This window comes from Pseudorca crassidens, chromosome 20 (assembly GCF_039906515.1).
Source record: "Pseudorca crassidens isolate mPseCra1 chromosome 20, mPseCra1.hap1, whole genome shotgun sequence".
Classification (NCBI taxonomy): Eukaryota; Metazoa; Chordata; class Mammalia; order Artiodactyla; family Delphinidae; genus Pseudorca; species Pseudorca crassidens.
The window spans coordinates 43,202,632-43,315,746 of NC_090315.1; the positions used below are offsets into that span (position 1 = coordinate 43,202,632).

The following is a 113,115-nucleotide window of genomic DNA, read 5'->3' on the forward strand; positions in this document are numbered from 1 at the left end:
CATTGCCTACACTTACCTCCGATACCCGTGGCCATGCCGGCCTGGGCTGGCTAAACTAGCCTGTGAGCCTCTGGGAGCTGCCCAGGTAGCCAGGAGGCAACGTACATACACCAAACATTTGCTGATGGCCCACCCCCCTGTGCCAGGCACCGAGCCACATTGTGGGGCCTCAAGGCTCTCTGAAAAGAACTGTGGAACTGTAGCAGACATGCTTGCTTCTCTCTGCCTAGCACCATCTGCTGCTTTTAATAACAGCAGCCCTCCTTGTTCTGGGGCTGCTCCTCTTCTACGCCAACACCTGCCTTCCTCCTCCCAAGTGATGCCCACCTAGGAAGAGTCGGCAGCTGACCCAAGAATGACCAGTTATGGTTCTCTTCCACCCTAGATTGGCTCAGGGTGGGCATGGGACCCAAGCTGAGCCAATGAGAATCCTACCCTGGGTTTTTTCTCTCTAGAATACTGGCATCTGGAAACTTTAATGTGCATAGGACTCACTCAAGGGGTAGATTTTCAGGACCTCCCCCAAGAGTCTGATGCTTAGGCCTCAGGTGGGGTACAGGAATCTGCTGCTACAATATTTACAGGACTACAAGGCCAGTACAATTGCCCAGGGTGGGAGAGGCCAGGGAAAGCTTCGAGGAGCTAAACTGGGTCTTGAAGGCTAAGTAGGAGTTCACCCAACAGCATGTGATCCTGCCAACTGCTTCTGCCTTCTTGTGACGGTCTCCTTGCGTGGCACAGATGGCCCCAGGCACTCCAGATTTTCCTCCCACCTCTCTGGTTGCTCTTTTCAGTCATTTTTATGGGCTTAGCCCCTAGAGTTCAGTGTTCCTCAGGGTGCTACCTTCATCCCCTTTCCCATGACCTTTCTCCCCCTAGACGTCACCCTTGGGCGTCCTGAATTCCATTAGGCCAGAACATAACTCATACTCCTACCTGCTGTTCCCTCTCCCACAATAAAAACATCCATTCCTTTATAAGGCCAAGAGGAGGAGGAGGAGGGAAGAGGAGGCAAAGGAGGCGGCGGTCCTTTTTTTTTTTTTTTGCGGTACGTGGGCCTCTCACTGTTGTGGCCTCTCCCGTTGCGCAGCACAGGCTCCAGACGCACAGGCTCAGTGGCCATGGCTCACGGGCCCAGCCGCTCCGCGGCATGTGGGAATCTTCCCAGACCAGGGCACGAACCCGTGTCCCCTGCATCGGCAGGCGGACTCTCAACCACTGCGCCACCAGGGAAGCCCGGCGGCAGTACTTTTATCATGCTTCCTACATGCCAGAACCTGATCTACTTGGTTTTCACATATTAACACATTTAATCCTCAAAACAGCCCAGTGTGGATGGCTAGCTCCTGCATATCAGGAACACCTTCCTGAGTTCCCAGACTGGGTCAGGTATTCCTGCCCTGGCTTCCATGGCCCCTTGTATCAAAGTGTTTATTACACTCTGTTATGACTCACTGTTTACCCATCAGTCTCAGACCATGAGCTCTGAGAGGGCAAAGGCCACATTTATCTCTGTTGTACCCTCTGGGCCTGGCTCAGGGCCAGACACGGGGTAGACATGCAAGAAAGCATTTGTGCAACACAGGTTTGTATTCACCGGCTGTATGACCTCAGACAAGTTGTGAACATCTGTGGGCCTCAGTTTCCCCATCTGTAAATTGTAAAGGGTTTAGAATTGCGTCCGAGACAAAGTAGACACTCAGCAAATGTTTACTCATTATTGTTGCCATTATTCTCAACAAGCAAGGCAGGGCAAAGCATTCTGGAAAAAGGACCCAGCCTAAGCAAAGTCCTTGATGGAAAGGCTTGAGAGGTTCAGAAAGAGATGAGCAGTCTGTGTTCTTGCTCAGGCAGAAAGGGGTTAGAAGGCACGCGAAGGCAGGGGCAGGGACAGATTCTGAAGGCCCCTGCAGTCAGGGGAGCCATCAGGGCTGCACTATGCTCTTTAAGAAGCAGGGTGCTGACATGATTGGATTTGGGTGAAAGTAAAGTGCAGATGAATAATTCAGTCTTATCTCCACTGTATCAAATGGGTAGTAGAGATTGTTGTCTTGAAAAATGTACAGAGCCCTTTATTTTTATTTTAAAATTTATTTATTTTTGGCTGTATTGGGTCTTTGTTGCTGTGTGCGGGCTTTCCCTAGTTGCGGCGAGCGGGGGCTACTCTTTGTTGTCGTGCGCGGGCTTCTCATTGCGGTGGCTTTTGTTGCACAGCATGGGCTCTAGGTGTGCAGGCTTCAGTAGTTGTAGCATGCAGGCTTCAGTAGTTGTGGCTCGCGGGCTCTAGATTGCAGGCTCAGTAGTTGTGGCGCATGGGCTTAGTTGCTCTGCGGCATGTGGGATCTTCCCAGATCAGGGCTCGAACCCATTTCCCCTGCATTGGCAGATGGATTCTTAACCACTGCGCCACCAGGGAAGTCCTACAGAGCCCTTTAAAAGAAGAAAAGTCGGGCTTCCCTGGTGGCGCAGTGGTTGAGAATCTGCTTGCCAATGCAGGGGACACAGGTTTGAGCCCTGGTCTGGGAAGATCCCACATGCCGCGGAGCAACTAGGCCTGTGAGCCACAACTACTGAGCCTGCGCGTCTGGAGCTTGTGCTCCGCAAGACAGTGAGAGGCCCACGCGCCGTGATGAAGAGTGGCCGCAACTAGAGAAAGCCCTCACACAGAAACGAAGACCCAACACAGTCAAAAATAGATAAATAAATAAAATTAAAAAAAAAAAAAGAAGAAGAAAAGTCTCAGAGCCCCCAAGAGTGTATCTGTGGATGCCTAGGGGGTCCCCAGACCTATTCAGGGAAAGCCTGGGACAGCCATAAAAGCCCCAGGAGTTCAACAACCTGGTTCTTGGAGCGGGCATGGAGGCCCCCTGGATCAATGGGCACCTGAGCTAAGCGTCAAAAAACAGACAGGACTTAGGTAAGTGATCAGAGTGGGCAGGAAAGCATGATGGTAGGACACACCAAGGGTCAAGTCTGGGAAGCCAGGAGACTAGGGGAGCAAGAATGAAATACGAGCTGAGAAAAACACAAGGAAGTCATGACAGTGGAAAGGTTTTAGGAGTTACTGTGAGTGGCCTGAATGTCACACCACCTGGCTCTTCAGTCCATATGCATGGGTAGACTCGAAGGTGGTTGGTTTGTTTTAATTAAATGTATTTATTTGGAAACAGTCTCAAAAAAACAGTTGTAAGTGCAGAATGAAGAACTTTTTTCCTCTAAACTATTTGAGAGTAAGTTGCCAACCTAATACTGCATCACCCCAAATACTTGAGTATTTATGCTTCTGTTCTATCCTCCTAAAGGAAGATGTTCTCCTCCTTTACCAGAATACGACCATCAAAACCCAGAAGTTATTCATGTTGCATTACTACCATCTAACCATTGGATCCCATTCAAGTTTTGCCAAATGTCCCTGTCTTTGTAAGAAAATGGTCCCATTGAGAATCACATGTTACCTTTAGTCGTCATGCTTCTTTAGTCTCCTTCAGATTGGAAGAGGTCCTCACACTCGCCTTGACTTTCACAACCTTCACACTTTGGAAGATTACAGCCAATTATCTTGCAGAACGTCCCTCAGTTTGGCTTGTCTGCTGTCTCCTCACCATTAGATTCCGATTATACACTTTTGGCAGAAATACCCTACATGTGATGTTGTATTCTTCTCAGTACAGCCTATCAGGAGGCACAAGATTTCTGTTTGTCCTATTGCTAATGGCATTCACTTTTCGGGATTAGGCTTGTGTCTCCCAGGCTTCTCCATTACTCTTTTTTCCCCCTTGTGATGAACAAACCTGGGACAAAGTGAGCAATCAAATAAGTATTGACTGTAATGGATTATAACCCATCAAAGAAATCACATCAACTGAAATTTTGATGAGGCGGGGAATGCTGTTTCTCATTAAACTTTCAATTTATTTCATTATATCAATATAGACTCACGACTTTCTTTTCTTTTAATGGGCTGTAATCCATTACAATCTTTTTTTTTTTTTTAATGCTCAAATTGTTCCTCAAATCTGGCCACTGGGCTGCTGTGTTTTTTTGACATGTTTCCATTGTTCTCTGAGCCCTTTCTTACTTTCTAACAGACATTCCAAGCTTACTTATACTGTCCCTGGCCCAGCCCTGGAATCAGCCATTTCTCCAAGGAGCCCTGATTTATTTTATTGGAGAATGGTACCTAGAAACTAAGTCTAGGCATGAGGTGTGTTCAATGGGCCGTTGCTGCTCCTAGGCCTGAGCTCTCAGTGCAAACAGCTAGGGAACATATGTATATAAACACACACTTATACATACACATATTTACATCTATATATTTTTTCTCTCTGTGTGTGTACTGAAAATCATGAGTTCACACTGATACCTCCAACTCCAATTCAACGTTCCAGTTTTCTCTCTTTCCATTCTTTGTAACTCCCTTCTAGGGCAGTGAGAAACCTGGCTACTGTCTTTCATACAGTAATTTGCTTGATCAATGCCTCTGTATTAATCCCTTTTCCATCTCCACCATCACCCCATCCCTGCACAGATGCCCCCCTACCACATGACCCCAAACTGGGCCACCTCTCTCTTGTGGAGGCTCTCTTCACCTAACTCAGGTTCTGACACCCCCTCTGGATGCCTTCCTCAGCCCACCCAGGCTGATAGCCTGAGTCAGGTCAGCCCTCTATGGGTTTGCTCTCTTCACCCGACTTGGGCTCTGACACCCTGTGTCCCCGCCCCCCTCCTAACCCCTGCCCTGTACAGGAAGCTGCCCTCTTCTGTTAACCTGCTTGGGTTAACACTCCATGCCAGGCCATTCCCTCATCCCTACCCATAGCTGGGATTCTCTTCACCCAGCTCAGTTTCCAAAAACCAGCTCTGGGTCACCACAGCTCCCCACCCCACCCCAACCTATCATGTTCTGCCCACCTAAAGGGTTTAGGGCCAGATCGGTGGGGAAGAGGAAGAGCCAGCACAAAGACCTCTTCTTTTAATTTGTGCAGAGCTGATTGTGGTGTTAGGGACAGCAGTTGGCTTGTCTCTTGCTCCCGGAAGACTACAAGCCCTGCAGGGGAGGACCCACCTGGTTCACCTATCACCAGCATCTTGAATGTCACCCACTCCTGCCCACAGTTCCTTGGAAGAGGACAATGGTTGCTGAGGAGAGGCAGGGAGGAGGCCGCAGGAGGCCCCATACCTCAACCACGTATTCGGATGCCCACGCATGCAGATAGTGGAGAGCTGCCTTGTCCAAGAAATCAGGCAGTTGCCCAGGTGATGGAGTTTATGGTGTGCTGAAAGCCTGTCTGCCCTAAAATAGCTCTTGCTCACAGTCTAAACTAGCAATTTCTTTCTTCAGATTTAAGACCTGGTGTTTAGCACTCCCCGGGCTGGGGAAGGGTATGCAGATTAGGTAGCAGAAGGCAGGGAAGGAGCAGCAATGACACTTGGATTCTCAGTCCCAACTGCTCCTTTCTGTGTAACCTTCATAAGTAATTTCCCTCCCTGGCCTTATTTCCCCATCTTGAAAGTGGCGATTTCTAAGATCCTTTCAAACACTAAGGTCTGTCTCTCACACAATTAGTTCCGGGCTGGTTCGGTTTCAGGACTGTCTGCACACCAGGCACTGTGCCGTGCACCCATCTCAATGCATCCAGCCTCCCTGTGAGGTAGGTGAGATTGTCCTCACCACTTTCCAGATGAAGATGCTAGGATTCAGAGGTTAAGTTACTTATTTGTCACCCAAGTCCACTAGACTCGAGGTTCTCAGCTGAGTCAGCCCAGGCGTCCGGGCTGGAACTGTGGGCAATGGTTTTCCCTTTTATGTTAGAGCAGTTCTAGTTCAGCTCAACGCCAGAAACTCTTCTGGTTCCAAGTGTGGGCAGACTGGCTGGTTTGAAGCTGTGTTTGGTGATGCCTCCCTTAAGGACCCAGAGCCAGCAGCAGGGCGGTGTTTGCTGGCCTCCTTTGTGTCTAGGACCAAGCCACCCATGGGAGTCACTGGAGAAACCTGCTCTCAGGGGCAAAACCTCCTAGGGGTTGTCCTAGTTATGGCAAACCCACCAATTTGAAGCTGATTTCCCCTGAGGTAGCGAGAGGGAAGAGAAGGCGGGAACAGGAGAGAGGATACTGAGAGGCTATACGCAAACATCACCAGAGTCCACATTCCAAGAGTCATGAAAACATGGACCTTGACCAAGCCTTAGAAACCCTGTGTGTGGATGTTCTCAAAGGGCATTCTGTGGAACCTAGAGGATGTCCACAGTCACAGTCAGCTGGGAAAGCCCACACTTGAGCCTTTCTGAAGACTCACACCAACGCAGTCACCCATAAAACAAATCAAAACAAAAACCTGTTTCATTTAGTTAAAACTTGAGTCTTCTAATCCTTCTTAACCACCTATAATGATATGCCCAGAACACACTTTGGGAAACGTAGATTTAGGCTTCGACAAATGCGAAGAGGAATGTCAAGAGCAAGGCTGCTGGAGAGGGGCAGAGCCTGCCCAGAACCAGGGGGTGTGCTGGCGCAGCTGCTTTACTACAAAGCAAAGCCTTGCAGTTTGCTCATCTCCTGTAGCTCTGCTGTAAGAGAGAACAGATCCTCTCAGATGGGTCTTCAGGGTGCAAAGCCACCTAACATTAACTGGAACCTCTGAAATACCTCAACATGCACATATCATCTGTATACAGTTTAAACAATTACAGTGTTTAGTTTCCCATGTACTCCAAAGTCTAATTCCAGGCTAGCATTTGTTAGATGATTGAGTAGGTCAAAATGGATTCACAGTAAAATGGGGCCAAATATTTTAAATATCAAGGACAGATGTACCACGCCATGGGCTGCTGACAGATGAACAAAGCACCCCACTCTTTAAAATCAATAACTGCCTTAAAATGGGACATAGTTAAAATCTTTAAATTTTTCCCCAAATGAAACTTAAGATCTTATAATCTGAAGTTCATATCTTGTTTGTCTAGAACGTTAAAACAGTTCCATGAAGAAGCTGATTGGGTGAGGTGGGTTTGCGGGGAGGCAGGGTGAGGAAGACAGTGGAGGCTGATGATCACTTAGGAATGTTAACTCGGTTCTACACAAAAAAGTTCAATTATATGTTCTAGGAAAACATCATACAATTGAATACCTCATATCACTCTAACAAATAGATGTTTCCTAAAAATAGGACTACCATATGACCCAGCAATCCCACTCCTGGGCATATACCCGGAGAAAACCATAATTTGAAAAGATTCATGCAGCACTATTTACAATAGCCAATACGTGGAAGCAACCTAAATGTCCATTGGCAGATAAACGGATAAAGAAGATGTGGTGTGTGTCTATATATATATATATATATATATATATATACACAATAGAATACTAGTCAGTCATAAAAAATAATAATGCCATCTGCAGCAACATGGATGGACCTAGAGATTATCATACTAAGTAAGCCAGACAGAGACAAATACATGATATTGCTTACATGTGGGATCTTAAAAAATGATACAAATGAACTTATTTACAAACAGACTCAAAGACACAGAAAACAAACTTATGGTTACCAGGGTGTAAGAGGGGTGGGGAGGGATAGATTGGGAGATTGGGATTGACATATACACATTACTATACATAAAATAGATAAGGAAAAAAAAATAGATAAGGATCTACTGTATAGCACAGGGACTCTACTCAATATTTTGTAATGGCCTATATGAGAAAATAATCTAAAAAAGAGTGGATATATGTATATGTATAACTGATTCACTTTGCTGTACAGCAGAAAGTAACACAACATTGTAAATCAACTATACTCCAATTAAAACAACAAAAAAAAGGGAGGACTTCCCTGGTGGTGCAGTGGTTAAGAATCCGCCTGCCAACGCAGGGGACACGGGTTCAATCCCTGGTTTGGGAAGATCTCACATGTCGTGGAGCAACTAAGCCCATGCGCCACAACTACCGAGCCTGTGTTCTAGAGCCTGCGAGCCACAACTACTGAGCCTGCGTGCCACAACTACCGAAGCCCACGCACTCTAGGGCCCTCATGCCACAACTACTGAGCCCACGTGTTGCAACTACTGAAGCTTGTGCACCTAGAGCCCATGCTCTGCAACAAGAGAAGCCACCACAATAAGACAACACGCACCACAACAAAGAGTAGCCCCTGCTCACCACAACTAGAGAAGCCCGTGCGCAGCAATGAAGACCGAATGCAGCCAAAAACAACAACAACAAAGGGAGTATTGCAATAAAGGAATTCACACGAAATTAAAAAACAAAACAAAACAAACTACATTTATCTTTTGACAAGGAAGACCCATGGCTAGGAATTTACCCTGAAGGTGCATCTCCAGAAATAAAAGCAACACACACACAAGGTTATTCACTGCAGCATTATGTAAAAACAAAAGACTGGAAATGTCTTAAATGTCTATCTATAAGAGACTGGTTGAATAAACTATGGTACATCCACATAATCAAGTACTATGCAGCCATAAACAAGAATACTATACAGCCATAAACAAGAATAGTAAACTGAACTGATATATAACTTTTAGGCAATGTTCAGTGAAAAAGTACATATTGCATGTCCACCGAAAGGGCCTAGATGCAACAGCACCCAGTAACACTAAGCATGCCTACAGTCCAGATCTTGGTTTCTAAATACCAATCCCCACTAAAAGAAACCAGGACTCGCTGGGAAAATGGCTGATTCCAGGTCAGAGGCAGGGGAAATGCAAGGTGGGCCTGGAACATCTTTTTGTGCCAGGAAGTAGGGAAATGTTCAAAGAACGATGGGGGCGAGTCAAAAGGACACAGCTGTATCTGTAAAAGTCTAGTATCCAGAATATATAAAGAACTCTTACAATTATGCAGTAAGACAAATAATTTTAAAGTGGGCAAAGGATATGAATAGACATCTCTCCTAAGAAGCTATGTAAATAGCCAATAACAACATGAAAAGATGCTCAACATCATTAGTCACTAAGGTACCATTTCACTCACTAGGATAACTATAGTTAAACAAACAAAAAACTCCCAGAAAACAAGTGTTGGCCAAGATATGGAGAAAGAACATTATACATTGCTAGCAGGAACATAAAATGGTTCAGTTGCTATGGAAAAGTTTGGTGATTTTCTGCTAAAATAGAATTATCATATGACCCAGCACTTCCACTTCTAGGTATCTGCCAAAAGAACATATGTTTACACAAAAACTTATATATGAATGTTCACAGCAGCCTCATTCATAATAACAATTGGAAATAACCCAAATATACATCAACAGATGAATGGATAAACTAAATATGGTTTTCCATGCAGTGGGACATTATTCAGCTACAAAAAGGAATGAAGCACTGACACAATGCTACAACATGGATGAACCTAGAAAACATGCTAAATGAAAGAAGCCAGATACAAAAAGGCCACATATTGTATGATTCCACTTATGTAAAATATCCAGAATAGGCAAATCCATAGACAGAAAGATTCGTGGTTGCTAGGAATGGTGGGAGGGAAGAAATGGGACTAATAGGTATGGAGTTTCTTTTTGGGGTGATGGAAATGCTCTGGAATTTGATGGTGGCAATGGGTGCACAACAGAGTGAATATACATACTAAAAACCCCTGAAATGAACTTTTTTTTTTTGCAGTCCGCGGGCCCCTCACCGCTGCGGCCCCTCCCGTCCCGGAGCACAGGCTCTGGACGCGCAGGCCCAGCGGCCACGGCCCACGGGCCTAACCGCTCCACGGCATGCAAGATCCTCCCGGACCAGGGCACGAACACGCATCCCCTGCATAGGCAGGCGGACCCTCAACCACTGCGCCACCAGGGAAGCCCTGAAATGAACAGTTTAAAATGATGAATTTTATATTGTGAATTGTATCTCAATAAAAGGGAAAAAAAAGGGGCTTCCCTGGTGGCGCAGTGGTTGAGAACCTGCCTGCCAATGCAGGGGACACGGGTTCGAGCCCTGGTCTGGGAAGATCCCACATGCCGCAGAGCAACTAGGCCCATGAGCCACAACTACTGAGTCTGTGCGTCTGGAGCCTGTGCTCAGCAACAAGAGAGGCCGCGATAGTGAGAGGCCTGCACACTGCAATGAAGAGTGGCCCCCGCTTGCCACAACTAGAGAAAGCCCTTGCACAGAAACGAAGACCCAACACAGCCAAAAATAAATAAATAATAAAAATAAAGGAATCCCCTTAAAAAAAATTTTTTTTTAAAAAAGGGAAAAAAAGGACACAACTGGTTGAAGAGGCTCCCACTCATCAAATCTGGAACAATTTGAGCATTAAAAAGTATGAGTTATTAGATTATAACACTTTGAATTAAAAAAACAAAACTGTAAATTCATAGTGAAAATAACTACCCAAAAAGGGTAGAGGAAAGAAAACTCTTCTTTATAGATGAATGCCAGCTAATACATGTAGGGGAATGATGGGATAAGAAAATTACCATTTAAGAACTCCTAATGTGGTAACTGATTTAGGTAAGATCATCAGTGGATGTCATAAAAATGATGTGTAAAAAGGTGGCTGAAATCCAACATCTTCAATGGTATCACCCCACTTTGATAGATATAGGGGACACTACCTTAAACAAGGCATCGAACCCAGCATCACCAATACAGGGACAACCTGATGTGCAATACTGGAACATACACAATCTCACTTATAGCATTCTTACAAAAAATGTTTAACCTAAATGAAATCATGAGGAAACAATAAGACAAATCCAGATTGTGGGATATTCTATAAGACAACTGGCCTGGACTCAGCTAATATATTTAGGGGTGAAATGCCCTGGTGTTTAAAACTTATTTTAAATGACTCAGGGGGAAAAAGTATACGTGTGTGTATTGAGACAGATATAGGGAAGGAGGGAGGGAGGAAGAGAGGGACAGAGAAAGCAAATATGGCAAAAAGTTAGTAACTGGTGAATCTATGTAAAAGAACATGGGTATTCAATATATCCTCTTCCAACTTTTCTGTAGGTTTACAATTTTTCAAAATAAAAAGTTGGGGAGAAAAGCTGTGTAATAAATCAGCTTTAAGGAACAGAAAATTCAACATGCTTAAAGTGTAATAATCAGAAACACAATTCATCTCTAATATAAAGTGTCCGATTTTCTTAAACATACTTTACTGTTGCCCATTTCAGCAGGTGAGAAGCATTATGGTACAGCTGCTCTGAAATTCCTCTATGAATCCTCAAGGCTTCTAAATTAGTTAAGTGAAAATTTCTTACCCAATTCAGATAATCAAAAACTTATCTAATAGACAAGAAAATATGTTGGACAACTCACACCCCTTGCACTTTACTTACAGCCTGGAACTCCACATATATCAAAATATGGTTTTAGAATATTCTTTAACAGAATTTCTGATAATTTCAAATGAGAGAGGTATACATTTTTAGCTACATGGTAGATACCTTATATGACTAGCAGACAATTCAGTGTATCTCCAGTGGGATGATTTATCATAAAGAAAGTCACCAAAAATTGTAAGCAGTCTGGATTCGTGTTTATTGAAGCCAGTAATTAGAGACATCTTCTTTTCCAGCACTAGAAAGCAAGGTTCCACATGACTGCATACTGCATCTGGACAGAGCCACACCCCTGGACTAAGGCTGGTGGGGGAATAATCTGCAGTCCTAATTTTAAGTTAAAAACACCAATAAACCTAGTATAGAGACAACAGTGAACTTTCACATACAGCATCAACATTGTTAAGGTCATGATGTACAGAGCAGTCACTTTCAACTTTGTTAAACTAATAAAACACATCTTCAGTTTAAATACTGGTTTAAAAATGCCAATCCAAAAAAAAAAAGTGCAAACAAAATTAAATAATTCTAGCAGCATACCCGTTGCATTTTTAGGAAAGACCAATTCATGGCCTTTATCGTGGCCTTATCTTCAAGGTTGGGCTTATTTCTTTGATTTTTCCATTTTAAAGACAAACAGCAGATGTAACCACTACAATGTACATAAATAGTCATAAAATTATCTTTAACAGTCTACCATACAAGTGTATTCTGCAAATGAAATGAATTTTACTTTAAAAAGTAAAGGCTGTTTATTGTTTGGCCTTTGGTTCCAATGCATGAAAATCCCAAAATAACAAAAAATATGCTCCCTCCTCCCACCCCCCCTAAAAAGAACCCTGCAGCTCCCCAAAGTTGGTAGACTTTGGCAACCACTGAGCACATGACACTATACATCAGTTTCTTCTGATCCTAGGAGTATCCACTTGTTATGAGAAACTAAAGTGATCTCCAAGAAACCTTCCTTCACAAGACAGGTGTCTTAGCATTTCTTCGGTTTTAGTACATTTTATATTGACACAAAAAGTGCTTATCAGTTTAAATGATAAAAAATAAACAAAAAGTAAAGTTTTGCATTAAAATTTAAAATCACACTGTATCCCTCTTAGGCATGTGCCGTTCGAAGAATTCTTTCTTATTTCTGAGGTCACTCATTTTGTGCTCCCTGCCCCTGCCAGCTGCTATGGAGGGATTAAGTGACTCCATCATTCGTGTGGCCACAAGCTGTTTGGCATCTATTGGTCATTACACCACAACCATCATTCCAAGTCAGTTTACTGTCATTACCTGGAAAATCTGGTAACTGGAAGCCAGAATACATTAAAAAAAAAAAAAAAAACTGAATTAAAAAGGGGGGGAAAAAGTGTATTTTCAACAATAAGACTGGCACAAGAAACACATTTTTATGTTTGTCAGAAAGGCAAGTAAATACTCAGCTTTCTCCTTAACAGTGTTCAGACCTTTACAGAAAAGCAACTCAAGACAGTCTTAGAGTCTTGTTATATAACATACGATATTAAGTTATGTCCAGTATGGTTAGTGGTCAGTCAAATCTGGTATGTAAAAGTAATGACATTAGGGAAGTTATGCTTAGACACAGTACAACAAACATTCATATAAAAAAAGTAAATTCCACATAAGTGAACTGTAGTTTTTCCCTTGATTTGACAACAAACGTTTTATATATTAAATTAATGGTAGTGTTTGCATTTTAATGTTCTGTGTCATGTATAAAATTAAAAGTGCCATTTTAAATCCATAGAAGTCACTTCCAGGATGATGGTGTGGCATGACAATGTGCATGAATTTGCCCTAAATGGAGACACTTGAAACACTTATTTCCATAAGAAAAAAATGCTACAGTTTATGAAAAACATAAAACAAGAGAAATTTCCATTTTCAATATAAAACATTCACACTTATTTGTCCATCTGATAGCACTGATGAGACCAGGGAGCTAGGACAAAACCCTTTTGCATCAAAGGAACTCCACGAAGGTTTCCAATGACCATAAGGCAGGGACTGGTGTAAGCCAATTAACTGGAGTGTATTTACATTGAAAACCTCCTTCAAACTTTCTGTAGCACACTGCATTATGGTAAAATGAGAGGTTGGTCACCCATTCTCTACTAGTAGGCCAGCCTGTGGTAGTTAAAAAAAAAATTTTTTTTAAAAACAAAGCAGAAGCTATTTAGAAAACACAATTCAAAGTAAACTAAATTTGTAACTGCTGACTTTAAACATACCCCACAGTGACTGCCCCACGACACACACGCGTGGAGCCCAACACCTCCCACAAGGACATGGCCTGGGCTAAGCACGTGAGTCCTGGGCAGCTGCCATCTTCCCCACCCCATACCGGCTCCACCTGACTCAGGCATCCCCACACTTAACACATCTTTCATAAGTTAAAGATGCATTCAGAACAAGTCCAATTCCCATTTTGCTTAGTGTTTAGTTTGGAAATGCTTCTGATTTTAAGTCTTAAAAATGATTATTCGACTTCTACTGAACACACAGTATTTACTAACACTGCTCATCTCCTCCTCCTCCACTTCCTGCAACATTCAGCTTCCCTACCAACACTTCTCTCATTCCTCCTTTCAGTCTTTCTCTTTCCTGGACTTTCTGCTACTTAATCTGCTTCCCAAGAACAAGTGAATCTGTTAACATGCAACTGGTCAGACTAGCCACCATCTGATCAATGACTTCCTGGTCTCATTGGCTCCACCCTGAAAGTAAGTGGGCCCTCTTTCTCTCCATCTACCTTCCCCTCCCCAAGAAGCCCAGCTGCACTTGCTGCCCATGAGAGAGCCACATGCCTGAGAGTCCAAGGGTTATCCTTCACAAAGGGGTCTGACACATAACCTTCCTAAAGGTGCATTTCACACTCGGACAAGCCAATGAAGTATTTTTTTTTTTTTAAGTTCATCTCCCCTGCCCCAAAAAACTGATAGCATGTGCCATATCAGAAAAATCCTGGTCTTAGAGCAGATCAATATAGTTATTTGGTCATTTTACATATGCACTTTTTAAGGAGGATCAGGCTTCATTTTCTGTTGAAGAGTTTGTTACCATGGAGTCTGGTTTTCGAGTCATTCTATCCAGTTCTTCCTGAACATTTGTCAACACAGTCTTTTGTCCTTTAAAGAAAAAAAAAAAAGCAGCAGTGATGAGAGAAGAAAAAAAAATTTTTTTTAAGTAACATTTAAAATTATACAGATTTCAAAAAAAACCTATACAGATTTCTATAATCATTTTTGGTGATAATAACTCCAATAAGAATGAGGAAAGTCTTTTTTCATTGCAATGATTATAAGGAGACAGACTCTAATTCAGCCCTTCTTAATTCCAAATGCCACAGGTCTGGGCTCCCCAACTACATTACTGCCCCCTGCCTGGGGATGCCTTTGTGCCAAACACAAAGGCCTTTCTGAAAACCCTCTCACCCCTATGCTCTCTCATCACCATCTTCCTAGAGGTGGTATTTGAGTTTCTGGCATGCAGCAAACGACTTTCTGTACCTCAGACAGAACAGGTGTTTATGTTTTGTTACTAATTACAACTGATTCACATGGATATCCTGGAACACCATATTTCAATAAGAATATAAGACTAAGGTTGGCCATTTCGATACAGCACAAAGTTGGTGCACATACTTTTTGTTGTTGAACATTAACTGGGGCCTAGAAGTGACCCCTATTTCCTCCCAGGGAATACCAGTTTATAGCCTGGGCCAACAGATCAGACAGATTCTGAGTCTTCAAGAACTCCAGAGCACCTGAAAGCACAGGCTGACCTGACGATGGAGTGATTTCTTGAGGGTTTCCTTTGATTGGAAAACATCAATTAAGGAAAATACTCTATTAATATTACTTATAGCCAATGGAAAATTAAAACCCTTTGGAAATGGCCTCAAGCTTTCTGGGAAAATTTGTAATTCCCAAGGAACCTGTTTCTTTTGTTTCAGAGACCAAAAAGACACAGACTTGCCCTATGTGCCCACATGGAAGAACAGATGGGTGGGCTGTCACAGAGATGTCTATGTGTGACAAGGGTGGGGAGCTTCATGGAGGAGAAAATGACGACCCTCCAGTGAGACAGTGAGGGTTCACAGGCAGCTGACGGCAAGACTGGAGGCAGTAGAGTGAGCAAAATCCTTGTAGAGCAACGCAGAATATTAAAGACTAAATAAAATGTCAATGGTACACTCTAGACCATGACTTCCAATGGACAGAACTTCTACACCTGGCCCATGTACTGGGCTGACCAAAAAGTTCGTTATGTAAGATGTTACAGAAAAACCCGAACGAACTTTTTGGCCAGCCCAATATTTAGGATCTACCTCAACTCAGCCAACAGTCAGTTCTTGAGAACCTGAATATACATAAATCCCACCTTAAATGTACCAAGAAACATGCATGGTAATAAGGTAATCCTACTGTAAAGTATACTGCTCAGTGTAAGGTGGTAATCTGTTCAGAACATCAAGGGGTCCGCAGGTCAGTGAAAGCAGACACTCCTGTCCACCACCCCACCTTCCAGCACTCCTTGATCACAAGGGTCCTAAGTCTTTGGGGGCCCTTCAGTACCTGACTTCTTGGCTGTGCCCTGCACCCCACCAGCACCAGGACTTCCAGGAGAGCCTGTTTTTTTACTCAACAGACTATTGAAGAAGCTGGCCAACACCCCTTCACTTGCTGCATTATCTAAGGAAACATTAAGAAAAAAAGCGTCACACAAACTGAATGACCCAATTAAACAGCAACAAACTATTTTTCAGCTTGGAATTATCCATTTGTGGTTATGATCTTCCTGGGATACTGAGCAGATTCATTCACTATGATGCCTTATACATTGCCACTGCTAAGGCTGATTATGTGTTAGCATAATTAATAAGTGGAAACCTGTTTAGATTTCCCACCTGTTCAGAGGCATAATAGATAACCTGTGCTCCATATCATCTCCCTGTCCATGAGGCAGTGTTTTTCAAAGTTTTATAAGCCCGTAACGTTCCAAAGCTGCTGTGAAAAGTTCTCATTCAGAATAGAAGACAGTCATCGAACATGCAAGAACTAAATATAATTTGAGGGTTTTACTGCAGCCAACATCTTGGGGTGTTATTAAGTCACTGGGGTAAGGGCTACTTAAACTAGTAAGTAACTGAGCTTGACAAAACAAGTGACAATTCATAAATGGTAATAATATAAACCTAATAAGCAACAAAACCGAGAACTCAAAATATACATTTTAAAGTGACTTCTTATGCTGTATTCTTCTCTGAATATAGAGGCCTAACCAAGGTCTTAAACAAAGCCAGGTGCAAGGGCCACCAATTCCAACAAAGGAAGAGGCCTTGGTCTCTGCCAACCATGAACTCCCTCTCTCAGAGAGAGGAAGTGGGAAGCAGCCCTTCTTGGGAAAGAAAACAGCTCAGCTGCCTTGAGTCTCCACCTTCCAAACCCAGCTACTCAGCCCCTAAAGTAGGAACGAGGCCTAGGACTAAACCACTCTCCAAAGAGACAGGATACATACTTTTGATGTTTGGGTCCGGCTTCTTTACTGATGTGCCTGGGGAGGCACTAGGCACGCTGGCTGGCCCTCCCCGGCCCTGGGTTCTTGGAGAGCCAGAGGGTCCTCTTGCAGGGGATTCCTAAGTCCAAAACCAGCCCAAGTCACACACAGGCATAAAAATAACAGAAGGTACATATTCCAAAAATGAAGACATGCTTCTGCAGGGTATTTTTCACAGTCTAGGGAGAAGGGTGGCAGGAATGGGAGTTTGTGCCCAGCTCAGTCCCTTTTTTAGATCCCAATTTCTCCTGAGAGAAGAGATACCAAGATAACAAAACCCGTTCACTCTAATTCCCAGAGCTGTATTCCTTCATTAGACATTTTCTGAGTTCCTACCATGTTCCTGGCCCTGGGCTTTTAGAGGGACCAAATTCCCTCCGAATATACAAAAGCTCACACAAATGTAAGCTCTCACAAATAATGGTATAAAGTTTGAAGACATGACATTGGGTCTTGACCCTCTGTTTAGTTTAAGGTACTCACGGAGGCTCTCGTGGGTGTGGCTGGCTGCTTGGCAAGGAGTGACTGCAAAGAGAGGGACACACCGATCATTAACCAAGGCCTGCAGAGTGTACTGAAGGTCCGGAGAAACACTTCCAAGTATTCCACTAGAGGGCACCATTAACAACAACCAAGTCAGAGGTTCTACACTATAAATGCAAAATATTTAAATTGAGCAATTTGGTATATGGTGAACAAAAAATATTCCCAGTAACCAGTTTTGAAACTAAAGAAGCAATGAGAGCACAAAAGGAAAAGTTGGTAAAAAAAAAAAAAACATCAACACCCCCTGCTGACCTGCCTGCATCATCAGGCAAACCCGTGATGTGTCTAACACCACTCTCAGTGAAACAGAAAGGTGGGACTGGGTCTGCATTCTGAACTGTCAGCTTGGGTTTACTCTCCTCACCTACATAATGTGTATATCAGCTCACCTGCCTTCACACACAGGGCTCTGTGGGACTATGTGAACTAACGGAAATGAGGTCAGGGCGTCTGGTAAACCGTCAACATGGGAAATACTACGCCAGAAAATCTACATTTGCAGACAGAGCAGGTACTTAATAAGATACTAAACCTATCACTGTAGGAGAATCTGCAAGGCAGGAAGGGGATCCCCTGAGGGGCCCCCTACCCTGTACCAATCCTAGAAATGGGAGAGAACAAGAACTGGTGGCAACCCCTTTGTCCCTGCAAGCTCTTTGTGATACCCCCACTTCATGCCAGGGAGCTGGTTTCATTCATGAGAAGGCCTCTGCTCTGGCCTCACTGGTCTTCTTACCTGTTGCTTCATTAGGAACACCTGCTCATCCTCCGCTGCCAACTCTTTGTCGTGGACCAGCTGTGAAGTGAAGTGACACACTCATTTGTGGTCATAGACCAAGAACACCCCCAACTACTTGTCAAAATTCATGCTGAAAGGAGAATCTTGTGCTCATGTCTCAACATGGGTTTGGGGAGTCCCTGCGGAGACTGCAGAGGTCAAGTCTTTCTAGCCTGGCAAAGACCCTGTTCCAAGACCAGCCTTGGCATATGGCCAAATGACATTTTTAAGTCTGGCAGGTTCTAAACAATACCTCCCAGATCCGGGTCTGCAGGTGATCACAGGAGCAAGTGGGATCTACTAACAGTAATCCAGAGGCAGCAGTGGCAGTCCATCACTCATGCTGTGCCACCCAGAGCCAATTACATAACACGATTTCATCTAAAGACTTTTTTTAAAAGGCCCTTGGATTATTTCTTTTTACCCCCCCAAATGGTTCAATGTGTAAGACTTGTTTCTTTATGTTTCTTTTCCCATGAAAAAAACCTACAACTATTTTTTTTTTTTTGGTGGTTGAGGGGGGAGGCCACGCTGCGCAGCTTGTGGGATCTTAGTTCCCTGACCAGGGATCGAACCCAGTCACTCGGCAGTGAAAGCGCAGAGTCCCAACCACTGAGCCGCTGGGGAATTCCCCACCTGCAACTCTTAAAGTGATTGATTTTGGTACCTTTCTCACAGGAGGTTTCACAATAAAGTCTTCATATGCATCTTCTGGCTTCACAGTTGTGAAATTTTCATGTAAAATAGCTATTTTCTTTTCATTGTCCCAGCCTGCAGGTCTAAAGGCAAAGACACAGAGACTGACTTGCTTTTTCTGGGACTGCCTTATGGAATACTCAGCACACCGGGTTAGAGAGGACTCCTGGCTGAGATCCTTTCCCACAAGTTCTGGTCTGCAGTTGCTGGGCCGGCTTGTAGCTTTTGGCAGACAAGCCAATATTCACTGCAAGTGTAGTCCATCAGCTCAACCTCACAGGTCCTGCTCCATACTGAGTTCATGAGGCCCAAGGTCTAAGGAGCCAGAGCGAGATCTTACTGACTATACATGCTGACCCACAGGAAGTGTTCAGAGCTTTTCCACAACTCTGTTGAGAAGAACAAGGACACAATGGGGCCCTTTTCTGACAGAGTGGAGAATACAGAGCAACACATAGGATAGAGCTCAGGATAGGGCTGTTTCTCTGGGCTTTGGTATGAAGACACCCCTGTGAGCTGTTTCTCTGAGAACTCTTCTGACAGCAGTTTTCTTATGGATTGGTTAATTTTACTGATGTGTGAATATGTACCCTGGAGCCAAGGGGAGTAGCAGGACCTGCACTATCCTGGGCCTCAAACCAGAGGGACACAAGTTCTTGAGGATCCTATGTGGGAGCTGCCCAGCTTGACATCGCAGGGCAGGATGGCACCCAGGTTCCATTAAGCTAAGCTGCAGCCTAGGATAAGGAACAATTGTAAAATGCCCTATATGACATACTTTTATCTAGAAGCTCTAAAAGATGGCAACTGATTGTTCCCACAGGCTTCTCATTCTCCATCCAACTCCTGCTCCACAGCTCTAGAACCAAGAAGGTGCTTAGCCAGGGCTCTCCACCCCAATGGCTCCGACGACTTCACTGGCTCCCCAACAGGCAACTACCAACAGGACCAAAGGTGCAAAGGGACAGAGCATGACCAAGATACTGCCATGACCTGTGTCACCTTCAGAAGCTCTGAGCTTCTTCTCCACTCCAGACCAGCCCTGAACACATCCAGTCTCCCTGATCCTCCCTCTCCTCAGGATCACAAGTGATTTGGGTACTGACTGACTCCAAAAGCATACCACTCACTGAGAGCTTGTGGCTTTGGTGCTGGCCTGACTGCTCTAGACAACAATTCTCTAAAATCAGTCTAAGTCTCTTGTCTGCTGTCTGGGAAGAGCCCAAGTGAGGCTCTCCCTAAATGTTGAGGAGGCAGCCTATTCGGTCCCGAGAGCTCTCAGCTTTCACACCTTCAGTCTTCTCCCAGACTCTCCCACCCTTCCACTCCTTCTGGCCTGCCTGGGACGCACCACTCACCCTCCCAGCATTACTCCTCTGCTCTCCCTGCCACATTGTCTCTACTACCCCAGTACTGCCCTACCCCTCCTCGGCTGTGTGTGTCCATTAAAGTGCCATGTGCAGGGACCACATCTCATTCATTTCTGCCCTCAGCATAGAACCTGGTCGCCGAGGAAGTGCTCAGTATTTGTTGAACGAACTGTAATTCTTTCTTAAGAGGATATCTAAGCCTAAAAGCATGATACTAGCACAAGTCCTCTCAGGGACCACACCTTCAACATTTACTTATGCATGAACAACACCCACCATTCTCCACTGAGAGAATGACACAAATTAGGACTAACAGGTATCCAAGTCTCTGCCCAGGACAATCAGCCCCAGTGGCTCCTCAAATGTGAAACACCAGAAACACAACAGGCGTTCAGTACAGCCAAAGCCCAAGCTGATGGGATGCGAAGGAGGGCGTAGGCAGTCATCCCTGCCAATGGATGCCAATAAACCAGATGCTTCAACGGAAAACGTTCAGAATCCTCAAAGCACCAATTCCCTATACTGCAACTCCCTCACTCAGCCGGTATTCTACCAGAGTTGACAGTAAGTGGCAAAAATGTTTTAGCAACTTGCTCTCAATGAAGAAAGGCAGCACCCCTAACCTCACTCCACCCAGTTCCCCCAGACTGGAAGCAGAATGGCAACTAATCTGGAAAAGAGCAGAGATGGAAAGGTGGGTGTATATATCCCCCGTGAGGTCCAACTCCAAGCACTTTGCCCCAAGGTAGTATAAAGCTGGCTGTATAAGAGAGAGACAGAGCCATCTTACTTGGAAGGACAGAATGTAAAGAGCAAATGTACCAGGAAGAGAAGCGTTTGAAAGCATCACCTATAAAGAACTCACATAAAAACTGCTTCCTTTTCCACAACTAAGGCAGGCGTGGTAAAGTGGAAACCATATGTTTTATGAACTATGTACTTATACAACAAGTCGAGGTTTTTCTCTTCCTTCACTGATGTGTAAATCAAGGCCGCTCCATCTAATCAATCTGCTTAAGGAAAACCAATTCACTGCAAGAGGAGACAAAAGCAAATACATACAAGCACAATCCTCAAAGTACTAGTCACAGGATACTCAGTTTTTGATCAACACACAATTAATAGAAAGTGTTAAAATGTTAAGAACTAAAAAGGTAATAGTAGCAGAAGAAGCAGGTCAAAAGCATAAAGCATGTTGATGATAGCGGGCCACGTAGTTCATTTCTGAACATGTAAACTGTTGTCTTCTGACCCATCAGGTTGCGTCCCAGTCAACTTAATGGTTCTGAGGGTAGCCCAGGAAAACCCTCAGCATATCCAGGGTACACAGATTCTTTCCTAGACAGATGCCCACCTGTGATCAAGTTGGTCATTAAGCATACAAGAGTTGGGTACCTACATGTTATTGGCACCCTCCACTGAGCTGGACAAGCTTAAGAGCCCAAAGGAAGTAGTGGAGGCCACCCTTACCCTCCCCCGCCCAGGATGTGGGATGATGGCACCAACTGCTATTGGATTTTTACAGAAACAAGACTCAAAAGTCTGCTGACACAGCACCTCTCTCACGGACAGCACAAAACATAAACATAAAGGAAACCCTGTAGCAGCCAAAACACTATCATGTTGGATAATTAACCTCTTCTATAAAAAAAGCAAAGTTTAAAAATATTTCCAAGATATGATAAAAATAATTTGCAATAAAAGTATCACATATCAGCTTTCTTCTTAATACAAAAGCCTATCAAATGTACACCAATAAAAATAAAAAGTAATCAAAAATAGGCAAAAATTATTAAGTCTCAAATTCCAACACAGTAAACTTTTAGAAAGTAAAATGATGTATACCACGGGTTCCCAACCCCGGGTCCACAGACCAGTATTGGTCCTCAGCCTGTTAGGAACCGGGCCACAAAGCAGGAGGTGAGTGGTGGGCAAGTGAGTGAAGTTTCATCTGCCGCTCCCCATCGCTCGCATTACTGCCTGAACCCTCCCCTGCCCCCCATGGTCTGTGGAAAAACTGTCTTCCACGAAACCGGTCTCTGGTGCCCAAAAGGTTGGGGGCCGCTGATGTACACAATTTCACCCTGGCAAAAAACTATTCTGGATTCAGGAAGTACTTTATCTCTTTGAAGATGCCCCATCTGGAGGAAGCCTGGATTAGCACACACAGAAGGGAGCCTGTGCCCCTGGGCCCCAACACAGCGCCCCAAGGATACACTGGAGGCAGAACCTCCGTAGGTGTGACTGGATGAAGTCAAAGTGCTCGTCCCTGTAATCATGCTCCTTCTCCAGGACACTCACCGCATCACACTGCAGGTAAGATAGAAAGAGAAAGGAGTCATCTTTTTGCCTCTCTGCCTGCTAAGGATGGGAACACTGTCTTTGTTAGTAATAAAGTATCATGGCTTCAAAGGCGGCGGCCATGGGACTTCCCTGGTGGTGCAATGGTTAAGACTCCGCGCTCCCAATGCAGGGGGCCCGGGTTCAATCTCTGGTCAGGGAAATAGATCGTACATTCATGCTGCAACTACGAGTTTGCATGCCACAACTAAGGAGCCCGCCAACCACAACTAAGATCCAGAGCAACCAAAATAAATAAATTAATTTAAAAAAAAAAAAAGGCGGCAGCCACAGCCCAAAGTCCAAGCATTAATTAAATAAATAGACAAGAGTGAAAAGCCACTGGAGATTCTTCTTTCATCCTGGGCCTCGGTTTCCACATCTATAAAGTAGGGATATGATAGCCCTGATCACCTCACAGTTTCTCTAAGCATCAAACAAGGTCACATCAAGAAACAGGCCCACTGGACATGGCTGTGCACTGCACACTCCACAGGGCTCCATTCTCACAGAATATGATGTGAATGGCACATGCTGCAGTTGGGCAACCTAGTGGCTCTGACTAGGATCAAAGAACTTTTGAAACCCCCCATTTTTTTGTTTGTTCTTTATTGGATTTTTTTTCTTAATGCATTTTATTTGCTGCACTGCCAAACCCAGCCAAGCGTACAATTCCCTGGCACACACCTTTGTGCACACCACCAACACTGGGATCCCCAGGTTATGAGTCAGCACGTTGTTACCAAGAGGCAGGGCAACATTTTCTTCATCAGGACCTGAGGTCAGAGTCCCTCTTCTCTGTGGGGAACCTTGACAACCTTCCTCAGGCTCAACATAGTCTTGAAAATCTTTCACAACTACAGGTGAAAAAGAAAAAGAAAATTACACACACACACACAATAAAAAATGCACATGCCAGCTTTAGAAAACTGAAGCAGGTAGTAATAAGCACAAAACATAAAGAGTTGTGACAAACTTCCTAACTGCATCTGACTTAACTGCAATATTAGGGATTTAGGGATGGTGATACAAAACCGCAATTCTGACATTTTCAGTCAGTCTGAGCAGTATAACTTCAGAGCAGTAAAGATATTCCCCCGGTCATCTTTAATTGTATCTAACTCTTAACAATTAAACAGGTTTTTAAAAACTCCTAAGGCTTCAATAGTTCCTACTATGAAAAACAAAACAAAACACTTTTTTTGGACCACGCTGCAAGGCTTGCAGGATCTTAGTCCCGCTACCAGGGATTGAACCCAGGCCATGGCAGTGAAAGAGCCAAGTCCTAATCACTGGACCTCCAGGGAATTCCCAACACTTTTCCTATATATTTTACATTTTCAAATATTAGGATAGTCGAACTGTGTTACTTCAACAGACGCGACCACTAGAATACGTTACAACTTATAAAACTCCTCAGAGTTCTCATCAGAACCACCTGAATTACCAAGAACATGCTGTTTCCATACAGCTGAGGTGCGTCCGTGCTAAAGAGCGAGGCTGGACTTACCAGCACCATCTGCATCTCATCATCCTCACTCTTGTGGACTCAGTTTCATCTTTAGGAGATCCTGAGTCACATGTGTCACGGACCTGTTCCTGCCTAACACAATAAGGGGTGAGTGATATAACATCTACTTCTTGGCACTATTTTGGCCATGGGTGCAACCCCACAGGAGGGCCTTCAAGCTGAGTGGTCCATGGTCTTGGTTAAGGCAAGTGAACACAAAGTCCACAGACCTGCACCTTTTCCTGGGTGCTTCAAGGTTATATGTCAGGCCAGAGAACAAGGACATGGTGATTAAAGCTACTTCGAGCCGGCAGCTCTACTCTTCTACACACAACATGACTAAAGGACCAAAAGGACTTTTACTCTCATCCACGACATGCTCACTGAGGAAAACACAGACAACTAGATTAAAGAGAATCTAGAGAAAAGTGCAGGTACTCTTCTTCAACCACAGAACAGGTTTCGAATATTTTAAAACAGTGAGTCCTCATTTACAAAGACTTTAGGTTATTGTTATATAAGCTTCTGGAATTATCTGGGAGCACAATATCTTTCATATAATACTGGGAAAAAACCACTGCCTAAACCCTAAAGCACAGATATAACATTTCATCTCTACAACTTCTCTTTAATTAAGCTCATTCATATAATTTCATTGCCAATATAAATAATCTACTCATGGGACTTCCCTGGAAGTCCAGTGGTTAAGACTCCATGCTTCCAATGCAGGGGGCGCAGGTTCAATCCCTGGTCAGGGAACTAGGATCCTGCATGCCGCGTGGCCAAAAACAAAAAAAAACGCACAAAAACAATCTACTCAAGAGATTTTTTTTTTTTAACCATCAGTGCAGTTTATTTCTTCAGATTCAATAAATGAATACTCAAGAGATCTTTACTGCATTGCACTTTGGACAAAAACAGAGAAGCATTTTCTGATGACTGTTGAAGGCTCTTAAGAAATCAAAGGCTCCCACATTTTCTCTCTCTCTTTTTTTTTTTAAATCTGCTTTACTTTAGCTTTATGGAGCCAAGATTGACACACAAGAAACTGCGCATGTTTAAAATGTAAATCTTATTTTTTTTTTCTTTCTGGCATGGCTCACGGCTTGCAGGATCTTAGTTCTCCGACAGGGATTGAATCCGGGCCACAGCAGTGAGAGCCTGGAATCCTAACCACTAGGCCACCAGGGGACTCCCTAAATTTGGTATTTTTGACATATGAATACACTCATGAGTCAGTACCACAATCAAGACAGTGCATTCGGGGGCTTCCCTGGTGGCGCAGTGGTTGAGAGTCCACCTGCCGATGCAGGGGACATGGGTTCGTGCCCCGGTCCGGGAAGATCCCACATGCCGCAGAGCGGCTGGGCCCATGAGCCATGGCCGCTGAGCCTGCGCGTCCGGAGCCTGTGCTCCGCAACGGGAGAGGCCACGACAGTGAGAGGCCCGCGTACCGCAAAAAAAAAAAAAAAAAGACAGTGCATTTATCTATCACCCCCAGAAGTTTCCTTGTACCTTTTGGTAATCTATCTTCCCCACCTGTCCTCAACACCATCCCTAACTCCAGGCAACCACTGATCTGCTTTTTTTTTCCAATACAGATTAGTTTGCATTTTCTAGAGTTATAAATGTAATTTATATGTATGTAATTAATTTACATATGTAATTACATTTAAAATATAAATATAATTGAGAATATGTACTCTTTTTAGTCTTCCCACATTTTCTCTTTAAAAGCATTTTAACAAATCTTCAAGTCAATGAAAAATACAATGGCTTAACTGTCTGGGTAATATCTATAATTGCCCAAGGTCACGTGAGGCACTCAACCGGGCTTCCAAGACAGTGAGCATGGCAGAGCCTGGAACAGGTTACAGGTAAGCTAAGTGACTGTGGGAAGGAAGGCAGGGATGGGGCAGCTCCAGCAGTCTGCTCCACGAACCTCCACTACCCAGCATGCTGTATAAACTCTGCTGTATTCTACACAGGCCATGATATGAAAATGGTTGGGAAACCCTGGGCTAGGCTATTCTCTGAAGGAATGACTGAATTATGGCTATCCAAAAACAGTAGGAAACGCACATGTGTTTTTAATAACTCAGCATTTTAGAAAATAAGCTGGAAGGCAGAGCAAATATTCATAACGGGGGTGGTGAAAAGGAATGATAAAAACATAGTGAGGACTGTGTAATTTGGATAATAAAATGTGCATTTCCCTTAGGGTACACACATACCACAGTATTAGCAGTTTCTCTCTAGGTGGTGGGATGGCCAGTATTTCACAGCAGGGGCCATCAGCCCACCAGGGGCTCCCCTTTAGCATCAGATGGGAGTGGCTATGGGAAGGAGACTGCAGAGTGCCGCCTCTTTCTCTTCTTTTCCCTCCTACCTCATTGATCACCCGTTAGTTCCACAGTTCTGAGAAGACCCAAGAGACTGCACCTAATCTTTTTCCTCTACTTGATAAGCAACTGAAACCCCAGACACAAAGCAGGAAAGACAAGACTAACCTACACACAAGCACCACCTTCTGGCAGCTTTAGGGGTTGCTCTGCCCTCCCCCTCAGACAAACCCTGCAGCCAAGCAGCTGCCACAGATTCAGGACCACTGAGGAACCTAATCCAGAAAGAGACTGGCTGGCCATGGAGCACTTTCCAAACTCAGCAGATTGGAGACTGGTGTTGGATCAGAAAGCAGGTTGGGTGACAGCCCTTTGCTCATTCAATACAATACCTAGAGTCCAATTAATCTGGAAAGTGGGAGTCCTCTAAGCAAGAGGATGGCCAACCACTTTATTAAAATGTAACCTAAAACTAGCACTAACAAAGGCACTCCTTCAACGGGTAACAGAAAGGCGTGAGTACCATTCCAAACACCTCAGAGGAAAAGTGGTGAACACACGAGAGGCTCTCAGAAGGTTAGCCAGAGCCATGAGGCACGGTTGTGGTTCCAGCAATCGCCAGCCGCCCTCCAGTGTCCTCTCCTCTTCCTCCTTACAACCAAACCGAGCACTGATACTTAGAACACACGGCCCCACAGACTACATTTCCTTAGGAAATGTCTCCTTAGGAAGACAGCAGGCACACACCCTTCAGCCCTTCTTTGCGTTTCCTCCATCCTGCTGCCTGCAACACAGATGTGAAGGCTGGAGCTCTGGTTGCCAAGAGGAAGAGAACCACACCCTAAAGATGACAAAGCAGTAAGTACAAAGGAGCCAGGGTCCTTGACTTGTCTTCCTCAAGATGCTTTCCAGGCCTGAACTGCCTCTGGATTTCATTCACAGGAGAGAGAAATAAAACCCAGTCTTGTTTAGGCCACTGTTATTTTGGGCTTGTGTCACAAAGCAGCTCAATCTAATCCTAAGCAACACAGACATCAATGACCAAGACCACAAAATAAATTCAGTGTGTCATGGGAGCACAAGCTCCCCAGGAGCGGGCACCTTGTCTGCTGTATGTATCCCCAATGCCTTGAACAGATCTGGCACCAGGCAGACAGTCTCCCTATTTGGGAAAGAAAAACATCCTTGGCTCAATCTCTTCCTTTTTTTGTTTTAACAAATCTTTACAAGGTTATAACTCTAGGAAAACAGGTTCAGAAACTGAAATCTCCTGTGCATTAACCCACTAGTCTGGGTACGATGGTAAATGCGTAGCGAAAGGAGAACAGCTCTTCAGGCTCTGAACTATTCTCAGAAGTTGTCTTTAGGGTCTCTATTTCAGGGGAAAAATAGGCTTTATCTAGAAAGGTCAGTGTTTGAGGACAGATGTGCTGAGCTGCATAACAATCACTGCAGCACACGTGGGTGTCCCAGGAAACACACATGCACACAGTAAACTAAAGAATTCTATGTTAAACTCCCTGTTTTAGCTAATGTAGTCAGGAGCAAGTGAAGTTATGACAGGAAGACACACAGCAAGAAATCTCATTTGAAAAGCACATCAAAATTTCTGAACCCTTCTGCCAGTACGTTTGAAGATCCTGTGTGCCATGCTCCAGAAGCCCTCATTAATTCACTAAAGGGAATGATGTCATCCCGTGGAAATAAGCCAGGCTAAGCCAAGACTGCCCTGGCCAAGACAGCACTGCTGATGCCACAGCTCCAGCCCCTGCCCCTCCCATTTCCCTGGCAAGTGAACAGAAGCTGATGTAACTGCACAGAAGCAACGAAAAGGAAAAACAAGCTTCTGAACCACATTAAGGAAAACAAAACAAAACAAAAAGAACTTCCTTTAAAGTTCTCTGTTCTCAAAAGGGCTTGGATGCCTTGAGTCTTAAAATATCCTTTCATTTTAATGAAAAAAAAAAGAATTTCTTATTTCTAACTGAAATCATATTTGCTGGATCCCCAAAGGAACTAAGGTAGGAACTCAAAGATTTATCTTTTGTGGGTCTTCCTTTAAACGTGTCAACAAGAGGGTCCATAGGACCTCAATGGAAATACAGGGAAATGGACTCAAGCTGCAGAGATCCCAGTAAATCTCTACACCCACTGATACTAACTCAGCAGACCACGAGTTAACAGAACAGCAAAAAGACTCACAGAACTGATCACATTTTGGGGGTGAAGGAAGAACCCTTATTATAAAAGAGAACCAATGAAAATAATAAGGAATACTGATTTACTTTCTTCAACTGTGACAGCTGAGATAAAGACTGCTTTGAAGACTTTCTGACTACTGAATCTACAAAAGCAAATCTGAAATAAATGGTGCAAACAAAACACAAACACTCTGTAAGGGAAGCTTTGCAGCCTCTTGACACTGTGAAAAGGAAGGTGGCTGGAACCATCCAAAAAGACGAGTGAATTTTCCAATTAAGAAAATCCTGTTTTACTTACACTTCCGTTCCAGCTCCCTCATTTCTTCTGGTGGAATTTTCATTTTATCAATGTGCTCACGTAAAACACTAGCCCATTTCTGTAGAGATTCCATCATAGTCCAAGGCCTAGACATGTCTGCAACAAAAATCACCAGGGTCTCCGGCAAGAATTCAGCAGAAACTGCAAATTTCAGCAGACCTTTGTGATACAAGTCTCCATCCAGAATCCACACATTGCAGCGTGTGTGATCTAAGAAAAGAAGTGAAGCTAAGTTACTGACAATGACCATCAGCACAGCTCAAAGAGCCACATAAGGAAGAACTTAAAGGTGACAGCCACAGAATTCCACACAGAACAGAGACAGAAATCCTAACCAGAAAAGGGTCCAAGTGCTCAGTGGACAGCAACTCTTCATCAAGGTGCCTTGTGAACTGTTTAAACTATAAAATTTTTTAACAACCATAATATACTGTGTCCACATCCAAAAAGATTCCAGCAATGTCTGAGGAGTAAAGAGTGAAGGACATTTTATCTTTCAATAAGAATCAAAAGATACTAATAAAAGCTACAAATGTTCCCCGGACGACTGTGCCATAGTCTAAATAATCCATTCTTCTAAGATATCAGCAATCTGTGAGGCAGCAAGCTGTGCCGAAGAGCCTGTGGTTAAACAAGCTCTTCTTGTGTCAGTCACACTAAACAGTGTGCTCACATACCACAAAGGGTGCCAAAGAGACAGGACCTTTGTATTTAAATGCCAAGATAAACTCATTACTTATATAAACTGAGATATGAATTACGGGGTGCCTGATAATATTAAGGAATTACACTTATTTTTGATATGATAATATGATTATTTTTTTTAAATCCTAATCTTTTAGACATACATATGGAAGTAGTTACAGATAAAAAGATATAATGTCTGAAATTTGTTTTAATAATCAAATGTGGAGTGAAAAGAGAAGAGGGTGAGAATACAGCTGAAATAAAATTGACCTAGAACTTTTAACCTGAAGGCAGGTGACAGATATATTGGGGTTCATCAAAATGGTCTATGCTTTTATGTAGTTTTGTTTTCCACAGTAAAGTTAAAAACATATACAGACAAATGTGCAAGTGCTGACATTTAATGAAGCATGTGATTCTAAAATTATATCTGGAAGATCAAACTGTAGAAGATAGTTCTCCAAATTAATAATATACTTTTTAAAAAATTTTAGACATGTTTTTGAGAATTTTTTTTAATAAAAGCACCATGAGGGAGAAATCCTACTATCAAAAATATCATTTCATTAATTTCTTCCCCAATAAATTGCAACTTACCCTTTAAAAACCTGTCTTCTGTTAGCTACCTTTTTTTGGGTATAATCAATTCACTAACATGCTGTGAAAAATTTTATATTCATGACTTTATTTCAACAGTACAACAAAGGTATCTACATCTAGCTATACTTTCAACACTCTAATGCATTTCAGATAGCGGTTTTGATTTGGATTCTACGAATGCCTTCAAAAATACTGCACTGTTGGGACTTCCCTGTCGGTCCAGTGGTTAAGACTCTGTGCTCCCAACGCAGGGGACACGGGTTCGATCTCTCGTTGGGAAACTAAGCTCCCGCATGCTGAACGACGTGGCCAAAATACAAACAAACAAACAAACAAACTGTACCTGAAGTCTACAGATTTTAATGTCTGCCCCTCACCAGACACGGTTCTTTTTTTTAGCCTTTCTTCCCACTGCCCACTACATATAACTCACCCATGTGCATGGAATTACACATACCACATGTGGCATTAAATGGATGCCCCCAACCCTTAAGTCAGAGGTCCTTTGACATGCCATGTCCTACCACAAAACAAGGACAAGCCAGAACCTATTTTCTCTACCTGGGTGATTCCTTGCAAAATGTATATTTATAACCTAGTCACACCACACAATAAAAAATACTGGGGCTAAAAGATGTTTAATTAACCAAAAGTAAGGGCAACTCTTTCATCAAAGAGGAACTTGCAAGTAGGCAGCTTAAAAAAAATCCCATAAATGCAGAGATCTAAGTTTTTAAGGCAACCTTAAGGAATCTGAAATAAAAATTAACATGTATTTTAACTCAAAGGTAAGTGAATATAGTTACTTTGATCCTTGGCATGAAATATGTTTATGCCCCTTTGAAACAAGCAGCTATAGCAATGTCAGAGTATCTACACCATGTTTCATATACTTTCAAAAGGGTACTAGACCTACCACCTGTCTCAAGCACTCAGCTACACTTGACACATGCCACCTCTCATTCTGTCAACCTACAAACTGGTACCATTGCCCAATACTACAAATAAGGAAACTGAGGTGTAGAGTGGTTAAGTCAGTCACAACTAGTAACTACCGGAGTGGATTCTGAACCAGTTCTGCCTGGCTCCAAAGCCCAAGTTCTTTCCACAATAATCATCAAAGACAGGAAGCAAAACACTCAGACATATGAGGCCCCCTAGCCCAGCTCGGTGACCCCTGAGTCCCAACCCTACCTACACAAACTCCGGTGGGCCTAGGTGGGCACTGGAAAGCCTCTGCTCTCCTTACACAAGGAGAGCCCTTAACACCAGGTCTACCTCCTACCTTTCTTTCACATCCTTCAGAGAATGTTCAGTATGGCAAAGGAAGCCAGGGAAGAAGGAGCAGGAATAAAATCTTGGGGTTCTAAGGTGACTACTAAGTTAAGATTAAAGGGTTTTTCCCCTCTATTTAAATGATTCTTGGATCTCGAAGAATTAAGGTGCAAGGAAGGACCTGGGTTCAGCTTCTTCATTTTAGCAATAAGGAAATGGGGAACCAGAGGTGGTGGGGTTTGCCCCCTTATATAATCACCCCTACATCATGGTCCTTATTGTACAAATGGGTAAACGCAATTTTAAGAAAGTAATTTAATGAAGATATTTCATCCTTACACGGTAACTTTTCTACAAATAAAAAAATCTAGGCATTAATAATTATTTACTTTAGAGCCATCCAAGATCTAACACAAAGCCTAAAATTTTACAAAGGAGGTATTACTGACTAGTGGTAACCAAAAACCATTATTCCAATCCAACTCACAATCGTACTTATCACAATTTTAAATGATATCTAATCCTTATAATAGGGCTTACCACGCACTTTTTTTTTTTTTTTACCATGCACTTTTAACCATCCCAATTACCCAGAAGGTAGAAAACGATTATTATCCACATTCTAGACGTGAGAAATTAAGAGAACATTATTACCTCTGAGCCTCTATTCTCTCCACTGGGGGAAAAAACAAAACAAAACAAAACAAAAACACACAAGCAATCAGCATTTCTACACTGTCACAAAAAGACTCAAAACTCTCTTGTGAATATCTGTTAAGCTTTTATACTCTAAACCACATCAATTTCAGATTCTCCACTAAAACCAGGCAGAGTAACAATGGTGCCCAGATCAGTCTGCCAAGTGTTTCTCTCATAGAAAAGTCCAAAGCACTTAAAAACTTCTTGGTTTCTTAATAAATTTTATCTATCTATCTATCTATCTATGGCCATGCTGGGTCTTCGTTGCTGCACGCGGGCTTTCTCTACTTGTGGCGAGCAGGCGGCTGCTCTTCATTGCGGTGCACTGGCTTCTCATTGTGGTGGCTTCTCCTGTTGTAGAGCACGGGCTTTAGGCGCGCGGGCTTCAGTAGTTGTGGTGCACGGGCTTAGCTGCTCTGCGGCATGTGGGAGCTTACTGGACCAGGGCTCGAACCCGTGTCCCCTGCGTTGGCAGGTGGATTCTTAACCACTGAGCCACCAGGGAAGTCCAAAAACTTCTCAGTTTCTTACTTTCACGTGCATTTGAAACTTTACCCTCAGTCTCTCCTCTTAAGTAAGGGCTACCCAGAGCAGCAGGTAACAGGCCCATTCCCCATTTTGCTAACATACTCTGTAAAGAAAAATAGGTAAAGTCCTACAAAGAGATACACTTCATCTATTCCCCTGTGACTAATTCTCTTAGCCCTAAAGAGAAAATTGAGAATGCCTGGGCATGTTGCAGGAGTGGCAACCGAGGAGTCAGAGACTTGCATGGATCAATGCTTCACTCACCATCTCGGTCCTCGTCGTGGACACTGAGGTAGAGATACTCTAGGCCTCTTCCTTTTTTGCCATGCTCAGCTCCTTGAAGTTTAGTCATGAGGGTTGTTTTACCAGAACCATCTTCACCTATAAGTGATGCACGTAAGACAAAGCGTACCGCTTATTCTAGGCAAGGATGGGGAGTCTGGACATTCACACAAGGAACTTTCATGTAGAGCTTGCTATTGAGGTCTCACCTGTATTCATAAACAAAGTAGGACCTGCTGTAAGAGTGGTCAGGGTGGGGAGAGGTGATAAAGGTGGCAATTTCCAAGATCTAAAATGACAATCTACTGCAGTCATCCTTACCTCACAAGGAAAGGAAGAAGGCAGGCCCGCAGGCCCTACCTATAATTTATAAGACACGCATCTGGAAAAGTGAAAGTAAAAGGAGGGGCTAGTTTCTCACAAAATAAACTTTTACCATAAGGAAAGCAAGAAATCTTCAGAATATAATTAACCTTAAAACCTAGGGACTCTGAACTGAAAAAGTCTGATCCTGCCTCATAATCATAAAGAATGAAGCTGTTATTCACCTTTGATTTTAGTACATTTCTTTCATAAGCACCCTGAAGACTAGGAAGCTGATGAAAATAATTACAGACCTAAGCAAAACTCTTAAGCACTACCTTAGTAATGACCAAGCGCCTCCTCATCCCCCTCCACCCAGCTAACAACTCTCCCTCCCCCCAAAAGAAACCTTAAACATCAGCAAGAGCCACCACCAAAACACACTACTAAGCACCCCTGGGATTTAGTAATATGGAATTACAGAACATGAGAACTGAAAGGCATCCCACAGGTCCAAGTCCTCCTTTCCACCGCCAATGCCACGACCTTACTCAGGCCCTCCACATCCCATCTGGACACGGTGAGCACTCAGCCTGACTTCAGTACCTGCTCATTTTGAGCCACCTGCCACTCTGCTGCCAGCACCCCCTTTCTAAACACACATCTGGTGCCCTTGATCCCCCAATTCGTGATGACCTCTAAGGGTCTTCTGTTACCCGCTGCAGTGGTCATCAACTAAAGACCAGCCACTCACCCCAAAAACAGTGGGAAAACCACCCTCACAGTGATTCCCGTGAGAATCAGAGGATGGAGGTAAAATAAAAGGCCCTTGAGAATCGGGTGCCTTCAGGAAAAACCATCGACTCTTCAGCCTTCCACCATCTGCCTCGAACTTACCTCATCAGACACCTTCCACAAGGAGGCTGTGGTAACTTCCAACACCCCCGCCTCGCCTTGTCACCTCTGTATTCCTCCAAACACTAACCCTCTGGGCCCCTATACATTAACACCTACCCTTCAAAACACCTAACTCCAAACAGCAACAAGCCATATGATGTGCCCCAAATCATCTGTCTATACCCAACATGGTGTAGTGCAATCACCAACACATCTATCTGTGTCTCACTAAACTGACATTCTTGTGTAGTGTCTGAGGAATGTCTGTGCTGTCCCAGTGCCCAAACCGACAGTAAACGACCCACTCAACAAATGGGTCTGCTGTATAAATGAACCCAGCCAAACTCCCTTACTTGTATGAGGAAAGGAGACCAGAGACGCTGAGACACCTAACCCAGGTAACCCAGCAGTGAAGGCTAAAATAATGTAGGAAAAGTCCCTGGGGAGGACTCCAAGACCTGCTGTCCTTTGCAGCGCCCCTCCCACCGTGCACCGCTCATCAAGATAGAGAAATGGCTCCTGTGGCATCTCCCCACAGCCCGATGACCCCCAGTCACCTCGTTCGCCCGCCTCCTCCGCTAACTTCATCTACTCCCTCCCCTCTCTACGCCCGCAGTTCGGTGAACTTCGAGGCTATGAGCGCAGGAAGTCAGGGACATTTAAAGCAAAGCTGATGTGGCGGCCAAAAGACTATGGAATGTGCCGACGAGCCCTTGCCAGCATCCCTGGGCTCTCGAAAAGGGGCAACGTCCTGACCTCGGCCGTGGTGGACTTGGCCACTCTCAGGCTGTCCAGCCAGGGTCTCCAGGCTCTCCCGGGCAGGAGGCAGGGGAGAGGAAGGCTGGCACCAGTGAGAGGGCGCCCGCCTCGCCTACCCCAGCTCCCCGGGCAACGCCCCGCCACCGGCGCTCACCGAAAACCAGGATGTTCTTGCCGGACGGCAGCTTGGACCTGGCGCGGGTGGACACCTCGCTCAGGATCGAGGACCTGTGGGGACAATGGCACAGCGGTCGGCCCTGGGGCCAGCCTGAACCTGACTGGCCCGCGACGGCCCGTTAAGTCTGTCCGACGGTCCGGCCCGGCCCGGCCAGCCCAGCCCGGCCGCCTCGCGGTCTCACCATAGGCTCTGGCCCTCCTCCTCCTCAGTGGTCAGGTCGCCGGCGGCCGCCACCGCGGGCCCGTTAGGGCCCAGCAGCAGCTTCTTCTCCACCCCCACCGGCGCCATCTTGCCAACTGCAGCCACAAAGAGGGCCCTCCCCCGGGCCCGCCGAGGACCCGCGAGGACCCCGCCGGCCCGCCCGCGCCTGCCGCGCCCCCAGCCGCCCGCCCCGCAGGGTCCGCGCCGCCCGCCGCGCTCCGCCGGGCTTGCGATGTCCGCGGCTCCCGCAAGGTCTTGAGGCCAACGCGGTGGCGGGAGGTGGGCGGCGGTCAGGCGGCCGCCGGGGCAGCCCTGCTCGGGGAGGCGGCGGCGCGAGCGGGAGCCACCCGGGTGGAGGGCGCGCTAGCGGCCTCTGCCGGCCGAGGGGCGCAAAGACACCCATTCCCGGTCCTCCGTCAGCTGGCCGCTCCAGCTGCGCCGTCTTGGGCCGAGGCACCCGACGTACGGAAGCGAAAAGCTCAGGCCTTGGGATGAGATCAGTACAGGATATCTCACTAAATCTTGTCTAACTCTTTTACGGGTGAGGAACTTGAAGCTCATAAATCTTGAGAAACCTGACCAAGGATCCAGTGCTTTCTGGCTATCTTCTGATAGCATCCCGGTACTTCCAATTTTACCGATCTTAACCTGTTCTATCATGAACTTTGCTTAATCCTAATCGAACCACGAATTGAAAGACCGGCCTTAAACTAGACCCCCAAATCCTCACAAATATCCTGCTTTTCACCTCCTCCTTCCTTGACCCTATTAAGACCACGAGGTAGTGATCTTTACTGTAGTGAGTAATTCGCTTGATTTTACTTATAAACAGGTGTTTGGTTTTTCTTAATGATATTTTCTGGGAGCCAGCATTTGACACCAGAAATAGGAGGCTTTAATTTCCTTTCTTCAGGAAAAAAGAAAGAAAAAGAGAAAGGAAGGAAGGAAGGGAGGAAGGAAGGAAGGAAAAAAGAGATATGAAGGGGGAAGGGAGGGGAGAGAAGGGGAAGGAAGAGGGTATTGGAAGAAAAGGAAGGAAAAAATACATTTCACCTATCGAGTTTCACTTTAGGTCTGGCCGCTACCTGAGGGCTCTTGCTAGCCTCTGCGGAAGCAGAGGCATTTTACAAGGCATTTCTAAATATCACAAGAAAGTAGGATATGTCAGAAAAGCAACCATGTATGTGGGATGCAGATGAGTAGGATTCTGATCCTGACTCTGCCAGAATTTTGGCAGCATGAATTATGGCAGATCCAACAAATGGGCATATCATCTGCCAACCTGAATATAAGGTTCAAACAAGACAATGGGAGTGAAAACCTATTAAGAATTATACCCTGGAAATCTAGGAAGAGCAGGAAAAGTGCTCTAAGTCATAAAAAGGTAAGCAGTGTCTGAATTTTCACAGGACAAAAGATGGAGTTGAAAACTACAGGCTAGTGAACTTCATCAGCCCTAGGTGAAATTCTCTAATGTGACCAGTTGGAAAAGGAAAAGACAGCACCAGATTTACACAGTTTCTATTTTGCAGGAATAGCAGGTAGGAGGATGCTGCAGACCTTGAAAATTCAGATTTCAACGGGGCATTTGCCGATGCACATCATAGACAAGAAAGTGAAATGTAGGCTGGATGATAGTGTTGAGGCTTGTTAAAGACCAGGCTCAGAGGGGGCTGATGAGGAAGGACCACCAGAGGAGGCTGCTAGGGACCCGGCCCAATCTCCTGCTCTGACCCAGCCAATTCAGGGTGCCATCCATGACTTGGATGAGAATGCAGCAGCACACTCACAGAAGCTGTGGATGACCTGAAGCAGGAAGGGAGGCCTAACACACTGGATGACAAACTGAGTACAAACTAATTCTAACAAGATTAAATTTAACAGGGGCCACTGAAGTCCTGTAGTGGAGTTAAAAATAAATGTGTAAGAACAAGATAGAAATTAATAAAAATTATAAGTCTTAACTATATCAACTATAATCGGAGAGTTGGTCATGTAGAATGCCAAGAAGTATCTTAGGTAAGGTCCATAAAACCTCTTTGGTCCTAGCAAAGAAGTTGATCCCCCTACTCTGCCAGTCAGGCCACATTTCTTTCTGGACACAGTTTATAAACAAAAAGGTACCCAGCGGTCAGTGACTACGCTCATAAGGGGACATGACACTGTTCAGCTGAAACAGGAAGTAGCTGGGGCTCATCAGCATGAAGGATAAAGGATGTAGAGGAGAAAGTGATAGATATCTATCTGTAACTCTCTCAAGGGCTGGTATGTGGAAAAGAGATTCAACTTTTGTGGTTCTGCAGGAGGTACTCCAGAAAAGTATATTTCATTTTAGCATAATGAAGAACTGACCATCGATTATCACCCTGTGAAACAGTAAATTCCAGGTTTCTGAGGATATATGCAAAACTAAAGTTAGCCAATGTCCAGATTGTTGTACAGCAGTTTATGCCTCCGGCAGGGAACTATAACTGAGGTCAGCCCCAACTCCAAGGGTCTGACATTATTGCAATCCCTTTTTATTCCCTGTTGAACTGGCCAGGTCTGAGTCCCTAAAGTCAAACAGTCCTCTAATATGTGATCATTCTTTGGCTTTCCTTTTGATGTGTATTCACTTACTTTACTACCAAATTCTATTTGAGGGAAAAAAGCAGTTCACATTAACCAAAAGTTAGCCAAGGGTTAGGATAAAATTTCAAGGTTTCAGAAGGCAGTATAGGTTATTTTAAATATAGTGTCAGTGACTGACACAAAACAGTGTCCCAGCTACAGTATGTCATACTCTTGGGGATGCTCTGTAAGTAGTATTTGATTTCCTGTTACATAGATAATTTCCAATCAATCAAAAAAAAAAAAACTATTGCCAGTAAGGCTGAGGCAACAGACAAAATATTTTCCCCTTTGACCTAAAACAACATTCATACATCTTGAGAAATATACATCAAAATAACCCAGCAGACCATTTAAATCATCCCCATAGTGCTTAGGAAATACTGACAGATAATGGACTAGAGTCATTCACACTTTAAATGATACAAAGAATTTTCCTAATTGTAAATTATTCTCAAGCTTAAAATTTTTCTGCTTATTAAACCTCTGGAATTTTCATTGTGGATCAGAATAAAAGATATTTAATAAAAATTCTGCTTTATCTAAGTAAACATGGTCATGATCTGAAAGGGTGAAAGAATACATGCTTATAGGGAAATACCCTTTGGTATTTATATGAATGACATGAAGCAGTGACCCAATGAGTACATAAGCACAACTGAGCTTTCATGCCCTGATACTTGATCACTTTGCCATAGCAACAGCATTTTAGGTATAATGGAGGATGCATCAGCATGATGGAATATAAAAAGAGTAAGAAAAATAGAAGTTTGAGATCTAATAGTTTGGTTTCCAACTAGAAGAAAACTAACTTAAAAGCAAACAATAAAAAGTTGTTTTAAACAATTTTTGTTGTTGTTGTTATTGTTGTTGCTTTGGCCGTGCTGCGAGGCATGTGGGATCTTAGTTCCCTGACCGGGGATCAAACCCATGTCCCCTGCATTGGAAGTGTGGAGTCTTAACCACTGGATCACCAGGGAAATCCAAAAGTGTATTTGTTTTATAAATTATTTTAATAGTTTGATGAGCTACAGCATCACAAAAAGTAATTAAAACAGTATCCCCATTGCCACATTTCCTGCCTCATAAGAGTTTATAAGAATATTTCAAATTTTGTATTTTCAACACACTGTTTTTTAAGATATCAAACTAAAAACTGACAAGTCTTCCAATCAAGGAGCCACACACTTGGGGCGTTTGGTCAGCTTGTGGTATTTGTGAGCAAGGTCCACAGCCTTCCGTCCTTGCTGAAAGGGGAAAGACCACAAAATTAAATTCCAGTGATTTCCCATTTTCTTAACTCCACTGAAAAGGTAATTTACTTCTTCTTCAGTAAAGTTTTTACGAATTCTTCTTTTTTCTGCAATTAATGAGAATTGTAGAATACATTAGTACTTGCTGAAAAAAGAGTTCTTGAGACCCAAATAAATGCTTAACTTATTCTAAGGATATGGATTACACAGTGAGAAAAATTCATGCCTGGACTACTCATCATTTAGAAATCCACTTCAATTAAAACAAAACAAAACTGAGTGCTTACTATTAAACTAGATGCTATCACTGTGATCTCTTCAATAATTGCAACAATCCTATTGCGATAATATTCTCAAAATCCTTCAATCAAGAAACACAAAATTTTATAAACATTTGATTGTTAATTCTCTCAACATTCCTGTGAGGACAGTTAACAAACAGCTTACCTATCTTACAGATACAGTCTTCCCAAAGGGCTCCATAACTTCATAGAATAGAATCCGCGTCCCCTGCGTTGGAAGGTGGATTCTTAACCACCGGACCACCGGGGAAGTCCCTTAAGCTTTTTAATTCACTGTTAATGCACATTATCATTGTGGGTAGATGCAGATGAGGAAGAGTTTTTGTATTTCCAATTAAGTCTGCTATTTACTTTAGTAGGACCTTGAATAGCTATGCTGGGACATCCTTCGAAAATCTTGCCTTTGCATGTCATGACTGTTAGTCCATCTCTCCTCAGATAGGAGCCATAGTTCAGATCTTTTAAAGCAGGAGGGAAAAATCTTACCAGCAGAAGGCCAAGAAATCAATGAAAATAATGTCTAAATATTACTTAATGGTATTCCTTAGAATGCAGGCTCCATGAAGACTGGGATTTTTGTCTGTTTTACTCCCCATGTGTCCCCAGTGCCTAAGACAGTGTCTGACACATAGTAGGTGATCAATAAATATTTGTTGATGGAAAAATGTTACTACCAGTAAAAACTTTTAAAACTTATCAATGAAGTTAATTCTTACTTGGGTCTACTGGAAAACTGTGGTTATCCGAGAAACATGATTTCAACTTCACTTGCTAAATGATTTGAACTCATTATAATCAGGACCAGATGGGTTATTATAACATTCAAGATATTGGGTCCTGGGGGTGTTCATGTAGAGCCAATCCCCACTTTTCCCCTGCAGTTGCCATCTCACTGACTTCTACACTTAAATTAGCATCTGTGCCAAATACCTCAATGGTTACCACAGCAGCATAGTTGACAGACTAGAAGAAGGAAACAGCTCTCTACACCACAAGACTCTCTTCTGTGACTTCTTTAGTGCTCCTCCTAATACTGACTGGGCATTAGAAAAAAGCAGGGAAAAATAGGCAAGAGGGCTCAGTCCTAGAGACTCTTGTTTTTCAAACCCTCTCAAGATATCAATCCATCCTAAAAGAGAGCCTTGCCCCCAAGGCTCTTTAAATACTTAGATACTGCAAATGGTCCCTTCTCAAAAGAAGAGTCTCAAATTTGAGTGTAACCTATAACCAAATGAAGGGTGATGAATGTCTCTAGTATGAAAGGGAAATTTATTAAGAGGGGGAAAAATGGCAGTACATCAAATATTCCTGGCCTGCTTGTAAAAGAGATATAAGACCAATCTAATCACTACCTCCTCAAGATGCCTTTCTAAATTTGAAAAAAGCAGGCCAACTTATTAACTATTGGATTTTAGCTAAGCAACTCGAACCTACAAAAAAGATGTAGGTATTTACGAGCTGAAAGTGACTTAAAAATATTTAGGATCCCTCTGTATAATCAATATATAACCATAATTATGTATATTTCATGATGCTCTGCAAATGATTTTACTATGAAAAATGATTATAGAATACTTTTAGTTGTTATATATTTGCTTTTAAGACATGCTGCTCAAGAAATTCTATTATTGGGCTTCCCTGGTGGCGCAGTGGTTGACAGTCGCCTGCCGATGCAGGGGACATGGGTTTGTGCCCCGGTCTGGGAAGATCCCACGTGTTGCGGAGCGGCTGGGCCCATGAGCCATGGCCACTGAGCCTGCGCGTCCGGAGCACCTGTGCTCCACAACGGGAGAGGCCACAACAGTGAGAGGCCCGTGTACTGCAAAAAAAAAAAAGAAAAAAAAAAAAAAGAAATTCTATTATTTGATGCCAACTCCTTGTCAAAAAGATTTCCAACTGCAATGTTTCTATGGAAGAATACCCATTTTCTAACAGTTTCTACAGAAAATATTACTTCAAAAAGTGGGCTACCCTGTAGTGGTACTGCGCTTAATTTTAATTTGTATGCAGAAATTTTAACCTAGAAAAAGACCTAGTTATAAAAAGTAAATTTGAAATTTCTTTCAAGGTTTTGGCAGTGAAAATGGCCAAACAAAAGTATGTGGCAAAATGTTTCCTGGATGGATCAAGTCCAAATGTCTTCACAATAAATAACTGAATGGCTCTACAGATATTACTAATTTCAAGGTGACTTTGACAAGGAGTGTACTCAACTGCTTAGTCTTACTCTGCACATACTAATTCCATATGAACAGAAGATAATGGTAATGTTCTTTAAGTCTTGTGATAAATTTGAAATGGTGATTAACCCTGTAGTTAAAGAAAAACTCCTGTAAATTAACTCATAGTTTAGAAATATTTTAATTTTTAAACAGGGCTCTAAGGTTTATACTATTTGTCTCTTCAATTTTGATTGTTCAAAGTGCTACAGATGTGAACCAAAATCTTCCACAAAATTTGTCTGAAGCACTTGTGCATAGAATAATTTTGCTCTTAAAACAGAAAAGTGATCCGGAGGATAGAAAAGGGGATTCTGGAGAAAGACAGGCTTGCATTTGAATCTAAGTTCTGCCATTTGCCAACTCATTGGCAAATTTCAGCTATTTTCCTACTGCTATGCAACCTAAAAGAAAACAAATTAAAGTGGGAATAAAATAATACCTTATCTTACAATGTTATTATATCAAATAAAGCAAATAACATGTATAAAACACCTAACACATAGGAGGTTCTTAATAAATGTTAGTTTTCTCCTGCCCCTTCACCAGACGGAAAGTAATAGATGAGCAAGCAACATGAAAAAGGGAAGAGGGAAGCCTCTTTTGTCAGGAAGTATGACCCTCATCAGAAGGGTTATCATTTAAAAGCCATTAATGATGTGACTGAGAACAATCATTCAGCTGTTCTTTTTCAGGAATATATGAAATTTATATTTATTTAAAAATTAAATATATTCACTTATTCCTCCAGGGGTAGTAGATTCATTATTGAGTTTTCCTCTTCTACGTGGGGTCAGCAGAATTTCTGAAAAATACAGAAACCATTTAGTGTACTTAGAGTATCAATCTGAGTAGTATCACATCAATTCCATTAGTATGATATTCCCTTTTTCCCTCTTCTAATGGGAATCCTTAGGTGGATTAGGAAGAATTTTTAAATTACTAGAGACTAAACCTACTCCCTGGGAACATTTTAAATCACAGTTGCTCAGAGACAGATTTTCTTTTTTTTTTTTTATTAATTAATTAATTTATTTTTGGCTGTGTTGGGTCTTCGTTTCTGTGTGAGGGCTTTCTCTAGTTGTGGCGAGCGGGGGCTACTCTTCATCGCCGTGCGCGGGCCTCTCACTATCGTGGCCTCGCGGCCTCTCTTGTTGTGGAGCACAGGCTCCAGACGCGCAGGCTCAGTAATTGTCGGGCCTGGTTGCTCCGCAGCATGTGGGATCTTCCCAGGCCAGAGCTCAAACCTGTGTCCCCTGCATTGGCAGGCAGATTCTCAGCCACTGCGCCACCAGGGAAGCCCCAGATTTTCTTTTCAACATTATTTTACCCTTTATCTTTTAATATACTTAATGTTCTAGATCATAGTTCAGAAGGTATGGTTATAATTACAGTTTTGGGTTTTTTTTAACATCTTTATTGGAGTATAATTGCTTTACATTGTTGTGTTAGTTGTTGCTGTATAACAAAGTGAATCAGCTATACATATACATATATCCCCATATCTCCTCCCTCTTGCGTCTCCCTCCCATCTTCCCTATCCCACTCCTCTAGGTGGTCACAAAGTACCGAGCTGATCTCCCTGTGCTATGCAGCTGCTTCCCACTAGCTATCTATTTTACATTTGGTAGTGTATATATGTCCATGCCGCTTGCTCACTTCATTCCAGCTTACCCTTCCCCCTCCCCGTGTCCTCAACTGCATTCTCTATGTCTGCGTCTTTATTCCTGTCCTGCCCCTAGGTTCCTCAGAACCATTTTTTTTTTTTTAGATTCTATATACATGTGTGTTAGCATATGGTATTTGTTTTTCTCTTTCTCACTTACTATAATTACAGTTTTAAAATTGCTGAATTAATTACTTTTGTTACAGATAAGTGATTTCCTTAGTCCATTTTTATATCTGTCTTCAGCTTCCACAATGACTTTGTGACGATCACATTGGTATGGGCAAGAGTGTAAGAGCTTGCTAAAGGTTCGGCTATTCAGGGATTTTCCTACTGCTATGCAACCTAAAAGAAAACAAATTTAAGTGATGTATAGATGTTACAAAAAATCTAATAACAAATTTATGAAAGCAAATATCTTTATGATGGTAACTGAAGTGAAATCAGCAACTTAATTATAAATACATCAAGAAACTCCAAGTCATGTCATGTGAGAGAGTAAAGACACCAAATATAATACAGTGAAATAAGTGTTGCCATAGTGGTGTGAACAGAGTTATGGTGATATAGAAAAGCAGCATCTACCTTGGCCTAATTCTGAGCAGGAGTCACTCTCAGGGAAGATATCCAAAGGAAGTGACCCTTACGCCCAGTCGTCTTTTTTTTCTTCTTCTTTTTTTTAATGTTTTACTATGGAACATTTCAAACACACGAGAATAAAGAGAAAAGTATAATTACCCACCACGTATCCATCATCCAGCTTCAACAATTATTAACTCATGGTCTGTCATATTTTATCTTCCCCCACCTACTCAGCTCTGCCCCCCATGTACACACTGGATTATGAAGGCTGCAATTTGCATTCTAGTATCATTTCATCTGTAAATACTTCATATGCATTCTTAACAGATAAGAACTCTTTTTAAAAAAAAACCACTTACTTTGTTTTATTTTTTTAATGGCAAAACCACTATCACACCTAAGAAAATTATGCTTAATATCATCTAATATCCAGTCAGTGTTCAAATTTCCCCATCATTTCAAAACTTTCTCTTTACAGTTGGTTTATTTGAATCATGATCCAAACAAGGTCCACCATTACATTCAGCTGGTATGTCTCTTGAGTTTCTTTTAATCTACCAATTCTCCTTTCTTCCTCTTTGTCATTTACTTGTTGTAGACCCTGGGTCATTTGTAATGTGCAGTTTCCCAAAGGCTGAGTTTTGCTGATTACATCCTAGCTGCATCCTTTAAAATATTCCTGTGTGCCCAAGAAACTTGTAATTAGATCTAGATGATTGATCAGATTCAGGTTCAATTGTTTTTTTGTGTGTTTTTGTTTTTTTGCTTTTTCGATACACGAGCCTCTCACTGTTGTGGCCTCTCCCGTTGCGGAGCACAGGCTCCGGAGGCGCAGCCTCAGCAGCCATGGCTCACGGGCCCAGCCGCTCCGCGGCATGTGGGATCTTCCCCGACCAGGGCACGAACTCGTGTCCCCTGCATCGGCAGGCGGACTCTCAACCACTGCGCCACCAGGGAAGCCCAAGTTCAATTGTTTTTAGTAGAACTCCTCACAGGTAGTATTGTGTACTTCTTACTGCATCACATTAACAGGAACATAAAGTTTGACTATCTCTCTTTTTATATTAAGATTGATCAGTAGGTTCAGATAATGTTAGCCACATCCATCCATTATAAAGTTCTCTATCCACCTGTCACCTACAGGAAAAGTTAGCCAGGCAGAAAGTTGGCAAGGATGAGGACATTTCAAGTACAAAGAACACGTCAAAAGCACAGAAGAGTAAAAAAGCATAGTATGTTCAGAGAATCACAGTACTATGTGTGGCTGGAGTATAAGGTATGAGAGAACTGTGGGAGAAAAGTTGAGGTTGGTAAGGGTTGCAAGGGGCCAGGTCAAAAACGGTCTTGAAAGTCATCTTAAGGATTTTTAACTACTATCTTCAAGTCAATGGGAAGAACTGATGGATATTTATTCAGCAGGGAAATGACAAGATTTGTCTACAGAAAGCTCAACTGAAGGTAAGAGGATCAGTTGAGGGGTAACTTAAACAGTCCAGATAAATAAGGAGATTCTGAAACACAGCATTTGCAGGGAGAATGCAGAGATTTCTGAGGTAAAATTGGTGAATAATGAGCTGTCGGGGTAAGGGAGACATTTAGGACAATTCGATTGTAATGGATCGAATGGCAAAGTTTGGAATAAGCATGGCACATTTCTGGTGGACTTAAACAGAACAAATTGCAGTAAAATTTAACAAGTGGAAGCAGGACAAAATTCCACACAATTCTGAAAGCCAGGCAGAGAGTTTGATTTAGTGAGTTACAGAGAAGCGCTGAGGGTTATTTAGCATGGTGACATGATACAAAGCACATATGAGGAAGAGAAGTTAATAGCAATACACGTTACTTGGGGGTTGGTGAGACTTGAGACTGAAAGACTGCTAGTAATTTAGGCATGAAGGAAAAGGGGCCTGTGTGGGAAAGAAAGAAAGAACCAAATATGATAGACTAGAAATAGGGGATGTAAGGAGAAAAGATAGTTATAGATGATTCAAGGTTTGAAATCTGGGGGGCCAGAAGAATAATGGCAACACTAATAAAAATGGAGTGGCTGGAGGGGGGGCAGTTTAAGAGGGAGAAAGATGTTTTGTTTTGAATACATTAAGCTTGAAATAACAAAATATTAAAGTGAGTATGTCCTAGGTACAGCTGGATATGGAAGAATGAGGCTATAACCCGAAGTAGAAGTGAAGTGTGGAGATACAGATTTGAAAATCATTGGTAAAATGATAGATGATGCTAGCTGCATCTATGATGCTGCAGCAGAGTTGAGTAAGTGCTGTAGACTATATATTGGGGGGAGTATCTGTAGAAATTTGGCAGGAAGATAAGATAAAGGAATAAAGGTAATAAAACGGAGAGCTTTATAGACTGTAAACTTCCTGAAGTGAGGACTGAGTTCTATTCATCTCTGATTCCAGTGCCTGCTGCAGAATAAGCACTCCCTAAGTGTCTGCAAAATGAATGGTCACTGAGGGAGCAAAGCAACTAGGAAGGAACTATCTCAAACAAACTAAGGGATGAAAGGGAGTTAACAGTTATAGAGCATCCATTCTACGAACTGGAATATTTTTGACCAGAGGTTCCCAACTGTCTCACTCTGTGGCATCTTTAAGAGCTTGGTGATTGGGACTTCCCTGGTGGCGCAGTGCTTAAGAATCCACCTGCCAATGCAGAAGATACGGGTTCGATCCCTGGTCCAGGAAGATCCCACATGCTGCGGAGCAACTAAGCCTGTGCACCACAACTACTGAGCCCACATGCCGCAACTACTGAAGCCCCTGCACCTAGAGCGCGTGCTCTGCAGCAAGAGAAGCCCGCGCACTGCAACAAAGGGTAGCCCCCACTCACTGCAACTAGAGAAAGCCCGCGCGCAACAATGAAGACCCAACACAGCCAAAAAAAAATTAAAAAAAAAAGATCTTGGTGATTTTTTCACAGCACCCTTAGGCCAAAAGAAATACCAAATGTTCTGTTAGGTCCAAAACAACTCAATACGTATTTATGTTCTAACAACTTGGTAGCCATTTAAAAAAATAATAGACCTAAATTTGAAATATATATATATATTTGTATTACATTCTTATTAATTACGATTACTTCCTAATGGGATTTGTGCAACAATTGGGTACAGCACAAGTTCTCAAAACTTGTAATCAGACTGGACACTGCCACCCTCATTTCCTGTTCCACAGATTTTCACGTGGTGCTTGCTTTTTAAAAATCACAACAACTGGGACTTCCCTGGTGGTGCAATGGTTAAGAATCCGCCTGCCAGTGCAGGGGACACGGGTTCGAACCCTGGTCTGGGAAGATCCCACATGCCACAGAGCAACTAAGCCCGTGCACCACAACTACTGAGCCTGTGCTCTAGAGCCCGCGTGTCACAACTACTGATGCCCACAATGAGAAGCCACCGCAGTAAGAAGCCTGCACACCACAACGAAGAGTAGCCCCCGCTCGCCACAACTAGAGAAAGCCTGCGTGCAGCAACAAAGACCCAACACAGCCAAAAATAAATAAATTAATAAATTAATTAATTAAAAAATCACAACAACCACTGAAAACCCAGCTTCACAAAGATGTGACATCATCAAAAGAGATGTAGTACAATCTAATGGTGAAACTGTGAACTACTTTGAGCTAGTAGTTTACGTGGTGTCCAGAAGATGTTGACCATTTTGTGTTTCACTTATAAAATTTTAAATATTGTGTAGTGCCCTTGTGAGTTCACTGCAGAGCCCCAGGGAGCTCGGGTGGACAGTTTGGGAACTATGGTTTTCAAATGAGAGGAGAGGATTTCAAGGAATGGTAGTTGACAGTGCAGAAATACTAAAGACAATAAGAATCTTTTAAAAAGTCATTGGTTTGGGGGTTAAAAAAGAGGTTTCAGGTAACCTTTAACATTAAAGTTTAGTAGAATGGCAATAAAAGAAGCTAGACTGCAGGGAGTTAAGAAGGGAAAGAATACGCTGAAAGAGAAGGGAACAAGAGCAGGAATCTGGTAATAGATGGTGGAAGAAAGAACAGATGAATACTTGAAGGGACAGCAAATCACACAAAGTATTTGGGTATTTTTTAAGATGAGGAGAAATGAACATAGTTTAAGGTGGGACAAATGGAGGTTTAAGGAGGTAACGAATAGAAAGGGACTAAAGAGAAAGCCTACACAAGTATTATTATAAAATGGGGAGAAAACATAGATGGGATTTGGATTATAGCTAGATATTAGTTTTAGAGTAAAAGAGATAAACCCTTCATCTAAGACAGAAGAATAGTAATATTTTGAGCCTAGTGTGGAATAGCCTCAGTTTTCTCCAAAGAGCAGGGTGCAACAGTAAGAATAAACGAAGAGCAAATACTGGGATATGAAGGAGAAGAAGGGAGGGAATAAGCACTGTGGAATTCTGGATTATTTATAATCCAGAACATATACCTATTTATTGGCTCTCTGAAAATATAAAAAATGTTTACCTTACTCAGTAAAGTTAAACTTATAGATGGTGACAGAAAGAGAATAATAAAGTAATTTTTTAAGAGTATTAGCTGCTGAACCGGCTGGCAGGGCAGAAATTGAGACACAGATGTAGAGAACAAACGTATGGACACGAAGGGGGAAAGCACTGGAGGGGGGTGGTGGTGCTGTGATGAACTGGGAGATTGGGATTGACATATATATACTAATATGTATAAAATGGATAACTAATAAGAACCTGCTGTATAAAAAAATAAATAAAATAAAATTCAAAAAAAGAAAAAAGAGTATTAGCTGCATTGATTCATATGAGCAAATACTGGGAACACAGACTAATGCAGATAGAAGGTATTAATTCGAGTGTTTTATGAGACTCCAGATTGTTATTTCTCCAAAGGGAATGAACTTTAAATCACACAGGTAGAACTATTACAAATTCTAGTTAATTAACATCATATAAAGCTTTAATTATGAAACAACTACAATTAAAAAAATATTTACCTGAGCATCTATACTTCAATATTTTGGAACAATTGTCTGTTGCTAGAAAACCAATGACTTCTTTATTTATTATATCTGAACATAATGTCAATGGATCTGGGGAAAAAAATTGCAAAATGAAAGATATTTTTGATTAGTGAAAAGGACCTGACATTTATAAGATTTATTAATTCTCAAGAGTTTCATAAACTGTAGCCCAGTACTCCACTTCCAGTCATCCTAGTGGATATACGGAAAGGATATCAATAAAAGGTGACTAAGGCGTTTAGACCAGAAAGAGAGTCAAAGGCATGGCTTATATGTTAGAGGGAAGATATTACTTTTAGCTATATTAATCACCTAAATATGTTTTCTTGAACAATCAAAGAAGAAACATTTTTAGTCATACCTGTTACTGGTAACTGTTGCTTTGTGTTTTTGCCAATAGGAGTTGGATGTTTAAAAATATGGTCGCTAAAAGAAAATAGACACCAGATTAATAAAAGTAAACATATTGTTTGGTATGTGAACAAATCTTTCCATAAGCAGTAGTGTGATTCTGATGTTTGACAGGCAGAAAGAGCTGGAGTCAGGATCTACCAAAATCTACCAAATTCTGCCAAAGTATGGTATGCAATGGTTATAGCCTTGTTTCTAAAAGTGGAGTTAACTACTATATATAATAAAAAATAGATAAACAATAAGGACCTATAGTATAGAAGAGGGAACTTTATTCAATATCTTGTAATAATGTATAATGGAAAAGAATCTGATAAAGTATATATGTGTGTGTGTGTGTGTGCGTATAACTGAATCACTTTGCTGTACACCTGAAACATTGTAAATCAACTCTACTTCAATTAAAAAAAAAAAAAGTGGAGTTAAACAAGACTCCAGAGGTCAATAATACTGATGCCAGCAGAAACATGGAAAAAAAAGTTATAAAAGAGGAAAACAGGAAGGAAGGAGAGCAAAAAAGAGGAAATAACAAATTCATTGGGCCAGAGGGCAAGAAGGTTGGCCCAAGAGCATATCCCACTACTTCCCAATTCTATATCCCTGAGAAATCGGGTTAAAATTACATGAAGAATGGTTTTGAAAAGGAAAAAGGGGGTGTGATGATGTAATCCATCTGTCTAACACTTAGTCCCTGCAGCCTCCCCAGAACATAGCACCATTCTCTTCAGTTTCCCTCCTAGCCCAATAACTATCAGAAGAGCAGAACACAAGAAAGCCTTTAGGAAGAAAAGCTGCAATTCCAGGTCCAGCCCCACAGGCTACCCATGAGCAAGAAAGGACATACACTGGAGGTAAGGTACAGGGAACAAATGAAAAGACAAGCCTAAACCAGATTTTCATCACTCCTTACTCCCTTTTATCAAGTTAAACTTACAAACTGGCTTTTGCTAAATTACTGATGGATTATCAATACGTGCATTGTTATTTCAGCTACAGAGGTTCAGTTTAAGTTTTCTGAGTATCCCTTCTAAAATTCAAATCTGATCGTGCCACTCAATTTAAAATCGTCAGCGGCTCCCTATACTCTATAAGTTATAACAGAAAATCTTGAGTAGTATTACATGCAAGGCCCTAGATAAACTGGCCCATACTGGCCCATCCAAACTCCTTTCCCAACATTTCCTACATTAGGCTCCTCCTAAAACCATGCTTATCATTTCTATATCCCAGTGTTTAAGAGTATGGCACATAGTACTACACACACACACACAAATGCTGAATAAATAAAAGTTAGAAACAATTATTAAACTATACCTTGATTGAGAAACAAAATTCTTTTTTTCAAAGGTTGTTTCTTCACGTAAGTTTTGATTGCAGCTTGAATTGGCTTTACATAAAGTCTTATTTTGCTCACTCTCCCTATAACAAGCATTAACTGGATTTGCACTCTTTAACAGGGTCTTCATTTGATCATCATTTGTACATGCTTTGGACATGACTTCATGGGACTTATAACTCTGAAGCTTTCTAGACTGGCTTTTATCCCTATCTTCTGCTTTGGAACCTCCACCACTGCTATCTGCATGGAGGTGTTTCAATGTATTTTGAATATTTATGTTCATAGATGAAACATAATCCTTATATTTTTCTCTTTGTACTCTTTCCTGTAATGTAAAAATAAGTAAATAATTTCAAAATAATCATTTGCTTTATAATTCAATTTACACTCCCTTTAAATAATGCAGAAAAAGTTTATGATTGTCAATAGAATATACATTATAAAGGGGGTAGTTTACATTAGGAAGGAAGGGGAGAATATTCTTTAAATGATTTGGGGACATTGGGTAGTCAACTTGGGAAAAAGATAAACTGAATACATATCTCACAATTTACACAAAAATAAAGTAAAAATTAACTAAATATTTAAATATAAAAAAATGAAATTATATATGTTCTAAAAGAAACCATGATGTTTTAATATTCTCAATGGGAGGAATACCTTTCCAAGTATTACAAAAAAATCAATAAATCATAAAAGAAAAACCTATACTTTACCACATAAAAATTTTTTTTAAGTTCTGCTAGAGATGAAGAATATTGGGGGGTGGGGACCCAGAGGAAAAAAGGGCCAAAAGCAAAATCAAATACAAATCAAAACAGCTAGAAAGAATATGTATGTCATATCTTGAGTTACAGTAGAATTTTTCTAGTAACATTTATAAAAAGCTACTACAATGAACTATGAAAAAGATCAGTAACAGCGTAGAAACATAGGAAAGGAGATGAACAGTTCACAAGAAAGGAAATATAAATAAATAGCTCTTACACATATGAAAAATGCTCCATCTCACTTTAATAAGAGAAATAAACATTAAAGGTAAATGAGATATCTTTCTTTATTTTATTTTTTTTACATTTTGGCCCCACCGCACAGCATGTGGGATCTTAGTTCCCCGACCAGGGATCGAACCCGCGCCCCCTGCATTGGAAGTTCGGAGTCTTAACCACTGGACTGCCAGGGAAGTGCCATAGACATCTTTTTTTTCTTTTTTTTGCGATACGCGGGCTTCTCACTGTTGTGGCTTCTCCCGTTGCGGAGCACAGGCTCCGGATGCGCAGGCTCAGAGGCCATGGCTCACGGGCCCAGCCGCTCCGCGACATGCGGGATCTTCCCGGACCGGGGCACAAACCCGTGTCCCTTGCATCAGCAAGCAGACTCTCAACCACTGTACCACCAGGGAAGTCCCTAGACATCTTTCTTCATCTATGACACTGGCAAAGACCAAAAGGGTATAGGGAAACATTCTGTACATTATGGGGGAGAGTGTAAACTGGTACAGCTCTAGGGAGAAACAATTTGACAGTATCTTTCATAATAAAAACTGTGGGACTTCCCTGGTGGCACAGTGGTTAAGAATCCGCCTGCCAATGCAGGGGACACCGGTTTGATCCCTGGTCTGAGAAGATCTCACATGCCACGGAGCAACTAAGCCTGTGCGCCACAACTATTGAGCCTGAGCTCTAGAGCCCATGAGCCACAACTACTGAAGTCCGTGCGTTCTAGGGCCCACGTACCGTAACTACTAAGCCCACGTGCTACAACTACTGAAGCCCGCGCACCTAGAGCCTGTGCTCCGCAACAAGAGAAACCACCGAAACGAGAAGCCCACGCACTGCAACGAAGAGTAGCCCCCGCTGGCCACAACTAGAGCGAGAAAAGCCCAAGTGCAGCAACGAAGACCCAACGCAGCAAAAAACAAACAAACAAAAACATTGTGTATATCTTTAAAAAAAATCCTATAGATATACTTTTACATGTGCAAAATGTTAATGTTATTAACTGCAGTATGGTTTGTAATAGCTAAAAGTTGGAATCTGAAAGTTCATCTCAAGGGGAACTAGCATATCCATCAGTGGAATACTCTGCAATTGTAAGATATATAGGTAGACAGATAGATAGATAGGACTTCCAGGTAAAGATGATGACTTTAACACCCATATTTATTTTCGTTCCTTCCAAAAAAACAATTAGAACAATAGTTCTTAAAAAGGCATAGGTGGACTTCCCTGGTGGCGCAGCAACAAAGACCCAACACAGCTAAAAATAAATAAATAAACAAATTTATTACAATAAATAAATAAAAAATAAAAAGGCATAGGGATTTCCCTGGTGGCACAGTGGTTAAGAATCTGCCTGCCAATGCAGGGGACACGGGTTTGATCCCTGATCCGGGAAGATCCCACACACCGCGGAGCAACTAAGCCCATGTGCCACAACTACTGAGGCTCCGCTCTAGAGCCCGCAAGCCACAACTACTGAGCCCGCGTGCACCTAGAGCCCGTGCTCTGTGACAAGAGAAGCCACCGCAATGAGAAGCCCACGCACCGTAATGAAGAGTAGCTCCCACCTGCCGCAACTAGAGAAAAGTCCTTGTGCAGCAATGAAGACCCAACGCAGTCAAAAAAAAAAAAAAAAAAAAGGCATAAACCCACAAGGAGAAGCATAAATTCCACAAGGAAAAATGGAAGAAGATACAAATGCAACAAAATTTTGGAATTGGAAAGCAGATAGGTGAATGACAGCCTATTTAGCAGACTTGATAAAGTTGAATTTAAATAAATGAAGCAGGGCTTCCCTGGTGGCACAGTGGTTAGGAATCCGCCTGCCAATGCAGGGGACACAGGTTCGAGCCCTGGTCTGGGAAGATCGCACATGCCACAGAGCAACTAAGCCTGTGCGCCACAACTACTGAAGCCCACGCGCCTAGAGTCCGTGCTCCACAACAAGAGAAGCCACCACAATGAGAAGCCTGCACACTGCAACGAAGAGTAGCCCCTGCTCACTGCAACTAGAGAAAGCCCGCACACAACAACAAAGACCCAACATAGCCAAAATAAATATAAATAAATAAATAAAGCAGACTTAGGCTTCCCTGGTGGTGCAGTGGTTGAGAATCTGCCTTCCAATGCAGGGGACATGGGTTCGATTCCTGGTCCGGGAAGATCCCACATGCCGCGGAGCAACTAAGCCTGTGTGCCACAACTACTGAGCCTGTGCTCTAGAGCCCGCGAACCACAACTACTGAAGCCCGCACAACTAGAGCCCGTGCTCCACAATGAGAGAAGCCACCGCAATAAGAAGCCCGAGCACTGCAATAAAGAGTAGCCCCCGCTCGCCGCAACTAGAGAAAACACCTTGTTTTAGATGCAGGGCCTCCCCATCCCCAGGTCTGCCCAATAAACTCTTTGGGAAAACCAGGAGAAAAAATTAGAATTATCATTGATATATTTAAAAGAAGAATGCCTGTTAAGTCTTAAGTCCATGAAATGAGAATAAGATAATTGAAAAGGAGTAAAAAAGAGGCTTTGGTAACTAAAAACATAATAGCAGAAGTGAAAAACTCAATAGGTTAGTTTAAAAAGTAAATATGAGAACATTTCCCAGAATGTAGAACAAAAAAAGAGAAGAAAATAAGAGAGAAATGATAAGAAGGAAGACCAGCTCAAGAAGTCCAACAAATAAATAATAGGAGTCTCAGAAAACAAGGAAAGAGAAAACAGGGAAGCAATCATCACAGCATAATGCTATAAACTTTCCCAGAACTGAAGGACATAAGTCGACAGATTGAAAGGGCCCACTATGTATATAACACAATGAATGACAAGAGACTGACACCACACTGTAAAATTTTAAAACACTGGGGATAAAAATTATATAAGCTTCCAGAAGGAGAACACAGGTCACACCAAAGGATCAGAATGGCTTTGGACCTCAAGAGTAACACTGGAAACTACAAGACTATGGAGCAACACGTTTAATATACTGAGGTGATTTCCAATCTAGAATATTTTGTCCAACCAAACTATCAATTAATTCTGAAGGCAAAATAAAATTATTTTCATATTTACAAGGTCTCAAAAAAATTACATACTATGTACCCTTTTTCAGAAAGCTAAAGAAGAATGTAGCCCACCAAATGGGAAACTAAACCAAAAAAGAGAGAATGACACAGGATCCAGGAAATCAGGAATCAAGGAAAGATACAAAGAGAATCATTAAGATGATGGTAAAGGAGTATCCCAGGGTAACAGCTGTGTACATGACATAAAGGATGTACCAGTTCTTAATTTATTGCTCCTCAACTCCAAACCTATCCTCCTTTGTCCTGCATTGTAAAACTTAAACTAGACTCTATAGACCACTATTCTAGGGCTAGCCAGTGTTAGACTCTGACATCAGAATGTGCTAGAGGGGCAATACAAGGATGGAATAAAAAGAAGGGACTTTTTCTTCTTTTGGTGCCGTGTTGTTTTGAGTGGTGGCAAGTGGAGGCAGACCTGTATTATAGGAAATGCTAAAAGAGGTTCGTAGGGCTTCCCTGGTGGCGCAGTGGTTGGGAGTCCGCCTGCTGATGCGGGGGATACGGGTTCGTGCCCCGGTCTGGGAGGATCCCACGTGCCGTGGAGCGGCTGGGCCTGTGAGCCATGGCCGCTGGGCCTGCGCGTTCGGAGCCTGTGCTCCGCAACGGGAGAGGCCGCAGCGGTGAGGGGCCCTTGTACCGCAAAAAAAAAAAAAAAAAAAAGAGGTTCGTAATTTCTGGGACTTCCTTGGAGGTCCAGTGGTTAAGACTCCACGCTTCCACTGCAGGGGGCATGGGTTCGATCCCTGGTGGGGGAACTAAGATCTTGCATGTCGCACAGTGTGGCCCAATAGAAAAAAAAAAAAAAGAGGTTCATAATTTCTTTAAAATATAATTGTCCAGTGATTTTGCTCTTAGGTATTTATCGAAGAGAAATGAAAATGTACACTACAGGCACAGAAGTGTACACCAATGTTCACATAACATTATTGCTAGTAGCCAAGATCTAGAAGCAACCCAAATGTCTATCAGTTGGTGAATGGATACACAAGTTGTGGTGTGTCCATACTATGGAATATTACTCAGCAGTAAAAAGGAACAAAATATTAATAAAACAACATTGGTGAATCTAAAAAACATTATATATTAAGTGAAATAAATCAAACACAAAATATTATATAATATATGATTCCATTTACATGAAATTATAGAAACGGACACTAATGACAGAAAGCAGATCAGTGAATTGCCTAGGCTGAGGATGGGGAATGGGACTGTCTATAAAGGGACACAAGGAAACATTTTAGGGTGAGTGGACTGTTCTATATCTTGACTGTCCTGATAGTTACACAACTGTATAAAATTATCATAACTCGGGGACTTCCCTGACAGTCCAGTGGTTAAGACTTTGCCTTCCAGTGCAGGGGGTAATGGTTCGATCCCTGGTTGGGAAGCTAAGATCCCATATGCCTCACAGCCAAAAAAACAAAACATAAAACAGAAGCAATATTGTAACAAATTCAATAAAGACTTTAAAAATGGTCCACATCAAAAAAAAAAAAAAGAAATAGAAATATGAACAGAACAATCACAAGTAACGAAATTGAAACTGTGATTTAAAATATTCCAACAAGCAAAAGTCCAGGACCAGATGGCTTCACAGCTGAATTCTATCAAACATTTAGAGAAGAGCTAACACCCATCCTTCTCAAACTCTTCCAAAAAATTGCAGAGGAAGGAACACCCCCAAACTCATTCTATGAGGCCACCATCACCCTGATACGAAAACCAGACAAAGATACTACAAAAAAAGAAAATTACAGACCAATATCACTGATGAATATAGATGCAAAAATCCTCAACAAAATACTAGCAAACAGAATCCAACAACACATTACAAGGATCATACACCATGATCAAGTGGGATTTACCCCAGGGATGCAAGGATTCTTCAATATACGCAAATCAATCAATGTAATATACCATATTAACAAATTGAAGAAGAAAAACCATATGATCATCTCAATAGATGCAGAAAAAGCTTTTGACAAAATTCAACACCATTTATGATAAAAACTCTCCAGAAAGTGGGCATAGAGGGAACCTACCTTAACATAATAAAGGCCATTTATGACAAATGCACAGCAAACGTCATTCTCAATGGTGAAAACTGAAAGCACTGCCTCTAAGATCAGGAACAAGACAAAAGGAATACAATTGGAAACGAAGTAAAACTGTCACTGTTTGCAGATGACATGATACTATATATAGAGAATCCTAAAGACGCCACCAGAAAACTACTAGAGCTAATCAATAAATTTGGTAAAGTTGCAGGATACAAAATTAATGTACAGAAATCTCTTGCACTCCTATACACTAATGATGAAAAATCTGAAAGAGAAATTAAGGAAACACTTCCGTTTACCACTGCAACAAAAAGAATAAAATACCTAGGTATAAACCTACCTAGGAAGACAAAAGACCTGTATGCAGAAAACTATAAGACAGTGATGAGAGAAATTAAAGATGACACAAACAGATGGAGAGATATATCATGTTCTTGGATTGAAAGAATCAATACTGTGAAAATGACTATACTACCCAAAGCAATCTACAGATTCAATGCAATCCCTATCAAATTACCAATGGCAGGCTTCTCTGGTGGCGCAGTGGTTGAGAGTCTGCCTGCCGCTGCAGGCGACACGGGTTCGTGCCCCGGTCAGGGAAGATCCCACGTGCTGCGCAGCGGCTGGGTCCATGAGCCACAACTACTGAGCCTGCGCATCGGGAGCCTGTGCTCCGCAACGAGAGGGGCCGCAATAGTGAGAGGCCTGCGCACCGCGATGAAGAGTGGCCCCCGCTTACCACAACTAGAGAAAGCCCTCACACAGAAAAGAAGACCCAACACAGCAAAAATAAATTAATTAATTAATAAACTCCTACCCCCAACATCTTAAAAAAGAAAAAATTACCAATGGCATTTTTTACAGAACTAGAACAAAAAATCTTAAAATTTGTATGGAGACACGAAAGACCCCTAATAGCCAAAGCAGTCTTGAGGGAAAAAAAGGGAGCTGGAGGAATCAGACTCCCTGACTTCAGACTATACTACAAAGCTACAGTAATCAACACAATATGGTACTGACACAAAAACAGAAATATATATCAATGGAACAGGATAGAAAGCCAGAGATAAACCCACACACCTATGGTCAACTACTCTATGACAAAGGAGGCAAGGATATACAATGGGGAAAAGACAGTCTCTTCAATTCAGTAAGTGGTGCTGAGAAAACTGGACAGCTACATGTAAAAGAATGAAATTAGAACACTCCCTAACACCATACACAAAAATAAACTCAAAATGGATTAAAGACCTAAATGTAAGACTGGACACTATAAAACTCTTAGAGGAAAACATAGGAAGAACACTCTTTGACATAAATCACAGCAATATCTTTTTTGATCCATCTCCTAGAGTAACGGAAGTAAAAACAAAAATAAACAAATGGGACCCAATGAAACTTAAAAGCTTTTTCAAAGCAAAGGAAACTACAAACAAGATGAAAAGACAACCCTCAGAATGGGAGAAAATATTTGCAAACAAATCAACGAACAAAGGATTAATCTCCAAAATATATAAGCAGCTCATGCAGCTCAGTATTAAAAAACCAAACAACCCAATCCAAAAATGGGCAGAAGACCTAAATAGACATTTCTCCAAAGACATACAGATGGCCAAGAAGCACATGGAAAGCTACTCAACATCACTAATTATTAGAGAAATGCAAATCAAAACTGCAATGAAGTATCACCTCACACCAGTTAGAATGGGCATCCTCAGAAAATCTACAAACAACAAATGCTGGAGAGGGTGTGGAGAAAAGGAAATCCTCTTGCACTGTTGGTGGGAATGTAAATTGATACAGCCACTATGGAGAACAGTATGGAGGTTCCTTAAAAAACTAAAAATAGAATTACCATATGACCCAGCAATCCCACTACTGGGCATATACCCAGAGAAAACCATAATTCAAAAAGACACATGCACCCCAGTGTTCATTGCAGCACTATTTACAATAGCCAGGTCATGGAAGCAACCTAAATGCCCATCAACAGACAAATGGATAAAGAAGATGTGGTACATATATACAATGGAATATTACTCAGCCATAAAAAGGAACGAAATTGGGTCATTTGTAGAGACGTGGATGGACCCAGAGACTGTCATACAGAGTGAAGTAAGTCAGAAAGAGAAAAACAAATATCATATATTAATGCATATATGTGGAACCTAGAAAAATGGTACAGATGAACCGGTTTGCAGGGCAGAAATAGAGACCCAGATGTAGAGAACAAATGTATGGACACCACGGTGGGAAAGTGGCGGGGGGGGGGGCAGTGGTGGTGGGATGAATTGGGAGATTGGGATTGACATATACACACTAATATGTATAAAATGGATAACTAATAAGAACCTGCTGTATAAAAAAATAAATAAAATTTTAAAATTCAAAATAAATAAATAAAACTTAAAAGATTATCTCTTGTGGAATAAAAAAAAATTATTATAGGGCTTCCCTGGTGGCGCAGCGGTTGAGAGACCGCCTGCCGATGCAGGGGACGCGGGTTCGTGCCCCGGTTCAGGAGGATCCCGCATGCCGCGCAGTGGCTGGGCCCGTGAGCCATGGACGCTGGGTCTGCATGTCCGGAGCCTGTGCTCCGCAACGGGAGAGGCCACAGCGGTGAGAGGCCGCGTACGGCAAAAAAAAAAAAAAAAAAAAATTATTAAAAGAAAATATATCATAAGTCAAACTGAATGCTTAAAATGTGTGATTACCATTGTATGTAAATATTATTTTATTAAACATTAAAATATTTTTAGAAAAAAGATAGCTGTTTAAAGCAAAAATAATATTACTGGGCAGTTTATGACAAATGTAGCAGTAAAACGTATGGCAATAGCACAAAGAACAAATGGAAATGTAAGCACACTATTGCAAAGGTCTTACAATATTACATGAGTGGAATGATATTATTTGAATATAGACCATGATGAGTTAAAGATGTGTATTATAAATCCTAAAGCAATCCCTTAAAAAACCAAGAATATTTAGCCAATAATCTAACATGAAATATAAAAGAATATTTAAAAATAATATAAAAGGTGGCAGGAGAGCAGGAATAAAAGGAACAAAGAACAAATGGGACAAACAGGAAGCAAATAGCAATATGGTAGACTTAAACCCAAATATATCCGTAATTACATTAAATGGTAATGAAATGATCACATCAATTAAAAAGCAGAAATACACAGGATAATAAAGACCAAACTATATACTGAAACCCATGCTAACTATAAAGACATAGGCTATAGGTAAAAGAGTATGTCCAGGGACTTCCCTGGTGGTGCAGTAGTTAAGAATTCACCTGCCAATGCAGGGGATATGGGTTCAATCCCTGGTCCAGCAAGATCCCACAGGCCGCGGAGCAACTAAGTCCATGCACCACAACTACTGAGCCTGTGCTCTAGAGCCCACAAGCCACAACTACTGAAACTCCCGCGTCTAGAGCCTGTGCTCCGCAACAAGAGAAGCCACCACAATGAGAAGCCCGCACACCGCAACAAAGAGTAGCCCCTGCTCGCCGCAACTAGAGAAAGCCCATGCACAGCAACGAAGACCCAATGTAGCCAAAAATATATAAATTAAAAATAAATTTAAAAAAATAGAGTATGTCCATCAACTGATAAATGGATAAGTAAAATGTAGTACACACAATGGAAAACTCTTTGGCCATAAAAAGCAATGAAATACTGATACATGCTGAAAGATGAATGAGCCTTGAAAACATGCTAAGTGAAAGAAGCCAGTCACAAAAGACCACATACTATGTGATTCCATTCTTATGAAATACCCAGAATAGGCAAATCTGTAGAGTTAGAATAGAAGATTGGTGGTTGCTTATGGCTGCGGATCAGAGTGTTCAGGGAAATAGCTAAAGGGTACAGAGTTTCTTTTTGAAGGAATAAAAATATTCTAAAGTTGACTTTGGTGATTATTGCACATATCTGTGAATAAAAACTACTGAACTGTACACTTTAAATAGGCAAATGGTATATGAATTACATCTCAATAAATCTATTTTTTTAAAAAAGGAAAGAAGTACTGATATATACTACAACATGGATGAACCTTGAAAATGCACTAAATGAAAGAAGTCAGTCACAAAAGACCACATATTATATAATTCAATTTATATAAAAAGTCCAGAATAGACAAATACAGAGAGACAAAAAATAGATCAGTGGTTGCCTAGGGTTGGGGGAGGATGGATGGGGGAATACAGAGGATGACTGCTAAATGGTATGGAGTTTCTTTTTTGGGGTGATAAAAATGTTTTAAAATTAAATGTGGTAATGGTCACACAATTCTGTGAGTATACTAAAAACCAATGAAATGTATACTTCAACTGGGTCAATTGTATGGAATGTGATTTATATCTCAATAAAGCTCTTACAAAGATATAAATGTAGCAGGATACTTACTCTAGAGTTGGTTACACTGGTGAGAGATTAAATATTTTCTAAATGTCCATCAATAAAAGACTAGTTAAATCAAATATGGTAATCTATGATATTGAATACTACTCAGTCATTTAAAAGAATAAAATTACTATACTAAATTAGATACTGTGTTTTTATTTTTTTAAATGCATGCACATACAAAGACACAAAGCATACATACATAGTAAAAATATGGAAATGGGGTTTCCTTGGTGGCTCAGTGGTTAAGAATCTGCCTGCCAATGCAGGGGACATGGGTTTGAGCCCTGGTCTGGAAGATCCTACATGCTGTGGAGCAACTGGGCCTGTGAGCCACAACTACAGAGCCTGCACTCTAGAGCCCGCGAGCCACAATTATTGAGGCAGCATGCCACAACTACTGAAGCCCGCATGCCTAGAGCCTGTGCTCGGCAACAAGAGAAGCCACTGCAATGAGAAGCCCACACATGGCAACGAAGAGTAGTCCCCGCTCGCCTCAACTAAAGAAACCCTGGGGGCAGCAACGAAGACCCAACGCAGCCAAAAATAAATAAATTAATTATTTTTTTAAAATATGGAAATGTGTGTATGTGTATATATACATACATAAACATGTGTATATATAGAGTTGACCCTTGAACAACATGGGGCAGTTGAAAATCCACATATAACTTTACAGTCAGCCCTTCATATCCACAGTTCCACATCCATTGAATCGACCAACCTGAGAGCCTGAGACTGTGTAGTGCTGTAGTACATATTCATTGAAAAAAATCCATGTATGAGTGGATTCAAGCAGTTCAAACACCTGTTCAAGGGTCAACTGTATGTGTGTGTATATATATACACACACATACAGAGAGAGAGAGATTATTACTTCTCCATTCTTTCTCCTTCTTGAACGCTTATTATACAAATGATAGATCTCTTGGCTCTATCTTCCATGTCTCTTATTTTTTCAGTCATCATTTCCACTTTTTCAAAATATTTTTTCTGTGTTCAAGGATGATTCCTCAAGTATTACTAATGAATTTTAAATTTAAAACCATTAAAATAAAAAGTAACTTGGCAAGAAAAATATTTTACCCTCCAATCTATATTATTAAAAAATATTTGAAAAAAGTTCTACATTCTTTGAAACAAAGAAGCCAACCTCATTTCCTTCTCTTTCAAGCTGTTCTATTCTGTGTAGAATTTCCTTCGCTTTCTTCCAGTAATCTTCAAGATTCTTCTCTTTCATATTTATGTCCTTTAATTGTTCTTCATTTTCATCAAAAGAATATTCTCCTAGACTTAGAGATAACTTCTCAGCTTTATAGTATGGGAAAAAATAGGAGTTTATCCATTACTAGAAATGTTATTTTAACACTTTTAATAAAGACAAACTCATACCCCATACCCCCTTCTCTAAATTTTGCACATCCAAACCATCTTAACTGCCTAAGTGGTACTGAAAATAAGTGGAAAGCAAGTGCTTGGCAGAGGCTGAGGACACAAAGAGTCATAAATTAGATTTTACTCTTCAGAATTATAGAGAAAAGAAAATAGCAAGAAAACATGTTATGCTAGGCATACAAACACCCTCAGGTTTATGGCTACTGGTTTTAGTTTTTTTTTTTTAACACAGTTTCCACAGTGGTTCCTTCCTATATTCTTTTAAATTCTCTTTTTACATATTGTGGCAGCAGTTTTCTCCCAAAAGACCAAAATCCTTTTCATGGCCACTTTCTCTATGCTTCAGCCATCAATTCCTTCAATGCACCAGGCTCCCTCCTCTCACAGGACATTTGTGCCTCACTGTTGCGTATGCCTGAGACACTGGACCATAACAAACTCCCTTCTTTTCACCTAATTAACTCTCTACATTCAGATTTCAGATGAAGAATCACTTCCTCCCAAAGCCTTTTCTGCTCCAAGTCTAGGTCACAGTCCCTGTTACAGGTTAAGATCTGTGCTCCATCCATTCTTAACCTGTACGTTAATTTATAATAACACATTCATTTTTGGGATTATTCAATTACTACCTATTTCTGTAGTTACACTAACCTCTGTAAACACATAGACTATTGTTTCTTATCACTGTATCCCTAATGCCTAGCACAGTGCCTGGCAAATAAGAGACACTCAAACATTTTTTAAATAAATAAATTAAGGTATTTTATGTTATGATTTAATCATAAGTCACTTGTAGCCCTCAAATTTAAGTCCTACAGCTAAATCTGTCCACACTGCATTAAATAAGTGAATTATCTATACTGTTGTTCTCTTCCATATAAGTTTTTTACACGCTGTAGTACTCTAGTTGTCACGTCAAAATTATATAATCTGCTTTTCAAATGTAAGAAGAGCTTGGGAGCTAAAGGGGCTTGGTTCATCAAAGCAGATATAATTCTCTTGCATAAAGTTTGGTTAGTATTTTTTTAAAGTAATAGTAAACTTACTAATTTTTTTGCAGTTGTGAAGCACAAAAGTGGCAGCTTTGTTTAGTTCCTCGTCCTGAGATTCAGTTAAGACTTGTATCATGAGTGGAAGCCCATTGCTTTTAAAAAGGTCATACTGATTTTCCTCTGGAAAACACATCAAAGATTAAAGCAGAAGATAGTTACTTTATTTATTTATTTATTTATTTATTGGCCACACTGCGCGGCTTGCAGGATCTTAGTTCCCTGACCAGAGACTGAATCCCGGCCCCGGCAGTGGAAGTGCAGAGTCCGAGCCGCTGGACCACCAGGGAATTCCCAATAGTTATTTTATCTTAAACTATATGCATGAGGTCATAATTCTTCCTTGTGATAATTATGAACATAGTTCAAATTTTAAGATACAGAAAAACAAAGTTTAAAGGTATTTTCAATTTAGAAAATAATCTACTTATATAAGATACCTAAGTCTCATAAGTGATAATCTCTTAAACACAGTGATAAACACAGCCACAGAGCGGTGTCACACCTCATAAGAGTAAAGAAACTGCCCTCACTTGGTTTAAAAAAAGGTTTTGTTGTCAATTATACCTCAATAAAAAAATAAAAATTAAATTAAAATTTTAAAGGTATAGTGAATCCTAAATTATACAGAGGTGAAGAGAAAGTATAGAGAAATAAACGAATGGAGAGAATGGAAAATGAGGGAAGAGAGAGCAGAAGAAGCAAGAGAGAATAAAAAGAGGGAAGTGGAAAAGTGGGAGGAGGAGAGAGAGGAGATTGGAGGAAGGGAGAAAGGAGAGAGGAAAGTGAAAAGTGTTGGGGGACTTCCCTGGTGGCGCAGTGGTTAAGATCCGCCTGCCAATACATGGGACACGGGTTCAAGCCCTGGTCTGGGGAGATCACACATGCCACGGAGCAACTAAGCCCGTGCGCCACAACTACTGAAGCCCGCATGCCTAGAGCCCGTGCTCTCCAACAGAGAAGCCACCGCAACAGAGAAGCCACCACAACAAGAGAAGCTACTGCAATGAGAAGCCCATGCACCACAACGAAGAGTAGCCCCCTCTTGCTGCAACTAGAGAAACCCCACATACAGCAATAAAGACCCAATGCAAAAATAAAATAAATAAATTTATTTTAAAAAAAAGTGAAGAGGGTTGGAAAGGAGGAAAGTGGAAAGAGGAAGAATGGCAGGAAAGTGGAGAGAAGGAGAAAATGGAAGGGGAAGAGAAAAAAGAGAGAGAGGAGAGAATGATAAGTAGAGAAAGAAAGAACTTTCTAAGGTTTTCAACAAGGAAAAACAGGATCGTATCTGTGCAGCAGTGTGAAGAGTGGATTGAAAAATGGAGATAGAAGGAAGAGGACACAGGGAGGAATCTATTGTAATAACATTGGTGAAAGATGTTGAGGGGCTGAGGGCTTAAATGGGGAAAATAGCACTGGAATTGAGCAGAAGGGAATAAGGAGGGGTAAACAGAAGTAGAGCCACAGGTCTTAGGGACTGACTGAATACCACGGCTGAAGAAGGATGAGGAGCAAAATGACTGGTTTGGGGATTAGGAGAAAGGCAATACTTTTAAGCTGGGTGGGTGGGAAGGAATAGTGTATTTCCACTCCACCGTTTTAACTAACACACAAAATAAATCCAATACTTACCACAATCCTCTGTACAATGACCAACAGTAAGTATGATACTAAATTTTTCTCCTGAATCCAGACTTTCATGAAGCAGTAATGCTAGAAGTTTTGAAACAATGTGGTACTTGGATAGTACTACCCCAAAAGTAGCTAAAACAGGAAAAAAAGAACAAGTATAAACTTAAAACGTATAGCTATACATATAGTATTTTCCAGATATTACATTATACTATTTTTCAGATCTTATCCTGGGAGAATGACATTATGTAACTACATAATATCTAAAATTCACATCTCATATAACATCTAATATATATGTATATATATGTGTGACTATAAACAAATTCATTGTAATAAAATGGTGGCTTATATAGCCCTCATTAATTCCTCTTCCCATACTAAAGACACTATACTAAAGCAAGTTTTTTGAAGAATGCTTTCTTCTAAGTTGTCCTGCATAATGTTGTGAATATGAAGTAATAATACTACCTTCCTAAAAGCTACTTACTCTCACCTTACATTCCTCCTCTTATCTAGATTGACAGTAAAGACCTTCCTATGAAATCGATTCCTGCCTGTCATTGAAATACACTATTAACTGGCCATGGTTCTACTGACGTTAATGATGCAGTGGAGCATACCTGAAGCTATACTGAGATGTGAAAAATTCAAGAAGTCCACCAATTTAAGCTACACTTCTCACGGTTTTGTTCTCCGTGTGTATGTGTGGTGTTTTTTTTTTTCTTTTGTAACAGAGTTCAGAGTCTAACTACTGACAGCAACAAAAAGGTTGTGAATTCCTCAGCAGACTACATCTTAATAATTTTTGTATCTCTAGAGCTCACATAGAGCCCAGCACATAGCAGGCCCTAAATAACTGATTTTTTAAAAAATGATCTATTTTTTTCAGTTATTTGTGAATGTCGAGAGTTACAGAGATTTATAGACTATCATTCCTCAGTATCTGTACATGTGAGAAGCAGCCATGAGTTCAAGTGTGGTTCTGTTACTCACTGGTTACAGTAGGGTAAGTCTATCTCACACTTATCAGATAGAGGCATACCTTAATTCTTTATCTCACTTTTTAAAATCTATAAATTGGGCTTTCCATTCCCTATGTCTCCAAAATGTCCCTTGATTTCTCATCTAAAATTTTTTTTTTATCACATGTTGCCAACAGCACTTTATTTTTTCTTTTCAACATCCTGTTCTGCGGCTTCCTTGGCCCTTTTTGCCCGGATGCCAAAGAGCCGGGCATTGGCACGGGCCATGTGGAGTAAACTTTTTCATTTAATGCAGCTTTTTAAGCGAAACAAAGGTTTAGGACTGACAGACTCTTATCTTGATTCTATCATCAAACCTGAACTCAGAAGACCTAGATTTGAATTCTTAGGGAAGTCATAACCTCCATGAGAAAATAAGGAGTTGGATTAGATAATTTCTAAGTTTCTCTCCCACTTATGAGAAACTGGAAGTCCAATCCATGTTAGCGTTCAATCTATCATTTTAACATTCACCATGCTGAATTGAAGCAAAATGCAATTGCAGAAAAATTACTAAGTGTTTTCACTCACGATTATCAGCAATACATGCATCCACTGTCTTTGTCACCACCACTGCAAGCTTAGCACTGGAAAGAGTCTTGTGTGAATCAGATTCCAACTGCACAAGAACTTGAGACAATATATCCAGTCCACCCACAGATATAAAGTATTTCTGCACGTATGCTTAAGGAATAAAGTAGCAGAACTATTATACTTCAAACAAGTATATGGTTTCATTAAATTAATTTGCACTAAATATAACATTAACTTGACTTTTTAAAATACTTACTAAAAATCCCAAAATGAAAAATCCAATCTTTACCTGTGCATATACATAATCACAAGATTGATTTTATTTACTTACATAAGAAACTCACTTTGACATAGTACAACTACATGTATAGTACAGTACTTCTTTCTTGTATGTTAGATATCTTGTTTCATTTAGCAAGAACTGGTATATTTTGCAAGAATGACATTAAATTCAAGTCCTTCAAGAGCTATAAAGAATAGATTCATTCATTTAGCTTGGTATTACAATTAGCAGGCTGACTACTTTCTGAATTCCAACATAACTCATTCCTCAAATCTGAATCAACAAAGGGCAGAGAAAATTAACTGTTTCAAAAAAACCACATATTTCATCCATCTTATTTAAGCCTAATTCTTTTACTTCTTGGAGCATAAAAGTATAACATATTGTTGAGAGTCATAACAACTATTCCAAGCAAAGATTGGATGACAGATACATTTTTAAAAAGCATTTAGTCTTTTGTTCCCCTGTAGGAAATGATTCTGATGGCAAAGTACCCCACAGGTCTGTGAATTCAACAGCCCCTATCCCAGCAATGGGCATATATCAAATGGATATATGGGCTAGTGATTATAATTCTGTCACAAACCTTCTTCCCAGTCTACCCTAGTACCACAAATTGAGCCAGGATGATTTAAACACAAAAATTACTTTTTGTATTGTTCAATAAAACACAAAAATCTTAATCTAAAAAAATCATGTTCAAAAATTTCTACATCAGAACAGAACTGTTAGGAAATGTTATTTAAGGATAAGCAAACATTTTCAATATTATGGAGACTCCAAAATAGGCTTCTTTACTACAAAGTATTTTCATTAAAAAAATCTTTAAAAAAGGAAGTATCTTAAAATTCTTAGATGAAATTGGGCACTATGTTACCACAAAGATTTTCATTTATAGTCTATGTAATGAAAATTCAGGCTTATAAGCAGAAGAACATCCTAGTCTACACCTGTACACTGAATATTTCAAATTACCTCTAATCTATTTCATGTCAGTTTGCTGAGAGTAATAAGGTCCTATAAGTAGGACACAGCAGTGTTACTCATCTAAGTTGGTACTTAAAGAAAGAGGAAATGTCAAAGCATCATGGAAATAGATTTCAATTTTTGAAATTATAGAGATATGTTCCTTTGCATGTGAAACATGACTATTTGCTTTAAACATCTGAATATAGATACACACCAGGAACGTGTGAGAAGGTTCTAGTTGTTCCACATCCTCATCACTATTTAATATCACTAGCCTTTCTACTTTTAGCCATGCTAGTGGGTGTATAGGGCTATCTCCTTGGGGTTTTCCTGGGTACAAGTTCTTTATCAGATGTACATTTCACAAATATTTTCTCCCACTCTATGGCTTGCCTTTTCACCTTAACAGGATCTTTTGAAGAGTAAAAGATTTTAATTTCAGTGCAGTCCGATTTATAATCTTTTCTTTAGTGGCTCATGCTTTTTGTGTCCTAAGAAATCTGTCTACTCCCAAATTATAAAGATATGTTTTTGTCTAGATGTTTTATAGTTTTAGTTCTTACATTAAGGTGTAGGGATCATTTCAAGTTAATTTGTGTATACTGTGTAAGGTAAGGGTTGAGCTTCATATTTCACAGATAGATAAGTACTTTTTCCAGCACCATTTGTTTCTACCTTTTCCAACACAGAGTTACTGTGGCACCTTTATAGAAAATCAACATTCGTAGAAAATCAATCATATATATATGTCTATTTCTAGGTTCTCTACTTTTTCCATTGATCTATGTCTACACTTACACCAATGCTACACTCTTGATTACTGTATAGTAAGTATTGAAATCAGGTAATATAAACCCTACAATTTTGTCCTTTTTCAAAATAATTTTGACTATCCTAGCCCCTTTGCATTTCCATGTAAATTTTAGAATCAGCTTGTCAATTTCTGCAGAAAAGCCCGTTGAGATTTTGATGGGGAGTGCCAAGAATCTAGAGGTGAATTTGAGAAGTGACAGTATAACAGTATTGAATCTTACAATCCATGAATATGATATCTCTCCCATTAATTTAAAGTTCTATCTCAGCAATGTTTTATAGTTTTCAGCATATAGATATAGCAGATGAAATCATTAAATGTACCCTTAAGTATTTTGTTTTTTTAATATTATTGTAAATGGCAGTTACTTTAAGTTCCCAAGTGTTGCTAGTATTTCTGTATATGATCTTGTATCCTGCAACCTTGCTAAAATCGCTTATTAGCTCTGTAGCTTTTTGTAGATTCTTCGGACAATCATGTCATCTATGAATAAATACTATATTTTCTTCTTCCTTTTCAATCTCTATGCCTTTTATTTCATTTTTGTGCCTTACTGCACTGACTTGGATGTCCAGTCAAATAATGAGAGTGGCCATCCTTGTCTTTTTTACAATCTTAGGGGGAAAGCATTAAGTCTTTCACCATTTAAGTATGTTAGCTGTAGTACTTTGTAGAAGCCCTTCATCACATTGAGGAAGTTCCCTTCTATTCCTGGCTTACCAAAATCTTCTGTCATGAATGTATGTTGAATTATGTGAAAAGCTTTTCCTGCATCTTTGGAGATCATATAGTTTTTCTTTTCTAGTCTATGTATATTGTGAATTTCCTAATGTTAAACCAATCTTGCATGCCTAAAGTGAATGCCACTTGGTCAGAATATATTATCCTTTCTATATATTGCTGGATTGATTTGTTAATATTTTGTTATGGATGTTTGCATCTATGATCATAAAGGATATTGGGCTACAGTTTTCTTGTAATGTCTTTTTCAAGATTTAGTGTGGAAATAATGCTGCCCTTAAAAGTTTGTTGGGAAGTGTTTCTTCTACTTGTATTTCCTGGAATAATTTATGTAGAATTTTTTTTCCTTAAATGTTTGGTAGAATGCACCAGTGAAGCCTTTTTTCTTTTCTTTTATTTATTTTTAGCTGCGTTTGGTCTTTGTTACTGCGTGCAGGCTTTCTCTAGTTGTGGCGAGTTGGGGCTACTCTTCGTTGCAGTGCACGGGTTTCTCATTGTGGTGGCTTCTCTTGTTGTGGAGCACAAGTTCTAGGCACGTGGGCTTCAGTAGTTGTGGCATGTGGGCTCATAGTTGTGGCTTGCAGGCTCATAGTTGTGGCTCGTGGGCTCTAGAGCACAGGCTTCAGCAGTTGTGGCGCACGGGCTTCGTTGCTCTGAAGCATGTGGGATCCTCCCGGACCAGGCCTCAAACCCATGTCCCCTGCACTGGTAGGCGGATTCTTAACCACTGTGCCACCAGGGAAGCCCCAGTGAAGCCTTTATGACCTGGAATTTCCTGTGTTAAGGTTTTAAACTACAAATTCAATTTCACTATTAGATATAGGAATATTCAGGTTATCTATTTCTTCTTGAGTGAGCTTTTGTAGTTTGTGTCTTTCAAAGAATTTGTCCAGTTCATTTAAGTTATCAAATTTAATGGCATAAGGTTGTTTCTACTATTCCTTTGTTATCCTGTTAATATCTGTTAAGATATAGAGATGTCATCTCTCATCTCTTATAATTTGGGCCTTCTATTTCGTGGTTAGTCTGGGTAAAGGATCCATTTTAGTGATCTTTTCAAAGAACTAGCTTTTGGTTTAATTGATTACTCTGTTCTTTTTCTATTTCATTGATTGCTAATCTTCTCTTTGTTATTGCCTTTGTTATGCTTACTTTGAGTTTAACTTGCTCTGATTTCTAGTTTCTTAGGTGGAAACTAATATAATTGATTTGAGACCTTCCTTCTTTCCTATGCAAGCCTTATTGCTATAAATTTCCATCTAAACACTGATTTTGCAGCATCCCACTGTTTAATTTTGTGTTTTCATTACCATTAAGTTAAAAACATTTCTAATTTCCTTTATGATTTGTGATTCATAGGTTTGTATTTTTATTTTGATGTGGGTTTTTTTAGTACTGTGTTGCTTAATTTCTAGATATTAGGGACTTTTCTAGATGTTTTACTTTTATTAATTTCTAATTTAATTCTATGTGGTCAGAGAACACTCTCTGTGGGTTTTTACAGTTTTGCTGTGTAGGTGTTCTGTTTTGTGAGGATATATGGGAAGACTCAAAACTATGCTGCCACCACCATCTTCCCATATCTTCTTAACAACATCTATTTTTAAGATTTTCTATGTATAAGATTTTAACTTATACAATAGTATAAATGGATCCAAAATGACACAACTTACTGGAATTCATTAATTCAATAGGTTTTTGTTATGCTTTAAAATATGTTTTTTAAAGTATAACCTAGAGAATAATGAATACTTACTGTTATTTGCAAGAGTGAGTCCAATAAATGAGCAAATAGGGCGAATTATCTCAGGTTTCGTGCAATTTATTAGCCAGTCATTAGCATGTGGAAAAAGTGAAGAGCAAAGCATTTGATTTTCATCTGAAAGGAGAAAAAGGCAATCATATTTTAATATACTTGGAAAATATCAGTTTTTTATTTGTTTTTATCTTTATTTTTATATGTAAATATTTGAGATAATTACCATTTTGAGGATTGTTGACACAGACACACAGAGTACTACACACTGAAGACCACAACTGATAACTCTGGAAAACATTTTCATCTGACAAATTCAACTCATATTTTGAAAGGACTGTCCTATTAGGTTAAATAGAAAAGGAAGTAATTAATACAAATGTGTTAAGGTCTTAAGAAATCAATAATTAATAACAAGAAATGTATATTTACTTACTTGAACAACTGTGATAGAACTGAAATACAACCTGTTTCTCTCACAAGCGTCTGTCCAGTCCCTTAAAAAAATAGCCATATATTACATGAATATGACTTCTGTTTAGAAAATAATTTTGTAGAAATGGAGAACAACATTTAAGTAGTATTTTTTTAAGTAGCTTTTTTTTTTTTTTTTTTTTTTTTTTTTTGCGGTACGCGGGCCTCTCACTGTTGTGGCCTCTCCCATTGCAGAGCAACAGGCTCCGGACGCGCAGGCCCAGCGGCCATGGCTCACGGGCCCAGCCGCTCCGCGGCATGTGGGATCTTCCCGGACCGGGGTACGAACCCGTGTCCCCTGCATCGGCAGGCGGACTCTCAACCACTGCACCACCAGGGAAGCCCAGTAGTATTTTTAATAAATAACTTTCAGTCACTTTAAAGTATTATAAAGTACAATAAAGAATTACAGTAGGTAAAAATCTGTAATCAAGATTATTACGGAAAATACATTACTTACGTTTAGAGAATGATAGTATTCAAATTTCCTCTAAAAATTGCAAAACACTTATTTTGCATGGTTCTGTGTTACAATACCAAAATATGCTCCAAAATAGAAAAAAAATTAATTCAAAACATAAAAATAGAAAAAATAAAATCTAGAAGCATTTAAAATGCATATAATATTTCTAACAATTTGAAGATTTAAATAAGCAATGTTAATAAAATAACCTTAGCCTGGGCAACCTTAGCCTAGGTATACAGGAACACTCTATACACTACCCTTGCAACTTTTCTGTAAATCTAAGATTGTTCCAAAATAAAAACTAAAACAACAACAACAAAAACAAAGTAAAACTTTCGCCAAGAGATACATGAAATTTAACACCATTGCTGACTGATAAAATGACCTTAAATACAATGATAATTAAATGGCCAATTCAGTGGAAAATCAACCAAACTAATTCATTAAACGCTCCCCTTTTGCTTTTAAAGCTGTTTCTTTTCAATGTTAATTAAATAATGCAAATCACTTTAGTATTTTTTAAAATACTAAATTAATAAATATCAAACAATTAAATGCATGCTATTAATTCTCTTTTCTTTAAAGCTGTAGTTCTCAGAAGTTAGTAAGATTAAAAAAGGTACTGACATAAAGACTAGAATAAAAGGACTAATAATGACTGTTCCAATTTATTATTTTAAAAATATTTCCATAACATAAGAGAATGTACTTACTATTATTTGAAACTAGAACCAAAATAACATAGACAGACATTCTTTTCAAATTTGTGTTTGAATCATTGTTAGATAAGAACCAAGTTAAGTCTTCAAACAATTCTGAAGTGCACAAAGTCTGCTGACAGTAAACTGAAATATGAAAATATAATTTTAATTTCTATGTATTAGCACAGACAAGTTTTAAAATATGCTGAACAAAATATAAAATTGCCATATGGACAATTCTCAACCAATTCTCATTTCACTGACATTTATTAGTCATAAAACAAATTCTGACAAACTTATGTGCTTACTCAATTAACAGACCAAAGAAGCAATATTTTAATCAGAAGTAGTTGACTAGGTTCTAAACATGTATTGCAATCTCACAGAATTTCCAATAAAAGCCTAACTGAACAAAAATTTAAAATAAAACATGACCAAAAAATTGACGATAAGTAACAAAACATAGCCAAAGAAAAATTTAAGAAAATTCAGAAACCTGCTTTAGAAAAGAAGGACAAATGATACTTGTGGTATTTTTAAAGACTTTTCTAGATATAAAAATATCTTTCCCAAAGACAAAAATGATACCTACACGACAGGAGAGGCTTTTTGGTGATAATCATGCAATAAGCAGAATTTTTAAAAAATAATTTGAACACATATATCCAGTGTCTAGAATAGCTTTTAGACACTCTCAAAGGCAAAGGCAATGTCTTATTTATCCCCAATGCCTAGCACACAGCTTGGTTCTCAACAAGTGGTGAAGAAATATTTAACGGTTGAAAATATAAGAATATAAAGTTATTTGACAAACTAATAGTTTAGATTTAACCTCATTTCAGGTATGCTACAGAAACATGTTTTTGTTGGCCATACAGAAAGCATATTTATCCACATGTAAGATGGCTGTAAGTTATCTTCATATTTTGATTCAAGTACCTGGATATATAGATAATGAACAGAATAGAAAAACTAGAAATAGACTCATTAAGTGATAATGGTAGCATCTCAAATCAATGTGAAAAAGATCTACTTTTAATAAGAAGTGTTGGGATAGCTGGATTGCCATATTAAAAAAAAGATAAAACTGGAACCTTCACCACATCATATCCCAGGAAAATTCAAAAAGAATAAAACATGTATAACTAAAAAATAAAATCATACAAGTACCAAAAGAAAACATGGGTGGATTCCCCTGTAATCTGGGAGTATGGAAAATTTTCTTATGATTCAAAATCCAAAAGCAAAAAAGAGAAAGAATGATGAATTTTTATTTTTATAAAAATAAAAAACATTCATATGGCAAAAAAAAAGCATAGTAAAAGACAAAGTAAAAAAAATGTTTCCAACTAATGGCAAGAAAAATTGTGAAAGATTTTGAAATGGATGATAACAATTACTGAATGTCCTGTCTAGCACACCCTTCTAGATTATTTGTCTTTTACTGTCTTTGGGCTATTTTATAACTCTGTAAATTGTAGAAAACTGATATTAATGCAAGTTATTCTTGTCCACAGAAATGCAAAACATTTCGACTGGTAGAACATAATTGATTTTTAACCTGCAGACACTGACCAGTTATGTGCCTATTCCTAAATTTCAGCTTTCCCAAATGCCTATAGTATTGTTTTTTGCCATTACTTTTGAAACAGTTGTAACATTTCACTCGTTCCCTCATTAGTTAATAAGATAAATAAAATCTTTGGTATGCATTAATTTAAATAAAATACCTGGAAAAAACTATCCAGACATGTAAAAAAGGAATTGAATTCTAAAATTATTTTTTAGTAGTTTGTTGAAGTATAACACAATGATTAAAGGATAGTGAAATAAAGTTTTCTTATTTTACCATTTTGTTCTGCAACAGCTCCTAATGTATATAATGCTGCTTCTTTTACCATACTATGTTCACTTGACTTTGCAAGATCTTTTACAAACATCAAACCACCAATTTCCCGAAAATAAAGACCTGCATTACCTGTAGAGTGTGCAGACAAAACAAAGAAGAATATTTATTGTAATTATTATTTTAAGGACAATAAATCACATGAACCCAGTAACATAATATGTAAAATAACTGAGTAGAAGAGAAAGAACTATGCATATTTCATATATCACAATACTAAACAACTAGAATCACAAATAAAAATTCACTATCATATCTTACTGTTTTGTTGGCAAATTGAATGAATAGTGACCAGAGCTTCCTTTTGCGAAAAAGCATTGTCCATTTGATACTTCAGACACTCCAATAATAAGTTCAGGTCAGTCTTCATTCCTAAAGAACAAAAATTTCATTATTTTAAACCAAACATTTCCTTTCAAAATTTAACCATTTAAATTTCACACTCTAAATACATATCTTTGTATTTGCTTTTTAAATAATATGTATTACTTTTTAAAATCTAATAAGCAGGGGCTTCCCTGGTGGCGCAGTGGTTGAGAATCTGCCTGCCATTGCAGGGGACACGGGTTCGAGCCCTAGTCTGGGAAGATCCCACATGCCGCGGAGCAACTAGGCCCATGAGACACAACTACTGAGCCTGCGCGTATGGAGCTTGTGCTCCGCAACAAGAGAGGCTGCGACAGTGAGAGGCCCGTGCACCGCAATGAAGAGCGGCCCACGCTCACTGAAACTAGAGAAAGCCCACGCACAGAAACGAAGACCCAACACAGCAAAAAACAAATAAATAAATAAAATTTTTAAAAAATCTAATAAGCAATAAAGATATGTAAAAGAAAGATGTTCCTTAGATAATATAACTTGAAATGAACTTCTTATAATTATTTGATTTTCCCTTTGCATGAAATATATGAAAAGAAAATCCAAATATTATTCTCTTTAATTAAAGCCACATTGGTTTAAATATCTGCTATTTAGAATGAACTGAATGAAAATGAAAATACACTATATTAGGGGCTTCCCTGGTGGCACAGTGGTTAGGAATCCGCCTGCCAATGCAGGGGACACGGGTTCAATCCCTGGCTCAGGAAGATCCCACATGCCACGAAGCAACTAAGCCCGTGCACCACAACTACTGAGCCTGCTCTCCAGAGCCTGCGAGCCACAACTCCTGAAGCCTGGGCGCCTAGAGCCCATGCTCTGCAACAAGAGAAGCCACCACAATGAGAAGCCCACGCACTGCAATGAAAAGTAGCCCCGACTCCCCACAGCTAGAGAAAGCCCGCGCACAGCAACAAAGACCCAATGCAGCCAAAAATAAATACAATAAATAAATTTTTAAAATACCTCTAAAATAAAAGTAGTGTTTTCTGAAGTGAAGATAAGCCACAAATGGAGAAAATACTTGTAAAGCACATATCTGATAAAAACATATCCAGAAAACATATAGACCTTTCAAAACTCAACGAGAGCAATAAAACAATGAGCAAAAGATTTGAACAGACAAAAAAGATACACAGATAGCAAATGAGCACATGAAAAGCTGCTCAACATCATTAATCATTAGGAAAATGCAAATTAAAACCGTAAGGAGACATTATTACATGCCCACTAGAATGACTAAAATTTAAAAGACTGACCACAACATATTTTGACAAGGATACAAAGGAACTATAACTCTCATATACTGCTGGTGGACACATAAAATAGTACAACCACTTTGAAAGTTTAGCAGTTTCATAAATTGTTAAACATACACCTAAAATTTGATGCAGTCATTCTACTCCTAAGTACTTACTCAAAATAAAAGGAGATATATGTACATACAAAGACTTGTACACAAATGTTCATGGTGACATTATATGTAATAACCAAAAATTGTAAACAACTGAAATGTCCATCAGCAGATGAATGGATAAAGAAGTTGTGGTATAACCATACAATGGAATACTATTTAGCGATAAAAAGGAACTAAGTATTCATACATACAACCACATGGATAAATCTCAAAATACTTATGCTGAGTGAAATAAACTACACACAAAGAAGAGTATACGATAGTATACTGTACAATTCCACATACTGAAAAAACACAAACTAGTCTACAGTAATGGAAGGCACATCAGTGGTTGCTTGGGGAAAGGAGGTCCAGGAAGGCATAGAAGGGAGGTATTACAAAGGGACATGAGGCTATGTTCACTATACTGATTATGCTGATGTTTACACAATGCTGGGTATATACACATGTTAAAATTTATCAAAATACAAAGTTTAAATATTTATTTACGGGCTTCCCTGGTGGCACAGTGGTTGGGGGTCCGTCTGCCGATGCGGGGGACGTGGGTTTGTGCCCCGGTCCAGGAGGATCCCGCGTGCCGCGGAGCACCTGGGCCCGTGGGCCGTGGCCGCTGGGCCTGAGCGTCCGGAGCCTGTGCTCCGCAGCGGGAGAGGCTGCAGCGGTGAGAGGCCCACGTACCGCAAAAAAAACAAAAAAACAAAAAAAAACATATTTATTTACAACTAAAAGGAAACAACAGACAATCATTTCCCTATAAAATTCTTTACAATAGCCTTTAAACAATTTCTTGTCTTGGTTTTAAGGATTTAAATAAAATTGTACATAGACTTTGACATAATGCTTGAATTAATATTTAAAGTTTTCAAAGATATAGGATGAAAGGAGGAAAAAAATATAGAGAAGCACACTAAAAAAAAACAACTAAGATCTATTGTGAATCAATTAGTCTTCCTCTTGACAGAAATTCAACTGGCAATTTGGTTCAATGAAATAATTCATGACTCAATTTGTTAGTAAAATATCATAGTACAAAGGTTATCACTGAGTTGTCTTGGAGTAACAGCAAACTTTTATTGATCATGTTCTACATTAATAGAAACCATAAGAAGGTTAGTGTGACTGTACAGATATCAATAAGCCATTCATCATCAATAACAAGCCAAAGAGGATTTTTGATGGGGCATGGTGATTTTCAATTCTAGGCACAGAAACTTTTTATGTACTTTTCTTAATTCCTTCTGTACTTCTTTTTCATACTTTAATATTTCCTATCATAATCCCTCCCTTCCCAGACAAAGCACCTACTGATAACTACAACTGGGTTTTTATCTTCTCCAGGCTATGCAAGCTAGCTCCTTCAATAACTCCTGAAGAAAATAAACAAGCAAACAAAAACTGAAGTGTTTACAATACCAAAACCACAAGCAATAAAAGCAAATTCAATAAATTGGACTTAAAACTGAAAATTTCTGAGCTTCAAAAGGTATCATTAAGAATGTAAAAAGACAACGCACAGACTGAAAGAAAATATCTGCAAATCAGATATATCCAATAAGGAAGGGGCTTGTGTTCAGAATACATAAGGAACTCCTAAAACTCAACAGTAAAAGACAACCCAATTAAAAAGCATGCAAAGAAAGAAAAAAAAAAAAAAAAAAAAGCATGCAAAGGATTTAAATAGACATTTCTCCAAAGAACATATACAAATGGTCAATAAGTATATGAAAAGATGCTCAATATCATTAGTTCTTAGGGAAGTACAAACTAAAGCCACAATTAGATACCACTTCACAACCACTAGGATGGCTATAATCAAAAATAGTCTAACATTCTGACCAAAGATTTGGAGAAATTGGAACCCTTATACATTGCTGTGGGAATGTAAAATGGTACAGCTGCTTTGGTAAACAGTCTAGCAGTTCCTCAAAAGGTTAAACATAAATTTACCATAGATTCAGCAATTCCACTCCTGGGTATATACCCAAAAGAAATGAAAACATATGTCTACCCCAAAACTTATACATGGATATTCATAGCAGCGCTATTCATAATAGCCAAACAGTGGAGACCCAAATGTCCATCAACTCTTGAATGGATAAATAAAATATGATATATCCATTCAATGGAATCATTCCACAAAAAAGAGGAATGAAGATACTGAGACAACATGGATGATCCTTGAAAACATTATGCTAAGTGAAAGAAGCTAGTCAAAAAGGCCCACATATTATATGATTCCATTTATATAAAATGTCCTGAATAGGCAAATTTAGAGACATAGAACAGCTTAGTGGTTGTCTAGGGTTAACAGGGGTGTGTGTGTGGGGGGTGTGACTGCTAAAGGGTACAGGTTTCTTTGAGGGTGATGAAAATGTTCTAAAATTGATTGTGGTGATGGTTGTACAACACTGTGAATATATGGAAACAAGTGAACTGTATATTTTAAATGCGTAAATTACGTGGTATGTCAATTACATCTTAATAAATTTGTAGGTATATGTATATATTTTTTTAATTACTGGTATGCTCTGCAGTTGACGTAATGACTGAAGTGGCCCCAATCACAGTTCTTTTGGGTGATTGATATGGATGCTGGGAAAGACACAGTCTCTCTCCTTTGCAAGTCGCAAACTGTATGTAAATTTGGCTATTCACTTCCAAGGCCAAATCTGGACCCTTGTCATTCATTAGTCAGAACAGCTCTACCACTGATATTTTCAACTCCATTATTTCATTTTCTGAATATTACTCCTAATTCTTTCAACTGGCTTACTTCCTTATTCTTATATTTACTCCTTGACCCCTATGATCTCTACTTCCTTTACTCATGTTCTCAGAGACTTGGTTTCATTTCCTTCCCTCTTCATCCCAGATCCCATGATTCATCACCTCAACCATTATCTTGCTAGGATTCCTTGGACCCCTTCTCCTTCTACCAAACATGTTTTATAATCCTAATTGTGACTCAAAACAGTTTCTTTTCTCTGTTCTTTCAGCTCAAATTTAGGCATTGCTAAAAGGAAAAAAAAATTAAGCAGTTATGCCATTGCAGATATTTGGTATGCATTCCAGGTTACACCCCCCAACTCTACTCAGCAACCCCACATGGTCAGCTCCATCTCCAATTCCCTTCTGTTGATTCTCCCATTTTCCTCAATGGCTACTCCAAATCTTCAGCTCTCTTCAAACCTCATCTCTTTCTCTTCCACTTCATGTTTTAATTTCAGGCCTCCCAGAAGTAGACCATGAAACAAAAATTTGAGTGCAAGTACTTTTTTGAAAAGATGAAACAGAAAGGGAAGGTAGACACAAGCAACCCCACCAGGAAACTCTGGGAGCTAGGGTAGAGCCATGTGTCTCAGAGTCATCCCAGTGAAAGTGTGAAGAGTATTTATCTATCAGCTCCCGTCAGTTGTTTAGGGCTGATTCCAGAGAATAAGCCGTTAATTATTTGTCATCTCTGTCTCGGCCTTGCTCTCTGGGCAAAGCAGGTTATAAATGCTATAATAAACTCTCAGTCAAAAAGACACAGATGTTAGGCCTTCACAGAATTCCCAGAACACTTTCCACAACACAGAATTCCTACAAAAATATCTGCAGCCACACCCATTCTTACCTCTTCCTCTACAATATCACACCAGGACCCAGCTCCCATCCTGTTCATGGTTAACACATTCACCTGTGTTTTGGGATCCTGCAATGACTACAACTACAGTTGGCCCATGAACAACACGGGGATTAAGGGCACCGACCCTCCACTCAGTTGAAAACCCACATATAATTTGTAATCCGCCCTCCATATTTGTGGTTCCACATCCTCATATTCAACCAACCTCAGATCATGTAGTACTATCAAAAAAAATCTGAATATAAGTGGACCCACACAGTTCAAACCCATGTTGTTCAAGGTTCAACTGTACTATAGTTTTTTTCTTGCCCAGAATGATTTCCCTCTTCCTTCTTGTGGTTCCTTCGGAGAACATTTCCTCACAACTCTGAGTTTCCCAGTTGTATGAACTGATACGTTTCCTTTTTTTTCTTGAACTAGTTTGAGTTGTATTTCTCTCGCATACAACTCAAAAGGCACTATTACAGGCCTATGACCTTCTTTAAAATATATTCATATAACAAATCTTTATTGAATGTCTACTATGCATCCACTCTGTATCAGACAGGGATTCTGATTCCAAGGAACTCACAATCTGGTGATAGAGACAGAAGAGGATGTAAGTAATTCCCATAGTGTGATAAATGATCTGAGAGGAGCATCTCCAGCAATTATCCCGTCTTTCCAGTTTCTTCAATTTCTCCCTCTCCATAATCCCCACTCCCTCTTCACATATTCTCTTATCTCTATACCTCTTATAAGACTCCTTAACATTACATCCTCCCTCTAGTTAATGCCATATATCTTCAGACAAGCTTTTAAGAAGAGTAAGCTATTCATACTGTCTCCAGACTATTTCCCACCCAGACCTCAATATACTGCAATCTGGCTGAAATCTATTAAATTTACTATTAATAAAACAAAAGACCTCCTAAATGAAAAATCCAGTGGATACTTCAGTCTTCATCTGTGATACTTAACACTGAGGCTCTTGGGTAATCTTTCTCAAAGCATTCTCCTAAGGCTGATTTCCAAAATACCACATTCCTGACCTTTCTGAAATGTTTTTCTCGGTCTTTTTTTGAGGGTCCTCTTCCTCAGTCAAACCCTGATGTGATGGGGTCCATTAGGGAATACTATTCCCCATCCTTTTCTATTTTAATATTTCCTCTCTGGTTAACCTCCTTTATGCCCATGAATTAAATTTCCATTTTTCTGAGGACAGCTCTGAAATTTGATGGTGGTCCTCTCAGGTTTCCACTGTTCTTATATATACCTCCATTAAATCAGATATCATATGATATTCTAATTATCAACATGCCATCTTCCATTAGAATGTCAGTTTCCTGAAGTCAGTGTGACAGGCACAGAGTAGATGCTTAATAAATATTCATGTAAATTGCTGAATAATTCTTTTATTTCCTGGAGCCTGTCAGATAATCTGCAGTATATCCCACAAATACACTATAAAACAAATTCTAGATATATGATCCATAAATTTCTCACCTTGTATTTTCTTTGTGTCCTCACTTTCCATGCTTGTCTGCATTCTTTTACCTATATTTCATCTATAAGATAAAGGTATTTTCTCAATTTAAATCAATTTTGAGAATTCCAGAATTATATATGCAAAGGGGTAGGAAAAGAATAGTTTTCTCAAACCAGAAGAGCAAAGATTGAATCTGAAACTTATTAGGTGTGTGGTATTAGGTATGCTTAAGTTCTCTAAGGCTCAGTTTCCTCATCTGTAAAATATAAATTTCCAACTTCATAGAGTTGTTACAAGAATTAAATTTGAAAACATACATAAATGCACCTCGCACTCAAGTACTACAGGCATTCAACACATTTTATTAAACAAACACAGGAATGATTGGTTGACTGAATCTAGTTGCTCCACTTCTGGTTCTCCTTCCTTATTTTCTTTTCTGTAAATTTTTATCCCATGATTTCAGATTGGGCACTCCTCCATGAACCAGAGGTTTAAAACACAAATATGCACACACTCTTTAGATGTGCATTTCTCTTCACAAGCTTAGCTTAATACTAAAATTTTTTCTAACAACTCATGGTTATTTTCAAGCTTAAACCTCTGTTTATATTCATTAGATGAATTTTAAAAATAACTGGCAACCCTGATACGGCCTCTCACATTCTTTAAAATGCTAAACTGATTTTTTAGAAAAATACATCAGAGTCCAATTAATTTCTTAGAGCTATAATTCAGGACTCACAAAACTCTAAAATTCTTATTTACTAAAGCACTGGGTGGTTAAAGAGAGATAGTTAATTATCCTTTCTTTCATTTTAACTCTCAAACTGAAAATTCCCAAACAAAAAATTTAATGATAAATATGAGAATCTTTTATAAAGTAATATACAAATATTTACTAGTTTTGTCATTTTTTTAACCTAAATATTCCATTTAAAAAGGAATGGGTAGGTACATCATAGTATATCCACAGGACAGGATATTGTTACAAGAATATTGACATTTACTTGAAATGTTTGACAGTATGGAAAAATGCTTATGATACAACGTAATCAAGGGCTTCCCTGGTGGCGCAGTGGTTGGGAGTCCACCTGCCGATGCGGGGGATGCGGGTTCGTGCCCCGGTCCGGGAGGATCCCACATTACACGGAGCGGGTAGGTCCGTGAGCCATGGCCGCTGAGCCTGTGCGTCCGGAGCCTGTGCTCCGCAACGGGAGAGGCCACAACAGTGATAGGCCTGTGTACCGCCAAAAAAAAAAAAAAAAACAACAACAAAAACAATGTAATCAAAAGAGCAAGACTCAAAATTTTATCTACAGTATGACCCCAATTATGTAGAGGCAAACATAAAATAAAACTTGATGGAAAAGAGCAACATATTAACACTTCTTGTCTTTAGCTGGTGGTGTTTTATTTCACTGTTTTTCATTTTTCACGAGTTTTATAATAGAAGCTTCTAATGTTCAGCAAGCCCAATGATAGACCAGGCTCTATAAACCCCTATAAACCTTATAAATACTATCTTTTTAGTCTTTACAATAACCCTACAAGGGAGCTGTAAGGATAAAGATAGATGAGGAGAAAGTAAACAATTTGCTCAAGTTCAAACAGCTAGTAAATGCCAGAGCTAGAATGGGAACCAAGAAAATCTGAGGCAAGGGCTACACTCTTATCTTGTTATACTGCCTCCTACATATAATTTGGAGACATATTATAAACAAACATACTATATGTCTGTTTCATTTATACTATATATATATGAAAATTTACAGGAAAATTTACATCCTTTTTTAAAGGCTGCATTATCTTTGAGCAAATGGGTTAGGATTTGGAAAAAGACTAGATTAAAAAACAGCCTGTTAAAAAAAAAAGACGTACCACACATGGAGGTTTTTGCTTTGTGAGGGAGTTTAAGGACTATCTCCTTAATTTTAATTAGTCAATCTATTCTGCTTTTTAATATAATTTTCATATTTAAAGAGGGATATGTTTTAAATTGAAGCTGACAACACAAACTACCTTCTGTTCCCCTTTGCCTGTCTTTCTTATACTGTTTTCTAATAAATGGTTACTTTGCACAGTAAAATAAGATAAAGTTTGCCAAATATCTAGTAGCATTAATACAAGTCATCTATTTACCTGCTACATGCTTAAAAACATCCACAGCAAAGGACACGTTATGACTTCTAAGGGAGGGATAACTATAAAATTATATTTAAAAGTATAAAATATAGTATAATCCCAAGAACAAAATCATCTGCCCAATAAAACATATTATTAAGTATTTTCAGTAACTTAGTGAATAGATGCAGACTGCCATGAACAAGATTTCAAAATTATTTACTGTATTCTCACAGGGGGAAAAAGGGATTTTTTTTCCCGGTAACAGGAAGAAACTATCCTACTTACAGTTTGCGCTCAATCAATTCCCCAAAACACTACTGTTAAATTCAAATTTAAGCAAGAAAATGAGCTGAACATTCCTCTTTTACGTGGCCTAGAAAATGTTAACATGAAAAGCTTTTTGAAATCTAAATAGCACCCTCAAAATATCTGAAAGATAAATGACATCTTTCTGTGCATAAGGCTGGCAGGGCTGAAAATCCCACCATATCTGCCACCACTAAGTTGTTGACAGTGGATCCCCAGCTTGGGCTCATACCAAGTGGAAACTTTCCCCTAAAGTAGGAGAGGCAAGGGAGAAACGGCCAAGATGCAAGTAATGTAACGTAAACTTTCTGTTACAATAGTTTAGACTGAGAAAAAACAGTCGATCAGGTCCAGAAACAGGCTGAGGGTACCAGGAGCCATTTCACTACAACATCAACACTCCCGGCCTCAGGAGACTGGAGCAGCCGTTCCGCATTCACCCTCATCACCTCATCCCAGTTTCCACAGGTAACCGATAGACATCTTTCCCAGGAGAGAAGACTAACTCCACCCTGTTTCGTCCATTTGCGCTCATTAACACCACGACCTGGCTCACCTAAAGAGCTGGAGGAACTCCTTTTGAAGAGCACAGGTGGTCCCTCGGGCCCTTCCCTCCTAGACCAGGGTTCTCCAACTCCTGCAGGGACGTGGCCGCTCGTTAGCGACCCGAGGCCGGCTCCACCACGGGCGATTCACCGGCAGGGCAGCGGGTGGGTCTGAATGTCCGTCCCGTTAACGTGCCCTCCCCCTCAGGTGATGCGGAACACAGGTTCCCACCCCCCGATCTGAGAAACAACTGCCCCAGCAGCGCCCACCCACTTCATACATCAGAACCACCTAGGGAGGAGCCCGAGAATTCTGGAGTACAATCGGCCAGGCTCTAGCCGCCTAAGTGGTACGTGACAATTCTCTTTTTCCCTGTGCGGGCCTCAGCCCGGGGCAACCGCCTCCTCAGAAAGGCCTCATCGCCCCATCCCCTCATGTGGGTCGGTTAAGAAGGTTAGAGCGGGGCGTTCTGCAGCCCAGACCTTCCACAGGAGGCGACGGGCGGGTTCCGAGGCGGGGCTGAGGCAGGACCCAAACGCGCAGGGAGTGGAGGCCGTGGCCTTTACCCTTAAGTCGCAGCGCCCTGGGATTCTCCCTTTCTCCCTCGCCGCCCGCCTCGCACGACGCCCGACCTGGTTTCCCGCCGAGAATACCCGGCGCACTTCGGTGGGGCGGGACTTCCGGTCGCACCGCCCCCACGCCGAGTCTCTCGCCGGCCACTGCTCACCCACATTCCAAAGGGCAGCGGATAGCAAGTGTGCGCCTGTTTAAGTAGTGGAAAGTCGCAATATGAAGGGGAAATCCTCTAATCTCACTGCTCCCTGTGTAAAGGGCTTTCTTTGCTCAAAGGGGCATTCGCCCGAAGGAGTTAGAACGGGCTCTGGGGTCGCTGAGGCCGGCATCGTGGCCTCGGGTAGGTGTGCGCAGGCGTGGGGAGGAGGCCGTCTGAACCCCAAGCACTGCCATCATTAATCTTTTACAACCTTCCCTCCTCTTTGTATCCTGTTCTTGTTTTCTGATAAAACTATACATATGAAACATGTCTTTTTAAAATTGTATTTAAAAATAATTTTTTAAAATTTATTTTTATTTTTGGCCATGTGCGGGCTCTCTCTAGTGTGGCTACACTTCGTTGCGGTGCGTGGGCTTCTCACGCAGTGGCTTCTCTTGTTGCAGAGTGCGGGTTCTAGGCGCACAGGCTTCAGAAGTTGTGGCACATGGGCTCAGTAGTTGTGGCTTGCGGGCTCTAGAGCGCAGGCTCAGTAGCTTGTGGCACACGGGCTTAGTTGCTCTGCAGCATGTGGGATCTTTCTGCACCAGGGCTCGAACCTGTGTCCCCTTCATTGGCAGGTGGATTCTTAAGCACTGTGCCACCAGGGAAAGCCCCTTTTATTTCTTTTTAACGTCTTTATTGGAGTATAATTGCTTTACAATGTTGTGTTAGTTGCTGCTGTAAAACAAAGTGAATCGGCTATATGTATAAACATATCCCCATATCCCCTCCCTCTTGCATCTCCCTCCCACCCTCCCTATCCTATCCCTTTAGGTGCACACAAAGCACCAGCTGATCTCCCTGTGCTATGCAGCTGCTTCCCACTAGCTAGCTATTTTACATTTGGTAGTGTATATATGTCTATGCCACTCTCACTTCCTCCCAGCTTACCCTTCTCCCTCCCCGTGTCCTCAAGTCCATGCTCTACATCTGCATTTTTATTCTCTACATCTGCATCTTTATTCCTGTCCTGCCCCTAGGTTCTTCAGAACCTTTTTTTTTTAAGGTTCCGTATTTATGTGTTAGCATACAGTATTTGTTTCTCTTTCTGACTTACTTTACTCTGTATGACAGTCTCTAGGTCTATCCACCTCACTACAAATAACAATTTCATTTCTTTTTACGGCTGAGTAATATTCCATTTATATATGTGCCATATCTTCTTTATCCATTCATCTGTTGATGGACACTGGTTGCTTCCATGTCCTGGGGGAAGCCCCTTTTAAATTGTATTTTAACAAACAGTGACGGTATTAAGATGTCCACAGCTAAAATCTGCACGTGCCTTAAATTCATTAAGATTATAAGAAAAAATATTTTAAGCTATTTCTAATGTAACACAAGAACTTTTTTTAAAATTTTTAAATTTATTTTTGGCTGCATTGGGTCTTCATTGCTGTCTGTGGGCTTTTCTCTAGTTGTGGTGAGCAGGGGCTACTCTTCGTTGCGGTGTGCGGGCTGTGCGGGCTTCTCATTGCGGTGGCTTCTCTTGTTGCGGAGCACAGGCTCTAGGCACGTGGGCTTCAGTAGTTGTGGCACACGGGCTCAGTAGTTGTCGCTCACAAGCTCTAGAGTGCAGGCTCAGTAGTTGTGGTGCACGGGCTTAGTTGCTCCACGGCATGTGGGATCTTCCTGGACCAGGGATCGAACCCATGTCCCCTGCATTGGCAGACGGATTCTTATCCGCTGCACCACCAGGGAAGTCCATACAAGACATTTCTATGTTAAGTAACTTTGAAATAGCAAGCCAGAAATAATGAGCTCAGTTAGAAATGGATAGCTTTTATTCTCTGAGAAAACCATTTCCTTCCTCCCTCCACCTCAGCTCCCCAAAGAACAAGACTACATTATTACAAATGAGAAAAATGTTTATTAAGGAAACAACTTAACAGTTCTCCCTTAGCAGAACTTTACAGACTGGAGCACAACCTGAAGGCAATTACAGTTTCAGTCATTAACACACTATAGGGTACTTATTCTACAACTGGAAAGTTGCTGAAGTTTGTGACATGCCACTATAAATGTAAGTATTATTAAAAATTACAAATTGTTTGGTGATTACTTTGATAACCTCTTGAGCAGCAGCTCCTGCAAGGAAAAAGGAGAAAAGCAAATCTTTGAAAAAGGTAAATTTCAAGAGTTCTATAAAAATATTCAATTCTGTACAGAAAACCTTTCCTTTCCAAAACCAAAGATGTTTAAAAGCAATCCAAAAGAGACATAACTTACTGAGTCATATCAAAACAAAGGACTACAATTTTTTATAACTATGTTATTAAAGGAAATAAAAATTTTGTTATATACATTCACACCCTGGCATATTATGCCACAGTTTAAAAGAAGTATTTTTAATTATGGTGGTTTAAAAAGACTGGCAAAATATATTAAGCAAGAAAAAGTCAAAACAATAGTATGGATGACTGCACTTTTTTTAAAGGCTAAATATAGGCAGAAAGGATTCTCAAAGGATACCCTTCTGTTGCATTTGAATTTTACCCTGTGCATGTTTTATAAGAAAAAGGGGGGGGGGCGTTTCCCTGGTGGCGCAGTGGTTGAGAGTCCGCCTGCCGATGCAGGGGACGTGGGTTCGTGCCCCGGTCCGGGAGGATCCTGCATGCTGTGGAGCGGCTGGGCCCGTGAGCCATGGCCGCTGGGCCTGCACGTCCAGAGCCTGTGCTCCGCAACGGGAGAGGCCACAACAGTGAGGCCCGCGTACCGCAAAAAAAAAAAAAAAAAAAAGAGGGGATAAAGGGGCTTCCCTGGTAGTGCAGTGGTTAAGAATCTGCCTGCCTGCCAATGCAGGGGACACGGGTTTGACCCCTGGTCCAGGAAGATCTCACATGCCACGGAGCAACGAAGCCCGTGTGCCACAACTACTGAGCCTGCGCTCCAGAGCGCGTGAGCCACACTCCAGAAGCCCGGGCGCCTAGAGCCCGTGCTCTGCAACAGGAGAAGCCACCACAATGAGAAGCCCGCACACCACAACTAGAGAAAGCCCGCGTGCAGCAACAAAGACCCAATGCAGCCAAAAATAAATAAATAAATATTTTTAAAAAGGGAGGGTAAAGGAGTATCTGTAATTTGGAAAGGATCTATATTAGATACCCAGGCTGCTATACTCAGTAACAGTCTGAGTATATAGTAACAGTAACAAGTTTTAAAGTTACTATTCAAAACAAAACAACAGAAAAAAAAAAAAAACGACCAAGAAAACAATTTTTCATCTTTTATAATCTGAAGCTTCCGCTTTCACATTCACTGATTCAATAAAATTTGAGACTCTACTGTGTACCAGATACTGTCCTAGGCACTAGGGATACAGCAGGGAACAAAAGACAAAAATCCTTATCCTCATGGATCTTACTTTTCAGTAGTGAGGAAGAGAGAATTTACAAATAAGTAAAACGTCAAGTGACTAAGTGCTAAGGAGAAAAAGCAAGGAAGGGGGATATGATGCAAGAGGAGGGACTGTTTTAAATGAATCAGGGATGGCCTCACAGGGAAGATAATATTTTTAAAAAGACCTGAAAGAAATGACTTGTGCAGAATGATTATAGAATGCACATGTTATAGACCGAATGCATGTCCCCCAAAATTCATATGTTAAAGCCTTAACCCCCAATGTTACCATATTTGGAGATGGAGTTGAAGTCTTTGGGAGGTAATTAGGTAATTGAGGTCATGGGGGTGGGGCCCTCATGATGGGATTAGTATACTTATAAGAAGAGACACCAGAGAGCCTCCTCACCTTCCTGCACAAAGAAGAGGTTATGGCACACAGCAAGATTGTGACTGCCTACAAGCCACAAAGAGAGGCCTCACCAGAAACCAACTATGCTGGCCCTGACCTCAAACTTCCAGGCTCCAAGGAGTTTTATTTAAGAGATGGTATTGTTGAGTTGGGTCCTGAAGAACAGGTAGATTTTAGACATGCAGGCAAGAGGGAAACTTAAGGCAAATGGGCCCAGATTGGGGTAAAGATTCAAGGAGCGGGAAATCAAAGGGCATGTCTAGGGGAAAAGCAAGTAACTTGAAAAAACCAAGGCCAGAAAGGCTGGGTAAAACCAGAACACAGAATTTTTTTTTTTTTTTGTGGTACGCGGGCCTCTCACTGTTGTGGCCTCTCCCGTTGCGGAGCACAGGCTCCGGACGCGCAGGCTCAGCGGCCATGGCTCACGGGCCCAGCCGCTCCACGGCATGTGGGATCTTCCCGGAACAGGGCACGAACCCGTGTCCCCTGCATCGGCAGGCGGACTCTCAACCACTGCGCCACCAGGGAAGCCCAACACAGAATGTTTTAAATGTCAAATGAAAGACTCTGGATTTATTTTCCGAGGACTACTGTAGTGTATATGTGTGTACTGCCAGGTGAGAGGGTTAAGTGAGAGACACAATCAGAGCTATGCTTTAGAAAGATTAATTACTCTTCAGGAGTTTAAAATGGACAGCAGTGGGAGAGCTGGAAAGCAGGGAGACCAGTTTGGGGGGTACCAAAATAATCTAAACTCAATATTAACATTGTGCTTCACTGACCTCCCTAGTTAAAACAGCTGGGAAAACAAAACTTCATAACTGTACTATATAACAACAGGTGACAGTCTTCTCATCTCTGGAACTCACCCCCTAAGAATGCAGCAATGGTGTGTGGTTCAGCAGCTCCGTATCTGCAACTACAGGAAAGGATGGAGACATGAACATAGATTAGCCTTATGACAGGACAGTATTGTCTCTTGCATTCCCTAAAAAAATACTCACAATTCATGGACATAATCATCTTTCACTATTATGGATAATCCATATTCCTGAAGGAAGCCAGTGAGACAAGACTTCAACTTGCCTATATCTTCTTCAACTTGATAGTTAGATACCCCTAAAATATATATATGCAAATTAATTTTCATTAAAATAAATATGTGACTCAAAATTATTGGCTATCTCCTTTATTTAATCCAGTTTTAGGTATTCTAGTCAAAACATTAAGGTGTAAAACTGAATTAAGAACAAAAATAATGGAAAGTATGAGACAAATATGTGCAGCTATCACAAACCTGTAACAATCAAAGAAACCGTCTAAAATCTATTAAAAATTTGAGTTTGACAAATCTGCTTTGTTCAGTGCTCCTTACCCAGTATCTAGAAGAGTATCTGACACGTAGTGGTGCTCAGTAATTATTTGATAGAACTGAATGAATGAGAAACTAATGTCCTATTTATACCCTTTATAAAACTTATAGCGTTTACTACCCATTTCCAGGAGATTAAATGACATATATAAAACTATAATAATAGATAACACGGAGCATTAATAGATGCTGGACATTGTTCTAAACACCATCTAAAATATTAATTCATTTAATCCTTACAGCAACCCTACGAAGTAGGCACTATTATTATCTTCATTTTACAGATAAGGAAACTGAGGCACAGACAGATTAAGTTATTTGCCCGAGTTACTTAGCTCATAAGTAGCAAAACTGTGATATGAGCCCAGGCAGTTCTTAATGATGAAACTATGATGTCTCCAAAGGTAAGCTATTATTATTATTACTGCTGGAAGGAAAAATGTAATTGCCATAATATCCAGGTATTACTAAAACCCTCTAGTTTATTTTTTAACCCCTCTAGTTTAAAAACTATCATTGGGACTTCCCTGGTGGCGCAGTGGTTAAGAATCCACCTGCCAACGCAGGAGACACGGGTTTGAGCCCTGGTCTGGGAAGATGCCACATGCCGCGGAGCAACGAAGCCCGTGCGCCACAACTACTGAGCCTGCGCTCTAGAGCCTGCGAGCCACAACTACTAAGCCCGCATGCCACAACTACTGAAGCCTGCACACCTAGAGCCCGTGCTCTGCAACAAGAGAAGCCACCACAACGGGAAGCCCGCACACCGCAATGAAGAGTAGCCCCCACTTGCCGCAACTAGAGAAAGCCCGTGTGCAGTAACGAAGACCCAATGCAGCCAAAAATAAAAATTAATTAATAAAAAAAAAACCTATCATCACTCCTCCTCAAAATAGTAGCATCTACCCTTTATTGAGTACTTAAAAAAAGCTAAGCAGTATGTTAAGTGATTTTCATACATCACATATCTAACCCTTACAATCTAATAGAGTAGTTATTATTATCACCTTTCCATACTGAGAGAACTGAGACTTGGAGGGAAATAGTGACTCACCCAAGATCAAGAGATAATAAGTGATAGATAGAACTTGGATTTGGACCTAGGTTTAACTCCAAAGCCTATGCTCTATGTAATAGCTAATCTCCCATGATGGCTCCCCCATGAACACCTCTTCGTGCCCTTGTGTGGTCCCCCTTCTGCTCTTAATCTAATGTGACCCTGTGAAGCCAACAGAACATGACATAAGTGATGCTGTGACTTCCAAGGCCAAGTCATAAAAAGCCTTGTACCTTCCACCTGGGTCTTTTGGAATGTTAACTCTGGGGAAGGCAGCCACTATGTAAGAAATCTAGGACTCCCATGCTAAAAGGAAGCCCCAAGTAGCCATGTGGAGAGAGAGGCCTGACCAGCACCCGCCCGCTTCCCCCACAGCAGTTCCGGATATCCCAACTAAAGTGCCACACACGTGAGTGAGCATGTCTTCTTGGATGACTCCAGCCCCAGGCGTCATGCAACTCCATGAGATCCCCTTCCCCCAGTGAAAACTGCCTAACCGAGCCCAGCCCATCCACAAAGCAATGAGACAGAAAAATCGACTGTTTTAAACTACTAAATTTGGGGATGGTTGGTTATGCAAGAGATAACCAAAAATACATTCTAAGCAAACAATACAAATAAAGCAATACATATTTGGTGTTTATTCCTTTTCCTTTTCTGGTAAGCTTGCTCATTAAGATTATAACTCAGTGGGTATACTACGTCAGTTGGGGCAACAGGTTTTATGACACACCCAGAATGTGCTGCTATGCAATAATCCTGCACAATTAAAATTACAATCTTAATAAAGATACCCTGGGCAACTGAAGACCTTTGAGCATATGCCAATTCCCCAATTACTACATTAACAGATAACAAAAAATAGATACTGAGCAAAGAAACATCTTCAGAGTTCTGAGCTGAGAAATCACAGGCATACTTCTTGTGGTTTTCTCATTCCACTAAATCAAACTCAGTGTGAGTCTTAGAAGTAAACTGTACAAAGTTACAGGAAAAAATTTTATCCTATATGCAATCAACCAACAGTCCCCTGTGTTGAATCAAACACTACTTGCAACTGGTTACACTTAAAAAACAAATGGTATTTCCTCACTGAGACGAACCAGGTGTAAATTGTTTACAGTGTGACTTCAAGCATCACTACTGCAAACACCCCAAGAATCCTTTAAGATTTCATTCTATTTAAGTATTTATTTAAGATTTTATTGGGGACTTCCCTGGTGGCGCAGTGGTTAAGAATCTGCCTGCCAATGCAGGGGTCATGGGTTCGAGCCCTGGTCCGGGGAGATCCCACATGCCGCGGAGCAACTAAGCCCATATGCCACAACTACTGAGCCATGTGCCACAACTACTGAAACCTGCATGCCTAGAGCCCGTGCTCTGCAACACAGACGAGCCACTGCAATGAGAAGTCCGCACACCGCAAGAAAAGTAGCCCCCGCTCACTGCAACTAGAGAAAGCCTGCGCGCAGCAACAAAGACCCAACACAGACAAAAATAAATTAATTAATTTTAAAAAAAAAGATTTTATTGGGAATTCCCTGGTGGTCCAGTGGTTAGGACTTGGAGCTTTCACTGCTGTGGCCTGGGTTCAATCCCTGGTCAGGGAACTAAGATCCCACAAGCCATGCTGTGGGGCCAAAAAACAAGATTTTATTGTATTTGATAATTTGATTGCTATTCTTACCTGGATATCTACCATGTTGTTTATGAAATCTATCAACAGCCCGTAACATTAAGTATAATACTATCTCATTATCTGGATTGTCCATGCTGGAAACTGAAAGGAAAAAAATTTCAGTATAATTTGTGTAATTCATGACATAAAAACAAGGAAGGACTGAATTTACTATATACTCAAGTTTCAGAATACAAGGCAATTCTATCATAAAATTTAAATACTTTGTGACAATAAAATAGAAAATGATAAATAACTATAAAATAAAGGGAGATACCTTACTGAGATAAAACCCAAAGGTCTTATAGACTATTAGCTATGGTCACATAACCTCTACTATGGTAGTAGTATGCTCACTTTAGCTCTTCTACATATCACACAACTTACTCAGTGACCTAAATAGGATTTTATGTATGTATATATTAAGTTTTATATTTGAAATTATGACTTCTTGGATAGGTTTATAGAATAAAATTTAGAGTATAAATATTTACATTATCCTTTATGTTATCACCATACACTCTACTATACATTCTGTTATACACAAAATATTTATATCCTTAGAATTAATTAATAACCTAGCATCAAAAGGTTATTACTGGGGCTTCCCTGGTGGCGCAGTGGTCGAGAGTCTGCCTGCCAATGCAGGGGACACGGGTTCGAGCCCTGGTCTGGGAGGATCCCACATGCCGCAGAGCAACTGGGCCCGTGAGCCACAACTACTGAGCCTGCGCGTCTGGAGCCTGTGCTCCGCAACAAGAGAGGCTGCGACAGTGAGAGGCCCGCGCACCACGATGAAGGCTGGCCCCCCCCTCGCCGCAACTAGAGAAAGCCCTCGCACAGAAACGAAGACCCAACACAGCCAAAAATAAATAAATAAATAAATTTTAAAAAGAAAAAAACCTCACTTTAAAAAAAAAAAAGGTTATTACTTACTAATTTCATCCTTGTTAACTGTATGCAAGCCATATTCTTCAGCTAAGGATCGACATCTCACCACTCGAAGAAATGCAGAATTGCTGCCTGAACACAGAAAAGACATTATGGAAGTAAATGGTTAAGATATATGACTATCCCAATTAAGAAGAGGAAATTCTGTGTATCCTCTTCACAGACATGGAAGTATGAAGAAAAGGTTCTAATAGTTAGCAGAGATGGCACCAGAACACAAGTTATCTTAAATTCATGTCCTTGGCATTACAACCAGTTCAGCACTGACTACACAGGTGATGGCACTTCTCTGAGCCTCAGTTTTCACTTGTGAAGTGGAGATATACTGTTTACCTTTGAGCTGTTCTGTGGATCAAAAGTGTAACTGTGTACAGTACGTACCAAGCAGAATGCCTGATAGGGCTCAATGAATAGTAGTTTTTATCATTATTATGGACAAGCAGTACTGAAGGAGAGTGTTATACATACTGTGCTCTGAGAATATGTAAGGCTTTAAAAAAAATAAAAAAAAAAAACTTTGTATTATGGAAATTTTCAAACATATTCCAATAGAGACCAGAATAATAAACTCTCAAATACCCAACACATCCAGCTTTTAATCTGGTATCATATAATCTAGTAGCACAAACACTAATGCATAAACACGGTGTAAGATTAGTAATGGAACAAAACATTGAAACTAAGCCTAAACAAACATGTTGAAGAGTCTTAAAATGAATAATTTGGATAAATAATTTTAAGGATGGGTAACACACAAAATGTAGACTTTTGCAGAAACTAGGGGTCATAGCTACAGGGAAAAATCCTCAGATGGCATGTAAAATAGATTTTATTACTCTTAAACTAACTCTTAAATTCTCTGGGCCTACTCAGGAGTTATCAAGAAGACCCCGGGAGCCTAGCCACTCTGAAACTAGATGGCAAAATTCTTAATTCTATCACAGTCATTTAACACTGATCGAAGTTAGTATTTAAACCAATACTGTCAATGTACATGTGACTCAAGACTTCACACCCAAAGTCTTCAGATAAAACTTTCCCAAGTTATTTAAAATGAGTAAGCTGAAAATAACTGTGTTACTGATAATTTTCAATTAATTGATCTTCATGTCTTTTTAGCATTAGATAAATATGCTCTACCTCTGACCAGTCTTAGAATACCCTCTCCATTTATTATGAGAAAAAAAAACCTTACCCAATAATTACCTATGTCAATACCACTGAGACCATGGAAAATTTTTAATTTCAACCATTTAAAATTGCTGGGAACATTTCCCATGGCACATTTTTATCAAACAAAATAAGGAAATTAAGTCAAGGTGACTTACAGAGTAATTTTAATTCTTTCTCTGAAATGGACTCTGGTGCCTGTAAAGAGATAAATGCAGATTTTGCTCCAGTATAAAAGCAGATTAACAGAGGGTGCAGCACAAAGCCCATCACTATGACAGGCCTTTTCATTAGCAGGTAAGTGAGGACACCTCTAAAGAAGCTTTGAGGCAGTGCCACACCTTCTCTCTAAGCCTTTTCTGGCTGGAGTTACATGATGCAATCAGTCCTATATGGAGCTGTACTGTCCATCAAAGGCAGTGTGCCCGGCAGCTTACCTGGCCTATAGACTGAAGCAATTTGGCAACGTGATTACCCACAGCAGCAGCATCTTTCTTTGCTTTTTCACGGTAACTGGAAAAGAACAACAAAAAGCTACTATTAACGAATATTTAAATTACCAAATTTGGGGACTTCCCTGGTGGCGCAGTAGTTAAGAATCTGCCTGCCAGTGCAGGGGACACGGGTTCGAGCCCTGGGCCGGGAAGATCCCACATGCCGCGGAGCAACTAAGCCCATGTGCCACAACTACTGAGCCTGAGCTCTAGAGCCCATGAGCCACAACTACTGAGCCCACGTGCCAGACTACTGAAGCCCGCGTGCCTAGAGCCCATGCTCCGCAACAAGAGAAGCCACGGCAATGAGAAAACCGTGCACCGCAACAAAGAGTAGCCCCCACTCGGCACAACTGGAGAAAGCCCGTGCGCAGCAACAAAGACCCAACGCAGCCAAATATAAATAAATAATTACAAATTTAAATCTCACCATGAATCAAACAAAAAATGTCTTTCCCTTTCATGAAAAAATACTGATCTGAAAACACATCAAATGTGACAATGCCATGGAAATTCTACCAGCACCTGTTAGTGGTTGGTGATGGATTCTTGGACTGCACTAATAACCTAGGCTCCCTCAATACTAACTTAAAAACTGCCCTTCTAGAGAGATCCATGATCCATGCTTCTCTGACAGAGGACCTAACAAAATATGTTGCAAAAGAACACAATCTCCTTGAAGTCAAGTCCAAGGAAAGTTAAATACTTCAAAACTGTCCATCTACAAATTCATGTAAAACTTTTAAGTCTATTTACATTTTCACCCTCTAGAGATGATCAGTGTTAAGCTGACTACCTCTGATATGAGGTCATAATTCTTTTGTCCTCAACTGACTTTTCCCAAGTTTTAGGTAGTTGAACTTTTAGGCTAGGGCAATAAAGATGTGTAGGAGAATGACTGAGATGAAGCGTACAATCTGTCTAGGGAAGAGAGACCTTCTCTGTGTGTCATTATCTGGCCCCTGAAGAAACAAGGCCAGTGGCCCTGGATTCATCAGCACCATGCCCAAAGTACACAGGGTAATATCCATTGAGACCTGTCCTTATGACAATCTACCTGGGTTCAGGCTAGTGATACCTGGATAGCAGGTGTCTATCTATAGTCATGAACTCTTTAAATTATGAAAATTAATGACAAAAAATTCATCAAAACTAAAGACTTCAAAGTTTTAAATTACAGATAAAAGAGAGTATAGGGCCATGGTTAAGAGTATAGAGGTGAGTTGCATAGATTCAAATCTTGGTTTTGCCATTTCCCAGTTGTCAGACCCTGAAAAAATTACCTCTACTATGTCTTAGTTTTCTCACCTGTAAAACTGGGACAATAATAGTATCTCTCTCATAGGGCTATTGTGAATACTAAATTAGTTAATACATAGAACAGCTGACAGCACAGAGTTAAGTGCTCAAATGTTAGGTTTTATCTTGAAATATGAAAAACAAAATCTGACCCTTCAGGGGGTATATGGGAACTCTATACTTTCCGCCCAATTTTGCTGTGAACTTAAAACTATTCTTAAAATTAAAATATGGGCTTCCCTGGTGGCGCAGTGGTTGAGAGTCTGCCTGCCGATGCAGGGGACACGGGTTCGTGTCCCGGTCTGGGAAGATCCCACATGCCGTGGAGCGGCTGGGCCCGTGAGCCATGGCCGCTGGGCCTGCGCGTCCGGAGCCTGTGCTCCGCAACGGGAGAGGCCACAACAGTGAGAGGCCCATGTACCGCCAAAAAAAAAAATATATATATATATATATTTTAAAAATCTGCCCCCTAAATTTTTTAGCTTATTTTTATAAATTTATTTATTTATTTTTGGCTGCATTGGGTCTTCGTTGTTGCACATGGGCTTTCTCTAGCTGTGGCGAGCGGGGGCTACTCTGTCGCGGTGTGCAGGCTTCTCATTGCAGTGGCTTCTCTTGTTGTGGAGCACGGGCTCTAGGCGTGCAGGCTTCCATAGCTGTGGTTTGCAGGCTCTAGAGCACAGGCTCAGTAGTTGTGGCGCACGGGCTTAGTTACTCCGCGGCATGTGGAATCTTCCCGGACCAGGGATAGAACCTGTGTCCCCGCATTGGCAGGGGGATTATTAACCACTACACCCCTAGGGAAGTCTCTTAGATTATTTTTAAAGTGATAAGATTATAACAGGTTTCCATTTGATTTCTGATTTCTGGTAGACTGATAAAATATGTTCATCTCTAATATAAACAGACTGATTTTTCTACTACACAGTTTGAAAACAGGTGACTTACACATTTTGCAGTTTTATATATTTGCCTGAATCTGCAATCATATCAGGAATTGTGCCTCGAACAGGTAAATTTCCTTGACCCTCTTTGGCCACAAATTCCTTTAAGGCACGAGCTAAAATCCAAAATGTCGGAGTCTAAAAGAAGCAAAAAAAATTAACATTAAGTGACATCTGAATTTGACCCAAAGGTTAAGGTGTCATTATTTTTACTTTTTTTGTTATTGTTACCTGTTTGGTGATATTTATGCAGCGATCATCATTAAATATATCTTCAATACTGCTTGGGATCTAACAAAGGAACAGGAAACATTTACTTATAATAAGAATTAATATAAGTTCACTTTTATTTTCACTGCCCACTTTAACTTCCACTGCAATTTTCCAAACAAGTTCAAATACAAACTTAGACTTTTATTCAGAATCACCACCAGATGGATTTATTGGCGAAAGAGCGAATGGAAGAAAGTCCCCTCCTGCCCACTGCTGTTAGCATTAAAGACTGACCTATTCTCTTACATCATAAATAGAGTAAAGAAGGAGCCTAAGTAAATCTTTTTATAGTCATATTTGAAGACAGAACAAAGATAACAGACATTAATACCAAGATAGATTTGTAGTCCTTCATGTTTTTCCATCTTGTCAAAAATCTGAAACCCTTACACCCTAATTAGTGACTGCTGAAAGAGACAACCACTCTGACAGAAATAATGTAGTTAAATTAAGGACGTTTAATGCTAGCAAGAACATCATACATTAATAAAAACTATAGATTTCTTAGGCTTTGATTCTACTGTTGTGTGGAAAATAGAACTTTCTTACTGGTAATTCCTAACTGCTCTCTCTGCTTCCACTCCCAGTCCCCTACAGTCTTTTGACCTCACAAGAGCCAGAATAAGTTTTTTAGAAATATAAATCAGGTCACTCCATTCCCCTGCTCAAAACACTTTAGTGGCCTGCAGTGCCTTTATGATCAGGCCCTTTCTGCCTCTCCAAACTTAAATCCCTCCCACCTCTTTCCCCTTTGTTTACTTCATTCCAATCACAGTGGCTTTCATACTGATCCTTGAACAAATGCCAAGCATCATCCCACTTCTGGGCCTTTGCACATGTGCTTCCTTGGCCTGAAAAGTTCTTCCTCCAGACCTCTGCATGACACTTCACTTAGGCTTCTGCTTAAACACATCTCTTTGAGAGTCTCCCTGGCCCCTCCTGATCCCAGACCTCCTCTCCATCATACTCTACCCCTTTGTTCTACTCTAATTTTGTTCACAGCACCTGGTACATTTGTCTGTTTGCTTAGTTCACTGTCCCCCAACCATGAGAACCTTGTTTTTTTTAATTGGGGTAAATTTTACATTCAGCAAAATGTACAAATCTTTTTTGTTTTGGGTTTTTTTTTTTTTTTTGGTGGTACGCGGGCCTCTCACTGTTTTTTTGTATTTTTGTTGTGTCCATTATAACTTCTTTTTCATTTCTAATTTTATTGATTTGAGTCCTCCCTTTTTTCCTTGATGAGTCTGGCTAAAGTTTTATCAATTTTGTTTATCTTTTCAAAGAACCAGCTTTTAGTTTTTTTTTGTTTCTGTTTTTGTTTTTGTTTTTTGCGGTACACGGGCCTCTCACTGTTGTGGCCTCTCCCGTTGCGGAGCACAGGCTCCGGATGCGCAGGCTCAGCGGCCATGGCTTACGGGCCTAGCTGATCCACGGCATGTGGGATCTTCCTGGACCGGGACACGAACCCATGTCCCCTGCATTGGCAGGCGGACTCTCAACCACTGCGTCACCAGGGAAGCCCCAAATGTACAAATCTTAAATGTAAAATTCAATGATTTTTGATAACTATACACATACTTCTAACCATCACCCCAACTGAGACACAGAAAATTTTCATTACCCCAGAAAAATGTGTGATTCACAGAGCACATGCTTTTAATCACTCAGCAACACTACCTCATTGTCTCCAAAAAGTATGTAATGACACCTTGAGTGCTTTCCTAACTTGAAAGGTAGCATTTTTTCCTGTTTTAAATTATAAGAAAATTCTGGGAACTCCCTGGTGGTCCAGTGGTTAGGATTCCACACTGCTAACTGTTAGGCCCTCACTGCTGAGGGCCCAGGTTCAATCCCTGTCAGGGAACTAAGATCCCACAATCTGTGTGGTGCAGCCAAAAAAAAGATTAAAAAAAAAAAAAAAAGGATTAAAAAAATTATAAGAAAATTCTAACTTATACTACCAGTTGTATTATTCCAAAGTTCCCCAAAAAACTCACTGGCCAGAATTCAAAAACAAAACAACAACAAAACAAAGGGCATCTAAACTAGGTTATCCTCCAAGTAATTTTTAAGGTATACAATGTCATTAAGAACATCTTCCAATATATCCAAATAATTACTGTCAAAAGCAAAGCAGGGTAAGATTTAACTTTTCAGGCAACACTATTTTGGACCAGCAAAATACCACCTTCATTATATAATTCCTACCCCAAAACACTTATTATTCACAAATCATGTACTTCAAACAATTAATTTATATAAATCACTGTATCAAATTATATGCTGAAGCACTGAGATCCATTTTAACAAGGACAATACAGAATCTTATTAAAAGAATATTCAAGCTGTATTATAGATATTAACTTCTAACCAACTCTACAGTTTGAGAAATATTAAATTAAAATTAAAATCAACTATTTCACGTATGAGGACTTCAGAAAACACCTTTCATTTGTGAATACCTCATCAGCTCTTAATACCTGAGTTGTATTTAGTGCTGTGTTCACATTTTTAATAGCTTCTTCAAAATTCTCTTCATCTTCCGGAGCCCCATTTTCATTCTTTAGAATTCCTATTAAAATAGAAATTGATTAGCAAACAACAGCCCTTTTCTTTTCACTCTTTCTCTCCCCCCAGCATTATGGAGATAACCTTGTCAGATTCTGAAGGGAGGACTGGATACTGAACCTTAAGAAGAAATATGGCTAATCACTAGTCATTTTTTTTTTTTTTTTTTGGCGGTACGCGGGCATCTCACTGTTGTGGCCTCTCCCGTTGTAGAGCACAGGCTCCCAACGCGCAGGCTCAGTGGCCATGGCTCACGGGCCTAGCCGCACCGTGGCATGTGGGATCTTCCCAGACCGGGGCACGAACCCGTGTCCCCTGCATCGGCAGGCGGACTCTCAACCACTGCGCCACCAGGGAAGCCCACTGGTCATTCTTAAAACTACACAAGGAGTGGCTCCTTAACCTCCCGAGGAAAATAAAATAAAAGCCCATGATGGGGGCTTCCCTGGTGGCACAGTGGTTAAGAATCCGCCTGCCAATGCAGCGGACACCAGTTCAAGCCCTGGTTCAGGAAGATCCCACAGGCCGCGAAGCAACTAAGCCCGTGCGCCAAAACTACTGAGCCTGCACTCTAGAGCCCACGAGCCACAACTACTGAAGCCCGCACGCCTAGAGCCCGCGCGCCTAGAGCCCGTGCTCCTCAACAAGAGAAGCCACCGCAATGAGAAGCCCGTGCACCGAACCGAAGAGTAGCCCCCGCTCACCGCAAGAAAGCCCATGTGCAGCAACGAAGAACCAATGCAGCCAAAAATAAACAAATTAAAAAAAAAAAATCTCATGATGGCATCATCTGACAAAGGTGTTGACAGAAATTCAATAAACATTAGCTTCAAGCAATATGCTTTTCAAACTTTATACATTTAATCACATCCCATATTACCTTGTCTAATCAAATCTCTGAAGTCTTCTTTTTCTTTATACGTTTTAGGTATTCGTCCATTTGTCTAAATTGGGTTAAAAAAAATTTTAATCTAGTAAAAACTCAAAATATGGAAACTGAAAGTCCAGTTTCCCCCTATCCACATGAGATTTCATCAGCAAATCTATACCTTGGTGAAATCAGCTGACTTGATAGAAAACAGAAACTGTGGGCCATTTCTCTACATTCATTCCCCACTGCCAGTTTCAGAATGACATTTGTTCAAATTTCATTTTGTTAATAAAAATGTCAGTATCAAAAGAGAAACTGCTAGATTTAAACTAGCAGTTTAAATCAGCTGCCCTATAACCACATGAGGAAAAAAAATCAATGTCCCACCCCCTCCAATGAAATTCTTTATAATAAACTGAAAAAATACAGTCATATATGGAATTTCTTTTTTCAAGAAAGGACATACTTCACTATACCACTGTGCTAAATATTTAGCTATGATCACAATCCATGGAGTGTGGCTATGGTCCTAAAAATAAAAGAATCAAAGGAAATATCAGTATTAGTTAACACTAATTAGTTAACATTTATTTTTCACTATACCATATCATTTTCAACAAATTCAACAATATTTATTAAATTCAATTATTCAACAATGTTTACATCTCTCAGTATATGTGGAATAATGAATGAAGGAAAATGAACTGGGTTAACAAAAACTGCTTTACAAAGATTTTGAAGGCAGTGTCCAATTTAATTCTAATAAGGCAGGTATATACTATGATTGTCCCCATTCTACCATTAAGAAAACTGTCTCAGGGACTGCCACCCAAAAATAAAGCTCAAGTATCCTGATTTCAGATACCAATCCTAGACTAAGGAAGAGGGATCCTTTCTGTGTTTTCTGATGAACCAAATACCTGCATTTAATTAATGGGTAGTCAGGGGGAAAAAAATATGTGTGTGTGTGTGTGTGTGTGTGTGTGTGTGTGTGCCTTAAATTACATGGCCTGTTATAAATATCATTATTTCTATAATGAAATATGCAGTTGCCTTGGTAATTCTCAAACACTAAAAATAAGTTTTAAGAGGAGTCAATTTCAACAAACACCACCCCAAATTCAAACTGTTTTAAAAAGGACATCTATTTGTTTAGGAAAGAGCCATGAAGAGGGCTTCTGGGATATGTTAATGTCCAATTTCTTGATCTGGGTGTTGATTACACATATGTTCAGTTAATGTACTTTTCTTCAATAAAAAAGTTTTTAAATTTTGGGGAAAGATAGATTTATTCAAAACAAATTAGGTACAATGTTGTTACTATGTGACCTGGATGACAGAACTATGGAGGTTTATAGTATTTCCTCACTTTGTAATTCAAAAACCTTAGGTTAAAAACAAAGTTTTAAGTATACCTATAAATGGAAGGTCACACACACTACCAACCTTTTTTTCCATATGATCCAAATCATAAGACTGAAAATGTTCTCTCAGTTCAGGAAATGGCTTATCCAGTCGTAGATCCTCTAATGCGTTATCTGGATGAGATTCTATTACTGTGAAACAAATAATCCCAAAAGATAAACTTACTTCTTTAGCAATACTGCTGGCAGTACATACATTATACGAACTTAGGAAATCTGTAATTTTTTTTGTGTGTGTGTGCTACGCGGGCCTCTCACTGTTGTGGCCTCTCCCGTTGTGGAGCACAGGCTCTGGACGCGCAGGCTCAGCGGCCATGGCTCACAGGCCCAGCCGCTCCGCGGCATGTGGGATCTTCCCGGACCGGGGCACGAACCCGTGTCCCCTGCATCGGCAGGTGGACTCTCAACCACTGCGCCACCAGGGAAGCCCGGAAATCTGTAATTTTTAAATGGGCATAGGGCCTACAGGTTTTTCTCATTGTTTTGTTCATTATTGAGTTAAATTTACATATACATATAAATTTGTATTTTACTAAATGCACAAATTTTAAGTGAACTATAGTTTTTTTTTTTTTTTTGGACTATAGTTTTAATAAAAGTAAAACCAAGATTCCTTTAGTGAAGAATTTTCTTATTACAATTGGAAAAGATCAAAATAGGTAAAATTTGCGCTCCGATAGCACCCAACAACCTACCCTTCCTCCGCCTGTGGTCTTCAACAGACAGCATCACCATCCACCTAGACCTCTTCCCTAGAAATGTGATGGTCTTCCCTGACTTCGAGCTTCCTTGGTCCAGTATCAGTCCCTCCCCACATCCTGATGTCACTTCATACACAGCTCTCCACATAGGGGAGCGTGGGAAAGTGTGTAGTTTCAGTGAGTGTTTAGAGCTAGGCTCCATTCTGTCACTTGCTAGCTGTGTGACCTTAGGCAAATAGCTTAATCTCTCTATGCCTCAGCATCCTTATCTGTAAAAAGCAGATAAAACAGTATCAGCCTTACAAGGATGTTGGAAAGATTAAATGAAATAATCCACATAAAGGCAGGCACACAGCTAGCAATGTTAACCTTCATTACCATCTACCCCCTCTTCCCTATCCTTATAACATCTGCCCTCAGTCAGGGGCTCTCTCTCTGTCTCTCTCTTTCTCTCACCTAGACCACTGAAAATCTCCTAAAAGCAACCCTTGTCTCCAATCTTTACCCCTTCAAATCCATTCATTCTCCACCGGGTTTCAGAGTGACCGGTTTAAAACAAAATGTTTGCCTTGTCACTTTCCTACTTACAACTCCTAAATGACCCAGCACCACTGCCAAAAACTTATCCTCAAAAGCCACTCCTTAGCTGCCCAGGCAGATACCACTTTTCAGTGATGCTACCAATGCCAATGACTGTCATTACACTAGCAGAGTACCTGGCTCAGAGCAATGCAGGAGTACTGAACGAAAACTTTATATGATGATTTAAGATTAAAATTTTCTAAATAAAGGGACTTGAACTGATGCAAGCCTGCCTATGGATGAGTTCAGTCTCCTATAAACACTGTTTCCTTGGAACAGTAGTTAGGTAAATGCCTTGCTTGCTGTGTGCAATTACACCTGAACTGGGGAAGCCTAATGCCTGTATGAGAATGGAATAGAATACTGGTGGGGGAAAAGGTGGCATATCCTTTCTGTGTCAGTGTAACCCACATACCTTGGCTCTTACCTGTGCCAGACATACATGCCCTATGTAGGTTAGGAGGCAAAAAAAGCTAGGTATTTGCATAGCTGCTGGGCCTCCTTATAAGATGAAGCAGCTGCACCTGTTGTATCTCCTGCTTTGTATCCTTCTATAATGCTAAGTAAAGGAAATACAAAGATTAAAGCCTACTGATTCTGACTGCCACTTTGAACGTGTAACCAGAGTTGAGCTGCTACAAATTTACTCTGTGATTTAAAATTGACTTTCTAAATTGTCAAGTTCCTAAAATTATAGCTAAAGCAACCAATAGGAAGCCCCATATGTGCAACAATTTTACCTGGATGTTCTTTTATAATGATCCTCATATAACCAACTAGTCCATATGTCCTACAGATCAAAAGAGGGATTTGGGAACTCCAGAGGACATCTGCTAAACGTAGTAATGTACTGTAAAAGAAGGCACAAAAGATAAGAACATAAGCAAATGGAAACATGCCAAATGTGAAAATGCTTTAAAATAAAGCAACTTCCTTACTAAATAATAAATGCAAAGGTATATCTATTGAATTTACATAAACAGCATATTTACATAAACATATGCTGAAAAGCAAGAAATTCCACAAGGTTGCAGTCTCAAAGAAAGTATAGACTAGAGAGATATGAAAACCTAGTCCTTTGTATTAGGGAGAATGCTACTGAAAGACATCTCCTAAACATTTCCATAATAAAGAAGAAAATATTTATAAAACCTTTGTATACAGCGCCAAGCACTCCCTATAATTAATTCTAACTAGTTTTTTTTTTTCACTAAAAAAATAACCAATGTTCAATTTAACTGTTCTAAATATATTTCTTTTAAAGTTTCACATCTCAGTATTTTTCTCTTCCCTATCTTTTTAGTGCTGGAGATCTATAAGCACTTCTAATTAAAGATTTCTATGGAGTTTAAGAATTGTAAGGACCACAAACTCTGCAGTGAAAACAAAACCATGCAAATCTAATAAGAGATTAAAATAAAAACAAATTAACTTAAAAATTTACCTTTCAGGAAGCTGAGTTGCAACCACAATGGTAAACCTACAGAAAAATGAAGGATCATTGTCTAGAAGGTTTTCTGGACTCTAAATAGGACAGGGGAAAGAAAATCCAACAATTTGACAATCATATTAAAGATGACAGAAACAGTTAAGCTACTTGAGAACAAGTGAGGTAAATGCTAGACTCCAATGTTAAAATAATTCAACTCTCAACATAAATATACAAAGATTCAAAATTCTAAATTCCTAGGGCTCTGAATTACTAAAAAATTAAATTTCTGACCAGAAATAATAATGTGTATATATATACATATATATATATACCTCTTCCACAAAATTCCCAGAGACATCGTTATTTAATTCTTGTAAGAATTCCATGGCGGCTTGAGCTCGGTTCTTTTTAAAAACAAAACATTTTACTTGAATTAGAAAAAAATTTGGTTAAAATTAACCCCTTAATTTACAGATCAGGCAAAAACACTGTAAAACAACCCAAATTCCATGCACAGATATGACAACTCTGCTTTACATATTGTGTTTAAACTGGGACTAAACCAGAGTATTACTTAAAACAGAGCTTAACCATCATTATTCAGAATTCTTAAATGCTTACATGACTTGCACTCTACTTTTCTGATTAGGCAAATGACCAGAAAACCCTGGGGAGCAGGTAGGGAGATTCTGAGTCAAGTTGAGACTTACTCTAACCTCCCACATTTACAGTCCTGCACATGAGAGGTCAGTCATTAAAGAAACAGTCATTTCTATTCAGAATACTACACTAAGTTGACCCATATGGTTTTGTAAGATTTTTAATATGAAATACAAAACTAAGACACATTCTGACTAACTCTTGGTAAAAAAAAATCTTCTTAACCAAAATACTCCAACCTCTGAACATTAACATCACTGAATATTTAACTTTAATACAGGATAATAAAAACACGAATAGTACTTCTAAGTTCTTAAACTACCAAGCATATAAAGATTTACGAGATCAGAAAAAAAATGAGATAATTAGCTTTTTTCTCGGAGGAATAGTAAGCTCTTTTAAAGTAAAGCTTTTCAAACAATCGAAACACAGTGGCATCACTAGATGTTCAAATACAACTATATTCTATAACAAACTGATTTTTACCTTGCCAATACTGCTTCTCTGAAGGAAAAAACTAAAACAGAATAAAAACAAATTTAATGGCTTCTCTGACTATAAAGGAAAGGTTATTTGTAATACCAGGTGCATTTCATTCACAGTTTAAAACAAACTATATTTTAATTTCAGACTGTAACAGCCTTCCTGGAGGAAGAAAGCTGGATGAAACTTGTAACCAAAGACAGGCTAATAAATCAATGTTACCCAAAGTATGTACCACAGAACATGAATTTCACAAAATGCTCTGAGAAAAGGGTTCCCGGGCTTTAAAAAGTTTGGGAAACAACATATGTTATATTCTCTCTTGGAAATTCATAATATATGTAATACGCATGATGTTGAAGTCTTACACTAAAGAAATGTTTAGTTTCATTTGACCCATTTCCCAAACTCATTTGACCATGGAATCCATTTGCCCATTTAACAGCTACTGACCACACTTGGGAAATGCTGCATTGAATAGTCTGCTTTTGCAGGTAACTATAACAGATTTATTCAGGCTTCCTCCCACACATATCCTTGTTGTGCCCCAAGGTCCAGATCTGAGTCTGCTGATCAGAGTCAGGGTACCCTTGGAGCACAAGCTCAGCAGCTCCACAAGAGAAAGAAACCTCATTCTGTTCTAACCAACCAAGCAAGCAAAGATAAAAGAACTTTTTCTTTATAGATACCAATAAAAGGGTGTTGTGGTAGTGAAACTTGTATTACCACCCAGAGAAAAGATAACAAAGCTCAATGTGAACCAAATTCTGATTTCCCTTCTATTTACTCATTGTTGTTGTTTACTGACAAATATAATGAGAGACCCCAGACTCCAAGTCCCTGAAAAGGCAAGCATGAAATCCAAATTGGGGAATGCTCTGAAAGCCTAAATATGATCATCTTTAAAGAATGATATGCAGGCCATCTTTAAAACAGCATTTTTAGGGCTTCCCTGGTGGCGCAGTGGTTAAGAATCCACCTGCCAATGCAGGGGACACGGGTTTGAGCCCTGGCCCGGGAAGATCCCACATGCCGCAGAGCAACTAAGCCCGTGCACCACAACTGGTGAGCCTGCGCTCTAGAGCCCGCGTGCTGCAACTAGTGAAGCCCACGCACCTAGAGCCCGTGCTGCGCAACCAGAGAAGCCACTGCAATGAGAAGCCTGCACACCGCAACAAAGAGTAATGCCTGCTCGCCGCAACTAGAGAAAACCTGTGCACAGTAACGAAGACCCAATACAGCCAAAAAAATAAAATAAATTAAATAAATAAATTTATTAAAAAAAAAATGAACAGCATTTTTACAGACAGTGTAGTGTAGAAAGAGATATACCTGGACTAAGATTAGAAGACACCACAAACAAAAGGTAGCTTTTACTATCTTATAATCCGAAAATACAATTATTGTTAATTATATACTAACATCTAGGAATCAATATAAGGACTCAGGAAGGATCCAGATTTCACAAATAAAGTAATAATGACTACCCTTTTTCATTAATAACAACAATAAAGACAGTAATGATGGGTATCTTTTACTAAAGGCCTATTTGCCAGACACTGTGCTAGCACTTTACCTATATTAACTCACTTCATCCTTGCCATGATCCTAAGCATAGGGACTATTTCCACCTGGAAGTTAAGTCACCCTGATTGAGGAGTTGAAGCTGGAATTCAGGCCTTGCTCTCCCATGACAAGGCACTGCCTTCCCTAACATGCAGGTATTTGAAAAGAATAGAACATACTTATTTCCAGCATCTTCTCCGCTGACCTGATTTCCATCAATAATCGTAAATGAACCAATACCTGGGAGACAAAACAAGAGTCAGTCAAGAATATATATTTCTAGCTCAAAACCTTAAAGAAGTAAATTTACAACAACAAAAGTATAATACCTGGTAGCACCAAGTTTTTAAGAATTTCAGTTCCTGTAGCTGTTGCATTTATTAGGCAAACATGAGCAGATTCTAAAGCCTCTTGCCCATGATCACCCCACAACCTACAAAAGAACACACAAATTTAACGTTTTCAAAGCTTTCATGAAAACACAACTTTATTTGAATCATGATCTTTGATCTTTAAAGTGTTCTCGTATAGAATAACTGATGTGACAACCACGGCAAATATGCGAGACAGGAACAGCAGGAGGTGTTACGGGGATTATATAGCTGACTAACCTGAGACTCAAACAGGTTGATGCCTGGCATGGTTAAAGGGGGGGTTAAATCAGAACTAAAAATTTGGTCTTCCAGCTCCTAGTCCATTATTCTTTTCAAGCCAGATAACTTACAGAACAGAAAGTCTTTGTAGTCATTAACATTAGAGAAGAACCTTAGATTTATTTATTATTATTATTCTTGTTTTTGGCCGTGTCATGCGGCATGTGGGCCATGTGGGATCTTGGTTCTCCTCCCAGGGATTGAACCTGCGCCCCCTGCAGTGGAAGTGTGGAATCTTAACCACTGGACCGCCAGGAAAGTCCCGAGAAGTACCTTAGATTTAAAACCTATTATTCTCTATTTCATTTCTCCTTAAGTTATAGGGATCCAGAATATTTAAGATCTTGACATAGGACTTATCACCATGACGTCTGCCAAGAGTGAGAAAAGATTTACCAAGAAAGTTGAATTATCATCTGAAAAGCCTTCACACTGACTTCAATAAGAGTGCTTTAAAATGTAATTCCCAATGAACATTCTAATAGCATGATTAATAAATGCATATATTAAAAAACAGAAAGATGTAATAAGGATTAGAAATATATGTTATAACCTGAAATATATGTTATATCCTGTCACACCAGCATATCATCAACATGGCAAGGTACATGATCAAATAAGCATCATGACAGCTGATCCAACCTGGTTACCTTCGCCCAGAAAGCCTATTAACTAATGTATCTTTTCTTGTCAGTATAGGAACTAGTATGGGGGAGCCCAAGTCATTAGAAAAGTTTCATAGCCTGGAGGACTGATAGACTTTAAGGTGCTTTCCCTGTCACCTGATCTAAAGCAGATTCCCTCTTTTTATGTAGCCCATATGTCTTCCAGAGCATATCACAACTGTAACTGCCTCATTTGGGGTTTTTTTCTTTAATTAATTTATTTTATTTATTTATTTTTGGCTGTGCTTGGTCTTCGTGGCCGTGCCTGGGCTTTCTCTAGTTGCAGTAGCTGGGGCTACTCTTCGTTGCGGTGCGGTGGCTTCTCTTGCTGCGGAGCACGGGCTCTAGGCGCGCAGGCTTCGGTAGTTGTGGCTCGTGGGCTCCAGAGCGCAGGCTCAGTAGTTGTGGCGCACGGGCTTAGTTACTCCGCAGCATGTGGGATCTTCCCAGACCAGGGATCGAACCCGTGTCCCCTGCATTGGCAGGCAGATTCTTAACCACTGCGCCACCAGGGAAGCCCTCATTTGGTGTTTTATTTGCTGAACACCCATCTCTCCATTCCACTCTAAGCTCCGTAAGGGTCCAGACCACTCCCACTGTTCACCACTGGAACCCCAATGCCCGATACAGTGCTCTGCCCAGGATAAGTGATCACTGAATAACTGTCAAATGCATGGAGGAATAGCCTAGAAGAACCAGACAGACTGGAAATGTCTGTTTTTCTGTGAAAGTAGGGCATACAGAAGACACCTGACATATTTGGTTGATGGATACCCGGGTAGTTGGAAAGTAAGCCTAAAAGAATACTGGTGCATCTCTAGGTAATATATTTCAAGAAACGGCCCAAACAAGAAATCAATCCTCTCTATTCTCTTGCTGGCCTAAGGAAAGCAGGGCCTGCTGACTGCTAGCTGGCTCAACAGCTTTGCTGCTTTGCTTGTAACCGCTTCCCTCTGACACTTCAAAGCCAATAAACAGTTCTCACGGTGAAAGGTAAAGTTTGGTCCTTAAATGGACTGGACTCAGCAAAAATGCTTTTTTGTCACAGTTACTTAGTAATCTAAAACACCTTCTCAGCTCTGTCATGTATGGTTACATCTGCATTCAAAACACAAGGATCTCCAAGAATTTACAAGAGAACACAAGTTGGTTACAAGGGCTCTGCCACCTTGCTTCTTTCCCCAGAAGCTCAGGAGCAGATAGTACCAGCTCTGAAAAAGCCAGAAGGACCTGAGTTTACATCTTGGTTCAAATACATGGGAAACTGGGCAGGTTACAGAACTTCTCTAAGACTCAGTTTCCCCATCTATAAAGCAGAGAGAATATCTACCTTCAAGGCTGGTCTCCGAATTGAGTGCATAAAGCCCCTAACACAGCACTAAGCTATAGGTACAAATGGGTTCCAGTCCTTAGGGACACACTGTAACTTCTGGCTTGGGGGCTCCAGAAAGGAAGCGGGCCAAACATCTGTGTTACTCCTGCTGCCTTAACACACAGAAGATGATCAATAAATAAGGAATGGGGAGTGTTAGGAGAAAAGGCATGGGAGAGGAAGTAGTCAAGAACCAGCCCGATGGCTTAGACCTGCAGTGTCCATTAAGGTAGCCATTAGCCACATGTGGCTAATGAATAAGGCTAGTCCAAACTGAGATGTGCTATAAGTGTAAAGCGCTGGATTTCAAGGACAGAATGGAAAAAAATGTTAAATATCTCGAATAACTTTTTATACTGATTATGCATTAAAATGGTAATAATTTGGATATATTGGGTTAAATAAAATAAAATGCATTATTAAAATTATTTTCACCTGTTTATTTTTCCTTTCTTAATGTGGCTACCAAAAAATATATATAACTACACAGGTGGTTTACGTGAGACTAGCATTATATTTCTAGTGGACAGCTCCGGCTTAGAACAATACCTAAGACTCGGTGCTGCTCTCTGCGGCCGGGATGGGGTATTCCCGATCCCCTCATTCTGCAAAACGAGAAGCCTGAGCACAGCGAGGTGGAACTGGCAGCTGCCCCGGTGACCCGGCTGACGCTGGGACGGTGCACCTCGACCTGCACACAGCGTGGCGAGCGGGCGGGCGCGCCCCTCGGGGAAGGCGAGTCACGGCCCTCGAGAAGCACCGCCGGCCCCAGGCCGGAACCCTGAGCGCCGGCTGCACGGCCCGGCCCAGCCCGGTGGGAGGCCTGAGGGAGGCCCAACCACGCCGCCCGCCCGCTTAGCCCCGGCCCGGACGCAGAGGAACCCGCTGGCTCGCCCGACTCGGTGAGCCCTGGCTCACCTCAGCTGCCGGTCGTACTTCTGCTCCTTAAGCAGCTTTCCCGGCTGCGCCATGGCCGCGCCCGCCGCGCGGAGAACCGCCGGGCCACTACCGAGAACAGCCGCCACCTCCACGAGCGCGCAGGCGCACTAAGCCCCCTTCGCTGCAGCTGCTTCCTGCGCGCTGCCCGCAGGGGGCGCCTCCACTGCACTGCGCACGCGTCGCCTGTACGCCAGGCGTGTGCGGCCAAAGCTCAGACTCCGGGCGGGTAATCTAGTCCTCCCCAGTGCACCAGCCCCTCTAGTCCGCCAGTCCGAGAATATGTACGCAGTAGCTGTGGGGAACTCGAGCTTTGGAATCAGGCAGATTTAGATTTTAACCACTTACTGGTTGTGAGATCTGCTCTTTACCGCTCATATCCTCAGTTTGTTCCTCTGTGCAATGGGGATAAATGAGCCTCCTTCACAGAGTTCTATTAGTCTTTAATGAGATTTTGAATACA

General features: G+C 40.5%; 3 protein-coding genes across 11 annotated transcripts; all 3 read right to left on the reverse strand.

The window, feature by feature from the left end:
- Nucleotides 1-11,498: 11,498 nt before the first annotated feature.
- DYNC1LI2 (dynein cytoplasmic 1 light intermediate chain 2) lies at nt 11,499-35,546 on the reverse strand. Of its 3 annotated transcripts, XM_067719936.1 has the most exons (13): nt 35,389-35,546; nt 35,184-35,257; nt 33,053-33,169; nt 28,979-29,209; nt 23,315-23,484; nt 22,504-22,597; nt 21,153-21,288; nt 18,889-19,000; nt 18,180-18,239; nt 17,381-17,422; nt 16,859-16,976; nt 15,916-16,032; nt 11,499-14,466 (listed from the first exon to the last, which is right to left on the reverse strand). In XM_067719936.1, the coding sequence occupies exons 1-13, from the start codon at nt 35,493-35,495 to the stop codon at nt 14,366-14,368; spliced, it is 1,479 nt and encodes a 492-aa protein (XP_067576037.1). In that variant the 5' UTR covers nt 35,496-35,546; the 3' UTR covers nt 11,499-14,365. The 3 variants fall into 3 exon arrangements, with proteins under 3 accessions (XP_067576037.1, XP_067576039.1, XP_067576038.1); XM_067719938.1 differs by lacking the exon at nt 28,979-29,209; XM_067719937.1 differs by lacking the exon at nt 15,916-16,032.
- A 3,473-nt stretch (nt 35,547-39,019) lies between these two features.
- Nucleotides 39,020-85,617, reverse strand: TERB1 (telomere repeat binding bouquet formation protein 1). 6 transcript variants are annotated; one of them, XR_010938919.1, is made up of 21 exons: nt 85,542-85,598; nt 84,986-85,066; nt 82,014-82,075; nt 77,390-77,553; nt 75,367-75,477; nt 75,049-75,177; nt 73,212-73,343; nt 71,995-72,055; nt 71,785-71,900; nt 71,559-71,681; nt 66,993-67,145; nt 65,437-65,568; nt 63,799-63,924; nt 62,511-62,668; nt 50,768-51,117; nt 49,404-49,468; nt 49,016-49,111; nt 43,654-43,803; nt 42,532-42,597; nt 39,719-41,392; nt 39,242-39,378 (listed from the first exon to the last, which is right to left on the reverse strand). XR_010938919.1 is itself a non-coding variant. In XM_067718300.1 (19 exons), exons 4-19 carry the CDS (start codon nt 75,473-75,475, stop codon nt 39,191-39,193), a joined length of 2,154 nt encoding a protein of 717 aa, XP_067574401.1. In that variant the 5' UTR covers nt 75,476-75,477; nt 77,390-77,553; nt 82,014-82,075; nt 84,986-85,617; the 3' UTR covers nt 39,020-39,190. The 6 variants fall into 6 exon arrangements, 2 of the variants coding, with proteins under 2 accessions (XP_067574401.1, XP_067574403.1); XM_067718300.1 differs by lacking the exon at nt 39,719-41,392 and having other exon boundaries at nt 39,020-39,378; nt 84,986-85,617; XR_010938921.1 differs by lacking the exon at nt 43,654-43,803 and having other exon boundaries at nt 84,986-85,617.
- A 1,977-nt stretch (nt 85,618-87,594) lies between these two features.
- NAE1 (NEDD8 activating enzyme E1 subunit 1) lies at nt 87,595-112,772 on the reverse strand. 2 transcript variants are annotated; one of them, XM_067720936.1, is made up of 20 exons: nt 112,635-112,772; nt 109,356-109,459; nt 109,206-109,266; nt 107,464-107,494; nt 106,650-106,721; nt 106,330-106,409; nt 105,626-105,735; nt 103,625-103,734; nt 102,645-102,707; nt 102,188-102,251; nt 101,220-101,311; nt 98,695-98,754; nt 98,468-98,601; nt 96,164-96,239; nt 95,885-95,924; nt 94,542-94,628; nt 93,615-93,707; nt 90,503-90,617; nt 90,368-90,417; nt 87,595-87,835 (listed from the first exon to the last, which is right to left on the reverse strand). In XM_067720936.1, exons 1-20 carry the CDS (start codon nt 112,685-112,687, stop codon nt 87,726-87,728), a joined length of 1,605 nt encoding a protein of 534 aa, XP_067577037.1. In that variant the 5' UTR covers nt 112,688-112,772; the 3' UTR covers nt 87,595-87,725. The 2 variants fall into 2 exon arrangements, with proteins under 2 accessions (XP_067577037.1, XP_067577038.1); XM_067720937.1 differs by lacking the exon at nt 106,650-106,721.
- Nucleotides 112,773-113,115: the final 343 nt, after the last annotated feature.

What these genes read in the sequence shown, in the direction of transcription:
- DYNC1LI2 (XM_067719936.1), bottom strand. Translation starts at nt 35,495, where the DNA reads ATGGCGCCGGTGGGGGTGGAGAAGAAGCTGCTGCTGGGCCCTAACGGG. An exon ending in CCACGACGAGGACCGAGATG is followed by an intron (nt 29,210 to 33,052) that starts GTGAGTGAAGCA and finishes TTCTTTTCTTAG; the next exon opens with ATCACACACGCTGCAATGTG. An exon ending in GAAAAGGAAGCAGTTTTTAT is followed by an intron (nt 19,001 to 21,152) that starts GTGAGTTCTTTA and finishes CTTTGCCTTTAG; the next exon opens with ACCTGCAGGCTGGGACAATG.
- TERB1 (XM_067718300.1), bottom strand. Translation starts at nt 75,475, where the DNA reads ATGAAGACTGACCTGAACTTATTATTGGAGTGTCTGAAGTATCAAATG. An exon ending in AGCTGTTGCAGAACAAAATG is followed by an intron (nt 73,344 to 75,048) that starts GTAAAATAAGAA and finishes TTCATATTTCAG; the next exon opens with TTTACTGTCAGCAGACTTTG. An exon ending in ATCACTTATCTGTAACAAAA is followed by an intron (nt 42,598 to 43,653) that starts GTAATTAATTCA and finishes TGTATTTTTCAG; the next exon opens with AAATTCTGCTGACCCCACGT.
- NAE1 (XM_067720936.1), bottom strand. Translation starts at nt 112,687, where the DNA reads ATGGCGCAGCCGGGAAAGCTGCTTAAGGAGCAGAAGTACGACCGGCAG. An exon ending in GCAACTCAGCTTCCTGAAAG is followed by an intron (nt 105,736 to 106,329) that starts GTAAATTTTTAA and finishes CTTCTTTTACAG; the next exon opens with TACATTACTACGTTTAGCAG. An exon ending in TAGCACAGTGGTATAGTGAA is followed by an intron (nt 102,252 to 102,644) that starts GTATGTCCTTTC and finishes AACCCAATTTAG; the next exon opens with ACAAATGGACGAATACCTAA.